A 116,682-nucleotide genomic window follows, 5' to 3' on the forward strand; every position below is an offset into this window, starting at 1 on the left:
CCAGGCTGAGGAAAAAAAGGAAAGGAGGAAAAAAAGATTGCTGCAATTCAAAGAGCATGACTTTACTTGGAGAGGCAAACCAAATGAGAGTCTGGGCCTTGGGTCCGTGGGTCAGCTAGCAGGTGGGAATGAGGTGAACCAGAGCGGGGGGAAAAACAGGATGGCAGAGTGGGGACGTCACATCTGGGCTGAATTAGGAAAGTAATACGGCGGGCCCAGGAAAGTGTTTGAGGATCTGGCAGATCTCCTTTCCCTAAGAACAGCAGGTTAGTATGTCAGCAGGGAGTCCAGATGAGAACGATTAGAGGTGGCCTTTGAGGAGCAGGTGCCTCTTCTACCTCTGCTGCTTAGCACTGAATGCACGGTCATTAATCTTACATTGTCATAAGGCATTTAAGCAGATGATACTTTATGAGCTTGTCAAATTCCGCCTTGTATGTGGTTTGTTTTAAATGCATAATTTCTTATGCATGGACCATTATGGAGCAGCACTCGGTTACATTCAACAAGCACTGGAATTAAAGCTAGAATCTTCTGCTGCAGTGTAATGGAAGAAAGAAGAAAACAGGGCATCTTAATCATTGTAAGTGGATTACCTCACCTAACATTACATCATAGCTGATTTGGTGAACAAATTATTTGACAATATCGCAATTTAAAATCAAGTGGCTTGCAGCTTCACTACTGCATGACCAGTTGCTGCCAACTGCTGTATTAAAATGGAGATACAGCCACTGGCAAAATCCTGTAAGAAGCCAAGAGTAACAACAGTGTCTCCTTAATAGTCTCATAATTTCCCCTATGGCTCTATCATGCTCACTGTCTCACTCTGCTCCGCCACCCCGCCTTGCTTTGTATACCAGGGACAGACACATTTGAGAATTGATTCAGCGCTACATTAAGTAATCTAGTAATCATTTACAGCAATAGTTTTGGGGTTTTCTTTGAGAAACAGAAGCATATTAAACAGGCATTGGTGTCACTACGAGGAGAATGGAGCGGTTTCCGTGCAATGTGAGTGCTATCTGACTCGGACGGCCCGCGTTGGGGTTTTTGCTCTCCTTTACGACCTCAAGCTGTACAGTGAAGTGGAAGAGCATCTTTTTCATGGTACAATTTCCACCCCATTTCTTTGCATTTCATTGTTATCCCTATCTCCAAAACAATTCAGTCATGCGGCTCTATGCAAAAGAGCAAAGCATGCATCTGCTCACAGAACAAGTGGAAAGAGAGCAGCTGTGGACACAGACCGCAGCATGAGAACTACAGTGTAGCTGTGTTTGTCAACATGAAAGGCTCGAGACCAAAAAAAAAACCCCAACCTGTTTTACAGTTTTACATCAGCAGAGAAACATTTTGTTATTCGTTTTATGATTGTGGGCATTTTTGGTACATTCAGGCTCGCTTGAGCATTGAGATGGTGATGTAAGTAGTGATGCTGGGGAGCCGGATTAGCAGGTTGTCATACTTTGCCGTTTTTGTTAGTTTTTGTTTAAAAGGGATTTCAAAACGCGGCTTTCTGTAGTGCTCATGAAACCTGAAGTGCTTTAATAGGAGTTCTGTGGTCTGTAGCTGTGAGCGATCTGAAACATGGACAAAGACGGGGAGATGGAAGAGAAATCTAAGCCAGAGGCAGTCTAGTTTGAACAGCTATACAGACTCGCCTCAAGTGCACCGGGCAGATTTTGGGGTGTAAAAGAATGAAAGCGGTAATTCTCACCTGGCGCTGGTTTTTGTTATAGAAACAAAAAGGTTGCTTTTTTTTTCTTTGCAGAAAATTTAAGAAAGTTTTTGTTATTCTACTGGAAGCACTTGTTAGCAAAATCGAACAATAACAATGAACAATTATGAATGAACAGTACTTTCAACTGTAATTGAAATTGTGTAATGCCCTTCAAAATAACAATTCCAGTTGTTGTTGTTCAGGACATTTTTAAAGGAAGAAAAACAAATTTTTGAAAACCACTTTTTCATCCGCTTCAACTAGTGCCTGAGTGAAGTGCTGTCTTCTCCCCTCACATAGGTTTCAGATGGAGGTGTGGGTGGTTGCAGATCAGTAATGATTTACAAATAATAAGTGGTGGAATGAACAAATCAATAAATCAGTAGATCTCTGGATATTTGTGAGGCAACCTTATTTTTTATATTTATCTGGGTCTTTTATTTGTTTTCAGCTCTCCAAGGCAGGAGCAGGAATCCCAAATTATCCAGGGGGTTAGGGGGCGCAGTGCCCCTGAGCCCCGAGCCCCATAGCAGAGGTAACGTATTCAATGGCCTGGGGCGAGTGGAGGAGAGGAGCGGCCCTGCTGCATACTGATGGCAGGGAGAGAAGCCAGTAATTGGAGCTGCAGAGGAGAGGGGAGAGGGGGGCAAGCACTGGGAGATGATGGCTTTGTTTTCTCTCTTCCTGTCTGTGCTGCTCAAACTCCTCCTCCCAGGCCTCGCTCTCCCTCACACTCACTAAGTAGAGATATGGAGAAATTGAATAGAGATACTTGCTAATTGGTCTCTTGCTGCTTGCTTAAAGGACCATAGACATTCTTTTTCATTTGCCTATTGAAACTAATAAACTACATCTGTCCGTGTGTGTCTCTGTGTGTGCGCCTGCGTATGTGCGTGCGTGTGTGCAGTTATTCAAGGATTACATGAAGCGCTGTGTTGTTCTAACAGGGAGGAAAAGAGGAAAATGTGAGGCATTGCTAATACAGTAGATTTAAAAATGGTTGTTATTGTTATTAAGACTGAAAGGAGAAGCCGTGCTCACCAAAATGAAAAAGAAATCTCAGACTAACCTATTTGTAATACCCTATCAAAGCTTGACGAGTTCATTTACTGCTTTATTTCACTCCACTGCCGTAGAACATATGCACTGCGTTCATGAAAGCCAATTTAAACCCTGTGCTGCCTGATATGATGTAAATTGGTAAATACTATCCTAATCAGAGCACATCACAGTTAATTAAGAAAATTACTTTGACAAACGGTTTGAGACTGGTGTAGGAGCTCAAGCCAATCAGGCTCATTCCTTATGGTGGTGCTCCCTCATGTGGGTAGGGAACGGTGAGAGTGCTGTTACATACATTGTCGAACATCGCTATCAAATCGGCCAGGAGAGAAGCGGATGCTTTTGGCGAAGTAAGTCCCACAGCACCGTCTGTTGACATTGTGAAGTGGTATGATATATGCAGGCAAATTAACTAAAAAAGAAATAATAATTTTTAAAAAATGGAGAAGAAGTTTGTTGTGGCGACATGTTCGAGTCAGCCCTGCTGGCCAGTTGGCCCTTAAACAGGTTGAAGTCCACAGGTCACAAGAAGGACACAAGCAAAGTGAAGCTCTCATTTCCTGTCAAAAGCAGCGCAGACAGATTCTTTCCAAGGCATCAGTCGCAGGCTAATTGGGCCCCGGTGGGTGACACTGCAGCATCATAAATAAAACAAACACAGTTGTGGTGTTTCTGCCACTGGACTCTTTAAACCTTCATCACAGAATAAGCGGTTCTGATGAAACACCCAGCCTAATTACTCTGGTACAGAGCTGTTATCTTTTCTGCCTCGTGTAATTGATCCTCTTTTTTTTTTTTTTTTTTTCCTGAATGCATTTATGTTTTTAATCAGAAATGAGAGCATGCATTGCCTGAGAGCTTGAAGACCTTGTAGGAGCCGATAATTAGCTGCTGTGGTTAATGGGCCTAACTGTGCTTGTGTGCTACATGACTCTACGGTGTCATAATGTGGCAGAGCTCAGAGGAGACAGTGCTCAGGGGTGATGCACGTGTGATTAGTCTCCTCACTTCACCAAAGCCCTTTTCACACCTTCACTTTGCAGTCAGAACCACGAACCTCTGGTGTAGAAAATTACATATCTTTAACTGCACTCACTAATCAAATGTGCTCTCTGTGAACCTCTGACTGATCCATGACCAGTGTTGGGTTTTAATAGTTTTTTTTTGTTCTCTGAAAAAAGGACTAAAATACTGAAACACACAAGTCTTGTACTTTCAAAGTGTTACGACTCAGCACGGCAGAATGTAATGTGCTCCCTTTAATATGTGTGTTGCGTTCATGTGTTTGTATAGCAGCATGTGTGCTAATTTAGATAAATATACAGCTTGCCCTGGGCCATGAATTAGAAAGCAGGCTAATATTGATATACTTTGAATCTCTTGCTTCTTTTAAATTCACAATGAATCAAAATACATCAGCTGCCCACCTGGCATATTGTGTGTTCTTCATTCTGCTCGGTGTCCTGATGATTTCACTTTGTTATTCAGCCAGTGGCTCCTTCCTTGGGACCATATATTCATATTCATTCTGAACCTATAGAATGTGTCAAATAGAGGTGTCCTAATTGTGTCCTTGATGAAAGGCTATTAATATTGAACATTTTCACATTCACCCGTGTGCCAGTGCTGAGGAAATGTGTTTTTCCCCCTGTTTTTTTTTCTTTCTCCAAGACAAAAAAGCAGATCTGTTCATATCTCTAATGATACCTGATTCCCCAGGGGTTAGCGGCGAGACTAGCGGTGGCTTGAGCAGATTCATCAAACAAAATATGGTGCTCTTTCCTCAGGAGGCTGAGAGTCACATTGCGTTATATCACTGTTAATTAGAATGAAATATGCAGTTCAATTATTCTTTGTATTGTTTCCTGACGCGCGGGCTTGTGCTAACTATAGAGCACTGATGTAACACCAAATGTTAGAAAGCTTAACACTTATTTCCGCTCATTTTTTTTCTTTTAACAAAACTGCAGTGCTGCTTTTTTTTTTTTTCTCACACACACACTTCCATTCCATTTTTCAGCATAACAAAGTGACCCCATAACTATTCCAAACAGTGACTGTAAAACCAAAGCGTTTATTGTGTGAAAATTCTTGTAGCTCTTCTAAGCAGTGCTGTCATGATACTGGCAGCAACTGGCCTGATCGGCTGGGTAGCCGGGTGGCTCACTTGACATTGTTTTTTGAAGCAGGCACTGGCTGTCCTGTGACCAGTGTCAGTATAGCACAACCTCTGATCCAGGAACAGCAACTGTCAGGCCCGCACCTGTACGGCACTGAGACCTTGTGTCCCCCTCCACGTCCACAACGCAAGGTTGTGCTTAGACATGCTTTGCATCTCATCGGCACTCATTGGCCCAAGCAATGCTCTCGAGACTGCCCATGATCCCAGCTGTTGTCTTCATTTTAATGCACTCTGAATAATATTAAAGCAGAATCAGTTGAATTTATTAATGCAGCTCGCCCCTTGGAGAGATGCTTTTAAAGGCCAATGATTTAATTTCAGCTCTTAAAGGCCATCTTCAGTTCTTGATGCTATAAAGAATTATGGCTTTTGCCATCTCTTAACACCAGCGTGTACTGTGGGCCACAAAATGAATTATTAGTAAACTGGAGCTAGTGCAAACAGCTGCTATTAGCGACCATTTTTCTCTCTGTTGTTATCTCACTTACATTGCCGCCCGTATTCCCAGAGATGACATCAGTCCTGGTTACTATAATTTATGTCTTTCATCAGGAGAGACTAAAGAAATGTGCCAGCTAGTTAAGGCGCAATCTGGAGGAAAACAGCTCAAGGTGGCTACAGCATCATTTTAAAAACTCCCAATGCAGTCTCATGTAGACGTGTTAATATACACTGGGCTAAACAGTCGCTAACTGTATTAACATCAGTATGTTCTGCGTTGTGTTTGACAACTGAGCTGATGCACAACAGGTCATGTTTCATTTGGTGCATTGGTGTGTTCTGTTTAGAGGCAAATCGTAACCTCTGCCGTAATAATTTAGGCCATTTGGGAATTGCAGAGCAGCCAGTGATCTCCAGTGATGACCTGCTTCTCCGGTGGTACAAAGAGACCAAATAACACATACACAAGCGCCTTAACACATGTAAGTCAACGGATAGCGGTGCTTTTGTTGGTTTTTCCTCCCGTGCGCATTATGTCTGTCAGAGGGGAGGTCAGAGAACCTTAACAGCATTGTAACAGTAACAGTTACTAAGGATTTGTTGAGAACACTGGCTTATTTAAATGAGTTTTGTGTTCTGTTTTGTTTTTTTCCTCTATGCATCTCCTTGTAAAGCAACACAGAACTGCGACAAAGGGTGCAGTGTTCGCTCTCCCTCTCTGCACTTGGTAGTTTGACGCCCGCTCCAGGGCTGAACATCAGAAGAGCGGCTGCTGAAAAAACAGGTTGTATGGGTCCTTGCACACAGCCTGCCTGTGGTGCTGCCTGAAGGACTGCCATGGAAACAAGGAGTGTGACAGGCTCTGGGGGGATCCGCCACAGCTGCAGGCACTTCCTTTTTGACAGCCTGATGAAGACATCACTGCCACACCATGCACAACAACAACTACTACTGGAGAAAGAATATGATCAGACAATGTTAACTGCTGTGTGGCTGAAATGTTCATTAGCAGGCTTGTAAAACATCCAGGGATTTTCCCCACCGCATTCAGGGACCATATTGCACAGTGACTTCCTCTGCAAATATCTGCAACTGTCCCAGGAGAAAATATACTGATAAATAATTCCTTAAATATGATTACAACACTTTGAAGAGGGGCTTAGGTGTGTTTGTGTGTGCGTGCCATATGTGCATATAAGTAGAGAGCATGAGTGCGCACCGGTGCATGCAAAGTAGAATCAACAATTGTTGAATCCCTGTCAGACTGTTCGGTATTATCCACTGAATATGAATGATACAGGGTACATCCAAGTCCACAACCTCAGTGCCACAGATTCAAAGATTTGACAGCTTGGAGGCAGGCAACCATAGTCCCTTAGGACCTCTCGTAACTGGAAGAATTTATCTTTATAATAATATATATGTCAAATGACACATTTCAACTAAGTGCTATTAACCAAAGCGATGACTTTAGATAAACTGTGTTGTTTTTGGCCCCGTATATGTCACATTCTTATTTTCACTTGTTCTGTCAGATATTTAGATGAAATCCGGTTGTTTGCTGTAATGTCTCTTAAAAGTACCCTGGGAGTGTCGCTTAATTGGTTTCACCTCTTGGGGACGTTTCATCGGGTTTTGCATTGGATCTGCTTGTAACCCCCCCTTACACACCTCCCCGCGATGCCCTCCTCTCAGCACAGCCAAAACCAGCTCTCCCCCCCCCCCCCAAGCCCCAGTGGAGCCAAGAATGTAGGAGGGTTTCAGCCAGTGTGTGGGATTTAGCTCGTCAGAAGCTCAGGGTCACCTCCACACCCTCTCACTTTGAAATGGACCCCTGGTGGCAGCTCCTGGGAGAGCCCAGTGATGTCTCTATCAGCCTGTCAAAAGAGATAGCCCGGGGCTCCACCAGGTCCCCCTGAGCCAATCAAACTCTTCACAAAGCACAGATGGATGCTCTTTCACCAGCGTGCTACTCCTGAGGAGGAGGAGGGGTGGGTGGGAGGGAGGGAGGGGACCCGGCCGTGATGCTCAGTCCCCCAATTGGTTGGAACAAACTTCCATTGCTGGAGTCCACTCCTCAGTTCAGCTCAACTTCAATTATAACTATATATTGTATTGTATATTGTGAAAGAGAGTATCTGCCATTTATCTAGTGGGCAAAGAAGGAAATACTACTATTTCTAGTTTTAATTTCCTCTTATGTACTCTCATATATTCTACAGGATGCAATTATTTTGAAGAACAGTTCTTTAGTCACTTTGTGAAACATTTATGTGAGCAACATAAATAAGAAGAAATACTGTTTTGCACAATCAAAAATGATCAAAGATGCCAATCGATCATTTTGCGTATTTAAAATTAATATGCGCGGGAACACTGAGAGATGATACGCTATATCCCTTGACTTTGAAAAACTGTTGCGGGAATACAGATGGAAAAACAGAGTACGTGTGTGTGTGTGTATATGTGTGTGTACGTGTGCAACCATTAGATAGGCCAGGTGATTTTAGTGGAAATATAAAGCACTAAGTGCCGGGGATGGAGAGAGTACTCTCTGTGAGATGAGCTCTTTCTCTCTCATCTGGACCCTGTTATTGTGAGAAGGCAACAAAGCAATACATTAGGAAGCACACTGGAGCCACACAGCTTTGATGTGAGCTTGGTAACCAAGGCGCAGCAGTGGCCGGTGTGTGAGCGCCGTTTCAATGGCTGTGTTGTGTAATCAGATGTGTTTACTGTGTATTCAAGTAAAGAAGTGGTGTAATCCATGCTCACAAGAGTGCAGTTATTGAAAAAAAAACAAGAACTCAAACTGATCAAGATTCTTTATTCAGGATTCTTGCAGATTCTCCATTTGATGATGCAGACACGATGCTAGGAGGTAAAACTTGCACGTGAATTTAACAGGAAACACAAAAACTTTACTTAAGCCAAGCAAGTTGGAAATAATACATTTCATGACTATATTTGTTTCTGAGATAAAATTAGGAGTGCTTGTAGGATTACGTTAAATAAAGCAAATCTATACCACAAAAAAGATAAATTCAGTACTCTGTCCTTAATATTTTAAATATAAACAAAAAATATTATTTCACCACAGTTATTTAAAATATATGTGACCTTTAGTTAAATGAACATATAAAGAAAAAAAAGAACATTGCAGTGGTTTGTTAAGTTTGTATTTTCTTTTCTTTAAGGCAAATTTCTCAGTTTTACCAAAGTCGAAAAAAAGCCCCAGATGCTTTTCATTCCTTTCTAAATTATATCCAAAGATGAAGGCTGAGCCTCGCAATGCTCTTTTTTCTTTACCTCCAAGCTTGTGATTGACAGCGCCATGTGCTGCCCTCCTAGCGGCTGCAGTTCACAGCCCCTGTCAGGGGGGTGGCAAACACACAAGCCAGAGAGCGGCTAGCTGCCCCTCAGCAGCAGGGAGCAGAGTTAGGGTGGTATGATGGGGTGCACGGGGTCAGGGGCTCTGCTGGCACTGGAGCATTGTTGTCAGGTGGATTGCATCATGCCACATTTAGAAAGAGACCAGCCTTTCATCCAGCGTGTCCGCGGAGCTTACTTTTTCTTCCGCGCCTGGTTCTGGCTGGTGGGCGCTCTCAGCACACTGTACTGCACCTGTAAAAACAAACAGGAGTTTGGTCAGAGGCAGGTAATCCGAGCTCAGTGGAGCGCACGGTAATGGCTCCCCTGAGGAGAGCTGGTGCAGGGGAAAGCGAGGCAGGCTCGCCTGTAATGAATCATTTTTTAAACACAGGAGCAGAGGGGATTAATCACAGGGAGGAAGGATTTGAAGAGTCAAGGGTTCTGTACCAGTGAACGCCCCCCTCATTCTGCACCACAATCACAATATTAGAAACAGACATCAACTGCTGAGATGACCTGCCAGCCAGGCCAGTGAGGGAGTTGCGAGCTGCATAATCACTCAGTGTAAGTTATGTCCCCTAAAGAAAACTTTGTAAGTGTTTAGTGTTGTTTAAGCTGAGCGCTACCAACACAAGTTGATGTATAAGTTTCTTTATGACTTTGCAAACCTCTGAGTGACTTTAATTTCTCCGGGCTAAAACTGGACCTGAAATGTGATATTTGAACTTAAGACCTTGTTCTTTCTCCTGGCTACATATGTAGTGTTAAACTCAAGGAACTCAACTCATGTTACACACTTTCTCATCCATAAATTCCCGCATGTGCTTGCGAAATATGAATCGGGTTTATTCGGACGCTAATTTTTGTCTTTTTTAAAATTACCACCAAAATTCCCATCATATGCCAAAGAGGGCCGATCATAGGGTAAGCTGAAAAGACAAGTTGGAATTTGAAAACTTGCTTTGAAGCTTGCTCGCTGAGCTCAAACAATACGGTGAATCTGTTGAATAAAGGTAAGAACTCTATGCTAATTAGCTGCTCTCCATTATTAGAATGGGAGATGGAATGTGGGAACAAAGTGACTGCCTCCTGCATCAGAACATGAAACTGTCCTCAGAACTGACAGATGCTTCTTATTTCAAGACAGACACTGTGTTGTCAGAAGTCCCCGTTTGAGGCGGACTTTGTAGATGTGCACAAGCACTAATTGCCAAGTCACATTTGCAAGAAAGACAGGAGTCAATTTTCCTCCTTTGTGGTCTTCTGTGTCCACACCTATCTGAGGATTGAAGTTCTAAGTCAACAAAAAAAACAATATGTGGTTTATTGTTTTTGGGTCTCCTGTGTATATGATGTTAAGGTTATTTTTCACAGCGCATAATGGAACGTACTTATGATTAATCTTAAGAGTGTTTTGTTTCCTTTTTTTATGACTGAGGCTATTTTCAAGATGTAGTTCCTCTTTTAATCCAGGCTAAAAAAAAAAAACAGGGAAAAAAAAAGTATTGTTTCTATGGGATTTGAAAATGAGTCAATTTCAAAGCTCAAATAGTGTATCCCAATGGGGGAAAAAGACATACAAAGGATTCTGAATCAAAATGTATTCACCACCTTGTTTTGCCAACTCAGTCAGCCAAATCTCAAACAACACAGGCTCCCTCCAACATCACAGAGAAGTCAGCAATGGCTTGCTGCAGAAGGACATCAAGGGTGCAGCTGAGAAACAGACTAGGGTGAGAGTGCCTTGCCAGATCCAGACTGTCAGGATTTCTCGCTCTATTCTGTCTGGTGAGTTACCTGCGAGATAAAGGCATTGTGTGGCACTTCATTTCCTGGCTAAGCAAAATCCTCAGTCAGAGAGCGCCGAGCACCCAGCGCCACTTATAACACCCTGACAGCTCCTCTCAGCTCTGTGATGTAAATGCAAATGACATATCAGCCATGGCTAATATGTAATCACATATGGCACCCAGCAAGTCGACTGGGGCTCGCAACTACATTAATTGACTCTACCACCCTGAAGTGACTGGGGCCACATCAGAGTTTCTCTGCTGACACAACAGCCAGACACATCAGGAGCCCTCTCTGTCGGCATGCAGCCAATCACTGGCTTTTATGTCACAGCGCTTCAATCAGCCGTGCAAAATTGCTAATAACGGACAAGGCCTCTGCAATATGGCTGAGGAGAGATCTGAGCATCTCCTTATTCGGGCAATGCAGCAGCTACACGGAGTTGCACTGTGGAATAATTGGGGCAGGCCCGCTTTAAAGGCGAGTGTCCATTAATAATCAAACAAAGCCAGAGGATATATCTCTGCAACACTTGGGAATTCTGGTACAGCAAATAATGCGGACATCTTCAGGGAATTCTCTCCATATCTGTATGTAAAATTGGACCTTACCTTTTGAACATCTGAAGGCACCCTCTTGAGGAAATCCAGTATTTCATTACTGTCAATACTATATGGGTTGCGCAGCTTCTTGGTAAATTTGTTAATGCCTGTGAAAACAGGAATGCATTATTAAATAAAGCCGTCGTACAGGACACAAGTTTCTATAGTTTTATATAGTTTTGTACTGTAAATAACACCTATAATAAAAAAACAGTTGTGCAACTCTATCAGTGCAGAATTTCCCCACCTTGTTTAAGTAATAGCTGAAAAAGAACATGTGCAAGAAGGGTGTCGCTGTTGCAGTAAACAGTGTGTTAAGTGGATGAGTTGTACATAAGGAACATTATTCAAATATGATCTTACCCTTTATTAACAAAGTTTATTTGTAATTATTAGAAGGACTCCTGACCACATTCGCAGTGTGTGCTGCATCCAGTTTATCAAATCACCAGTAGAGCAGGTGGTGTACAACGATTTTGAATCAGCAGTAGACGCAAATCACTTTTCAGAACCTCAGTGCCAAATGGTCTCCCCTTTGACATCCTAGGATGTTATAGTAGAACTCTCAAAAACAAATGCTAAACATCTTCCCGACTGAACCCTGTAGATTCTTCCACAAAGGGTAATAATGGTCTCTGGATTATACCAGGAGACGCAACTTCCAAACAGCAGTATTACCCTTCGACATATAAATTACTATTTACTATTTGCTCAGTGTGCAAGTTTGAAGACTGTAATGGTGTCACATACGCACACATCAGAACAGGATATCCAGGAAGTAAAGTTTAAAAAAAGCAGGAAGTTTAAAGGAGATAGCGTCAAAATTTTATGGGAAGAAAAGTTTTTTCACAGATCTAGGCACGTCTGACATTTAATGGGTGTAAAATTGTGCATTAACTAATCAATGACAAGTGTTTATCAGTCACTCAAACAGTATTTATTAACCATTCATTAATCGGTTATAACGTTTTTGAACATGCATGCATCAGGTTGTTGTAAAATCACAATAAAGATGATTCAAAGATCAGTTATTAACCCATTGGCATTAGTAATTTTATAAACAAGTGAAAGATTATGTAACAACTTTAGCTTTAGCTTACTAAAGCATCTGAATCTCATTTAAGAATAAAATATTTAATTACCCACAAATGTACTATTCATTAATAGTAGTTACAAAGTGTTAGCAGTTACTTTAATTTGAACTATAGGTACTCGGTTATAACAACTTTTTTCCACTTTTGTTTGCTTCAATATGATCTTTTTGTGCACATCTATATTTACTTTACAAATAGTTCCATACCACAGAGGGAAAAAAAATCTCTTGGGTCTTGTAATGGGACCATTATATTCACAGCTCAGTACTGCTTGTACCTCAGCATGCAGACAAAGAACCTAAGGACTTAAATATGTGCAAGAAACTTGAAAGGCTTGCCTTGCAACCACAGAGATGGGGGTTAACTGGGAAGGCAGAGGAGTGTCTCAGACTGTGTGTTTTTTGTTTGATATGGTGGTTTTTTGGTATTGATTGTGTTGAAGGCAGTGTGGAAGTACAGTGGTTGTGGGCTTACAGCTGGAGGAGGAGAGCCTGTTAAGGGCAGCATATCTCCCTGACCACTGAGATGACGGTCTATTCTCTATGACTACAGCAGATAATGAGAGGCTAGACCAGGAGCCTACAGACTGCCCAAGGACATCATGTATTATATACAGCTTGCTACTCTACCTCTGCTTTGTTTTCACACAAACCCTCGGTCATACCTCTGCTGGGCTCTGCTACATCAGCCCACACTGGGCAGAGCAAACCTCTGCAGCTGTCTGATCTCTGTGCATTTGCAGAGGTGTTGAGATGGCATAGTTCTTAAATTAGTGTACTTCATTAAATCATGGATTAACAGTTAGGAAGACTAAAAGAAGTTGTGTTTTGCAAAGATGATATAGGTATATATTTCTTTCTATAATATTTGTAGAGATATTTTTGGTTTTATATATATGTATAAGTGGATCAAATAACAAAAGGTATTAAGTATCTTTTGTGAATTAAACATGCTTGCGATTTTTCTCCACATGTGGTACTTACCCCATATCAGTACAATGTATCGCAGTGGGATCAAATACAATAGCGCTGCTGCCACAAACAGCACCAAGCAGGCCAAGCACGACAAGAATGGGACAGACCAGTTGAATATGCTGTAAAAAGAATAACATGTCCAGTTAAGTTTTATATATACACTACAACAATAAAATGTTAGTAATTTAAATGTATTATGTATAATAAAATCCAGATATTTGGCAGGTAATTATGAAATAGTCATATTACTTCTTAACTCGCTCCCCGATGTTTGCAATCTCCTCCAAAACGTTCTGGACAGCCAGCACTACTTCCTGCACCATATATATCTTATCAATCAAACCCTTTTTTCCGGGTTCCTAAAGTGAAACAAAAAAAATGCACAGACACTGATGAGGTACACTGTATGTCAATTGTTGGGCAGAGTAGACAAAGACCAGTTTATCTCTGCTGTGCTATTATGTGTGATTTATCTATTGAATGGCCCGTAATGAGCAAACACTGTACATCTTCAGACTATGCTTTTGAAGATGAGACAGACTCGGCCATCCACATAACAGCTTCAGAGCACTGAGAGATTTCAGCTTTTGTCCGTCACACACAATGGAGCTGTTGCACAAGTGCAGCACAATCAAGACTCTCCGGTAGATGAAAAGTACAGAAAATGGCCATCTGCAATCAGACAGACTAGACGACCTAGACAAGAAGTGCAGGGGCCTCACAACTTAGGAGCGATTTTATTCCAGGAACCTGCACAGGACGAGTCTGAACACGTTTTGCTTCCTAACCTATCCTAACATTCTCAAAAAAACAACAAAAAACACACACACACACTTCAACCTGCTTAGAACACCACGCACGAATATTATCACAACCATCACGACGCAAAGCGCGCTATTTGCTTTTATGCATTGAGATAATAAACAAGGTGGAAAAGCAATAAGTCAGAACGAGAGCGGATTGGGCTGTTTGTCTTGAAATGAAGCAAACGTGATTGCATCAAACTTGGAAATAATGGCAACTGTGAAGCCTTCCAGGGCAGAGAAGTAGACTAGAGATAACACGAGTAACACAAGCTAAAGAGGGCTGAGGAGCCTCACATCAAAAGGAGGAAATAATGACAGGAATGATGACAGAGAGAAGTGTGGGAGAGGGAGAGTGAGAAGGGGGATGAGAGTGTTGGGGGTGGGGGTGGTTGGCTTGCTCTAATGGACCCTAACAGGAGGCTTGAGGATGTCTATATGTTTGTGTTACAAGTCAGCTGAAGCAACAGCCAGTGTCCATTGACAGGGCGCAGACAGAGTGCCTTTATCAGAGCTTCATGAGGCAGCCCCTGGGAACACGCTGTCTGCCAGCACAGAGAGACTCCCCACTGCTGGGCCCACTCTCCTCCACGAAAGGCGCAGGAAGAGAGCAATTCCCACACTAGCGGAGCCTCCCCCACTGGGCTCCGATCTGGACAGACACTGAAGGCCTAGCACTGTCCAAAAAAGGAAAAACTATCACAAATATGCTTTCTGTGAGATTAACATCTCACGGTCTCATTATGAGGAAAGACGACTATCTGTGTGCACGCTTCGTTTTTGCTCTCCCCCCTCACTGCACCGGGAAACAGAGGAAACCATCCTGAGTGTCTTTTACTCCACATCAGGTGTTAGTTGAGCTGACTGGGGACGCTTTCAAGTTTATTTTGAAGGCGCGGAACATCTTCAGAGTTTGCTAAAAGCCATTACGAACCGTGTTGGTAAGCTCCTGCAGGACTTAGACAGCCACACATCAAATGATAGCTCATTTGATATGGAGCCTCGTCAGTTAGGCATTCCTTTCCTTATTTCCATTTAAACTTGTTTAAGCAGCCCAATTACATGACTTGGAATTCAAATATATTACAGTATGAGATACGAAGCATTATTTATCTACAACGGATACGCACGCAAGGTAAATCTAGGCCCCAAAAGAAAAAAGAAAAAGAGAGAAAACCATATTGGCTTTCATTTCTAAAAGAAAAAGCAGACAAATAGATGTGCTCTGAAGTATGCATCAAGAGGCAGAGCTCTCGTGATTATCATTATTCATCTGCTTTAAGATTCCTGAAATCCTCCATCTCCTTAGCGACCAAAACTGAAGTCCTTCCTACATTAATCATGTGATGATATTCTTTGTTCATTTCTCTTTTAAGCATGTACTTGAGCGCGAAGAAAACAAATAAATAAAAGATCTCCCTCTTAAATGGGAAAGGATGGCTGAACTGGGAATGGACTAAACGAGGCCTAAATGTCTACTGATTAGAAAACCTGTGTGAAATCATAGTCTCATTTCAGATAAAATTGTAAAAGCTTCCTTTTAAGGTGCCGTAATGGAGAACCAATTTGATCTCCCACACAAAGGTAAACATGCTCTCACAGACATGTGGAGCTATCAAAAGCTGGGGGGGGGGAGAAGCTCATTTAGCATCATTTTAATTAGAATAAACAGTGCCAAATTTGAATTCTCAGACTGAATCTTTTTTTTTCTTTTTTTTTTTCCTGACATGGATACAAAATCTCTCTAAACAAAAAACACCTGCGTTCCTGAAACAAGCTAACAAACAATTTGCTGAGATAGGGCTTTAATGTAATGTTGGGTCCACATGCAGCACGACGTGCACATCACAGATCACGACATGGGCAGTCTGTCTGGCTGGCGTGCTCAAGGAGACCCAGCGGTGAATGTGGACTATCGGGTGAGTGATGGAGTAACCCCGCAGCCCAGTCTAGCACCCCCACAACCACCTCCTCACCCCCCCACCAACTCCCCTGGGCTGGGTTCTGCGAGCAAGTCAACCTCAGACTTGGACGCGGGGGTGTACAGGCTGTTTCCTCTTCCCTGTTCGTTTCTGTTGGAGATCTATGGACTTGTTTTGCCTCTCTGTTTCTTTATGTTATGATTAAATATTGTCTATGTGCTCCATTGATACCTAAGGCCAAAGGGAAGTCACTTTGGCCACACATAATTTGTAAGCCCTCTCCTTCCCTGAGGACAGATTTGTTCACAGGCAGGGAATCTGTTCTGTATTATCCTGCTGTAATGCTGCCTTGCCTTTCGTCTCTCTTTAACGTCATGCCTTCACATTCTTGCCGCTCTGACTGAGGTTTACATATTTCCTTCCTCAAGGGGGAAAAAAGAGGGGGAGATAAAAACATATTTGAGTGGTAATCATAACCTTCTCAGAGGGAAAAGAGACTGTGGGGAAAAAGTGAGGCTTTGAAGTCATCAAATTTAACACTGATCACTCTTTAACCCCAAATATTTTTAAAGAAGACTTTGATAGGGTGTGTAAAGCTACACTGCTTGATCTAACTGCATGATATCGCATTCAAGTGACAGCAAGACCATAACAAGACTTTCAAATAAGCCACTTTAAATTAAAGCTGACAGCTTAAAACAAACATGGGTGACTGCTTAATTAGTAAATGAAAGGAGATATTTCATTTCCTCTGAGTGTGAAAGGGCTTAGAAGGCTCATGGAAAAACCTTTCAAAAAGCTTTAAGAGGTGAAGGCTGAGTTTGCAAACACATGGTGTATATATAGAGAATCATAAACCAAAGCAGTTTGTGGGAGAAAAAAAGAGACATTTCTCGCTTATGTGTTGAAGTTTCAAGGTGAAACCAATAATGATTTTTCTGACCTCGTAATGTAATGATGATTTGGTCAATTCAGTTCCCAGTTCAATGTGGATAAAATGCCGGATTCTCTCAGCGTTGCCGCTGTTTGTTTAAGCCTCGGTTTGCCTGTTAGTAGCTGTGATAGGAAGTGTGGGTTTTCCACTTTGTATGTGCAGACATATCACACGAGTTTCATCTGTGAATTAGCCCGTCCTTTCAGACAGGATTTGCAGGATGTGCCTGTGTTTTTAAACAAAGCTGGCTTTTTTTTTGTAGCCCCTGGTTATCACAGCAGAATATATTGAGCACATTATGGATATGAATCCTGGGCCTAGACACGCAGCACAGGGGTCATTGCTTGGAGGCTTTGCGTTAGTTCCACACTTCATTGCCATAAAGCAATAATACACATCCCTGTTAACTTTTTTCCCTTCTGTACTAAAAAAACAGCGGGTTGAGTATAATTGAATATTATCTGCTGTGGGAAGTATAATTTTCAGGCTACTTAAAGATTTCCTGTTGTTCTGTTTTTCAAGCGATGTCATTATTATTTATGATTTCTCACAAAGGAAAAGTGAAGATAAGTGATAACCTTTTGGGGTGTGGTATGTGTTTGTTACTGTATCCCGTTCTAAAAGATCATACTCAGTGTAACTTCTCCCTTTAGAAAAGGATGACATAAGAAAATCTACTTATTTTGTCCCCAAAAGCGGACTCGAAATCTACCTAATGATGCGGTTTGGATTTGTAGAGTGCTGCAGAAACTCTGTGCAATGCATTCAGGATTGATACTGAGTGCCCAGAGGAAGAGAACAAAGAGCTTTGTGCTACAACTGTTTCACAGACTTTGAATGCATGAAAATATGGAAAAGAGCTTCAGAGAGCTGTCATTGTGACTATGCTAAAATACTGACTAGGACCCGTGTGGCTTTTTTATTTTGTCTGAATATTTCCTGAGAAGAAATTTGCAAAAGAATCACAGCTATTTGGTTGAATCGGGTTTGTCTCTGCCACAAGCATGCACGCATCGCCATGTTTGATTTAACCTTAGTTATTCAGAAAAAAATATTTAAAGGATTTTTGCTCAAGCCGTTGTGTAAAATCACAGTGAAATGTTAAAACAGCATGCGCTAAAATATGTATTTACATTCATAGTGAAACTGAGAGGAAATAGCATTCTAGCAGAACAAGTTATCCCTTAAAATGCAAGAAGGAGACAACATAAAATACCTTCTCGTCTTCCTCCTCGTCGTCACCTATGGTCATGTTCACCTAAGAGAAAATAAAGGGTAGAGGGTGAGTTCCAACGAATGGGACATGTGGGCACTGGAGCATTTTTAACAAACACCTAGTAATGAAATTTTCTTTGAGTACATTCACCCCTATTGGGAGAGGCTTGTTTCCATAGAGACTGCATCACAGGGGTGACCTCACACAAAAGCAGAGGTGAAAAAGGGCCTTCCTCACAAGAGCACTGTCACACCAAAGCAATCTCTTTTCTTCACAACATAAGCACACAGAAAAACAGAAAAGGAAAGAAAAAACACATTTAATTTGGATGTTGTTGCCTAGATCACTTTATATCAAGTCATCCCTGACCCCTCTGTGGTGCGCGCTGTGGCATTGCCTGGGCACAGAGTTGTGTCATTGCCGGCCAGAGGGTCACATGAGGGTGACAGAGGCTCCACACTGGATATGAGGTTGATCCTGGGCTTTAACATTGCCCAGGGATGGCATCTTGAGCCAGCAGCCATAAACACAATGACTGGGACAGAGATTTCGCTTTGGGGAGGGTGCGTGAGGAGGCCAGGCCCCTGGCTGGCCAGTGAGAAGGCTTACAACACAGTGAAATTGGGGGGCAGTCAGAAGTGTGAACAGCATTAACCTTCACAAGCATGTGTAGGGCGAGAATAATTTCCATAAGACTAGATAGAGAAAAGATAACACTGTTGAAAGACCTACAGTCTTCCACCTACAGATGTGGACAAACAATATCAGCAGTCTGTAAGCTGCATCGCATATTCATAGTCACTTCATTTGAGTGGCTTTTTGCTGCTTGAGGTTTTGTATTTGGAGACAACATAGAAACTAATGTTACTAGCTATGAGCTGCATACAGTGGAAAGCTGCCACAACTGACTGTAGTGTTGGGGAAGATATTTTTTGGGGAGTGGCTCAAAAAGTAATGATTTATGTTGCTGTATTTATGCCCCATGTGCACCAAAGGAAATTAATTCCTTCCACCGCTGGGTTAAAGGGACAAATCCCCCCTAAAAAAATTTACATATACACAAATGTACACATTTATCTCAGCTGTAGTCCTCCTTTATTCACAAATATTATTTCAGTGATAGTCTGCCTTCTTCTGAGTAGAATGAAACCAGATGGCACTTATCTCGAGTCTCTCAAAGCACCAAAAAATAAAATAAAGAACTATGCAGCAATGTCTCTTTCCGCACACCAGGACCTGGTCATTCAAAAAATCCAAAAACATTGTTCTTAGCTTAATGTGGAAACTGTTTTCGCTCTTACCAAACTATACAAACCAACCGTATCACTCACATGAGAAAGTCCGTCTACCCCTGGCGAGTTGCTTGTGCTGGTGACAGCACAGCAGGATGTAAACACAGTGTCCCCTCCCATTCCGATGTAATTTTAGCTGCTTGACTCTTTTGGTTGGCAGATGTAGATCGTAGAAAGAAAATAGCTACTGTTTTAAAATCTGCTCACAACAAGGTTTGTGAATCTTCACTCAAAAAAAAAAAAGCTGATTTAATTCAATGTAAATTTTGAAATGTAATTTTGCCACATAAGCACAAAGAATCATTTTTGGAATGTTTTTGAGTAACCAGGTCACATTTTGTTCTTCTGCTTTGAGGATCTTGTGCCAAAAAGAAGGCAGCTTACAGGAGATAGCTCCAAAACAGGGCAATTCACACCAAAACAATCTACATGGATGAAGCACAGTGGAGGGCAGAGAGAAAAAATGTGATTGACTTTGAGATGAACTATCAATTTAACTTGTTACAAACTGTTGCACTGTAAAACCATGCATTTGAAGAAAATACTGAAGTTACGAGTCCTCATCGCTTACCAGGTCTTGGTTGTAGCTGGCCCTTCCTGTTGAGAGCTGGAAGTAGTTCCAGCCTATGAGGAGAAGCAGGAAGAGGGGAAGCATGAAGAGTTCCCAGTGCCACACTGTCAAGAGGAAGATCTGAGGAGAGAGAACATGACAGTATAAAGCAAAGCACACAGCACACACCACTGTACCCTCACCCAGCTTTCAAATCTCAGCAAACCTTTTCACAGAACAAAATATATAATGGTTTTAATCACGTCCTAAATTTCTTGATGACAGCTACAGTACTAAGCTCGTAAGATTTACAGCCAGTGGCAACAGATTTTACCCCTGGCAGTTTGAAAGTAAAAGACATTCAACTTTTAATATCATGAAATCCTATTTGCAGTATACACACAAATAGCACTGTGCTGGCAGAGTGCCTTACTGCTGAACAGAAAGTCTGACATGGATAGGCATGATATGCTGCCTTTTAACATCCACATCAAATCCTCTTAGATTCAGAGACAGGAACGCTTTCTGACGAAGCACATATGGCAACTAGAAAAGCATTTGCAACATTTACCCCCTCCGTGGCAATGATACTGAGAAAAGCCAAGACCCCTGGTAGAAATAAGATGGATCACACTGAATGAGTAATCCCTCATAATTCTGTAAAGGAGTGGTGCTAAGCACGTTGCACAACACCCACTGCATTTCACAGCAGAGCACTAATTGGACGGCTGTATTTAAACCCATTTAGTGACAGCCTAATGAGTCTGCCTCCAACTGAAATGATCGGGAATGTTTGAGGAGGATCACACCAGCAGGTTGACATGGATGAAATCAAAAAACTTTTAAATGTCCCCCACACGCTATATTAGATGTCCTAAAATGTAATAAAATGCGAATACGTGCCAGTGCACCCAACATGGCCCACTTTTATTTACCACAATTCATCTTGCGTGCTGAAATTTTGCGTATACCTTTTCTGTAATTAATGCTTCCTTTGCAAAAGTTACATTAGCTTTCACGTCCATTTCAAACGTAGTGTAACTACTATGTTGAACCCACACGACGGTCACAGTGTGCAGTCTAGGCTCAAAGAGCTGGAGGCTGCTTAGAGTATGAACAATATGTTCGAGTTAAGCTCGAGACAGGATGTGAAGCACTGAGGCCTTCAGGCCCCAATAGCAGGCCTGTAAACAGCAGACTGCTCCTGTCACAGCAACCATGCGGAGTCTGTGCATGTTGCTCTGGGGGGCAGTCTACCTATTGCCACACCAGGCCTAGGTTCAAACAGCCACCAGGGAAACGTGTACCGTGACTAATGCCGACAACACTGTGGCCCAAGAGCCCTGGGCTTCGCTACTGTACTGCTTATTATCCCCTCTATGCAACCTGGGTGGGAGGGGTGAGTGGGCCAAAGTGCCGTGCAGAAAGCAGTAAGATCACCAAGATGCAAAAAATGAACAATATAAGCAATGTGTTATTGTTACAGCTCATTTGAATTACGTACACAAAAACAAACTAGAGCTGGTAAATGATTTTAAAAAAAGGTAAACAATGAATATGCATGATGTGCAGATATAGCTGCGCTACATCTCCTCTCGGTTATGAATAACTTACGTCATGTGTTGTCACCTGAGTTCCCATGAGGCAATCTAAAGAAATGCTCCCCTCACCCCAGAGGAATTCTGCTGGCTGGTGGACAGGTAGCTTGTCATATTCCCAGTATTTTCATTAAAAAAAAAAAGAAAAGAGAAAAAAGGGGGGAAGGGAGGGTGTGCCTGGAAACTGACACAAGCCCAGCAGGAATGTTGAACCTCCTTGCCCTCCCTGCAAAAGCTTCTACATTAACCACTAAAGTCTAATTGCTTGGTCTCTGTCTTCCTGTGCAAGTCAACAGAGGGAGCCAATTCATTTCCGCCCAGGGAGCCAGCAGAGAGAATCTGTCACAGGTATTCATAATCGCCCACTAATGCAAATTTCTTCTCACAGCGTTCTGGCTCAGTGGACAAGATAAAAGCCTACAGAAATACAATGCCTTGTGTCTAAACTGAGTGCTTAAATGAGGGTATAAACCAAAACTGTCAGAAATATCTTCTCAATTCCTCCCTCATGGTATGTCAACCCATGTGTTCAGGATTTACATGCTTTTTTAACACTAATAAAAACGACGGAGAGAAACATCTGGGAGAGGCGCTCAGATTCCTTCACTCAGGTGTGCACACTGAGACTTGGCCGTCAGATATTCCGCAGTAATGAGAGGAGGCAGGGCTATTCCTTCCCCCTGTCTCCGCACATTCTACAGAGTTTCTGTGAAATGGAGACGGAGCTAATTCCCCACTTAAGTGGTTTATGTTTTATTAGCAAGCAGCTGAGTGATTAAAGGACATATTGGACAAAGTGCAGCCTTTCAAAAGTAAGTGTAAATTTGTAGGAAAATAATCTCGTTTTTAATTGCGTTCAGCTCCATTTCCGAGCCCAGCCGCATATTTTAATCGTCTTTTTGTCAGCATGACATTGCTAATATGTTGCACAAATACTTAAACGGTGATTTATTTCACCAAAAAGGACACAAAGCAGCAAATGAAAGCCAGAGTAGTAATAATTAATGATATACCTGGGCATTGCGGTTTACCCACAGCAAAATTGGATAACGAGCGACTTGTAATTGAACAAGTGTTGGTATGTATGTCTGGAAGGAGTGTCTCTAATGCAGGAAACCTCCCTTGACAAACACCATTTAGCTGAAAAATGTCTGTATGATTATGCACATGGTGCCTAGGGAGAAAAAAAAGAATGAATTAATAAAACTATTAGCACACGGTGGAGTAGATGATGGAGATGCACTCTCCTTAGCCACCTGTAAGCGCTTGGAGAAGGGGGCAACCCTGGGCAGAGCAATTCTGCCAGGAGGGTTAAGAACAGCCTGACAGATTTGTTTTATAGTGCCATTAATATGATTCCACTAAATGCATTCTGCGCCTTCTCATGCAGATCCCCTGGCCAGCAGAATCCAGCACCTAATAATAAAGCACTCAGCGATTAAAAGTGTGAATAAAATAACTTAAAGCTGAGCAAGCACGGGTAGCTTCCACCACCCACACTCTCCCTGGAGAGGGAGAAGGGACTGTAGCAAGAACAAAGGGACAAAGACACCTTCTATATAAGTTTCTATCACTGTAAATTGATTAACAGGGGGTGGCCCGATCTACCAACCTAAACCACTGACTGGCAGACACACCGCCAGACTACCAGGCTGCCAAATGCTCTGTTCATGCAGACAGACTATAAATATAGGCCTGATATCAGTATAAGATAAATAAAACTGTTGATAATCCAAATAAGTGTAATGTCACAGCACCAGGGCCTTCACAAAATCCTTATTGTTTCTGTTTAAAAAAATAAAAAATAAATAAAAGCTGCTTTTTCCCCCTCCCCTCAGTGTGGTACATTTCAAAAATACCCTTATTTTTAAACTATGCACCAAGCAAAAACACAAAAGATTTAATCTTGGCTCTATCTTCACTATTTCTCTTCAGTTGCACTCCACTTGGAAAGCTAAACAAAGCGAGAAGAGCGCCAGCCAGCATTATGAGGGTCAGTCATGGGGGCTGTGGACGGATGCCAGATTACGTGAACATACAGTGAAAGAGTTTAAGACGGACTATAGGCTGCAGGGTTTGTGTCTGAATGTGTGTGGTAGTCTCTATGTGTGTGTGTGTGTGTGTGTGTGTGTGTGTGTGGCAGAGAGACACCAAAAAGGACATAATTGATATATGTGATTAATGGCAAAATATGAACGCTACAAATAGTAAAATCATAAAATTAAGTCATGAAAAAAAATCTTAGGAACTTTTACAAAACCTTGAATAATTTTTATTGTGACTAAAATTTTCCTCTTATGGGTGAAATCAAGGGCAGTAAAATGAATCTGAAAGACCTCAATTACAATACAAAAAACCCCAAACAAACAAAAATAAAAATAATGAATCAAAGGCATAAGTAGCAACTCGGCTCATGCGAGTCCTGTTTTTTTGTTTTCAGCTGAGCTGAAACAGAGTCTGGATGAGAGGGCTTATGTGGGGGACAGGCGCGGCAGGCTTTAAAGTAGCTGTAAATGCAGAGCAATGAGACATGTAATTTGTGTTGAGCTCGGGCCAGTGTGGGGACAGGCTTTCAGGGGGTGTCGGAGGCAGAGGAAGCACAGATAAGATTTCTCTTCAGGGCAGGTAGAGTGTGTGGGCAGCCATAGTGCTCTGAGCTAACGCTGAATAAATATTTCACATACCCTCAGCTCAAGTCTTATCGACTGAGGGGAGGGAAAGAGAGAGACAGTGAGCGTAAAAGGGGCTACCTTTGAAACAGGGAGCGATACGGTGGGGAAAAAAATCATGTTCCTCTTAAGCAGAGTGAAATCATTTGTGGGAGTTGCAAAGTGTGACACAATTAGGAACAAAATTTTTAAATAAGTATATACTAACATTATTTTACATACCTAAAGAAACAAAACTGACTGTTTTTTTTTTTTTATATTATTTAAAATTAATATTCATTTTTCTTCAGGATAGGGTATAAATAGTACAAAGGTACCAATTTTAATTATAAATGTCCAAGTAAATAAAAACAATTACATTTCTTAGGAAAGCTCAAAACCTAAATATAGTGTTATACAGCGCAACTGACATCAAATCTGTGTGCAGTACTTTTTCAAAGTCAGACCCAAATGATTAGCATTGAATGATAAGCCTGTAAGTCTGCCTGCGCGGTACAATGCAATAGTGATAGCTCTTCATCAAAGCACTTATGAAGAGCAGCTGTGCAATGCGAGGCATTAGCATTTGCACACGGGGACATTTCTGGCCGTTGTCTCCCTGCCTGTCTGACACATGCCAGGGCCAGAGTAGCGCCAGTACAGGCTGGAGCGGGGCAGTCAGCGGGGGCCCCGTGGTGCCTGTCAGTAGTGGCTACGCTGACCCCGCACTCCGGCACTGGCCACTAGTGTTTAATCCGTGTCGGGAGCGTTAACACTGAGCGACCTCCCGGGTGACAGATCTGCCATGCAACCCTTCTCCCCTGAGGAGGTGTGTGTGTGTGTGTGTGTGTGTGTGTGTGTGTGGTGGGGGGGGGTTGGGTGGCAGTGGCACCGACTCTTTCTCCCTGTCAGCTCAGCTCACGTCGGGGCCAAGACCAGCCCCGAAACAGCCACACACAGGGGTGGACAGGTCGCTACCTCAGCTGCACAGGGAGAGGTGTCCTCTGTGAGTGGGAAGGTGGTGATGATACGGCGCAGACAATGGGGTCAAATGCAGAGCATACTTCAACTAGGCTGAAAACATGCATAATATAAAACAACAAAGCGCAACAGATGCACTGACAAAATCTTGCCTTCTCATAATACCGTAACTACTTAGTAAAACTTTCAAGTGAATTCATGCTGTTTTCTAACTGTAATGATCGGCAGTGGTTTCAGTTAATTCACGAGCGCCGGCAACTTTGAATGTCCTAAAACATAAAACATTCGCAGCCCTAATGACGTGAACGTTAGCACAGAAAGCTTATTAATCCCACTAATAACGTGACATGTTCCAAGGTTACACACTGAATTCAGCCGGCCTCAAGAGCTGTCAGCAGAAAACTGCTATTTGAGGGCAGATAAATAATAATAGCGTGTTAAATCAGGAGGCACTGCTGAGCAGTTTGCAAGTAGTCACAGACTATCATTTAATAATTAATAGATCTCGGGCTAAAACACCATGAACACACACCGCCATCGCTGCCATCATTTTTTTTCTCCCTTCTAGACACATTCCCACTGCACAGCCTGTGAGAACTCCCACAGCCACAGAGATGGAGAGTGTAACCCTCATGAGACTGAAAAAAACCACTCCTTTAAGGCCTCCAACTTTTTCAAACAGAGAGAAAACAGATGTAAAGCAGAAACAAGGAGACGATTCACAGGCGCACGCGGACCTCTTGCTTTTCTCGCAAAAAGCCCAGGCACGCCGCAATGCAGTAAACCACAAAAGAGCACATCCAAGACTCACAGAGCATCTCATATTCAGGGACGGTGTTAACAAGAACAATTATGACAACTCTGATTGTGGCCTTCATCTTGGCCAGGCTGGTGTTCTGGTTAATGGCTCTGACTGCTGTTGCTCTACACAGGTGGTCTCCTGAGACCTCTGGAGCCAGATCTGACCCCGTCCTGCCCTCATCTGGGACGACGATGATTCTATCAGCCCACAAAAAAAAAAAAAAAAAAAAAAGAGCGCCCGCTGCAGCTGCCAAGTGTGTTTACAGCTGCACCGCATCAAACATTCATCAAATGCCATCTTTACAGTGTGTGATGTGAGGCAATCAGCATTTCACAGGCCGTCAAATGATGTCTAAAGCAGTTGTTACCTGGCAATGTCGAAAAGAAAATGGTTCAAATACTCACGAAAGGTTTACAGGTTTCTTTCTAGTTAGTCCTGACAGATGAGGTACCTCATATGTTAAAATATTAATTCTACTTAAATACTTAAAACGGTCTAATGACAGCAAAGCTCAAAATAAGCTTTCAAGTGTAAATGATCCCCCTCCTTTTTTTTACCTTTCAACCATTTCATCTAAATCAAAATTGTTCTCAACTTTAAACTCCAGATTAATTTGGCTTGTTAATACGCGCTCATTTCTTTCTTTCTTTTTCATCTTTTTCTTCTTCTTTTTTTCCTGGAAGAAACTTGTGTCTTTTGGTTTAATGCACAGAATGGAAGATTTCACTCCAAGTTGTTCCCACGAATGGCTCCTGTTGGGAAAAAGTTAGTGATCTGATCTCTCCAGCGCCTCCGCTGATGTTTCTAGCAGTGCTGTAGCTCCATCTACAGGTGGTATCCTTGCGTGCAGCAAAGAACTCTGGGTGACCCCTCTGCAGTCGCTGCTGATGTATAGCACATTCATCTCGCTCAGTCTTAGTGAAAAGCACATCTAAAGGCAGTTATTTTATGAAGATTTTAGCTGTCAAATTTCCCTCTCTCTCAGAGAAAGGAACATGCTGTTGTCAAACTCTTTAAAAGCCCAGATCCTCAGCTCATTACTGTAGCATAAACAAGAAGAAGGGAGGAAAAAAAAATCCAAATTTCATGTTTGTATTTCCACTTACTGATGAAAATGTTTATGAGGATTTGCCAAAACTTTGTTTAAATGCACGACAAAGATTTTTCTCCCCTTTTTCTTGTTTTTCTTTTTCCTTTCTTAAATTGCATTACCTAATTAGAGAGACTATTTTAAAACTGCAACCCACTGGTGGAAAACTGAAGGTAACTTCAAAAAGTATGGACTCTGCTGATGAGTTTGCACAGTCAAAACAAGCGACCGCCCCGCGTTCACAAACTGTAACAACACTGCAAGTCTTTCCATTCCTTACGGAGTCTCCTCTCCCACAAAAACACTCGTTAGTCGCCCAGCCAAATAAGTCAATGTGCAGCTTTCTGATTGCTACCCACGGGGGAAATCAAATTGAGATATATAAATATATATATATATATATATATATATATATATATATATATATATATATATATATATATATATATATATATATATATATATATATATATATACACACAACTTGCTTATTCAGTCTTTGGAACCAGTTCACTGATCTCTGCAAAATTTGAGTACCTTGCACACCCTAAACCAACAACCTCTTCATAATCCAGTTATAAAATCTACATAAACAGGGTAGCAGCGTAGACTACGTGCTGTGTAGAGGTCAGAAAATTGGCCTGTGGGACTGAGTGATATAATAGCTAAGTATTCCTGGTAAAGCACTACGTGAGCATCCCGCAGTCCCAGTAAAAACCACAGCTGTGGTAATGCATTACAGGATGTATATAGTGTAAAAGGGTAGGACTGGTCTGCCTGCATGATAAATAATGTATTGTAATGTATATTATAGCTAGACCCACCGCTGCAGTGTTTCCAACTGCTATACCCTGAGAAGCCCTGCGCTGCCTGCCACTGTGGAAAAGAGCAGACACTAGTGGTATAATTATGCACATCTGAGAGGCAAGCAGAGGCCATCTGTCAATGTCTGAATCAGTTACCTTATTACCACTGCCTAAAGATATAAAGATAGGAGTGGGAGCTGCTTTCATTAAAGCACATGGTGGCATGCTGCTTTAGACAGCTCCAAACAGTAACTTAATTGGAAACGATGACTTGGAGGAGGAGAAGTGACTGTACGGTGAGCGCCCTTGGAGTGGGCAGGGGCACGAGACGAGGATGGTGGCATGGCACCAGGCTTGTAATGACAGTCAGTCAGGACCTTGCGGTTGGCCTCGTTGACAGTGAGGCGGTAGCAGAAGGAGTTTTTTTTCCTGTTGCAGTATTTACAGTATTGTGATTTGCATGTTTCATTGTGCCTGTTGAAACTATAATAAATCACTGAAAAGGGGGGGAAAAAAAGAGCTTTTCACTCGCTGTACTCTCAGTCTGCTGATTAGTGGGTGATGAATAACAATGGCAGTTTCGCTCTCTTTGGGCAACTCTCGCCGTCGACCTTCGACACTTAGACTATTTGAAGCGCACCTCTTCACGGGCACAGGCGTACTCTGACTGGTGTGTTACTGTCTGCTTTTTGCACGCTGGTATCAGTGTCTGAAAACGTGCCAGTTGTTTCAAATAAAAGGATAAGAATTGCAAGAATTATCATTTTCACCGACAGCGAACAGATTATACACAGCTGACGACGGGGTGGGGGGGCTACACTGCCGTAACAATGACAGTCACCATGAGAAAAGTGAGCGCGAGCCTCTTTCCTCAATTTTAAAATCTGCTGAACTCTTAAACAGCAGGTGGAGTAGAAGTGGAAATGAAAGATTAGAGTGTACCACCTCGCACTCCCATTGCCTGCGGAGGATCTAATTATAGGTGGAAGAAGATGGCCCCATCCCGCTGACCTGTCACCTGTCAGCCTGCCTATCCTCCTGCTCTCCTGCCCATATCCATGCCTGCCCGTCTGCCTCCAAGTCTCTCGCTATCTCGCCCGCACTCTCGCTGAACTGTCTTCCTCTTTCTGTGCTCCAACTTTCTTTCCCAGATAGTAGCCTGCCTCCCACTCTCCTTATACAATTGGCTGCATTGTTCTCTGCCTTCCTGTCTGTGTGTCCGCTGTCTGCCTGTCTATGTGCCGTGCTGTTCTAAAGGCTGTGATACACTGAGCCTGGCCATTGCCTGCGGGGATTTGCACCTCAGGATCAGTGAGAAGGGCTTATAGAATACACCAGGTATGAATTGCATGTCATCCTGAGACAGAGCAGACAGAAGAAAGGCGGTGAAAGGAGAGTTCTTCACACACCCTGTCTGTGACCGCTTCCTCACCCTGACACAGCGCTGGCAGGGCTTTCATGGTAAGTGTGCACTCTTAATCATGACATTACATGTGCTGTACTGCAGGGGATTCACTGGGTGCTTTAAGATTATTTAAGCTTAGGACCTAAGATCACATACCCTCATTAAAAACAGCTAAACAGAGACATTTAAACAAGGTTCAAATCTCAGAGGCAGACTGTCACTACTCTACCCAAGGAAGCTGAGACTGTGATCCTCCTTACACCATCCCCTGGGTTAGGAGGCTTTGCTAAGAAGTCAGATGTACAAACGCCCAAACCCCACACCTTCAAATACACTCTAATGTCATCAGAAGTGAAGGAAAGCCAAGTGGGGTTTGATTTAAAGGATAAATCACATCCATCACATTGCACATGGGATAAAAACAGAAGGCAGCCATTGTTTTTCATGGGAAAAAGTCCAGAAGGGAGAGAAAATGGCTAAACCAAAGAATCTCTTCAACATCTAATTCACATAAAATGAAAGAGTTAAAACTGGGCTGCAGTGAAATGGGACAAAACTTGTTCGCCCCTAGGCTTAAAGAGAGTTCATTAACATGAGGCAATGACTTACCAGAAAGGCTATTAGACTCCGTTGCGTGCTCTCCCACTGAAAACAGCTTTTAATGTACTGTAACGTGGACAGAACTGCTGTGCTGATTTTGCGGACCCGATATATACTCTGGGCAAGAACCTAATGGGAAATAATTGGAAGAAAACACCAGTTAGTATCATTTTGATACTGGACAAAATGTTTATGACTTTGCAATGAGCTTGGATCGGCTTTACAATCCCTTATTTGCCACGTTGAAGCCAAACCCAATAAAACTAATTAGGTTGAGTAGAACAATCTGAACTACGACCTATGTGTAGATTTTTAGTGGCCACTTTTTTAGGACATTGTGAGGGGGAGACTTTATTGTAAGCTTTTAGTTTCTTTTGCAAAATCTTGCAAAAACCAATCGAAATCACCTTTTTGTTGAACTTGATGGTTTCCTCTGTTAATTTTGCCTCCTTGGGCTGGAAGGATTTGACACTAGCTCCCACCTGAGGCAAACAAAGAAAACAAACGAATGCTTCCGTTCGTTAAGACTTTTCACAACATATAATACAGGCTATTATCAACATTAACAATTTTTGACCAAGTTGATTTGATCTTTACTTTGTTGTAGATAACCTCCAGCACCAGAGTGATGCTTCCTTTAGACGCACTTCCCAGTTTTTCTTTCTTCAGTAACAGAGTTATCTCCTGGCCATTCTTAACCTTTGGGAAATTCAAAATACATACGTACATATAAAAGTGATTTGCTACTTTTTTTAAACAGATATTTATAAACTCAGCAGACTTACAGTAAGTAAAGGAATGGCCACCGTCCCCAAAAAGTTTGGGGCTTTGTCTCCATTTTCATCAAAGACTGTCAACTCGACCACATCGGTGATGTCCTTAATCGGGCTGCGAATGAGTAATTCAAATGTGATCAATATTAAATTATATATCCCAAAAATTTGCTACAGATTTGCTTTTTTCCCTACTTGTATTACTTACAATGTAAAGGATTTTTTCCACTCTGGATTTACATTCTTATAGACTGTGTGAGTTTGAAGTTTAGAGTTCCCCAGCTCTATAACGCACAGGGCGTTGCTTTTTCCTGCAAAACAGCAACAATGTGATGTATCCACAATTTCATTGCACATGTTCAATGGCAATAAAGGGCTATTCTATTCTTATCTAAGAAATGAATCTGAAAATTAAAAAAAGATGATCTGGAGTAGCTGAATACCATTAATGTCTGTAGCAGGGAGATCATTTGCCCTGATTACGCCAACCTGAAGGATGCCAATATCTCTCATGCAGTTGTGCGAGTTTTTTAAGCTCTGGAAAGATGAAATTGAAAAATGTTAAACAAAGAAGGCATAATTATTCAGTGTGATACTGCTATACATATATTACATCATATATTCATCTTAAGCAATCCCATCTACATCCCAAACTTGAACTCATTACTGAACCGGTTGGTGTTATGTGCATGACTACTATTGTCCTGTTTTTCTTTTTAACATTATACAGGTACAAAAGGAAAAACGTACAAATTTCTCCACCACTTCGTCTTTCTCATCAGGTTTTGACAAGGTAGCATTTTCGATGTCAGAGATGGAGACCCCCCAGACGGATCTCAGGGTGATCAGAAACACCACTCTGCCTTTTCCTGGGTTCAGCATATAGGAGTAGAGTTGCTTCTCATTAACCGTAAGTGTTGACACGTCAACCTCAAGCCTGGCGCACAAAAAAGGAGATTCGCTCAATTGAAACAATTTGTAAGGAGTGTGAGTTCCTCGGGTGAGCGAGTGTGTGGGCAAATGTAACTTTACGAACCAGGGAATACTCACATCCCCCATGATTCTTCACTCTTCCTCCCTCTCTTTGAGCACATCTCCACCTGTAGAGGTTCCTGGTTATCTTCAAACTGATTGAAGTCAAACTGCTCTCTCCACTGGGGATTTGGCTGAATGCAAAGGTTCTAAGGGCAGAAAAGATGCGGCTTCAGCACATACAGTAACACAGAAACACACACACATACACGAGCGCGCACAAACACTTTGACGCAATGTCAGGTTTAATGCATTATCAGACTGAGCAGCTCCTGCATGACGGCTGGATTAAGTCCTCACTCAGTCCTACCAGAAAGAGGCAGGAGAGGAGAAAGAGAGGTATGTTGCGCGTATGTGTATCTATTTGTGTGTGCTTGTATGTGTACACCTCAGTAGCCACTGTGGGATTGTAAACACTGACAGCTTCCAATTAGAATCAGCTTTGTTCAACAAACAAACAAGCAGAGAGGAAAGCAGAGAGGTTTACAAAGAAATGACACGACAACATGAGACAAGTGCACCATGGAATCATCAGGGGGGAGGCCAACAAGTACAGGTAGATGAACAGGGCATGCTGGGTATGCAAATGAAGGCAATGAAGCCCGGCACTCGAAGCACAGTTAGAAGTGAGTGGCAGCCTTGCCCAGTCTAATGAGCTGCCTCTGCCATGGCCCAGTGAGCCAAGGTGGAGGTGAGTCAGTGGCAGGCGCCTGCTGGGAGAGAAAAGCGGGGAAGTAAGAGAGTGGGCCTAGGAAGAAAGTTAAAGTCTAAAGAGCAGACATTAAAAAGACAGAGGAGCACGAGTAAAGGGAGTGTAGGAGAATTGCAAAAAGAGAGCGACTTTTAATGAGACCAGTCCAACCTTGCTCTTGTACTTCTGATCACCGAGGCGAAAGCGGACGTAAATGTCACCCTGGCCACACTGCGGCATGTCCTGTCCCTCCACCAAGGTGATACAGAGCACCCCGGTCCACATCTGGTTCCTCAGCTGATTCTTCTGTGTTTCAGCCGAGCGCTGAGCCGGCGTGGCCTGGTTCTGCTGCGGGGCAAAGATGCACACAGATAGTTAGATCTTTTTCTCTTTTCTTTTTTTTTCCTCAACGCAACATGCGCGCAAGCTTTGTGAGATCGCTTCCCTTTTACCTGCTCCCGCCTCAGCCTGGCATCTCATCATGTTCACAGAGTGCACAAAAGTAGGACAAAGGTTTACATTATACAGTGCATCTCTGTTGGTGCACATTAGCACATCTCTACTGACAGGCGAGCCACACCATGGCGGCTCCTGGAACGAGAGGAAGAGAGGGACGTCAGCGAGCAGCCAGATGTCCCTGGCTGTGACAGTCCCACTCATCACTGGCTCCCAGACTGAGTGTGGGGAGGCAGGACACTTGGCATACTGCACCAGAGACAGCAGGCAGCAGTGAGTAATGATGCAAACCACACAGCTCTCTCTCTCTCTCATCAGCAAATTATGCATACATGCAGCATGTATAGCCAGCATCAGAGTTTTATTGCATGTTAGCAAATGTATCCACTTTGAATTCAGCCAGCAAAGTAACGAGTGTTTTTCTGCTCAGGTGAAGATATCAAACTGACCAGGGTACTGTGCTTTCAATAAGCCTTCAAGAGCAGCAAATAATCCACTTCTCCCGCCGTGTGTCACAGAGCAAGTGTGAGAGAGAACGAGAGACCTTGATATGTTTCCATGTTAGAGTTCCCGTGAGGCTGTGCGGTGATAGGCCAGGGCTGTAAAAACAAACAGCACAGAGGTTGTGTAGGGCTGACTGTAATTAAAGCGAAGGAGCGTAATCTGCTCTCGCTTCTTTGATTGCCCGGCTCCTTCGGCTGCCCCGGCGACGGCGCTTCAAACAGCCCCACTGCAACTCCCCTGCCACTCCGGCCCCTCCTCAATAGCTACGGGGTCGCAACCCACATTGCCACCCAATCCGGAGGGGATCAAAGCACATCTCGGGGACCTGAATTAACATGGAATACCACAGGCACAGCCCTATAAATATCAGGCCCTTCAAAAGAAGAGGAACAGAGGGAGTGGAGGAGCGATATAAAACAGGCCTCAGCCAAGTCATCCCAAGTGTTTATCTTGGACACATTTCTATCTCAGCGGCCAATAAAACAATTCCACTTAACTGTAAGTGGCCCCTAAAGAGAATCTATTCCTGGTCTTAAAAGGGCTGTGCGATTGCTTCCATATGGTGGGACAGCATGGGGACAAGCATGATGAGCTCAGACCCAGGTCCATTTGGCTGGTGTCTCAGCACTGTCCATCCACAGCTGTGATATTACATCCTAACATCTGGGTTATTGCCCGCTATGCCTGGGAATTATCAGCCTTGCCGATCTTAGTCATCCCACACTGGCAACATGCCTCCAACAGCCAAGCCCCCCCCCGCTCCCCTTCCCTTCCGCTTCTCCCATACGCCCCCTCCTGTTTGAAACACTGTCACACAGCAGACTTTTACTCAGGCACTTGCAATTCCCTGTCTCTGTCGTGGTAACACAGAGGGAGAAAACGATGTTCTGACGGAGGGGGAGTAGAGCTGCAAGAGCCGGGTATTCAGCACTTCCAGGATAGGTGTTAAACGCAATAAGATATTGTACGTTTGTCAAAAAAAAAACATGAAATGGCGGGGGGGGGGGGGGGTAAAAATGGCATTGTTACATTGTTAAATTAGCACCGTGATTTAGGCAGGAGAACAGCGCGCAGAGTCCCGCCACACATTTCTGTCTCCCTTTGAGTATATTTAACCATCTGTAGTGGATAACCTACAATGTGTATGAAAATGGCATTCATTCCTTTGTCATCTAATTTCAAATTGAGACTGCCTACTGGACCATCAAGAGACTGAACAGTGGCAGATGTAGTGACAGCATAGGTGTGAAAATAAACCCAATCGCTGCAGTGTGAGTCCCAAACAGCAACCCTCCTATTTCACTCTGAATCTAATTACTGCTTCAATATATTGAAAACCACTTGAGAAGAGACGGAACTTTGTTTACCACAAAACCAAATACTGCTCTATAATGCTCATCAAAAGGCTCTTTCATGACAGCATATTCAGCGAATACTATTACTTTGATTTTGATCAGAATGTAATATTGTACCATACTTTCTTTACACAAAATGATTCCACTGACTGAATATAGTATGCATTGCTAAAAAGGTTAACTATAAAGCAGAAAGGAAATAGGCTGTGCTGATAACAAGGTTACACACAAAAGCCTGAGTCCTGAACATATGCCTCGTTCTTTGTTGCACCATTGTGTAGTGAGCTACTGCCCCCTAGTGAGTTAGATTAGCCTAACCATAAGCGCTAATGAGGAAATTAAAAAAATATCATGGCATTAAAAGCAAATGTGAAGATTTAAAAAACCCATACCTTATTTCTTTTGGGTCCAAATCTCTATAAAATTGAGAAGAATTGCAATGAATGAGTGCATAATAGCAGGTAAGAATATAGATTTTCATCACACAAACACTTGTAATGTCTGAAATATTCCTACCGGGCCTTTTTTGATGGTGGCGTCTCTGAACATCAGGCAGACATCAACAATAATGACTCCCATGTCATCTTCTTTGCTTTTTGGATCTTCGAGACGCAACTCCATTTCATTGGTTCTGTGAGGAGACAGGAAGGGTATGAAGATTAAAAATGAGAAGACCCCTTGTGCATAAACTAATCTCTAAAATGTAAAAGTATTACTCACTTTTGCAGTTCAAGATCTCTCAGGGAAATAAAGCTGGAACCCATGAAATCATCAGAGGTCCGATTTTTATCATAGACCTGCAACATTATTAGAGGTATGGCATGTATTAAATTAAACATCTCTTGGCCTTGCATTCAGACTGAAATTGTCCGGTCTGGCACAAGACCGGTGTCCCTTGCAAAATGCAATCATATATAAGCAGCGCCTACCCGAACTTCTATGTTATATTCTCTGTCTCGGAGAGGGTGGGAGAAGGACTCGTTCCAGCGAGGGTTCAGGTCTTTATAAACCACTTTGCTTTTATAGAACTGTTTTCCTTCAATTTTGAACTTCACATAAGGATCACTGGTACCTAAATGAAACACAATAAAGGGCAAATCAGCAAGAGAGTGTCGTGCGACACAAGTGGAGGAGCGATCTTATGTGTTAAATTATCAATCATCAAGCTGGTTCCATGACAGCATATAGAGGAAGTGGAAATACTAAATGGAAACTAAACGATGTTAGCAGCTTGTCGCTCTATTAGTGTACACTGTGCATGAAAACGCACATTCGTATACACTCCCTCCTCCCCCCCACATGCTCGTCGTGTGAGAGAGTGAAATATGTATGGAGGAGGTGCACCCCACACATGGCAAAAACAGAAGAATGTAGCTGTTTAATTGTCACAGGGTAGAAACACTCGCCAGCATGAGGCTACCAGAAACCAAAATCTAGAAGCAACCAGTGTTAATCCTCCAAGCTTGTTAAGAAAGTCTGTCTGTGAGTGGGGTGGGGGTAAGGGACTTCTTTGTTTCTGCAATTGCATGCAGATTGGCCAAAAAAATGAAAGCCAGCCCCATGCCTTCATTTGTATAGGGGAATAAAGGGGTGCTTGAGAGAGCCTGCAGGGAGGCTTGAATCACATGACAAAGGCCCTGTGGGGATGGGCTGTCAGGCCTGTCAGCTCCCCACTCCAAATGAACATCTCGCAAAGGCAGGCAGGACCCACAGCAGCTCCACCCTGCCAGCCTGTGACAGGGAAACCTCCAGGCAGCTTGACAGGAGGAGAATGTGGCAGCTAGCAAGGAGAAAAGCTCTGGCATGACTGAGAATGGTGACGATGGAAATTAATAGGGGGGAAAAAAGGGGAGAACAAAAACCAAGGAATGGGAGAGGGGAGGGGCTGGTTATGTGGGTCCTTTTAGAATATGTAATGACAATGTATGCCATTGGTGAGCTCTTGGCACTGTGTTGACTGTTGGGCAAACAGTGGAGAGATAGGGGGCGTGTGGGGATTGCATCATCACTGTGCCATCTTGTCAGGGGAAGTGAGGTCTCAACTAGCTTAGAAGTATGGCTGGGAGAGCCTTGTACCACAAAGCAGCACCATTTCAAGTACCACCACCATATATAGCTGTTAGGTGATGGGAGGCACAGCAAGGTTTATAATTGGTTAGAAGGAAACTGATGAGATTAACATAGCTTTAAAATATTGACCTTCTACGAGGCCAATTTGAACACATTTGTTCTAACCTTAAAATAAAAGCCAGAATGTTGCTTTCATTTTGGATTCTTGATCAGCCTTCACAGTTTTCTCATATGTTGTAATTCAACCTATGACCACGTGAGGGTGTAGCTTTCCCAGAGTAAATGCCGACCTAGGCCTCAGGGGAAAGAAAACTTTTTTGCCTCTCACAGATCAATGCCAGATATGGGGGGAAACAGTCATTTAAGCACACAAAGATTTGAGACCACCTTTCAAAATATCTAACTGATTTTACACACGGTGACTCGTAACGTAACCAAAGCACGGCTCTGCCACTTTAGGAAGTAAACATCAAACTATCAAACCAAAAGACATCTCCAAAGTAATTACAGTGGTAGACAGCTTTGACTTTAGGAGGTAAGGGATGACTTTTCCACTTCAAAAATCTACAGGCAAACAGTCGTCACAATACCAGTAGTGTCTCATCGTATCGTCAGCCTCTTGTCATACTCGTTTGACTGCATACTTTTCTAATGTTTTGTTTTTTCTTTGTCCGTGCATAACTTCACATGAGATGTCTCACCTGCAAATAGGAGCTTTAACTGAACTGACCTGAACTGAAGGATATCTCACCTTACATTCCTGTCACAGTAACAATAAGACTGACAAGACCAATATGGACTTCACGTGCCTGTAAAACTTTATCAGATTGTCCCTAGGAGCCAACAAATAAAGAAATGCATTGTTTTACTGTATACAGGACATGTGATCTATCTATGATCTAACGTTTTGATAGATACGGATCCAACCAAGACTGTTTTAAAAAATTGCTGTTATAAGAACAGGATTTGATGTTAGTTTATTCAAATTTCTAAGATCTAGATGAGATCTTTTAATTTTACAGGTTGTTAAAGGTCGAGAGCTTATTTTATGGATCACCTGTAGGTTTTTGGCGTACCTGAGCGCTTGTCTCTGATGACCAGGTTTTTTCCTCGTTTCAGGTTGATTTTCAAGAGATACCTCTGGAATGGGGCAGGTACTCGATCCTCACACCCCCCTGTAACATCCTGCGGAGAATCACTGATATTTGTATGCATTTACCACACCAGATGATTAGCTTAATAAAATGAAGACAACTCAGTGGATACTCACTGAAGCATTTTCGTCAAAGAAGTCAGCTGATTCACTGGCAAGCTGTGTAAAAAAAATAGATTTTTAAAAATGTTGTGACACTTTATAAAATATAAAACTGCGCAATCATTTGAGTCGAGGACAGCCAAGCCATCTAGGTTTGTGTAGCATTCCAAGGGAATCATAATAGCGTTACTATTATTTATTTAGTCAGTTGTTTGCATTATTACAAAAAAGGTGTCTATTAATGTCTTGCTAATGACAACCTATTGCATTTGGGTGAAAAAGTCAGTAGATGCTTTGTAGACGTAGCATCTGAAGAGAAAGTGAATTCTGCTTGACCTCTTTTGTGCTTTTTCTTTTTTGGCTTGTTTGCACATTGTGTGACTAACTGGTAGCACAGGTTTTTATCTTTCTTTTTTGAGGTTTGTTTTCATTTTTTTTATTTTAATCTAAGAGACATCTAAACAAAAGCGGATGCTTCTCTCCACACAGGGACTTTAACTTGAACACCAACCAGCTTTTGATGCTTCATCAGTTGAGTGATTTGCCTAAAAGCTCAAGAGATCAAATGTAATAAAACCAAAGGTCTGGGCTCAGGTTTAGAAAAGGCTTCATTCATGACTGCATACTAGAGGATACAGTAACTACAACATTTGGCTTCATTTGCAAAAGCGAGTGGAAAAACAAAGCCACACTATTTGAAAGCTAAATGAAAGCATGGAAAGGTTCAAGTAAATGTGTCCAGTGATCCTGGCAGTTTTTGTGCTGTTACTTCATGTTACATTTACCGCAACTATTTTCTTAAGCAACTTCTCGTGACAGTTGAGGTTCACTTTGATGAGATAACCTGTATTTATATATATATATATATATATATATATATATATATATATATATATATATATATATATTGGAAGGATAGATACGGAAGGACAGGCCCCTGCACGGTATGTACCACCGGCAGATAGAGGAGGTGGCTGATATCCAGAAATCCTACCAGTGGCTGGACAAGGCTGGACTGAAAGACAGCACAGAGGCACTAATCATGGCAGCACAAGAACAAGCTCTGAGCACAAGATCCATAGAGGCTGGGGTCTATCACACCAGGCAAGACCCCAGGTGCAGGCTGTGTAAAGATGCCCCAGAGACAATCCAGCACATAACAGTAGGGTGCAAGATGCTAGCAGGCAAGGCATACATGGAACGCCATAACCAAGTGGCCGGCATAGTGTACAGGAACATCTGTGCCGAGTATAACCTGGAAGTCCCGAGGTCAAAATGGGAGATGCCCCCAAGGGTGGTGGAGAATGACCGAGCTAAGATCCTGTGGGACTTCCAGATACAGACGGACAAAATGGTGGTGGCTAACCAACCGGACATAGTGGTGGTAGACAAACAGAAGAAGACGGCCGTAGTGATCGATGTAGCGGTTCCGAATGACAGCAATATCAGGAAGAAGGAACACGAGAAGCTGGAGAAATACCAAGGGCTCAGAGAAGAGCTCGAGAGGATGTGGAGGGTGAAGGTAACGGTGGTCCCCGTGGTAATCGGAGCACTAGGTGCGGTGACTCCCAAGCTAGGCGAGTGGCTCCAGCAGATCCCGGGAACAACATCGGAGATCTCTGTCCAGAAGAGCGCAGTCCTGGGAACAGCTAAGATACTGCGCAGGACCCTCAAGCTCCCAGGCCTCTGGTAGAGGACCCGAGCTTGAAGGATAAACCGCCCGCATGGGCGTGCTGGGTGTTTTTTTTTTTTTATATATATCAATCAGTTGGAATTGATGTCAGTTGTCACAGTAAACGGAAATCACTAGGATCCACTGACTATACATGTGCCGAAATATATAATAATAAAAATAATACTGACCTCTTCCTCATCCTCCTCATCTGCCGGGGTTTCATCGAGGAGATTCTCATCTATGAACTCGTTTATCGGCAGGGGAGAAGAGGGTTCTCTGTCTTGTTCTTCCACATCTCTCACCCAAGGCATGTTGGCTTTCTCTTCACTGGGAGTGCCACATGCTGAGTTCAGAGAGTTGCCATCTCCACTTTCCAAAGGTCTGCCCATAGAGTCCAACATCAGCTTATCTATACAAGCATTTTGTCTTTTTGTTGGTGGAGTCCCTTTTTCAGATGATGTCTTTTTCGGCTCAACTGATGAGTTCTGTTTTTCTCTATAAGGGTTTATTTGCTCTCCCATTGATTGTGCTCTAAACAGCGCTGCAGCAGCAAGACTTTCTCTAGACCCCTTTTCTGAGACTTCTTCACTTCTCTCTGGAAGGTCTGGTCTTGGTATGGGATCTTGTCCACTGTTAGACATTTTCTTTCCTGTAGGAGCTGGTTCAAAAGGGAATTTTGATAAGGCCCCTTTGCCTTTTTTGTCTATTTTAGCATATAACTCATCTACAACTGGGTTCGTTTTGTTCTCTAAACCAAAATCATCCATTTCTTCATAAATGCCCAGGGTCCCCGGGGGTGTGCTTAATCTATTCAGAGCTGGATTTGAGTGATCAGGCTGAAGAAATCTGGTTCTGATTTCTGGGATTGGATCACTTAGTTTGTCTGCAAACTCTGAACTTGCAATAGAATCAGTATCACTCAGACCAGGAGAGATGCCAAAAGCAGCAGAAGACAGCGAAGCATCCTCGGTAGATGCTTCACCTGGCACCATTGTTAGGTCGGGTACAGAGATACTTCGTCGATTGGCCAGATTCCTACCCTGCTTGGCCAGTGGCTTCTTGGCGGGCTTCTTTAAGATGGGAAACTTGGGTTTCAGACGGAATCTCTCCGCTAAATTCTTTTTCTTGTTCTCCATCTTGAGGGCTACCCTTTAGATTAAAATAATCAACAACAGTGAGTTAATTTGCTGTGCATTTTTAGAGGTCTAATGCACATAATTTACATAGAAGCTTCATGGAGATCAGCTGATGTGAACATACTGGAGACAGTCAGTGAAAAAGATCGACTTGGGCAACGAGTTAAAAGGAAAAGGCTGAAACTTTAACCCCTGCAATGTTTCTGTTATGCTGTAAGAATATTTTGCTGACATGAAAAGTTGCAGTGTAACAATGCCCCCCATACCTAAGGCATGGGGGGTAGCTAACGCTTTAATCAGCATGAACATTTTGGAAATTATATGCCATGGGCTTCACAGGAACCAGATCCCAACTCTGCTGAACAGCTCTAGGACATTTTAGTGTCCAACATCCAACTCTACCACTATAATTAGAACAGCGAATTATATTTTGGGGGAAGGATTTTCATCTCACCAGTAGGTTTAAAAAAAACAAAAAAAAAAAACTGGTAGAATTAGTGCCAAGACACACTGAAGGTAATGTGGCAGACTGTGCAGCCCAGCCCCTTACTCATCTTCCTAATGTGATTTATATTTCCTGTGTGACGTTTAAGCTTGAGTCAAATTTTATAAAGAAGAAATTGAATTTATATGGAGGTTTGTGACATATCAAGGAGGTAGGTAGTAGGTTGGCAGCATTATGGCTAAGATTTTATCAACATACACAAACCACATTGGGACGAATGTTTAGTGTGATTTAATGTGCCACTTTTCTGCCTTTCACCTTGATTCAACACAAAAAAACATATTACAACAAAAACAATCTTACCAATAATGCTGACATAAAAAAATTAACAAATCTGTATTTAAAAAAAATAGCTGGATATACAGCAACCTGAATGACACTCAGTCTAATTTAGAAAAGGAAGACACTGGAACATACCTGTTCAGTTGAGCTTTGTTGTCAAACCTACAAACTGATTTAGTTCCCACCCAGAGTAGATGAAATCATTCCAACAGACAAGTTAGCTATCCCAACTATGGTCAACGAGCCGAAGTATTTAAGGCAACAGATCACGTAGGATCCCAGACAAGTGATTGGTGGAGGAGCAGCAGCAGGTGAAACTAGCCGTACCAGTCAAACAAGGCGAGTTTCAATGACTATGTGAATGCCTTTCAACTGTTCAGTCCTACCCAAGTTGTCTGTGATAGATGGAGCAACACAAAGTACAGTTTGACTCCACTTATGTGGGCTAAGAAAAAAAAATCTGACAAGAATTATGGAGTAAATTAAGACAACGTAGCGAGAGAGTAAACCAACACGGCAGCGTTGAAACTATGAAACAGTTGCTCACAGCACAGCAGCCTGTTATGCCAGCTTGCTCTGTGTTGATTTGTATATTTGACAGTTTATTTGCATTTGTGAGGCAATTTGTCTGTTTTACGACTTGCATTCTCTCATATGGGTTCCATTATAGCCCCAAGTATTTGAAAATATACTTAATACCTTAATCTAGCCTAATTATACAATACAACTGTCTTTCCTATGTGTCCAAAACAGTCCCAAAAATGCTGCTGATGGATTCTGCAACATGACAGGCATATGAAATGTCAGGGAGGATCTGGCACTCGGTAGCTGCCTCACCATACTCAACTCCATTACTTTCGTACACCCCCATATTTGTTTACAGTAGAACGTGGTTTAGCCTAAGCTAGTTAAAAAGGAGCATTTGTGTTTGCAAAGTATAAACTATAGCTTTCTGTCTACAGATAGAAGCTAATGCAACAGACACACTGGTTTTCCCCTCTCTCTCTCTCTCTCTCTCTCTCTATCTTTGTCTGAGCCTAACAGTTGAGACTATATGACAACAGATGTGTTTGAGTCTGGACTGTCTTGTTCAATATTTGCTGATGTCTTTAGGAGATCAGGCCCACATGAAAGACCCTCTACTTGGCTTCCACTTGAAAGGCAGGGTTGGGCATCAGAACAGGGCAAGCCCCTATGGCAGGTGGCCTGTCGCCCTCTTTCTCGCTCAACTCAAACAACCCAAAACCCTGCTTGGTTACTCTACCCATGCACAGTGGACATCTTCCAGCCTAAATCACAGCTGGTCTCAGGAAGGAGAGCCAAGAACATGCACTTGGGGACAAATCTACTGAGTTATGCACATGCAAGCCTACAAACTGAATACAGTCATTAAAGAGTGAGCCTGTGGACTGAGTGGCCTAAAACATCCGTGATGTATGTTTGATAAATGTAGTTTTAACTTTTTCTTCGTATTTAAGAGTATCAATATTATATTGATATAAAGTAAAGTAAAATTACAGTAGATGTATTGGCAATAACTGACCTAGCTGCTAGTGGTAGGCTAACAATCTGATTCTTAGCTGGATTACAATTGGCCCAGAGTTACTTCGATTACGAGATATGCTCAAAATGTGCACAACACCATTAACCTCCTGAGACCTGAACTCTTCCATGGCATGCATTTTTCATTTCTCTGTGATATTTGGGCTGATTGGGACCTGATGAATGTAAAAACAAAGATTTACCAGATTTTTTTTTTAACCTGATTTTTGTTTCTAAGACAAATGAGAACCACATATGAGGATATTTGTTTAAAATTTCTCAAAAAGAGCCCGCACGGCAATCTTGCTCAGCTAGATACCAGGGAGGCCACAACTTATAGAGCCGTTTTTCACTAAAGCAGCAGAGCAGCCAGACACAATGATGATCACTGGCTGGCTTGAAAAATGAGGAACTCCATCATCTAAAAATAATTATATAACTGTGGCTATTTTCAAAAGCTGTTGTCCCAAAGACAGTGAATATGTGGCAGAAAGTACAGATGTTTTAAACATGAGATTGCAGAGTCGAGTTAATGAATGCTTCCGGTTCCTTGGTGTACATCTGGCTGAGGATCTTACGTGGTCAGTACACACAAACAAAACAGTGAAGAAGGCGCAGCAGCGCCTCTTCTTTCTCAGGAGACTGAAAAGATTCGGCATGAGCCCCCGCATCCTCAGGACCTTCTATCACTGTGCCATTGAGAGCATCCTCACTGGATGCATCACCACCTGGTATGGCAACAGCACCGCCTACAACTGCAAAGCTCTCCAGCGAGTAGTGCGGTGCTCTGAACGGATAATTGGAGGTGAGCTTCCCTCCCTCCAAGACATCTACAGGAAGCGGTGCCTGAGGAAAGCGGGGAGGATCATCAAGGACTCCAGTCACCCCAGCCATAAACTGTTCAGACTGCTTCCATCAGGAAGGAGGTTCTGCAGCATCCGGTCCCGTACCAGCAGACTGAGAGACAGCTTCTTCCATCAGGCCATCAGACTGCTGAACACGTCATAGACACCTCAGCTTCACTACTGGAACTTCAACATTATGCACTCCATACTGTATATAAATGCCACTTGTTTTGCACATATTCAACTCTGTATATTTTATATATTTTATTATTATTATTATTTTTATTTTTTTACTATTTAATTTGTAAAAATGTGTATACACACACACACACACACACACACACACACACACACACACACACACGTAGGAAAATATTTAGTATACACATCCAGAAATGCATACACTATTATATATTGTACATATATTTATTAGTTTCAGGTTGGCCATTCTTGTATTTTGCTCGTTTGTGTTGTTGTGTTTGCACATCTCTGTTGCTTGTGGGGGCTCGCACACAAGAATTTCACTCGCATGTGCTGTGCCAGTGTGCCTGCACATGTGATGTGACAATAAAAGTGATTTGATTTGATTTGATTTGATTTGAAATGAGGCCTGTTTGGCTGCAAATAAAGTGGTTGCACCTTTGCATTATTACAACTGACAGTTGATGGAGGAAAAAGGGCAAGAAGATTTGGCCATATTCCTGCGCAAGATTTCCTGAACACGGTGTGCCAAATTTCAAGAATGCGCCCAAAAAATGTAAATCTTACCTGATCCTGGGCATTCCCCTTTTAAGTTCAGCTTCTTGGGCATTTGCAGACAATGTTATGCTCACCTATCGGATTGCTCCCTGAACACCGAGCGCTTGCACTGTGTGCACATTGCTCTTCCGCTTTAACAGTAACGTCTTTTTCTGACTGACTAAATTTTGCGTGAAGGATCACCTGGATGGATCGTGGATGATCCCTGGGTCTCCAGCTATGATCTAGCAGTTTTCAGTTGATTTCAATTTATCCATCCATTTTCTCAAACGCTTATCTAATTCCAGGGAGCGGTGGGCAGGCCGCGAGTCTATCACACGAATATCCGCGCTTACATCACAACACCAGTTCCCAAAAAGTCGCCAGAAGAAGCTTTTAAGCGCTGTTAAGTCAGAATAAAACAGAACTTTGCTCAGACCTTATTATGTCCTAGCTGAAGGTGCAAAATAATATTTATTTCAGGTTCACCTGTGTTGTTCATTAGTAAAATCCTCATCATAAAACTGAAATTGTCAGTTAATTTTTATTTTTATTGCTAAGTTACTGGTCTTCTTATAATGAGGATATACATGCATGCTCTTCATTTTTAAATTAAAAAACGCATTACAAAAAACACGAAAACAATGTTGAGATTCACAAACTCATTCGTTTTTACTTCACATTGGAATAAACTACATTTTTGTTTGTTTATTTATTTATTTTTTAATGAATGTCTTTGACTAATTAAATATGATAGCACCTTAACCAAGTTTCAAACATGGAGAAAAATGGAGTCCAGGAATAAAGTGCCAAAAACTGTAGTTCCTCTAGGTGCCACTTGTGGCTCTTTCCACAAGGGATTTAACCTGGTACAAAAAAGGAAAAGAGATGGAGTCTAGTTTATCCCTTCATAACAACTCTGAATGAGTACATTTTGCATAAATGAGTTAAGGGTGTGGCCATATTGAATGGCAGGTGGCCTTCTAGTCTCATTAGGCCTCACCTCCGCTATGAAGTGAGTGTTTTAATGCATGCTGTTCTAATCTTGCGCAGCATTTTTAAAGGACTAGCTGAGTAATGTTTTGAGTTGCCGTGTGGTGCAGACAATCCTTTGCTTCAGATTTGATGATTGTGTCTCTGTTGAACCCACACAGTTTATTAATGAAACTTGTTAACCAGTCTAGATAGCTTAGCTGATAAATGACCCCTCCAACACTAACACTAAGGATTAGTCCAAAAGGTGTTGATGCTGTCCAATGTTTATGGTGTCTGTGACCACTGTTTGACCATGTATTCAACAATTAATTTAACAAGTATGCATTTTTCAGACTCATTCCCCTGATAACTGACAACCTGATTCAGTTTTCCATTCTACCTTAATGATTTTATGGAAATGAATATTTAAATGTGTGACATATAACAGTATAATGCCTCAGATTTTCTACAGTGGTTAGATTGTAGAGTCTATGACCCACACCCCAAATGCACACACATCCCACCTTCCCCACTCAAACTTTAACTACACCCATGTTTACATGCGCTTAAGGAAGTGCAGGATTTTGTTGTTTCCCTCTCAGGTAATCTCAGCATCTGATTAGAGATTACACTGTAATAACAGTTCTGTACATAAATGGATGATGAGACCCTGCCTACACAAGATGTGAAAAAGCAGAGTTTTCTAGAGAAAGTCGACTTTAATTCAGAGAGAAAATTTTGGCCAGCACATTTAAAATAAACCAGCGGACAAAAGTCGGTTCTATACTTCGAGCAGTAATTGCTCAGCCTAACATCTATGATTCTGAACTATACTCTGATGGATATTTGATGCACTGAACTGTTCCCACTGCTTCAAGATTCAAGATCCTTTTATTTGTCACGTACATAGTTATACAAGTATAACACGCAGTGAAATGTGACCCAACCTTTCCCAACCATCAGACTCCAGCTGCCTGTTTAAGAAATCAAGGAATCACACGGAGAATGTGTGCAAAAACCTCAAGATTCAAAGTGTAAAATAAAATCATAATCTGTCTTTCGCTGATACAGGTTGTAACAATTACCTGCATGTTTTTTTTTTTCTTACCTTAATAATGGTACCTTAGTCAATACCTGGGCAATAAAATGCTAATGTTAGAACTGTGCAGCTGGGCAGTGTTAACAAACTAATATGTAACACTGAGTGAACAGTTTGATAGTTTGCCATGGGGAAATGACCTTTCAGGATTTTTTACTTGTTTGACAATGCCTCTCTGTAAGTAATCCTTTACACACACACACACACACACACACACACACACACACACACACACACACACACACACACACACACACAACTGCATTCAAAGTGATGAAAGTAAAAGTAAAGAAATAGTTCTTACCAGGGTTTGAGCTTAAGATTTAAACATTGTCAGTGGCCAAATGGGTTAAAACTGTAACTATTTAATCTGTTGTAGGAGAGGTAATTATTTTCAAGCCTGTGCTGACCTGTGGCTCAGGAGGTAGAGCAGGTCATCCGCTAATCGAGGGGATTAGAAGATGACCTTCCAATTTGAGATTGGAGATACTGAGGCCTGTGTTGCTCCTGATGTGTTCATCCAAACTAATGTGTGCGAATGTTAGCTAGAAATCACTTAGATGTTAAAAAAAAAGTGTAGAAAATGAATGAGTGAATGGGGCATGTTGTTTAAGGTGCTCAAGTAGTAAAGTGCAATAGAAGAATCGGTTTGTTTACAATTTGGTAAGTAACTAGCAAGTGCAGGTGGCAGATGAAAATATAGTAAAAATATACAGAGTTGTCCTCTAAATGGACCCACCCACTAATAAACACTTTGACTTGCCATGAATAGAAAGGAATAGGTGTATTAAAGATGTCTGCATTCCATTTATGGGAGGCCCTGCTATTACGTATGTTGCTGCAGGGTCACGGTTTACTAGGACATTGATTGGAACTGAGTCATGAGTCATTAATGTCATCAGCTCCACCTGTGATTTTCCTGCTGTCAGGAATGAAAGTCTATTGCAAAAACACTGTGTAGTCCTGTGAAAAACAAAACTCTTACTGCTTCCATGGGATTTAAGAGGGTAGGTTCCAGCTGCTAAGTGAGAACCAACAACCTTTACAAAAGCAGAGGGTTTGGTTTTCTGTCTGAAGCATCCAGGTATGTTAACACAGTAACATGGTCTTCTCCGGAATGGTCTTCCCAGCAAATCCTCTCCAAAGTAAGACCATACAATGTTCAGAGAAATTAAAAAAACCAAAACAAAACTGAGAACTATGCCTCAGACTCTACAGGCCTCAGTCCATGGCAGAAATTAGAAAAAGACTGAACAAATACGCGTTGGTTTGGAAGCATAGCTTAGCATAGCATCCAAACATAACACAAAACTTTGTACACGATTTCCTTTGAACAGATAAGACCAAAGTAGAGCAGTTTTGCCATGATGCACAGAGCCATGGAATCCAAACACAGCATATCAGCATAAACCTTGCATCATGGTGGTGGAGGTGTGATGATTATCTTTTAGCTATGGGACCTGGGCACCTTGTAGTCATTGAGTTGACCATGAACTCCTCTGATAAAGTTTAACTACAACTGAAACTATAGAGCGACGATTACATACACACCAGCAAATCTATAACAGAATAACTAAAAAGAAGAAGAAGAAGAATCAAGGTGTTGCAATAGTCCAGTCAAAGTCTAAACCTCAATTTGATTGAAATGTTTAAGAGACGTGTGCATAAATGAATGACTGCAAACCTTAATCAACTGAAACTGAAATGTTGTAATGAAAAGTGGGAAAAATTCCTCCACAACAATGTGAGAGACTGATAAAGTCACAAAGGAAGCAATTACTTCGACTTTTTGTTGCAAAAGCTGTTGAATCATGGGGTGTGTTTAGTATTCTACTGAAATTCTGTAGAACTTTCCTTTTTTCAAAAAGCCTCAAAAGGTAAGGAACAACACTAAAAATATCGAACTTATAACAATAATTCACTTTCCAAATAATGTCTCAATATATAAAAATATGACAACTTTAACTTTGACTTTTGGTGTGATCAGTGATTCAGTCCCCAAATGGTTTTTTGTTGTTTTTTTCCCCTTCTCATTGTCATGTTAAAAGCCTATACTTGTGTTGTTTTGTTTTTTTACATTTTATTTTTCCCTTACTTTTTGGTGTGTCCATTTAACCTCATATTCATATATTGATGGCTCATAACGTCTGTCATCTCCCATCTTCCACATACACATTTGTATAGTAGACATAAAATTAATATAGAGCCCACTAATAAGAAGCTTTAGTCAAAGTAGATCAAGAGAGATGGAATAAACTAGTTTTCCTTTGCAGTACATTCCCCTGCTTTAGTAACGGCCCAGCAAACTATTGACTAATTGATTGTACTGCAGTGCCTCCTGCAGGCAATAGCATGCAAATACACTGTTCTCTACTGGTGCCTGTAACAGCTGAATGCAAAAAATATGGTTTCTACTATATATAATTTGTAGCTGTTCTAACAATAATATTGTTGTATTAACTTGACAAACTTAGAGATTCTTCATTGCAATACATGGAAGATTTTCATTGTAGTAAATACAAATTTCCAAATCATATACAATATATAAAATAAAATCTATGTAGAAGTTAATGCATAGGCAGAAAATTACTTAATATTACACGTGATCACACATGATTGGATTCAATGGACAGTTATTTGGGTTTTTTTCCAGTGCAGTAGTCCTACTTTTTCATTGGAAATTAATATGATTTTAAAATACACAAACTGGAAATTTAACATTTCTTATATAAATTCTGGGTTTTTTCAAGTTTTTAGACGCAATGTGCTGCCTGTTCAGCTTGCATCTAATTGACAATGGCAGTGGGCCCAGTGAACCAAATAAATATAGTACACCGATATAAGAGACGAGGGGGAAAAAAGTCTTTGCATAATTCAAAGATAAATAGACAGTGAGATCAGACTGAGCATACACTGAGGTGTTTAATAAAGTTGACAGTTTCTACTGTTTGGGACTTCACAGGAGAACAAATTCTATGAAAGAGTTGTTTACTTCATTTTATACAGAATAAGAGAGATAACCTAAATTACACATTAAAAGCCAATATTTTGTACTTTTGTGAAGAATACAAATTTTGTACAACATCTAGCATAGTATCTTAATTGTTTAATAAAAAGTTCACTTGAATATTTATGCTGAAAATAAAGGAACACATTCAAGGGAAATAAAATGTAGATTAACTTCAAATCTATTTTGATTCTGAAACAAATAATGTCATTATTGGCAACAAAGTCCAGCTTGTGCCGCCAAACGGTCTGAGCATTCAAACCGAAAACAGCTTCTTTAGTTAAGTGAACTATCAACTACAAACACTTACCAAACACGTAGTTCTGTTTATAAAAGCAGTGAAGCAAAGCAGTGTACTCTTGCACAGCAAAGTGAAGAAAGTCCTCGACAGAGGTTCATTGATTACCCTTTCCTTTCACATTCATCAGTTGTGCACAACTTGGACAGAGACCAAAAGAGCAAAGTGTATCGCAGTGCATTCGCCGTGCGTTTTCTTGCGTGTGTCCTATCTGAGACGAGGCAGGTCTGGTCATGTTTGCTTGAAATCTGCATTGTCTTTGTTTTACTGAGGGAAAGTAAAAGCGGTGTCATTTCTCTTTGGGATAAGGCATTTTCCTAACTGTGCATATAGATAGAGCAACTACAAAATTCCCTGATATGTTATCGAGTGCTAAAATATGTGCTCAACTTCGAGGTGATGCTGCCCAGACAGGCAGATGGTTTTCGTTGTAGTCTTTTATTATTGCTATTCTCACCAGCTGTGTTAAAACTACATTACACTATGGATTACTATACACCATGTGAGTATGTGGAAATTGACATAGGGTATCCAAATAAATAATTTAATGAAATGTATTAGACCTAACTTGTACTCCAGCAACTTCCTTCTGTGGCACTTTAGGAGGCTAACAGTCTTTAACACTCGTCTTCCTAATGCACCGCAGACTAAACGTGACCTGTAATGACATCATATTCTGTATGTTTAATGTGAATCGGGGTTAACTGCATAGATCATTACAGACGTGAGCAACCATGGAGCTGTTGATGGGGGCAGCATAGGTCAGAAACCTCAGAAACGCACACAAGAAAAGCCATGGCGAAGACACAGCAACACTCGTCTTGTACAGCAAACTTCTCATACAAATGTGTGCCTTTCAGCAGTGAGATTGAAGTCAGTCAGTGTGTTTTATTATGATTTGGCTGCTGAATGATTCCTTTCCAGTGAGGATGAAGAAGAAAACAAGTCACAGCCCCTCCCCCTGAACACCATCTCCTGTCTTTACATGACCTCAACAGCTTCAGATTTTCACTGTTCCTCAGGCTGCACTACTCAAACGGGAAATGGAGATAAGATGAAGTTTGCGTAGCCAATTCATGACACACATGGGTGTTTTTGCACACAATTGTGACGGACAGTTCAAGCAGACTTACATATTTACAACTACACGTGGGAACAGGCATGACTGGTTTTGTACGAAGGTCAGCAGCCACTTCTGCCATGTCCATGTGTCTTCCTTTAATTGCATGAACCGATAGCACGATAGCGGAAATGGCTTGAGAGATGACGTGTCTTTCAGTCGAGCTACACGCATTAACAATAGATTATTCCTCAGTGAGGGGCTTGGACCTTGGACTTGAATGGTGGCAGTGTATTCAGCAGCTGCTAACACAGGCCAGCACAATAGGTGAGAAGAAACCCTATTTCCCCTAGCCTTGTGATTATCCTTAAGAAATATGAAAATAGTGGAACTTCAACCTCACAGCATTGTTATTACAATGTCATCAGGACAAACAATCACCACTAAACCACTAAAAAGAGAGACAAAACAAATTAGCCATCTGGAACTAAACACATGGGAGTTTTATGTTGGCGGTTCATTTTCAAAGAGACTAACATAATAGTAAATATTGACCAGTGAATGATCTACTTTTTTTTCCTTTTTCTTTAAGGGTGTACTCTTGTAAACTTGGCTGTAAACCACAAAAATATACTTTCCTTGAAAACGGTGATCATACAGTACATTCAGCATGTACTCACACCCTGGTAATATATATTAAAGTCGCTATTTACACAACAAAAGACGACGTTTGGCTCAAATGATCAATTACACAAACAGAACAGCAAATGTTCATGGCTTTCGATATCGATTCAAGATCTGGTTTACATGACTTTAAACTATATTAAAAGCACAATAACAAATAAGAACTGTGACGAAAGAAACGGTGCGTTTGAGTGAGTTGTTAGGAGAAATCAATGCAACTGTACAAAACAACACAAAAGAACAGCTTTGGCTTATATTACTGATGAACTGTTACACAAACGTGAACATGCTGACTTTCTCACCAGCTCAACTGGGCATTATCTTAATTGCACATTTACATACCCTAATCTTTTAAATTATAAAATGAATAGTTATTGTCATTATTGCAATAGATTCTGCTCCTATCTCATTTTTACCCCCGACATTTATGTTTCACGTAATCGCTAAAGTAGTCTCAACTGTTGCAACGATTTACTGTAGGATCAAAATATCTGTGTAACTTTGATAAAAAGGACCAGTGTGCTGGATGTTTGAGTATCCAACGGCAGGCGTATATTACAGCATTCACAAACATGTTTGAATTAGTGTGTAGTCAACTGCAATTGAATTTGTTTTTTACGTTTTGAAGGGGGGGATGTGTGGCTTATAATTAGAGCAGTATTTTCTTCCACGGAGTCGGTCATGTGGGACAAACGTGGACAAACCTTTCACGTTTCTACATTGGCGGCCTCGGAAGGGGAAAAGTGAGGGATCAATTTGCAACACACACCATCGCAGCTAAATTCTACCAAATCCCACACACTGGTCCTTTAAACTGATGCGCGCCTGATCCACTCAGTCAATAAATTAGGAGAGGCCACTTAATATAAAGGTCTTGTGTGATTACAGCATGATTTTAAAGACAGTTCTTGCAGTGAAATATCATATGCACGGGTCCTCAGCCTGAAAGCAACACAATTTTCTCTGACTGTTTGCAACTTGCAAGCACAACAGCAAAAACAGCAACTACATGTAAGTGTCTGACTAGACCAGTGACTAAAGTAATCTACCGCCTATTGTTTAGCGATTTTCTTTGAACATCTTTCTTCTGCAGCGTCTCCTGAATTGCACCAAGTACCTGATACCACCTGTTTGTGCATATAATTCAGTCCACCTAGCTGAGTTTTTAATCTTATTTTATCAGTCTGAGAATTAACTTTAGATATGTCCTGACACGTCTTATTACATTACATCTCAGTCATACAAACTGAAGTGGAGTTGAATAATAGCATGACAATGATAGCTGTAAGGACCCTTGCTCTCTCTCTCTCTCTTTCTCTCTCTTTCCCTCACCCTCTCTTTTTCCCTCTTTCTCTCTCTTTTATCTCCATGTCTAACCCCTCCCTCTCTCTCTGACCGGCTGGTGACTGGAGGCTTGATCAGAGCTCTTTATGTCACCCATGTGTCCATGCGCAAGCGCTTGACCGATGGGCTCTCCCTGTCCTCCGAGCCAGCAGGGGGTCTGCCCAGCCCCAGCGGGGAGTGGAAGTCTGGCCGGTGGTCCTCGCGATCACTGCCATCATATGAGCTACAAGACGAGCTGAGGCTGTCGGCAGGTGAACGTCCCAGAACTTCCTGTCGGCTGGACCCTTGCTGCGGCTGCTGTGAGGGGAACCCAGACGGGGTGACGCGCTCCCGTGGCGGTGAGATAGGCTCAGACTTGATGTTTATGCTCTGGCTGGTGCTGATAGATAGGTTGGAACCCTGAGGTAGGTGACCTCCGCCACTGCAGCAAAGATAAGCGAGACATTTTGTTCTTGGTCAAAAACAACGAGCGAACAAATATGAACTGAAATAATGTGAAAAGCCAGGACTGTAGATGTGTGATTCAGTATGATATCACAGAGCACAGTGGGTGTTGCTTTTATGTGAGGGCGTCTGGAGAGTGTGCTTTTGTTTGTAAGTGTGTTACTCACACCAAAGAATTAAGAGCTGCTTGGCCCAGTTGATGCTGTTGCCATGCCGACATGGAGCCCAGCGAGAGCCCAGGAGAGCTGAAGCCCTGTAGGGAAGAGATCTCTGCACTGCTCAGGGAGTACTCTGTTAAAAAAAAAAAAAAAAAAGCAACCACGCACACTGAGAACTCACTCGCATTTCAGTTACAACACTGTGTGCCACTGAGAAAAGAGCAGGAACCAACAGCGTGTTGTGCAAATAATCTCGGCCAAAAAGGTTGTTGTCAGTCTGGGAGGGGGGTGAGCGAGTCCAGACTCACCAGCAGGATTGTAGGAGGTGGTCATGCCTGAGTAGACCAGGCCCTGTGGGGGTAAGCTGGGGGTGGTGACAGACACGACTGGAGTAGCCAGCGGCTGGGTGGACTGGGAACTGCTTATCCTCTGAGTGTTCTGCAAAAAACACAAACAACAAAGAAAATACTTTAGCTCAAAACATGGCACTATAAAAATATCACACTTGGATGCTAAACAGTGCCAATAGTATCATTTAAAACACTTCATTTAGCGTCGTGTTACTCGACTTAGAGGCTGCGTGCCAAATCAGCCATATAATGCCAGGGGCAGGCTGCACTGAATACGACTTATTGATGAGTTTTCACCTGTGCCTAATGTTTTCAAAATGTAACTAAAGCATTTTCAGTTTAATGAAGCTGTAGTTACTGAATAAAGTAAAATCCTTTCTTTGTTTGTCTTTTGATCCTTTTATTATTTTACCTGATAAATACTGCAGATGATTCAGTCATTTCACTAAAGTAGCTCTTGGGCAAAGTTAAAAGTCCCTAATGTAAAGGCTACAAATGATCCAGTTTTTTTAATGACTATTTTTTTTCAAAGTGTTCCATATTCTGTACTAAAGGTCGTGTCAAGAATGTGCATGTAATAATAAAAGCTGCCACAAGGTGGCAGTGTAACTTCATTGCTGTAAATGTTCCGCTCTTTCTGATTTTTTATTGACTGTGTGCATTAAAAAGTTTATGAAAGTAGATTAAAAAATGAGGACACCTAACAATAAACTGATATATTTAGTCTGATTACCTACAGATTCGTTTATATTTAATATATACAGAAAAACGTTGAGCGAGCTTTGCAATAAATTTAGGTAGAATTCTGCTATTCAAAGTAGAAAGCTGACCGACGTCAGTACAGAATTGCTGATGTGCAATTAAAAGCACGACAAATACATTTTGTTAGTGTTATTAAAGAGTTAAGAACACTCGTTTTGGGCAAGCTCCACTCCACAAGAGTCCACCGCAAAAACAATCAGAGTGAGCCATTAAAGTGAGTCTGGAGATCAGTTTCACACCCGAATATTATGTATATGTATATATATGCGTATATGACACATATCAGCACCCAGAGTGACACACAGCAGAGCCCCAGTGGTTTTTAGTGCAGTGACTGGCATGCAGTCCGCAAAAAAAATGCAGCTTGTTGTGGTCATGCAGTAAACTCTTCAGTGAGTTGCAGATCCACTAATGAAACGCAGCAAAAGTTTAGAACAATACTATAAAATTCCCCCGTGTTTAATGTAACAAACATATGTGCAGCTGCCAGCAGTCGTGTTTGAAGCGCCATTGCATCATGATCTACAGTCGATGGCTTCCTCGCATTGTTCCAACACTCTCCAGCCAGATGACTTCACCGAGTATCTCGTAAGGTGATATCATTTAAGATGATGTAATCCTCTCTGGCTTAAAAAATATAAATGATTTATAATTTACTCATCACTCTTTGAGTTGTAAAACATGAAACTATGCGTAAAATAATTTTAAAAAGTAATCACTGATCTGCTTTCTCCCCCTCTTCCTTTCTCTCGCTCTCCTTCTCTGTCACACACACACTTTCACACATAAACTCTGGTGGTATATGACTAACATTGACGTGTTGGGAATAGAGGAGCCAATTTAACAGGCCGAGGCAATTTTCACAGGCCAAACCCAAAGCATGCAGTGTTAATGTTTTTGTCGTTGTTGTTTTTGTTTTTCCATGTCTTGTTTCTTATCACTGGGAGATCTGAGAGCCAGTCTCCAGTGTGCGCGGTGCCTTCAGTCTAGCATCAGTGATCACCGGAAGCACGTTCACATTGCAGCCATTTGCCCAGGCATTTCTCAAAACTCACCAAATCCATTTCCTCCTCCTCAGACTGCCCTCAACAGAAGAAAAGAAGAGAGTTACAGAAAAGCAGCAGAGCGGCTGTAAATCGCTCGGGGTGGGGGGAGGTGACAAGTGCAGGAATTTACAGTAAAAGGGACAATAATAAATATAAAAACTTCTGGTGACCAATCACTGGTAAATCCCGCTCTCTTTGAACAAAGCAGCTAAATTTGCTTTTTTAAATGTAATGCAAATACATGCTGTCACCAAACCGTAGCACGTGTGGGTATGAAGCGCTGGTGCTCCGGTTTGTTGGGCTATAAAATTCCAGTCTTGTAAATAAAGAAGATGGAGCAGTCGGACGTCAGTGAAGCTTACACAAATGAGAGCTGACATTTGTGAGTGGCACTGAGATCAAATCATAATCACCAGAAATTACGAACGAAGCTTCTCCGCTGGTACCAATAATGGCTGCTTAGTACTGTGCACTTAAAAATCCCCCCTGTGCTGGGAGGAAGAACAAGAAGCCCATTTTCCATCTTTTCTGTGCTGTGGGACATACTGTGTCCACGCCGGGGCTCTTAATACCCACACTCAATCAATAGCGGTAGGAAGACACGACAAGGGCGACAAGATATTATCTGGCTCACACCCTGGGCCCCTGATTAAGTCTTCATCTACACTCTGTCACACTGAGATGTGATTAATTTAATACCATTATGGCCTAATGACAGGCTGTCTGCAGACCTGCCACAGCCCACGCCCTCAACAGCCTCTACCAGTCGAAAATACTTCGTAGGCTCAGACAGAACAGGACCTCCCACCCTGCACCTCTTGCAACACAACCTGTCCTACTCCTACGTATTCCACAAGCAGACACAGTATCACACAGTTGTTTAAACACTGCTCCAGGCCAGCTGAGGCTCAGCAAAGGAGGAGCAGCCACAGTAACCAGAGGTTTATTTACAAAACACATCGGTTTTCTGGAAAGGCTCCTGTTACTGACACCACAAACAACACACAGAGGTGAATCAGGGTATTTGCTTGCAACTGTCTTTAAATCCCGCCCCAACCCCCCTTTTACAGTTTTCTGAATGTCGATTCGTGACTCGGAGGGTCTGCTTAAACCTCATGTGTTTGCTACGATCAGGGCACCCTGAAGCTTTCTTCTTATTATTGTTTTTATAGGCCTCAGAATGAATGTGAATAATGGAGGGAGGGTGCAGATCCATGGTTCGGTCCACACTGAAATAGAGGTGAACACATCTCAGACACTTACGCTACCACACTGAGCCCCACTTCTCAGATAAATAAAAGTCCTGAGTTCAAGTGTTCAAGTGAGGCGGAAACCTCAGCTGAACACCACGCTACGTTTTGTGATAACATCGAAAACATGTTTGGGCAAAATCCAGGCAAAGTGTTCTGCTACGAAGGGCTTGATAAAGACACCAAACAAAGCTCTGCTCTGCCCTGCAGCAGAGATATTTAAAGGTGCTTCAGCTAGTAATACTCGTGTGCAGTGGTGTGCTCTCTACTCACCAGCGGGGGCATCATCCCTTTGCTTGATGGAGGGATAACAACCCTCAGGTCTGGCTTGCGGCTTCCCATTCCCATGTTCCCTCCAGGGGGTGGCGGAGACTTGGTGGGCATGACTTTACCCAGGCCATTGCCACTGGCTGTGCTGAGGAGGCCTGGAGAGCCCCTGGGGTTAACAAAACCATTTCCTGCAGATGCGCACAGCAACAGAAACACATCATCAAACCATGCACTGTGACTGACAACACTCCCAGTCATCAACCAAACCTCTCGCGCTGTGTTGTTTTCCAGCTTGCTGCAGCATGCAGCGTTAAGTGTTTCCAACCCTCTGGGAAGTTTTAATAGACTGGGATAATTATCCTGCACATTTACAAAAATAAAATGTCCATTTCAAAATTGATGAGCCCTTTATTTTTACTGTGAATGATTACATCAAAGCCAATTCTTTGCATCTTGGGACGAGGAGCAGTTCACTGGCAAATGTACTGTGACTGCTTAAAAGAAATAGCTGAGGCCATTACAATTGAATAAGAACAATAAAATGTTGTTCTTTGTTGTTTTTCACTGTGCACACAAACAGCAGCATGTGCTAGACTATCCCCACACCATTCACACCTAGGCATTCATGATCATTAGTCATTTCCTTTTCTTGAGAACAATTCAACTAATTTTAGGAAGTTATTTTCTTGAGTTCCAACAACATTTTAGGAACTCCCTCTCCCTTTTCTCATTGGACAACCACCCTTGAAAAACATCGCTATATCCACTGGGTGTGGACCGATCGAAAATAAAAGAAGTAATCGTATTGAACCAATATTAAATATAAATCTTATAAAAAGGTGTTAAAGCTACAATAAATGCCACAATACAGAGAACGGCTTATAGTTATTATTATTATTAGGACTTTTTTTTTTTTAAAGAAATATGTTTTTGGTAGTTTCTCAATTAAAATAAATCTTTCCGAAACAAACTGAAAATTTCTAAATCACCATAAAGTGTCTGCATCCATTAAGCATTTTCTTTTTAAAACACGTTTCACATAAAGATGTGTTCTTCCCATTTCTATCATGCTACAGTACCTTATTTTGAACCACAAGACACTGTATGACTCATCTGCACAAGATCTGCAGTGAGATTCTGCAGATTTCACACAAAAGAGCTCTGATAAAAAAAAACGGACTGCTGAATTCTTATGAAAACAATAACCAAACAAAAGTAAGATTTCAGGTGCACTTGAAGCTTAGCCTCACTTTATTTGACTTAAGTCTGGAAAGAAAAACTATACTTTAAGAAAAACACACTCGGAAATCCTGAAAACAAAGGGAAGAAGGAATTAATGATATCTAGCACTGCATCAACAGATCAGTAACACTTCAACAAGTTGCTGATTTCTCTATTGTGTTCAGTTTATCCCAGTGAAACACAAAGTGTGTGCGCAACAAGTAGACTCTTACATAGGAACATAATGGAACAATAGCCCGTCTGACTACAGATAAGGCCAGCAACAATTCAAGGTCAAATAAACAGTTATGAAGTGCACAATAGTATCTCACCGCTGAATCAACAGTATATGCAAGCAGCTACTGCCATCAGCCTTCACTTTGATCATATAAGACTACGCTGCTGCAAGACAACAATGTTTACAGAATTAGCAGATTAAATGTCCAAAGCCCCAAAAATAGCGAGCCTGATTAAAAGCATGGAAGAAGTCATTCAGTGGGAATGAGGAGCAATGAGTGCAAATAGAATTTCATGTAAAGAAATGGATTTCAATTTGGCAATTTGGCAAATAAAGACCTCGCTGATAGCAATCAGTGAGCTCGAATATTTTACTTTGACAGAAGTCTGCCTTGTAACGCTGAGGAAAAACAACACGATGGAGATGACTAAAGGCCTTTTTCACATCAGAGATTTGTCTTGCAGCATTGGAGGCCAACCTTCGCAGCCAAAACTGTCTGACGTAACATTGTTTTCTAATAATGCTTTGCAGTAAAATATCAAAATGTAATCCTTGCTTTGGTTTAGTTTGTTTTTATTCCCTAATCATATCAAAAATCCGACTCAAAACATATATCAAGTAATAATGTAATGCATCATCTGGTGACACACATATATATAGCCAAAAGAAGACATAAATGATTTTTCTTGGTTTAACATCAAATTTAAATTGCATATGTTTTTCTCAATTGCGTGCATAATGTATTGTTTTATTATGTAGCTCATTGATCTTCAGCTCAAATAGGCTGTTTAAATAAAGGATTCATTCATTCATAACTGATGTTTTAAAATGTGTCCACATTACAATAATGTTTGTGGGTTAAATTTCCATGTATGCTTTATGTTTTCATGCACTTGCATATATATTTATACATTTATCTATATATATTTCATTATGTCTTTCTCTTGATAATCTGCTTAATTTTATTAATCTGGTTTAACTGTTTTTTTGTCTGAAAACACTTCAGGCTTAAGGTTGCAGCTTTGCTAAAACTGCAAGAAGGTTCCTTCAGAGATGTTTGTTTCATACCTGCAAGCTACGTAAGATACAACTTGCATATTCTTAGCACTTGTAGTCATACTAGCACTAAGGTTCTGTTGGTGGCAATGATGGTTTATTTATCAGTGAAAAATCTCCACAGCTGTTTGACACAAGAATATCACATCATTCATAGTGGCCACAGCACAAGCACACAAGTTAAAAAAAAAAAACAAATAGCAAAGGAAAAGATAGAAAGGATCACGAGATTAGAGTACAGAGTCTTTTCACATGAAAAGAAATGATTGCACATATGCAGGTAACGCGAGCGTTCGGCTTGACTGGCTTGTGTTATAGTTGGTTTATTATGTTGTTTAAGTATGTCCTTTTTGTGCCATGGAAACAAACTTTCATTATTAAAAACAGCCTACTTTAAAGTAGAGATGGCACGATACCACTTTTTTATGTCCGATACCGATATCATAAATTTGGATATCTGCCGATACCGATATGAATCCGATATAGTGTGTTTTTTAATCAATAAAACTGTTTTTTAATATCTTGCTGCATTTTGTATAAGTTCATACTCAAGTTTAAATAAACAACAACACTAAAGCTATTCTGTTATACCTGTATGTAAAAAATACACTGCCCACAAAATATTTCATAGTTCAGCAACACTGATCAATCTAATAAACTTAAACCTACTCCATCCTTCCTATTCTGGCATTTTAAAGAGTACTTAGCAGAAATATTAAGCAACCTAACTAATAGGGTTGCAAACTCCCAGCAAAAAAAAAAATAGGGAACCACCCCCCACCTCATGATGCTTAATCGACGTAATCAACTTTAATTTGATGCAGTGTGAAAAAAAATGCACAGAATTAAATTATTTTTCAAGAATAATTAAATAGATTCAACATCTTTCTTCAACAGAATTGCAGACTGCACAGATGGTACCTTCCCAAAGGAAAAAGTACTATAGCTTACTAGGGTATATTAGACTTAACAGTTACTATATACAGTAATGGACTTCTACATATTTTACATCAGATTAAAAATTTGGGTGTAAGATTCAGATAATTATTTATTAAAAGCTAGACATTTTAAATGAGAATAAGAAAGAAAAGTATGTCTTTGTGCCCCCCTTTTCCCTGTTAATGTCCTATCGGCCCCCCCTGGCTAAACTTTGCTAGATCCGCCCCTGCACAGTTACCAGCCATCAGCTACGTAGAAAAAGATCCTGGTGTAGAAAGTAATATTAAATAAATTCTAACAACAGCTTATCAAGGTTAAACGTGTTGCTGTTGTTCAGCCGCTGGTTTCCTCTTTCTGGTGCAAAGTGGGCCAAAAACAAAGAAGAGAGACGGACTCGCGACAGAAAAGCCGATCAGCTGATCATTGAGCAGTTTCATGATTGAAGTAGCAACAGGAGAGGGAGGGAGAGAGAAGAGGCACTCGCTCCATATATCGGTTGTTAACCTTAACGTGGGAATGCTTTACAAACATTCAGAGACAAACTTACAGACTTGCTTTACTTCTCTCTGGGATCACTTCCTCGGAGATGAAATGCTGGTTTGGTTGGGAGGCTACAAATACACACAGCCGCTCTATCACGTGAGCACACTGCTCCGACGTGCTACGGTTATGAGCTGAGTTACGCCGTGTCGCAAGTTTTGTGAGGTGCTTTTTTGATATTTAATGGATCGGATTACATTTTTTATTTCTCTCCGATATCCGATCCAGTAATTTACGTCAGTATCAGACCGATACCGATAGGCTACGTAATATCGGATCGGTCCATCTCTACTTTAAAGTCGTTAAAAATGTAGACATCCACTGATAAGTCGTCTTGCTTACTCATAGGCTGATGTAGTGTATATGTGTATTGCATTCCTCATCCTCGACTTGATAAACAAGCTGAAAACAAACGAGATGCCCACTTTAATCACATATTGAAAATTCCCTCACCATAAGGACCCTGGCAGAGCATTTGTAAAAATGTTACAATCGAGGAGGCAAAAAATGAAGAACACTTTCTCTATTTTCCAAATGTGAATATTCTCAGAAACGTAAAAGAAAAACTCACAGCGTTCCTGTTGTAATATTTCTAATTCTACATGACTTAAATTGTAATATTGTCACACTGTATCTATTAACATTTCAGTTATGTCCTTTCGCCACCTCATTTAAAATACATTTGTGTCACACTATTGGCGATTTCATTACCGGTCGGAGACACAAAGACCCACAGTCTTGTGTTTACTGGCTCATTTAGACACGGAATAACCCACCTGACTTGCTTATGTGTGCAATGTGAGTTTGATTATGACTTCATACGTCTGACGATGAGTGAAGGAAATAATTCTTTGAAAATAAGTGAGGATGAAAACACGTCTGAACAAATACACGGCAAAGTTCAATGGGATCCAAGGTAACAGACACAAGTTAAGACCAAGCCTTCAGCATAGGGCATGTCACCGGGCTTTTCTGCTCTCATTCTATATTCAGACTTCTCTTAACAGATCGGTTGTGCTGGTAAATCCTCTCTGACTGAAACCTGTGCACGCTGAAAGCTGTTTGGTTTCTGTTCATTGTTCTGAATTATTAAAATGGTCTGGTAAGGGGTATTACATAAACCCCTGTGTTTACAAGTGAAACATTCGGTTTTCATTTTAAGTTTGGGGAAAGAAAACACTGTGACTTATTGTGTCCAACATCCCACACGCGCCAGGCTCAAGCAAAAAAAAAAAAAAAGGGAGGGGGGAGTCTTGATGAATGAGAAGAAATGATAGAAGTGAATCAAGGGGCTCCAAATGCAGTTTTCCAATAATAGCTAGATGCCATGTAGCCTGCGGTCCTTTTGTTGTATCTCAGCAAACTAATTTGAGACAGGATGTCCCAAGTGTAACTGCTAAGAATGAAGTCAGATGGAATAACTGTTCACGCCCCATAAAAATTTTAGACTGAAGAAAAACTGAAACACGCATTTGACGTTGGAAAGTATCCCTCATTATTCAGCAATTGCGGACATCCAAGCAGCCTAAGATTAATAAAGTAAAACTACAACAAAGAAAAACAACTTTCTGAAAACAAACTCCGGCACCACTGAGCCTGTTACTTAATGACATCTGGTGGGCATGCAAACAAACTTTGAAAATGTGTTTCAAGACCTTGCAATCATTCAGTATTAATGAAGGCATGTATACAGCTCGCAACCATACTGCATACCAGAGAGCACTCTCCTGAATCCTTCGTTTTCACCACAACTTTCTCACCAGTCAAGGACCAGAGCTTGTAATTAGGTGTTATTGTATGAGCTGTTGTAAGAAGCGATGCACTGTCACTCAGTGAAGTACACACACTACTCAATCACATAAAATGAGGCTTAAAGAGAAGCAGTTTGGTTTGTGGAGGTGTATTAGCTTTCAAGCCATTATCTGAATGAGAAACTAGACAAGAACAACAGATGGCTTATTTTAGAGAGAACAACTGACATTTATCTGCCAGAAAATGTTGCCAGTGATGTTCGCTGTGGTATCGTGCATGCATATACAGTACGTGCGCCTGTAAAATGGAGAAATTTTACACAAAAAGCTAATAAATAAAGCGGCTATCACACTCCAATAGTTGAATGGGATAAAAATAATTTGCCTTTTGCTTAACTTAGAAAAAAAAGTTTGAAAGTACTTAAAACTATTAAATGGGGAGAAGATATCACACAACACATCTTCCATCTGGCTGCTTTGAAATGCCTCTACTGTGGTCACTGCGGCTACTTGGGAAAATCATAAGCATTTCAGGAATGGTCATCTGACATCAGGGCTAGAGAAGTTAGTCCTCCTCGTAGCCTATGCTCTGCTACACACTTGTTGCAAACAACAGCTGCAACATGCCCATACAGTGCCAAATGCTGACGCCCCTTGGCAGAGGCTCCTGACTTTACCCTGACCTGGTGCCACACCCAAACTTAAAACCAACCGAGCACTTTCTTTTTGGTTGTCTTTAAACTCTGTGACTAAGGCCGAGCCTAAAATCTCTTAAAGCTTATATCCTAGTGTTCTTCAAATTGTTATTACCTTTGATGTCATGCAGTTTGCCAGTTTGCTAAACAAAATAAGGAAAGAGTTAAAACTCCATCTGCCTCCACGTGTCACACGACACTTTTCACTCATGACAGGCTGTCCGGTCATTGTGTACTGAGGACTTAGTGGAATGACATGGCCTGAATACCTACAGGGTTATGCTGGTCTAGGCATCTTACAGACCCTCTCCAGCCTTATAAGGGCTGCCAGGGCAGTCAGGGGGGAACAGATGCACCTGTCAATAGACGGGAAGGAAACAGGAGAAGAGGGAACTGTGTAGAGGCGACAAGTTTAAAGGAAACACTGGGTTTATTTACCTGCCCGTGTCAGTAAGACAGCTAATTGCCCCACTCTTTTACCGCTTTGAAGTACAAACACCACACAGGGTTTAATGCTGTGGAACCATTTCCCATCTCTCAAACGTGCGTTTACCAAGCATATTGTGCATGCTCTCTGTTAAGAGGACATGTGTGCCCTTTGCATGCAATGGAAAGACAGTCAAACCAATCAGTCAGTGGTACTGACGACTGTCTTTAGCCAATCACAAATAGATATGCTACTATCCAGCTCATTTGCTAAGCAGGAAGCCTGTTGGGCAGAGCTACAGAGAGCTAATGAATCTCTCCAGGAGGACTTACCCGCTGGGCTGGAGCCCGCACCACTTGGCACTGAAAGGTCTGTGGTATCCAGCATGCCACCTAATAAGATGCACAGAGTGATATGATTAACCATCTGCATCTTTCTGCAAGCTAGCAGAGCATGTGATGGAGATGGCAGACCAGACATGAAAATGTCATGTAGCTCTATCTTCACAGTGCACGAAAGAGTAGAACGTGCTCTGCCAGGGTCCTTATGGTGAGGGAATTTTCAATATGTGATTAAAGAGAGCAACTTGTTTGTTTTCAGCTTGTTTATCAAGTCGAGGATGAGGAAAGCAGCATTCCACTGTGAGGAGGCACGTTCAGAAAACGGTTACTTGTGTAATTCTGAATTTGTGCACCTCTGAGTGATGTTTCACACACATTTAAGCAATGCACTTAGGTCAAAAGAATATAATGCTAGCATGCCACCAGAATCATCTAAAAATAAGATAAATGCTTTACAGTTATTAATCACAAGGGATGAGTTATTCTAGAAAATTATCATTTAGTATACCCCCAGTAAACAAGAACATGTTACTACTGATATGTGGTCAAATGTCAGTGAGGCATTTCACACCTTGCTGCATTTGCTCCCATCAAAGGCATTGTAGTGAAATCTTGCAAAAGCCAACCGAACTGACTGAGTCCAACCAGTCATACCAGTACTAGTGTCACTGACATCATTTTTCCACTATGCAGATACAGTAAAAGGTGTAACAATGAGCATCTCAGAGTATGTGAAAAAAATATATCCACCAAAGATCAGATAAGAGGTGTTGAATGACGACTTGACATTAGCTCACTTACCCTGGAGACCATTTTGGACAAAAAGTTGAAAACCATTTGAGATAGAGACCACTCAGAGGTTAAATGTGGACAACCTAGATAACGCAAACCTATTTATGCATATGAAACTAAAGAGGTAAAAGCTAGATCAGTCAAGTTTTCTCTAATCTATCTGAAGTATGCAACATTATTGGCTTTGTCAAGTGCCTGAACTCTGTCATTCAGACATAGGTCACATTTATTGTTTTTTTTTCCCTGTACCCTTGAGATGGGACTGCATCTCAATATCTAGCCCCAGAGCTTCCAGCATTTCCGTCCACACTGCCATGTGTGTGCCCCATTCCCACCTCTCATATTCCCTTGCCTCTCTGTGCACCCTGTCCTCATATCCCCCCTGCTCCTGTGTGCAGCCTCTCTTTTTACTTACGTCTCTTAGCCAAAAGTCTGCGCTTGTCCTCAAACGTCTGCTAATGTCTGAACTTTCTTTTTCTTTCTTGGGTTGTTCTGTTGCAGATCGGTCTTAATTGTGAGCATACCAATCCCATAACGTTAACTGGCATGTATTTATTTGAAACAGTAAAAGTGATACATAAATGTTGTTGATACAATTTCCATCAAAGGGGCCAGGATGCTTTTTTACAAATAAAGCCGACAAGTCTGGAAAATTGATTGGATCCAAGATTAATTTGTATGTCGATTCTTCACAACATATATCCCGCTTATAAAATTAAGTGAACTTGCATGCTGCTACCCATTGTCTCCACTCTTTATGCTAAGCTAGGTTAACAAACTTCTGGCCTCCAACTCCATGTTCAACAGGGATATAAGAGTGATACTGATCTCCTCAGCAAATTCTGAAAAGTCAAAAACAGCAATTTCCAAATTTGCTGAGCTACTCTTTTCAAACTATTGCAAATAAAACTTTGATAATATTTCTGATGTTGGTGAGACCGACTCTTGTATCAATTTGGTGGGAAACTGCCTTAACCACCATTAACAAAAATCGAAGTGAGATTGTTATCCACTGACCTGCACTGCCTGCACTGGTGGGCCTCTGGGATCCTCCACCAGAGCCAACATTCCTGTGCAGAGAGGCCTGTGGAGGGGACAGCATCCCACTCTCACTCAGAGAAGCTGTGGCGGCTGCCAGGCCCTGGCTGCCCAGAGTCCCTCCTGCCTGGTACATGGCATTAGGATTGGATACAGGCACTGCCACATGCATGGAGAAGTTCTGCTGAGGCAATGCTGTGGGCTAGAAGAGGGAGACAAACACACAAATATTTACACAGATTACACTAAAAATCCAAGCTCCGATGAGTCTGATGAGTCACTGGTTGTCATGGCATCATTAACAGCAAGCTCCACTTGAAGGTTAGCTTTAATAAACAGATTCACAAAACAGGCAGGCAGGGCAGATTGAAGTACTGCAAAGGAGACCTCCTACATTGTCGGCTTTGTATGCTTTATAGTATACATAACATAATATTTATTCATGGTACTTTAATAAACATTCATAACCATCATTCTCATTAACATCATACATAGAGAATACACACAAATCTTCAAGTAATACCACAACATACACAAATAATAACTTACAAAACCCAAAATATAAAAACATGCTGTCAGGTGATCACTGTGCATTGCAGCAGTCAGCACTAGACACATAGATTTTCCTTTTGAAACACCATTGTGTAATGTGTTTCTCTGCAAAACACACAGCGGTGGTGGGGACTTGCAACCCAGACATCTACAAGAATCACAACTCATTTGCATTTACCCACAAAGTGCTGACTGTGCAAAGCTTTAAGTGAGAATGACAGGTGGCAGTGAGAACATTTCATTATAGCATTATCCAGTGAGCCAGTTGGGTGTTATCATTAGTTTGTTAATGGCAAAGTGATGCTCTTCATGTCAGGAACATAGAGAAAACAACTGCTTCTTAGTAAGCACTATGTTCTTGCACAAGTCTAATATTGTCACGTGTGATAAGATCACAAGAGATCTGTGATATCTTGAAAGACAGAGCCAGTGTGGTACTTGGAGAAGGGAACGGGACGGTGTAAATATTAGTGCAGTGTAACGATGAAGAGATATAATTTGAAAAGAAGAATGAAAATGTTGGATTATTAAGGTCCTACGGAGACAAAAAAATATATATTTTTTTACCAATCGAATAGAAATCTGGATTGAGATGGCAAAAAAAACACCCTTAAATTAAAGGATCTGCAACTGTTTATAATAAACACTCACATTACTCTTAGGGTATTTACTGTAAATTCATTATGTTGAGATAGTGATTGCAGTTTGATTTGTGATAACATGACCATGATACTAGGGTGTAATCTTTCTAGCAGAAGCATGCAACATTTCATCTGTTAATGAAATGTGATCTTATCAGGGTGTGCCAAAATATCAGCGGCAAAACAACTCAACGTAAGGAACAAATGCACACCCAGTAAAGGGGGCATTAATCTTTAGTGTAGGTCTGAAAGAAGTTAACGGAAATCTTCGGAGGGACAACAAAAAGAGGAAAGAGTTAAATGGAGAAAAAAAAGAGCCAAAAATCCGTTGTGCCACAAAGCCAAGCAAGAACATTGCATTTACAGTACTTACGATTTTATGATTTCTCATCATATTATCAAACTCCTCATTAATTTTTTTATACTTTTCTTCTGTGTGAGGAGTGAGGACATATGAGGCATCGGGGTCCGGGCTATCACAACCTCTGTGTTCTTTCTTGTTTAGCGCCTGTAGTGAACATCAACATAAAGACAGGAATCAACACAAAACAGCAGGGGACAAAGGAAGTACTTACACCGCAGCGCTTGTACATTAAATCACTGTCTTCGCTTAGTTTGCCGAAATGGTCATCCATGAGGGGGCTGTGCCCAAAACAGTCATCAGGATCAGGACTAGCACAGTCATTATGGCCTTTGTTTCTCAATTTCTGAAATGAAATTGCACAGTTGAAAAGAAACAATGTACAAGAAGTAGTCCTGTGTTTATGTTGCTTGTTACCTGTTATATACAACACTGTGCAAAAGTTTTATGAACATCAGAACTGTACATTTTTATACTAATGCTTAACATTAGGAGGAAACTGATCTGTCACAAAATAATTCTGTAGCATTACAGACACAGTCAGCCATAAATACATGTCTTCAGTGCTGAGAAAAACAACAGGTCTGTAACAGATGGTATGGCCCCTATACAACATCACTGAGTCAGTCTAGGATCAAACGAAGAGACAGAAGATGCCATAGACTGTATTTATAAAAAAGCCAATGTGATGTCACCCGTTGGTTTGTGGACTCATTTTGAAGCCACAGACTAAGCACTTTGGCCGCTGCCATCTTATAGAGGTGGATATGGCTGATAAAGTGTCACATGTCATAAAGTAACCACTCCCTAAAGCATAACCTGCTTTACTGCCAATTTTACTCGGCTAGAATTTATGAAATAAAACAGCACGTTATGGTAAATAAGGCCTGAAACTAGCAATCGAGATCATAATCGCATAGGGGGAAAAAACGCTTACTGAGGTAATAAATAAAGTAGGCAGTAGGACAACTTAATAATAGACTTCCGTACAATAGGATTTTATTTTTGCAACCAGATGAGCACCACCCCCTTGCTCGCCATTAGAAAGAATGTAGGTTTAAGGCACATTGATGCCCAGTTTTTAAATATACAGTATAAAGCAGACACTGAGGTAACCCAATTTCAGACAAACAGTGGTAAGTTCCTCAAGATGCTTGAGATAATCTCACAGCTGAATAACTGGAGAAACTCTGTGTAAGGCTATGTCATAGATGTGCTAACATTTTAAGGTCGAATAATAGATAACTTTTTAAAATCTTTGCACTTTTTGTCAAGGTAATCATTCGCAAATGTACCTGCAACCTTTGACCAGTACTGTACTTTAAACCAAATTACATGTGAAAATATTCTACTCTGTTTTTTCTTTTCAGAAAATCAGAAAAACAATTTACAAACACAGTGGGCTAGAGTGTGGAAGACAAGGATAAACTGGAAAAGTCACTTTCACCAATTCACCCTTCACCTGGAAACTCCCTTTTTCTTTTCTTGTATCCATTCCTGTCCCCACAGCCTATGCATGTGCATGGCTATATCTTTCACATTTATTAGAATGCCCTGCACAAAACGACTCTACAGCTGAGCACACCTAGTCTGCAAATTAGTATGGTTGGCACTTGCATACTCTGATCAAAGTTAATGAATGTGCGATTATCAAAAATTGGTTACATATGCTTATTTGTGCAGGTCATTGAGAAATTATAGCAACATAAGGTGGTCCAGTGTGATGTTATAAAGAGCCTATTCTAACTTTAGCGAGGTAAGAAACATGCCATGAAACTAAGCTCTTTTGCTCACTTTCATACAGGCTATTCTCTGCTCCTCATTACAGCTCTGAAAAGCAGTGTTAACAAGACTTGCTGACAGCATGTGACAGTTTGTGATATCTAGGCAGTGTACATCAAAACATGATTTATGCGAGGCTCCCAAGACTTCTCTATCAGGCTGCTGCAGGTCCACAGCAGCACCCTGCCCCATCTTGAAGACCTCGTGTCTACAGGAAGGTCACTGACTCCTGTGGATGTAGGGGTTACAGTGCACACCAGAGGAAAGGAACCTACACACACTAATGAGACCTTACTCTCTTGTTTCTGGTCTTCATCATGCAGCAAAGTGGAAAATGTGTGTCTGTGTGTGTGAGAGAGAGAAAAACAGAAACTATGTGAGTAGGAGTGTGCGGTGCATATGTGCAATGTCTGTACGTTGTGTGTGTGTGTGTGTGTGTAAATGTGGTGAGGGGAATGGGGGAGGGGGGGTTTCTACAGCTGCTACATCCTCTGACAGCGATGTGACAGTACGTTTAGGTCTGTGCAGACAATGTGGCTAACCTAGCAGTTCTCACCACAACCTCAGTGTAAGTCACATTTCCTAAAACCTGTGTTGTATGAGACTCCTGCATAATACAATTTCTCATTAAAACTAGACCACTTTAAACACCCGACTGCTCCTCCATTTTACGTGTACATTTTCTTTTTGAGGGATGTATATTTTAAAACCCAGTAACAATGTTGGTATGCAACATGCAATGAGAGAAATTAAGCTGTGCATAGCTGAGATCGAAATGAGGAAGTTCAGAAAGAAAGAAACAACAACAAAAAAACACCCACATCTCTTTAAACGTTAAGTGTACATAGTGCCCAAAGGAGCGCAAGAGAGAGAAGTCCTCTGGATAATGAATGACCAGCACTGTACCACAGATGCATTACTGTTTGGTGTGGTACAGAGTGGAGGCATTCTTCTCATTCTAAGAAAACGCCTTGCTGGTTCATTTCCTGTTTACTGAACGCAACCCCCTTTAGTTAGTGTCCTGAAAGGCCTGTGTTTACTGGGGTTAAGCTATGCACTTTCTCCACCAGTGAGCCAAAGATCTGATCTCAACCTGCTAATTTAAGTTCCAACCTGCTCATTATGGGAATATCTTGGTCGGATTGGTCGGGCACGGCTGTGCGAGATGGGCAGGGTTGCTCCACTTTCACAACAAGCCTGGCCAACCTTCAGTACACCACACCCACTAGTCCAAGCCTTTTAGGGAGGGGTAGCAGAAGCAGAGTGGGCGAGCAAGAACCAAATAGCAGTCAAGGGCAGGCGGGACTCAGATGTGTTTTATGATACATGACACGAGTCACTACAATACATATTATCTTCAAAGAGATGTACTAGAAGGTGTCGTGTTGTGCAACAGTTCATCTCTGTACTGTTCTAATGAATGCAATATTGAAGTGCAAGTAAAGCATGGCTGTAATTCTTTTTTTAAATTACTTGGCATGTTTTCGGGTGCCCCCCCACAGACACTGCCTACAGCTCTCAGTAAACGGATCACTAAATGAGCACATGGCCAAACAGGTGCTCCTCTTCCAAACACCTGTCAAGACCTGGCTCCCCATGCCAGCCAATCAGAGGCACACTCACGGAGACATAGCCATAGCAGGGACCACATGTATCCCTGAAGGCCCCCCAACCACAGACCAACTTAGTTCTTACATGCCAGTGTAAGACGCTACAGGGTTCTGACACGGAAAAGGAAGAAAATACATGATTAGGAAGCAAAAAACCCACTTTCTCTTTTCCGCATTATGAACAGCTTGTTAAAAGCAGCTTTAAAATGTCTCTCAAATGTTGAATCAAGCTTTGGGGTTCGTACTTTTTGGAAAGTATAGTTGGCTGGATGTGAATGCAGCTGAGGCTGGGATTTTCAGTAGCATGTCTGATGAAAGATACGGCCTGTTTGTTGCGGGAGAAGGTTACAAAGGCTATAGACAAGGGAACTTGTGTAATCTATTCACGAGGCCCTGAGAGGCTCACAAAGATGAGTGGGAACAAGGCCAGCTGCTATTTTCTCACAGTGGTCCAAACCTGTATTGATAGAAATTTGGCTCTTGAAATAAAAATGAGGCTGAGTGGCTGATGACAAAACCTACTGGGTCCTATTGTCTGAGAGTGCATCTATAGTAAGTGTGTCCATCAGTTTGCTTTTGTGATACTTCTCTTAAAAAATATTTTCCATTGCAGGAGGCCTTGAAGCTTCCCTGTCCTGAAGAAAACATTTATCCGTCATTTCCATCTGAGCCCTGACTAATAACCTAGTTGTTACCATGGGAAGCATTCAGCGCAGTAATTGCCTCCTCATGTTTGCACTGTATGTTCAGCACAGGAAGCAGCAGAGCAGTTAGATCTCACCTTGCGTTCCATTTTGATATGATATCAATATAAATTCTCTTTTTGATTCAATTCTGCGCAATGACACGGACTGCTACTAAAATAAGTGAACTTTGAACAGTTTCTGTGTGTCATTAGGCATGACAGATCATCAGTTTACATCACTATGCTGCCTCCTAGGTTTACTTTTAAGCAGGATTTTCACATTCAACGGGTTAAAAATAAAACCCAAACTATTGCATAAGCCACCTACATCACCTGTTTCTTGAGAAGTACTTTTAGTGAGATGGGTCCAAGCAATTTACTCTGCTGCTGTGAGTCTTGGAAAACCATTTCTTTCTGATGTTCTCCCTCTCTTGTGTCAAGAGAGCTTTCTGCACTTAACTTATTCATGTACTGTACTCTACTGTACATGAATAGAAGGGAGGGTGAAAGGAGAAAGATAGCGGTTAGGTATAAAAGCTAAACTTCAAAACTGTGGGGGGGGGATGGCTGAAAGGAGGGCATGAAGAGGCTGTTTCTGCAGTCTCTTCTATTGTGCCTGCATCACGGCAAAAGGCTATACTTACAGTAGCTTTCACTATTGGAAGAGCTCCGCCTGACCTATGACTGGTTTACCACAGCTCCAATTCAAGGCCCTCTGTGGAAAGACAGTCTGTAGTTATAAACTGGAGTACATCATGAATGTTTAATTCACGTAGTGTTTGTTCAAGCCTCCCCGTTAAAAGCCATATTTTAACGGGTTGCCGTGCCTGAGGCCTCCCCTCACCTCATTCCAGCCGGGTATCTTGGCCCGCTTGCCCTGCAGTGCTGTGAATTAGCCCTTGTGTCCGCCGCTACACTAAGCAAGGTAGCGTGCTAATCCTCATGACATCACTATTGTGTCCAGGCCGTTCCATCTAATGTGCTTATCAAAGGGCTTCTTTGAGCGTTAACGTACTAGGAAATCAGCATGGGGAGGTGGCTTATAGGAAGGCTTTTATCTACTAAGGGATATTTCTGCTCTTATATAACATCTTAACAATCTTTCAGTGCCGCCATGTTCCCTTTCCTCTCTGGTGGTGCTGTAGTCTTCACTCAAGGGGAATAAACACTTCCTCAGGTCGGTCTTTAGCCGCTGTTTGAAACTGTCCAGCACTGGGTTACTAGGAATCCATTTTTCTCCATTTCCTACCACATACTGTGAGACTAGAGCAAGGAGATTTTAGATAAGGAGTCCTCTATAATTCCCAGACATATCTTGTTTAATCTCATGACCATTAAACATTACAGAGTGGAGTGATATCAGGATATGAGACTGGATTCATGTCCTTCCTTTAGCACAGTCCATTGTCTAGTTACTCAGTGGACAGGAAGAGCGAACAGGAGGGGGCAACTTGACTGCCTACATTACACTTTGACATTGTTCTCTTGCAGCTGTTAGAAAAACAACATAAATAGTGCGATTCAATCCCACCTGAAAGTAGTGACAATGGAAGACAACAATGATGTAAGGCCTCAAAGTCAGTGGACCATAAGTCGAAAGTGGCAATGCTTGTTAAATAAAATCGTGACAGACAGATAGACATCAGGCAAACCTCTTATATTTTACTGCAAATGATTACCTGCATTTGGTTGACTAGATTCCCAATTTAATATAGTCCATTGATTTTACTGAATGAGGAGTAATTGCTGTGCAGTGAGCAGTCCCTTCAGAGCTTTCTGCTCTGAGACTGTGGTGAATGACTGATGTGACAAAGCTATTAGCTGCCAGAGTCAGAGAGAACAGTCTCAATCAGTGGACTGCATATTTTCAGTATAGACAAGAGGGAATTAAACTACAAATTGAGGATAAAGGCAAACCAATGTCATCATTATCTACAGATTAAAAAGAATGAGAACAAGCACCCTGTGCCCACGTGAAAGTAGTGGCACACATAAAAACTGAACAAACTCTAACAAACACAAGATCCTTCAAACCATTTCAATCTCAGGCTCTTCATCTCCCTCTTTCTCTGGTCATTGAGTGGATCATTAGCTGTCAGAGCCATTGAAACCATACCCCCAACCCTGAACTCCCATTCCTGCTCGCCTCTAAAATATTCATAAGGACAATTAGGAGTTCCGATAAGGCGAGTACGAAGGGCTGGGGGGCGTGCGGCAGAGAGGGCAGGATGTGCCAGCAGGACGTCTGTTCTGCAACACTCTATACCCAGACCACAGACCTGTCCTCATCAATCTGAGACACAGCAGCCTCCCTCTTTGCTCCCAGTCAGGCCGGGCAGTCGGGGGGAAGGTGGCACTGTGCCAGCTAACCCCCCCCCATCCCAGCAGGCTTTGCTCTGTCCTCGCCCCTGGGCAGGAGGGGTTGGCTGCACAGCATGCACAATAGGAGGAGGGGGGCACAAGGGCAAAGTGATTGTTGCACGAACTAACTCACAGAAGCTGTTTTGAACGAAAGCAAGGTCACTGAAGAACATCGAGGGTGGAGTCGATGGCTTGAGGTTCTACTAATCTTTATCATAACTAGTATCGCTGTTGATCTGTAACTAGATCAAACCAAATTAGGCCAGCTTAGTGTATGACCTATTTCATGTGGTTCGTGCCATAGTTGATGACAGGTATGTGGTTTGAGCTCAGTTTTGAGGCACTATGGTACACAGAATTTGTGTTATTTGCTATGAAATATATAGTAAAGTAAAATCATGACACCACAAATGTTATAAAAAGCAATTAAAGCTAAAAAAAAAAAAAAGGGAAAAAAAGGAAAACAATTTCCTGCTAAATAACAGGTACAGAAGGAAACATTTTTTAGAGTAAATACATGAGAATAAAATGTTGAAAGAAATCATGTCCATTATGTTGAACAGAAGAAATAAAATGTCTGATGACAAAGAAATCTAAGTTAATTTCTGGTGAATAAATTCCAAGGGCAGCTATGCCTCTGCAGTGACTTTAAAAGAACAATTCACAGTAAGCGAAGATAGGTTGGGGTGCTTTGATGCTAGGTGCAAGAAAAAAGCCAAACAAAGTCAAAATGCATAATAACGTAATCTATTTCTCAACAATCGATCTAACAAGTTTAAAAAATACCATCTAAGCACTGGTGCCAAAAAACATGTCCATCAATAGGTATCTAGGCTTTCTAAAGGTCTTTAAAAGTTCTTTGGGTATCTGCTGCGTACTGACTAATTTTCAGTCCAGTCCTTATACCTCAGCATTTTCACAAGAATACACTTCTCTTTGTTAAACCACTTAAAACTGACCAATGAGGCAGTCAAGCATAAAAAAGACATTTAATTAAAGGGTTGAACCACTTTGTGCCTACACATAACAAAAAACTAAACAATTTTATATTACATATATTTTGTATTTTTAGGCACTTTGTTACTAGCAGCCTAATGCAAAAATATTATTTTATTAAATCTATTAAAAAATGCCAATGAGAACACAGTTATTCCCAAATATCTGAGGAAACTGGAGATGTGGAGGACGTCAGAAGACATAACAGGCCTAAAGAACTATCCACAATAGATGAAATGTATCTGAAAGTATACCACACTTTACTGTCCTGAAGAAACAGGTGATTTACAGGCTCTGTTTTTGCCTTATATACGGCTCATGTATGTTTGAACATGTTTCAATAAACTTTACACCTATTTTTCATTTTCCTAGCAAAATAAAAAAGACATTTGTGGTGGCGCTACTTTTTCACAAAAATCAGATAAAAACAACTTTTAACACTGAAATTTTTTAATGAGTATAAAAATATAACTCTCTCCTTAGTTAACTGAAGTGTGTTCAGTTGAACAGTCAAAGGAGCTTGCAAAGAAAAGCGTCTGGACTTCTTTAAGTTGCTTGAAGACGTTTCACCTCTCATCCGAGAAGCTTCTTCAGTTCTAAGGTCAAATGGTGGAGAGTCCCAGATATAAACCTAGTGGGAGTGACCCCCCACAGAGGGACAAAAGGACCCCCTGATGATCCTCTAATCGCCTGAGCCAAGGCGTGGGTCCCAATCAGCCAGAGTTTCGGGTGTGTTCATTGTGAAACCTGGCCCCACCTTATCATGCGAATTCCTGAGGTCAGATGGCCCAGGATGTGAGTGGGCGTTAAGGCGTCTGGGAAGGGATCTCAAAACTGGATTATAGATGGCAGAGAGTTGGTGTCATAAACCCCCGCCTCTGTTCAAAGATGGTCGCTCACAGTGGACATAGATGGCTTCTTTCACTCCTCTTTCAAACCATCTGTCCTCTCTGTCCAAAATGTGAACATTGGCATCCTCGAAAGAGTGACCTTTGTCCTTTAGATGCAGATGGACTGCTGAGTCTTGTCCTGTGGAGGTGGCTCTTCTGTGTTGTGCCATGCGCTTGTGAAGTGGCTGTTTGGTCTCTCCAATGTAGAGGTCTGAGCATTCCTCGCTGCACTGTACAGCATACACCACATTGCTAAGTTTGTGTTTTGGCGTTTTGTCTTTCGGGTGAACCAGTTTCTGTCTGAGCGTGTTGCTGGGTCTGAAATACACTGGGATGTCATGCTTGGAGAAAACTCTCCTCAGTTGAACACACTTGAAACCCTTGAGTTCTAGTAAGCTCACTGGAAAGTACTGTTTAGAATAAGACACAGTGTCTTGTGGTCCTTGTTGTTGTTGTTGTTGTATCTCTTTTCATTAGATGCTCACTAAAAGACCCTCCGTTTGAAATGACACATATGCAACGTAGTTGAGAGGGTGGAAAAAGAGCTCTGACGTCAATGAGGCACGACATGAGCCAAAAGCAAAAATCTCTTAGCAGTAACCTGGTAACAGGAATCGCATACACACACAGCCGAGTCATAATAAAACAATGAGATGTAGTACATGATGGATTTAAAATGCACAGAAAAACAGTGCTTGATTATGGAGTAAAGCCAGTCAGCAATTCAAAAGACAACTACAGAAAAGGGATACTGCTAGTTACCCAATAATCAAACTACATTTCAAAATGCCATTGGGTAACAACTACTTAAAGTATCAGTTCCACAGCAGAGCACACGTGTTAGAGAGTCACCTATAGCTTAACCATATATCTGCATGAGCATTGCAACATCTGTTTTATTACACTACAAAAGAAGACCGATGACCTTTTTTCGCTAAAAGCCCAGAGGAAAAGGAGTCCTTGTCCTATAAAAAGTGGCACTTCTGAAACACAGCGTGTTGCTTGCAACAGAACCATTAATACTGCTCGCTGTGGCACGAGAAGACCTTTCAGAAAACTCTCATCAGACTCCTTTGTGAGAGATATGAAGACATCAAGTGGCATAAGCTAAGTACTTATTTAGATAGAGTTTACTTTTACACTTTGCCCCACATTGGGTATCTCTACTCTAAATATACTGTAGACTCTCTGAGGCTATAAAATTTATACCCTCTGTTGGAACTATAAATGTATCAGAAGTATTCTAGTAGTCCAAAGTAACTCGTCCGCTTTTACTATAAAATGTGTGAGTTTATTTTTATCTCATCCCACTGCACTAATCTGAAAATAACTTCTTATCTTGTATGTATATAACAGTTAGTATGTTGGCTCTGACACTCAACAAAAGTTAACTGTAGAGCCGACCTGGCCGGAAACACAGGCCCAAAGGTTAAATGTCTGCCCTCAGATACAAAACCCCCGCCAAAAAACAGTCTGTGCACACAGACAGGAAGAAGTGCATCATCTTAACAACACTGTTTGTTTATATGTACGCCAAATGAAGAGGCGATAATGGGATTTCAGAAATACTAATTAATGGCTGCCTTTGTTGCTACATTATCAACCTCTCCAGAGACAACAGACTGACTGACAGGTTTCATATTTATGTGGCAACAAGGAGAAGACACTAAAATAAAAACTAAAAAAATAAATACATTTTCATTATTACAATGCAGTATCACCGAAAACTTCTATTAACTCAAAACAAAAACTTCCAAAACACAATAACATCATATTTAGGTTGGTCTGCAGTATTGTATGTGACCTACAGTTATTAAGTATAAAAAATAATTTTAATATCACTTCAATAAGTCATAGAAGCCCCAAACTACATGTATTTTTTTTCTGTAATATTAAAAATGGGCTGGCTGAAAATTTCACATATATTGAAAAGCCCTGGAAAATCAACATCAACCCAATAAATCTATGTCAACAGCAATGACATTTGATTTAGCTTAAAAGGGATATCTCATCACTGCTGCTGTGAGGTCTGTGGCGAAACACCAAAAAGGATGATGATGGTGCAGATAAAGGGTAAAGTAGAAAGATACTGGTGAAGGGCTGAGGCAGATATTGAGCTTTGCAGAGAACTGAGAATGAAGTCATTAAACCAGTCTATTTATTTATTCCTTTAAATAGCGCTCATTGCAGAGAACACAGCAACTTGTGCTTGTTTTGCCTCTTTTCAGACAACAGGGAAATTCTGTCAAAATCAAAACATTTTCACCGGCATATCATATATATATATTTGAAATATCATATATTATATATCATCATAATATATCATATATTAATGTATACACATTACTGTAAACACACCAGAAAAGTATGGATACTACCAACTTACAGAGAGAGCAAAAGAGAAAACTAATAAATGAATGCTATGTCTTTATGTTTTTCATGACAGCAGAATATAGAAACACTTAACAGCAAACTAAAAAAAAAAAAATAAACATACAAAAAAAAAACAACTTTCTGCAGAAATGAAACCAAGACAATGAAAAATCTTTAAACATGCATAAAAACTTTGACTGGTGTCAGGTACAAGTAATAATCCAAACAACAATTAAAACTAGTATTACTGAGTGGCTATCTGTTCACTTAATATAGCCACCCGACACTTAGCACAAACATTGTGTTGTTGAAAATAAAATTCTATACTAATTCAGTTCTCCCCAATTCTAAATTTCAGTTAAGTAAATATATCTGTGAAGCTGAACTTGAACGACTTAATGTTACAATTGCAAAACTGACCATATATCATTCAAAATACCACCACCCGTTTTTCTAACCTGGAGAAATTCTCTCATTTTCCAAACAGAAAAGTATGCTATGTGTGTTAACTTGTTGTGAAAAAGACTCTTTTTCATCAGTATGAATAACTTTCATAATGTGTACGTGTGTGGGCAGCACATACCTATTACTATATTACTTAAGTGACCAATGAATGAACAGTGCAATAACTGCAGTATCCACCAAACACATTTTGTAGCCTATGAGATAATACCTCAGAGATAAAGAAACAAGCAAGTATCGTAGGGCTAAAGAAAAAGCATGAATAGAAATAAATAATCATTTTATTGCCCTTAAAATATGTTTGGATATAAAACTTTTGGATGTCTAAAAAGAAATTTATATTAATGTGTTTTTTTATTTAAACACTGTGACATAAAACATAAAAATCTCACTAGCACATTTCTGTCACACTATGAAATTCCTGAAGAAACTAGAATTTTTATCTCTCTATTGTCTCCACTAATCAGCCAAGTTGCAGCAGAAGTTGCAAAGAAATTCATGCTGTTGCAGTAAAGCTGACTTTTAATCTTTTCAATTTGTGTTCAAAAGATTTCAATTACACGTGTCAGAAATTGTGTGCTCAGACCGCTCTGAATGCTTGGTTTTTCAAAGGGATTTTTTTAACTCTTAGCTCTAATTGACATCAAAGAAAGGTGATGGCCTTAATATAGTCTGCTTGCACAAGACGGCCAATCACTTGGAAGTTGGCTTAATTGAGCTTGTTTCAGACCAAGGGGCTGCACCAAGGCCCACTAGAGGGTAAATCGTGAATAAGGAATGATGTAAATCTAGAATAAAAGTGCAGAAACAGAAATGAGCATAATAGGAGCACTTTAAATTATGACTATGTTTAGTGAGGTTAAAACTGTCCTTGACCTTGAACTTCTATTTCTAATCAGTTCATGTCTGAGTCCAAGTGGATTTTTGTGCTATATGTGATAAAATACTTCCAGGTGATCGATTCTAATTATTTGCAAGACTGGGATCGACATGAGGTCAGAGACCTTGACCTTTGACCACTAAAATTAAAAATTTTAAACCCTAACTCCAGGTGAGCTAATCCCACCACGACTGCCGCCAGTGCAGAAGCACGAAATATAAATTTCAATCTACTGTTAGCTAACATTTCAAGGTCTCTCTATAAACGTGAAGCTTCTGTCAGAGTTGTTTTCAGTTTTATTTATTTGTCATATGCAAGTCAGCACAGGGTCAACATTGCAATGAAATGTGTTTGAGTTGTGTGCAGTATGTATTCACCTGTTAACTCTAAATCAAGTATACCACACTTTACTGTTATTTTCTGAGATGTGAGGCTTTACTTTTATAAATTAAGATTCATTTTGAAATCAATACGTCGAGATATAAAAACATGCAATTTCAACAGTGCATGTTGCTCAGCAGCAATCTACACGACACATAATTGGCAAGACATCATCTTGAGTAAATCATGTAGCACTAATAGCAATTTAAAGCACAATTATAAATACACGCTCAGGACAAGCTGCCTCTGGTACTTGGAGTAGTTTCACCAATTCACTCTGATATTCAAGTATTTGTTCTTGCTGTTAAAACCAACACAAATAATCTGCACAGCACAATATCCTAGACAGACTTCAGAGTTGACTGAGTGCTGATCTATTAAATATTTGCAAGACTAAAGCTCTTTTCTCTCATAAATATTTGATCAGTAATTCTGGTGATGAAGGGTGAGAACAAATTCAAATGCAATTTGTGTTGGGCTTTTTTTTCCCCATGTAAAACAAATAAAGTATTAAACAAAGCCGGAGCCACAGCCTGACTTTGTTAACACATTTGCTAAAGTAATATATTTTTTCAATTTTAATCTGAGCACCTGATCTGATCTCTCTGATCTCTGATCAGCTCTTTGGAAATTATTCATTCTGTCAAAAAGAAGTCGTTCAAAGATAAAAATCACAGCTTTTTCAAGTGTAGTTTGAAGCGTTCATTTTTAAGAAATGTCTGTAAAAAAGAAGCCTTCTTTGAGTAAAAGGACTCTCCGCTATTTCTCCACTCTCATAAAGTAATAAATAAGAAATCGCATTCACTGAATGGAGGCTTAAGACAGTTTTCTGCTTGTTTTTTTTCTCATGTTCTTCCATCTCTCTTCCTTAATCCCCCCCATCCATACACCCCCGGCCCATTCCCCAGCCTCCATTTCCAATGAGCCACCAGCAGGAGGATAATTGATCAATCATGCTAATTGAAGAGTCTGGACAGCTAGACCACCATAGCAGATGTGCCAATTTGCATTCATTAGGATAGAAATGAGCCTTAATCACTGCTCAGCCTTTGATTGACGAACATAAATATCTCCTGTCTGAAACTCCCGGTGCCCATTCAGCCCAAAGCTTTTCAAGGGATTCATTCTATAACTGGTAATAATATTTATTTTGCTTTGAGCTGTAAATCACAGAAAAAAAACCCACTTGCGAGGCACAGCTCATCACTTAATGCAATGATCGTCTCCATCATTTAAAGTGTAACACGCAGAATGAGGAGAAATTAAACCTTGAATTGTGATAAATGCATGCGTAGCTTTTGTCGTCGCGAAATCTACAGCACACAATGTGTGACATTCAGTAATGGTCAACATTTACATACCTTATTAATACAGCTCAGTTTATGACAAAAGTTCATAGTGATCATGAAATAAAGCCTAATGGAAATTACCTGATAATTCTGTGCTCATTTCCTCTCACTGTACTGGTCTTGTGAGACGGGGGGACTGCTCGTTCATAAATACAGAAGGAATTGTCCCTTTCTCCCCGAGTCACAATAACAATGACCATCTCTCTTTATTATGAGTATGATAAGCAGAATTTCCCTATGAATGATCTCACGCTGTTTATTCTCAGAAACCATCAGGGTAAAAGACATGAAAAGGAGCGCTAAAAAGTCACTTCTTTGCATATAGCACTCTCTGGGTATTTAAAAGCTATCGGTATTTCACTCCGAGCGCATTCCTGAAATTTGATTATAGTCTATTCACAACCTTGATTTCATCAGATTAGAATTAAGTGTCAATTAATGTTTATTCCATGTGTCTGCAAACCTGATTAATGCTAACCTATACCATATACCTTAATTGCATCGAATTGCTTAAATAGGGGACAGATTGATGCCAAATTATGCCTGTGAAGTTAATATCTTATTTCAAGGTTTCTCCTGGAGAGACACAGGGATCTTTCTGTGTGCAGAAACACAGCGTGAGGTTATAGCAGAGCACAAATCTCATTAGCTCCACAAGCGGAGACGAGAGTAAGACTAAATATTATTAGATTAATCTAATGACTAACAGCAGCATTTTCATTTGTGGAATAAACAGAATTCAATAAGTAACACAATAGAAACAACACCATGGAAACTTCATTCAGGAATACCCGACTTAGTCCACTGTTACATTGAATAACCCTAATGCATGAGAATACGCTGAGACAACATGAGCTATAAATGCTAAATAAGTCGTCTTTATTTACAGTAAGAGACACTGCTGGTAGTCACTCAGGCCATGTGATTCTGGCAAAATTATTTATTTAACAAATTAAAACAGTAGCTTGTATAAAAACACCCACCTGTCTTTAATAGTAAAAGCGGTGAAAGGTTTGTTTGATGCACACAGGTGAATTCATAAAAAGACAGATTTTACACCACTGCTCACCCTCGCCTGGAGTGACGGTAAGGTTAGCACATGCAGACAAGAACTACCAACACACACACACACACACACACAACCAGGGTAGAAAAATCTGAGCCTACTGCTCTGCTTTGGACTGCGAGCCAAGTTTGAGACAAAGTCCATAGCCCTCCACTGGGTTATCAAACTGTGGCCAAGGCATGCATCCATCTGTGGAAAACATGGAGACTGTTCTCCCACACTGCACAGCCCAGCCTTTATCTACAGATGGTACTACTGAGCAAGAATGTGACCTTTGATTTGGTTTCTCACATGGAAAGGTCTTACCAATGAAAAGTGGGTGAGCATTTTTCTTTCCTCCAAAACAGGACAAATGAGCACATGGCTGTTTTTATAGCAAAGACTTGTTTAACACAATTTAAAAATTTAGATAAGTGTCCCGTGTAAGTGCCCTCATGTGAGGCCTATTTCAGTAGATAAATGAGGAAGGGGTGGATTCTTCCCATTATTATAAATGCATCAGCTCCTCTGTGTAGTGTACAAGGATTTGTACAGCTGTGGTGAAGCACAAAATCTGGGAAAGTGCTCACCAGCAAAGACGGTCAAAAAAAAACAGCCGAAATTAGGCTTTCTCTTAAAATATGATCAGATCTGAGCGGGAACTTGTTGGACTGGAAAATAAAGCCAGCACAGAAATGCAAACAAAGCTGCAGTTCCTGAAGTGGCCACTTTTACAGTGGAAATAAACACAGTTTTGGCCTCAAAAGCTCATTTTCCCCTTCATTATGACTGAAACCTCTACATCACTCTATCACAGTTGAGATAGATCCCACCCCCTCACTACCCAGAAATGAACAAGCAGTTAAGAAAATGGATGGATGACAAACTGTTAAATGTATGTATTATGAGCTGTTGACAGGTGAGAGCCACCCAGGCAGCTAGTTAGCGAAACACGCCTCTCCACTGCATAACAAATAACATGGCTCAGTTGTGGCTAATTGTGTTAAATGCAGGGGCGGATCTACTGTGTTGGCATGTGGCTTAAATTGTAACACATGCATATGTGTAAAGAAATGGCTTTGATTTTGCCACCCCATCTGATTTCCATGCCACTCTAAGAAAGTTTCTCTAGATCCGCCCCTGGTTGAAAGCTAAGTGAAGTTCTAGTAAGTTCTAGTACGTTTGCTAGAATTAGCAAATAACTTAGCAATCCATCAAATATGGTCATTTCTGGCTAATGATGATGATTAAAACAATGACAGTCATAATGCTAAAACTGGCACATCAAAACGGGAGTTCATGGGTGACGTCACAGTGGCTAGAACTATCTTCTACATGTATATATACAGTCTATGATTGGGTCATAGCCTCCACACACTATCAGGCTCCTCAGACACAGCTCTCTGAAGAATGAATAGTGAGACAGTGTGTTGATGCTGTTAAGTGGACTGGGTTGGTTACTTCAGCTCTGTTTCACATCTGAACCCTGACCACACAGCTTGCAGGCAGAGGGGCATTTGTTATAAACTGCAAAGACGCTGGCCGAGTGAGCCGGGACAACGGTGGCTTGTTCTCGCCTTTTATACAAAGGGGCAGCTTGATGGGGTCAGCCAGCAGTACTAGGTGGGAAAATCAGCAGGAGAACCAAAAAATGTACATTCCAATTACACCAAGCTGTTCACATAAACATACATGTGCAGACCACAGATAGAGAGCGTGGTGTGGATTGACCCGGCTGATACGTGGTGAAAAAAAATCCCATGACTCTCAGTGCAAGGTGTTTGCGGGAAGTCTTCGTTGTAATAAGACAGCCTCCAGAGTCACAGCAAAAGCAAAACTGTGGTCACTGTTATGTAAGGAAAGTATTTATGTATTTTTTATGCAGGTGAGCCCTTGCTCTGCTCTGAGGGCCCCTGATGGAGGAGTGACTGCATGAGTGTACGGATGCCAGAACACTCTTGTGCAGCTCTGCCAAGCAGGTAATTCACAAGCAGCAGCAGTATAAATAAAAGATAATGGGCCACAGCTGACTCCTTTATGCTGCATGTAATTTCACTAATTCCTCCAAGTGAAAGTCTTTTTTAAACTGGCATTCTTGATTTTTTTTCTATCCATTCTGGCCCATTTTAAACTCTTAATGTCTCTTAATAGTGCAGGAGTAATAAAAATGCTATATGTTTTAGTGGGCAGGTGGCAGTAAAAACAGAGAATTGGGATGTAGCAGTTTGCATGGTCTATTAAAAAGTGTCTTGCTGCAGAAAATTATCATCTAAGTCTATTTCAAATAATAGCAATAAAGATTAATGGGCAACTTCATACTGAGAGTGTGGATTCCATCAATAGGCATTAACATACATTGTGTGTGCTTTCATCTAGTCAGAATGAAGATACCGGCCTCTTAAAGCAGATCTTGAATAAGCTGAGAAACCACACATGTGCCAATGCAAGATGTTTGGAACAGGATGTATCCCTAATTATTCTCATTTACTTTGGCTTTTACGCTTTTGGCTGACAGTTTTGTATGCTGGCATAACAAGTGGCTTACTCTTCCGCTAGTTGCTGGGCATGCAGGAGCTGCCAGGAAACCCAAGTGCTTGTTGAGTTTTATAAAGCTGTATGGAATGTACTAAACACTGTATTTCTCTGAAAAAAATACTGCAGCATTGGGCAAGCTAACTGTGTGTACTGAGGAGTAGCCAGAGAGCTGTGCCTTGCAGGTACAGTATCTATGGGAAACAAGGTCAGCAATGGTGGTCGGCAGCTACTGTGTGCATGAGTGTGCAGAGACAGGTTTTCCACGTCAGTTGATGGGCCTACGAGAAGCTGAACTTATCAGAGAGTGCAGACCTCCTGTGCCCTATCTGAATGGTGACTAGAAGGAAACTGCTATTTGTTCCTGACAGCACTTACAAACCAAGCCAATGGTTATCAAAGAATACATACGTCTTTTAAAGTGGAAGCCAAGCAATAAAATAATTTAGCCTGCATAAACCCGAGGATATGTTTTGTATAAATAAGCATAAGGAAGATAAACTACATGCTCAGTGTGAGGTTAAAATGGCACGGTGTGAAAGAAGTTTTTTATTGCAAATTAAGAAAGCGGTGCTTGCTCACCTCTACAATGTCAGAGTTGGTTCTGCTCTCGTGGGGCTCGTTGTACTCTGTGTATTTCAGCAACACTTTGTCCATGTCTGTGCTGGCGTACTGGAACAGTTTGTTAGAGCTGTTGAAAATGATGAGGGCGATCTCACAGTCACATAGTACGCTCAGCTCATAGGCCTTTTTCATCAAGCCAAACTTCCTCTTTGTGAAGGTAACCTGAGGAAACACAGAAAGCAGCCAACGGAGAACATTTTTATTTGTACACACAGTTTGGTTTAATTTGCACTTTAGCATTCTCATTACAACGAAAAGCTGTAGTCAGTAGTTGCTGTGTGATTATTAGTGGTAAAAGGGGCATTTACATATTTTTTTGAAATACATTTAAAATCTTCACGTAAATGCAGAGAAGTACTATCAACAATAATAATAACAGCCACTGTCAGTGTTGTCTGTAAAACTGCTAGATACTTCTGCATTAAGCCCTGTAAGCAGCGTATAATCGATCCAGGTGGATCTTATAAAGGAATGTTTGTATGTAAACTGTCCATGTGCTAAATAGCTGATATTGCAACATAAATACAACACTTGAGTGAACTGCAGCAGAGATGTATAGTAGAAAAAAAACATTAGAAACAAGCATGGTAACACAAGATAAGAAAGGCAACAACACTGCTGTAAACAAGGTGACAGATAACAAATTCATTTCTGCTTTAGTAACAACTGAAATAACATAGTGCATATCTGAAATGTCTAGTTATCAGGCCAGAGGTCAGGGTTAGAGCCACGAGTCAGCAAGCTGAGTCAGAGCTTTGGCAACAACAGGGGTCCATACATTACTGTAGCCCCTGTCTCCATATACGGAAAGCTATCTCTGTAGTGCAGCATAAGCCTTGTAACACGAGCTCTCAGATGGGACTTTGGGTCATACATCACTCCAATGGTAACGCAACCCTCTGCAAAGTGACTTTCTGTCCTGTAGCTCTGCAGCTCTGTCTCTGTGGTCACTCACACCAATTCACATGTGTCATTATGTTACACTACCTCTTTACAGTAAGCTACACTCATTTCTCAAACTAAAAACATTATTAGTGAGGAAACTGGACACAAATACAGCCGTTGTCTCGCTTGTGTGCAGAAATCTGTTTTGGAAATGCGTTGCTTTTTTAAAATCTGACTTTTCACAGCATATGTCTTGTCAAATTGTGGCTTGAGAATGTGCTAGTAAAAGCTGCGCTCAGAGCTTTCCGTCTTACAAAGCAGTGCACGGGGTCTATATCCTCCATCAGTTTTACTGACCTACTAAGAGAGGAGTTGAGGAGATGAGCTTGCTTTGTTCAACTTTAATTGGTCACAGCTCGCGGCTATACCCTCATTTTAACTGGTATAATGCAGTATAATCTTATGTGTTGCATAGTGTATGTGTAACCGCTAAGGCAGCGGGGTCACTACAGCTGTGATAAATGAATTTTAAATCTTCCACGCTACAGGTAATTACACTGGATCATTATTCCTGTTATAGACACACCGGAGCCTGTCCTGCTGTCATTTTCTTTTCACTGCACAAATGTTATTCAAGCTCATATGACAAAACAAAATTCTAACATGAAATTTCTTAAAATCACAAGGTTTAAGTACAGGAGAAGCTGAACCAAATAACATGTTTCCTTACAAATCACAGTTACAGAGTGTTTGAGTGAGTTTGTCAAGGTGGACACACAGTGGGGGATCAAGCCGGGACCAGCCTCTTTCTATCTAGTTGGAGTTGTAACCACCTGATACTAGTCTCCTCTGATTAAACACCAGCGATGCCCACTCGCTCATTTACCCGCTTGCGTATTTGTTTGCCTAACCAACTGGAAAGCAGCGACTGTCACGTGGGAAAACGATTAACAAATTGTATGCTTTTTAGCAGATGAATGTGGCTGTTAAGCCATGGAGATGTCACCTTTCAGCAGGAAGCCCAGGATGAGATGCTGAGCGAAGACTTTGTTCCACCTGGATGCATGGCTGTGCTGAGTGCAGAGCTGCTGACCCAGGCATCGCTTCATTTCAACCTCAGCAGCAGTACTGAGACCTGGTCCTTGCCCCAGCCACAGACAGAGTAACTCTACAAGGGCTAGCTACTGCTCACACTTCCATTAAAATGTGACAAGTATATTATTCTTCTGTACATACACACTTAGGTTATTTTGTAACTGATTGCCCTATTTTTATCCTTTTGTTAGAACATGTAAGACGTCCATCTAAATTTGATGGGTCACAACGCAAAGGACAAAAAAAAACAGAAAAAAGGTTTGGGGCATATGGACCAGCATTCACAAATGCACAAACCTCAATCCACCCCCATCATTTCTGGGGTGACTGGTGCGACAGTGGAAAACCACAGACATCCTTGAGGTCAAGTGGGAGGTTCAATGGCAAAGCTTTCCTATGCTTAACAGAGTCAAATACACCCACAAACACACTCGATGCGGTTTTAGCATTTTTTCGAATCGCTCCTGCAGTAAGATGTGGTGCAAATTTAGTCTAACTCCCTGACTAATTCATGTAATTCACAGCGACAGGATTAGCCTCAGTATTGTAAAATTCTACACGACACTGTACCAGTGCATCTTACAGTTTTTCACAAAAATCGTATGCCATGGCGAAAAAAGACAGGCCACATTTAAACTTCCAACACATTTAAGTGATCCCAGCTTTCTAGGCTTGCTAAGGTCATTTTAACAGCTCACACAATACCCAGCAGATCAGTGAGCCTCTGCCACACTGAAAACTCTCTGATGTTTTAAGAAGCTCTCTCAAAGTCTAGATAAAGTAGTAATTCCACTCTCAATTCACACTTTCTGCATTTCTACCTTCTTCCCAAGAGCCCCACCACCACAACCTATGTTTATAGAGCTTTAATTGAGGTAGGTAATTTACTTTTTATTTTTTATATTTTTATAGCAGACCAAACTAAATGCTGCTGCAGTTCTATCTTTCCCTAAGCGATAGCAAGTTCAGGTAATGGGGAAACCTTCTTTGGAATGGACAAAATCATACTCGAGGGGTAAATTTAAAAAACTGCATATGAACGGCAACAAGTAAATTTGGTCTCATCAGCAATACAGTGGCCTGTTTGTTAAAAATAATTATAGACCTGCTTAGCTGGTAAAATGCAATGGAAAGTTTAACTGCACAACGTATAGACCTTTAGTGTAAACATACAAGCATGGGTCTGTTACGTTTTACTGCTGTATTTGGTTTATGTTTTATTGTCTTCAACATTCACAAGACAGGCTCTGCCACGGAAACTTGTGTAGCATATAACAGCATATGCTACAACAAACTCCAATACACACATTCACACAGAACTGACTTGTCAATCAAATGGTCTATCAATGTCTGTCCGCAGGCAGAGGTGCCAAGATGACAAACAAGACATCTGGGACTGAGAGTGCAGCTGTGACTGGAGCATGGCAGGAGATGCCTGAGTCACTAACACCTTCAGAGGGGTGAGGAGCTAGCGGCCTTATTAGAACCTCATGTCACCTCTGACAGCCCCCATGGCAGACATGAGAGCGGGCTACAGAGACAGTGAAGTCTGGCACCAGCTGGCAGAGTGACCCAGGCCCTGTGGCTGCTGCCCTGGCTCCGCAGTGGCAGAGTGTGTGGGCTTAGGAGATGAGCCAGGGCCACTGTGACTGTCTGCCTGGATCAGCTCTCTCTGAGAGAGAGAACAGCCCGAGGAACCCCATGTGGACATTCGAAGGCACAATGGGCTAATCCAGTGGGTGGGATTGACCTTGAAACCTACAGTAGCTGTGACGGATCCTGTTTAGCGGAGACGATGACATGCAAGGTAACAAAATGTAAGTAGGTTTCCTGGAAATATCTCTAATCAATAACAAGAATGATGCATTTAACGGATAATTAATTTGTTCTGTTTATTGAAAACTGTAACTGAGAAAGTGTGTTGTGTTCAATATACTCTAAGTAAACCTGCTGCCCTGTCTAAAACCAAGACGAGATCAGCTAATTAATGGACACAAGCACTATTTCCACTTTCCTTTTGGACTTTCACACACCAAACAATAAAGAGATGATGCAACAAATAACAGATTCATCTCAAAGTACAACCTGTCTGTAACGCTTTGTGCTACTTCATGCTTCTGCCTCACAGTTTTAATAAATCCACGTATCATCTTAAACAAAGAAAACAGTGCAGATGCACTGGCTCTTAAGTTTAACACTTTTCTTCTGTTCTTTCCATTGTCTATCAACAAACTCTTTAAGTGTCAAAAATATATATCAATTAAAAAAATATATAACAATGACTGCTCAGAACTTCAGGACTGAGTGAAAGCTGAAAAAGAGGCGCTATGTGCTGTGTTGCTCCCTGGAGAGTAAGTGAGAGAGAGTCTCTGCTTGCCTACAGGCATTTGACGTGCTGGAGCAAAATCCAAAATGAGCCACAGCAAGGGCAGGCAACCCTCCACCCAGCAGCAAAATCATCAAACTTTTAATGACTTGGACAATTACCCCCAGTGAGCCTGCTTAATGGCATCCAGAGGACGTCACTAGACACTGCTCACTAGGCCTCACCAACATGTACACTAACTTACGAGACTGATGCATACCTTGGCTTCTTCACTACTGTTCTCCCTATAGTTTCACAAAAATCACAGCTGCTTTGGGAAGAAGGTAAAACTCACTGAATTTGCTCAGTGCTCTTGGCCCTACTATTGTTATTTTGTAAAGAACATAAGTTCCAAACCTCTGAAGTCTGAAAGAATGACGACTTTCTATTGTTGAAGGCTAAATTTTCTTACTGGTCCGTCCAGTCTTCTAGAAACTCAAAGTAAAAGAGGAAAATATAAGAACCTTTCAATCTGCACATGATGCCTGTACCTGTCTGTGTCTCAAAAGGTAATAATTGCTGTGAATACATCAAATCAGAAGAATCGTGCAGGTTGTTATCTTGCATTCATTTGCAATCAGTAAAGTCGGTCTAGCTGATGACTCTACTGCTGCCATCATTTAGCCAAGCCATGGAACAGAAACTGGCTCTTTGCAGTTGTACAGTAAGCATTATACGACCTCAGTTTGCTCCATGTCTCGTTCTCCAGTGCATCTCTGCCAGGTCAAACAGCAGAAAGCGGCACAAAAATACTCTACCCTACACATGATGTATTAAACAGTTACACATCAATTTGTCATACATGCACAACACACTTCATTAGAATATAAACCTACCTGCGAAGTTCACAGCTTGCACTACGCTGTAACTACTTACCGTCTCAGCCTGTGTCACACACAGTGTTATAAATCCTGAAGGGTTAACAACCCTCCTAAAACACTTGCAGAGACAATGCAAGGGAGCCCCTGTTGTCCTTACACAACATCCTCTATAGAAATACTGTCTAATTAGTCCACTTAAGGACCTCTTTCATTTCACTGTTACACTATGGAAAACTAACAGCAAAGATTTAAACTGTCTCCTGACAATGGGGAACATATGCTAATGGCTATTCCCCCTTGGTTAGGAGCACGCCCAAGGGAGATGGCACTGTGCGCTTCATGGCCCACGGAAAAAAAACGAGAGAGAAAAAAAAAAGCCACACGCATACATCACCTTATACCAAAGCTTTATTTTAGCACAGCCTATTGTCACAGCAGATTCTCTGCTGAGCCAGCTAAAACCAAACTAAATGCTAAATGTAAGCTGAAATGCCTGCATGCTGCTGATAAACTTTCTCACAAATTATCCAGTCAGACATTTAAAATCTGATGCAAACACTAGACTTTGGAAGGCGTGTTAATAATAAGCTCTTCAGCTTTACTTTCCCATAAAACAACACTGCAAAATGTGTCCCCTCACCGCCTCATATATGCAGTGCAAAGAATGGATCTTCTGAAGAGTTAACCTGCTCGCTTAGCAATCAGAAACCAACCTATTTTCATATAACTTTATGTTCTTTTTTTTCCTTCATGTCACAGGTCACTGAATAGAGCTTGGATACCACCAACGAGCTTAGACCGATTCCCCTAATACCCCCCTATTTGGAACCCACCCAGAACCAGGTGTAGTGCTGATAATTGGCCCACACTGTGGAATTTTGTTTTACACTTGACTACTACTGCTACCCGCACAGATAGAAACATAGTCAGAGTACCAACTGCATATTACCACATAATTAATCATGTTTAGCCGATGTTAACCAGATGCGTTCTATCTAGATACAGGAAACCTATGTATCTGCATTAATTGGTATAATTTGTCAGAAACAGTGCACATGCTTCCTTAACTTAGCTCTTAAATCATAGGGAGCGTAGCTAAATAAGACATACCATTTCTGCTATAGATATCTGCACCTGTTATTCATGTTTCAAACAGACCCAGGCTGTTTTTTACTGTTTTGCTGTTTAGGAGTTTATATTTAACATGAGCAGACAGAGTGAATTCCAGCTCTTTCCCGCTTTGTGGCTAGTCGGGACCAGCGAGGCCAAGGCAAAGAAGGGTGCTGTGTGTCCTTCTGACCCACCCTACAAATGAGAGGGTGCTGTGGTGCAGTGGCTGCTCCTAATTACTACCAAACAGCTGCAAACACACAGGGCTACAGCAAAGGGCCCCAGCCATACTGCCGGGCCAGGGGACAAGCCCTACAGTGTGGGAAGGCCACAGGCAGCCCGCTGCACTTCTTGCAACACTCAGTTCACTCCCACGCCATGAGGCCCCCGCTGCGGCCCAGAGTTGCTGCTGCCTCATCAACTTCTCTGGTTGAAATTGCAGGGTGGCAAGGGAATCATGTCTGTAAATGCGACCGCACTGACAAAGAAATGTCATGGTCCCTGTTCAGCTGGCTGGGACTTTGGGGAGGGAGGTATGTCTGTTCAGATCTTTGCACACCATGACAGCTGCTGAACTTTTCCAAGAAGGAAAACAGAGAAAAACTGTAACCGTCAGATAGATACAGAGAAGCATGTAAAGATACAGAAGCATCTTTTAAAACAGTCTTAGATTAGACACAGACAAACATAGATATATAGATGAACTGTTATCTCTGTCCCACTCACCTGCCTGTTCCTTTCGTCCATGATCCTCGTGATCTGTATCTTCTTTCGCCCCATGGCTGTCTCCTTTCCTGGTTCTCTGACACCTCAACAATATCAGAATAACAACACTCGTTCTTACTCCTCTCTCCTAGCACATTGTGGAAAAGTCTCTCTTCTTATATTGGCTCTCACACTTCTCAAGACACTCTTTGTTCTTCAGCAGACCACACCAGGATCTGAAAGAGGACCAAAAGAGAAAGAGAAAAACTGAAAGTTAATATGACACCCAACAACATCTCCCAAAGTACCAGAGGGTTCTGCATTTTGTACTCAAGCACATACAGAAACTATGAGACCTGAATAGCGTGCTGTTATCTCTTTGACTGCTTCAATTGTTCCACAGCTGAAATCACTGAAAGGCAAGTCTCCTTGACATTTATTGTGTTTTTTTCCTATTAGAAGCTCATATTTTGAAAGAACAGTTTGACATTTTGTTAGATTTTATATTTTTCTGACAAAGTTAAAATTAATACCAAAGCAGGTGGTGTTTTAAATTAGAAAAGCGAATGGAAACTTTTGTCCAAAGGTGACAAACTACACCCCCCCAGAACCTCTGAAGTACACCAATTAGCAAGTAATCTGTGCTAAGTCTATAAAAAGTTAAGAGTCAAGGGGAAAAAAAACAATTCAATATCTTATTAAGGGTTATTTGCTTGGTTATTTCTTGGCTGAGAGCACTACCTTCCTGGAGTCTCTGGTCGTTGCCTGGCAACTGGTTTCAACTGGTGTGACTAAGTGAGCTCTGAACTTGTAGGCAAATTTAGTTCCCTTCACAGAGATTCAGGTTAACCATTTCTCTATTTCCAGGCTTTGTAATAAGTTAAGCTAAGGTAAGATAACCAGAAACTAGTTGTTCATTTGACTTTGAGGAGAGGTATAAATTCTTCCACAAAGAAAGTGAAGAAGTGCATTTCTATAAATGCCAAACTTTTAGTATACTCACCTACTTTAAGTTAGCATTTGTCTTATGCTTACATTTAACACTATTTCACACATTTAACACAGAATGCAAGGTTTTTATTAAACAAAAACTTTTAGTCTTCCACCACCTGTACACATAGCCAGTTTTCAAAAGAAGATCATGCTGTCCCGAGAAGGCAAATTATGGACACTGTGTCCCTGGAGAGGGACCATCTGGATTGTTACTCACACACAGTTAAAAGCAGGCATACACGATGCTAAAGGGAGCAGGTTGGGTTTGGCGGCTTTAACAGAGTAGTTGAACTCTATGCATGACACTCCCTTTCTCTAATTCTGGGTTTACAGAATGAAATGTACAGTAGTTCAATCTTTTTTTTATCCCATAACGTTTATATTGGCTACATAAAAGTTATCAAGGGACACCAGTGACAGACTGGGATTAAATGATGCGCAATACATAGCATAACTAACGTTTTTGGTAACTGGCTTTGATAGCAGAGTTTTTCCTGAAACAAATTGATTTATTTGAAAAAACCTGTACCTTCCTCAGCCAGTAATATTTTTTTTACGGTCTGAGCTTGGTTACACTGATGCCAGCTTTGCTGTTAAGATGATGAAGAGGGAGAGCATAGTTTGGTCTTACAATAGGGTGGTTGAAATCTCCAGGGTTATAGGATAAGCCAGAGGGATAAAAAGAATTTGGAATATATTCCCATATGAGCTTGTAACCTGGCCAGTGGTTCAGACCACAGTGTTCCCCAAGGAACATCTAACTCTGTCCTGTCTCTACTTCTCTGGAAGAAGAGATATAGCCCCCTCCCTAGAGGCACATCCATCACTTACACCCAGCAAATAGAAAATGTCCAAACAACTATATTTCCCCCATGAGTACAAATGTAGAAAGGTTAACAACTCGGGCCTTTAGATGCAGTCAGCAGTTGCGAGGTGAGGAAGCCAGGGGCCGATTTGGCAGTGAAAACGAAAATGACCAGTTGCAGTGGCACACAGTCATTATGGGTTACAGATGGACTGGCATTATGGTGTCTGGCTGTCTGAATCGGGGCTCCACTGTAGGCAAACTTGACTGAGATCACCTTGCTAACTTCCCACGCGTGGCTGTCTGAGCCAGGAAAGAAACTGTCTGAACCCCCACAAAGAATTTCCCCAAACCACATCACAACAGGCCAGGGAGAATGACAGTGCTCTTGTTCATTCAGCATTTTACACACAAACTAATGTTTGAATTAAAGGGAGCCCTGGGCAAAGGGTGTCTATTCCACTAAAGAAATACACTGGCCACCCTGAAGTTTAATATATTAGTATGGGAGACAACTGTAGCAATACAGTAGCTACACTGCCAAATTCAGTGACTTTACTTCTTTTAAAGTAAAATAAATGCGATTTTCAAGTTCAACACCAAACAAACAAGTTCAAAACTTGAAAGAAAAACTCACCACCCTGGTGCATTTTATCTGCAAAGATTATGAGAACGTCATTTTGCTCCTCCTCTGTGTTTGTTAAGTTTTATCTGTGCAAGTGAATATGGTGTCAGTTTTGAGATGTTTTATCTAATCACTTGCCAAGGCTAGTCTGAACTGACCACTGGCCTGTTATTTCAGTGTGTGCATATGTGAATAGGTTCAGTGTAATGCGAGTATAAGCAGCGCGTACACATTCTTTCCTCCCGTTTTGCAGAGGAGCTGTCACCGGAGGACAGTTCAAGTCTAGAGGCATAATAGGCTGTGTCGTGACATTTTATCTTCCACAGATATGAAATGACAAGCTGAGAGAGCCTTCAGACTGCAGGTGTGCCACGCTCCAAACTTAGTGTCCATATTCATCACAAGTTAGCTAGCCACTTTAGATTTTGACTAACAAAACATTATTTTCAAGACTTGAACAACAGCAATCACTGATGTGTTACTGTGGTTATCACAGTATACTTTGGCGTAGAATAAATAACGCAATTTCAACGTCCTGAAGTGAGTGGGATAATTCAGCTGGTCTTACCAACCGGATAAACATGTCAGAAGATGTTCAGATTACAAAGTAGAACAATGTCTGCACTGTAGCAAAGTGCGTGTTTCTGCGTGACACTCTTAACTTCTCGTGAGTGTTGGAATGGGACAGAGTATCTGTTTATGGCCTAAATCATGTGCTCTTTGTACAAGTGAGTGTGCATGTGCGTAGGAAACAGATACATAGACAATAAACATAAAAGGAGAAAAGCACTGAACCAGAACCAGGATACCATATGAGGCTATGAGCCCACCTTAGAAAAAATGTACAGTATAGTCACGCAGCTGTCTCCTGTAAACTCACTGTCAACAGTAAAACCTCTTTCTTTCCAGCAGAGTGATTTAGTGGAAGTCTACTGGCAGCGATTTGAGTGTTTTAATTTGTGTAAAATTACCTTAAAATGATAACTGGGTTTTTGTTTTCTTACCTTCACTGCAAGTGGCCACTAAATAATACACATTGGTCCTTTACCAGCTGCAAAAGGTTCCACTCAGTAAATTATAAAACATTCTGTGGATAGTGCAAAGTAGACGAAGAAGATGAAGTCACCTTGTTTGCACAAAGATGCATGGAAATGGATGAACGGTGTTGATAGTGACCAAGGTAAATGGATTAGCATCAAAGTTCCATATTAAATACACTTTTTTATTCCGCTTTGTTGATTTACAGCTAGAAGATCGCATGTTTAATACTACCACTTATTCTTCTCTGCCTTCTGCATGTGCTGCACAATAATCTGATTGGAAGATAGTGCAAGGTTTCCAGTTCTGTAAAACTAGAAATGACTCATGCGGCTCACTAATGTTAGCTTTAGTGTTAGTTTTTCCAGCATTACATTTTTTGCTCTTCTTGACTGTCTGTCATTAAGAGGTTGATGCATTGTAATGTTGAAGTTTCATAAAGACACTGCAGGAAACATTTCTACAAACCCACATATCTGAATGGCTGCCTCCACGTACAGAAACCATATCTACTGTGAATCCAACATTACCTCGAGCTTTTTCATGAAAAGCCACACATATACTAAATGATTTTGCATTTAGGAGAAGCTTTAGTTGGTGCACACAAAACAGCACATTGTATAACAACACTACATTACAAAGACCTTGATGTGACACACCTGGTCCACTTTGATATAAACCAATCCAGCACTTCTGAAAGATGCTTACCAAACATTTGTAACACATAAATCAATGTGCAGAGAACATGTCACTGTAGCAACGGCCACAGTTTGACATAAAGTCAATATGGCATCCCCTACTATACCTGCTGTTAAACAAACGTGCAGTTTTAGAATATGCCATGCCTATACAAGTGACTAAGCATTGCAGTTGTTTATTAACAGAGCCGCAGCGATCCTCTGTGATGAGGTGCGACACTGGTCAACTGACAAGAATGCTAGTCCTCCTCCTCCTCCCTTAAGACGGACCACTGAGACACTGGGAGGCTTGGTGACAGGTCTAGCCCTTTCACAATCAATAAAACATGCTCAATTCCCAGTGTAATTACTGGATCCAGCCTCCTCCCTCCCTCCTTGTAAGCCTGCGCTCATTCCACACAAAGTTGAACCATTACTCTCTCATCTGCTGCCCTATATAAAAGGTAACATAAAATTACATTTCTGTTGTGAGATGTACCTAATGAACAAAAAACGAGGCCAGCGCTATGCAGTTAGTCTGTAACGAAGCTTATAAACTACAAACTTTTTTTTCACTCAACATCTCAAACGTCATAATATAATAAGAATTTGTCAAAGAAGATTTTGAAGATTCATCCTATGTGGCTTGTGTTAAAGACGTACCCACCATATGTAGCTATACGCAGCAAGCGCGCTTCAACTTCTTTGAAGGTGATGGACAGCAGCCAAAGTCTTAAGCATAGCCGTGACAGTTGCACTTCCTGTGCAAGGCAGAGTTAGCCTCAGTATCCTACCACAGGCCGTGGGCAGACAAAACTTAACTTCCTGCCCCTCGACTTCCTGTTATTCAGGACCTTTCAAAGTGCCCCTCTGCGGGGGAGACAGAGGGAGCGGGGCAAGTTAGTGGGGAGGAAGAAAGGGAGGGACCACCTTGGGGATACCCTCCCTTCTGATCCTTCCCCTTATTATCATCCTGAATGTAAGTCGAAGACTAAACAACAGAGGCTCATCTCTCGTGGCTTTGCCCTGTCTGTTTACTGTGTTTACTGTAAGGATCATTACACAGGCCGGACGACGTGCACAGGATGCTTTTGGCCACTCACTTTACAATTAGCAGGCAGAGGCCTTTTCTAGTTATTCAAACACTCCAATGGTTACATAAGAATGAATCACGGTGCTCACAACTCAAGTTAATATATAAACAACATGATTAAGACAGAAGTACATTCCCGAGCATGCAACAGCCTCACGCGGTAATCTGATGTGCATTGACACACAGATTCTGTGAAATAATCCATGACGACGTTCTTAAGTGTATCAAACTCAAAGTGTCAACATTGTGGCTCGGTTATGATTAGCTTCTGGCAGACTGAAGACATAAAGCGAAGCGGCCTAAATCCACAGTTTTACCAATTTGTTTCAATGGCGCCTTGACACCAGCGCAGTAGGAAATGAACATCCACCTCTTTGTTCTCGCTTTAATCAGGAGGTGCTGTACCTGTAAATGGGGCTGTTGGCCTGAGGGGAGTGGAGGCAAGCCAGCCCTCTCACACTCTCTCCCTCTTCCCTTTTGTGAGAGTGCGCTTATCTCCCTCTCCAGCAGTGAAAGGCAGTATTGTGGCCCCAGCAGCATCACTAGTGTTAATGTCTCCTGATGCTAATCTGACACACGGCTGATCCTTTAACAACCACTTTCTCTATCCCCCCCCCTTTTTTTGCCCTCCCCCTTCTTTCTTTTTTTTATTCTTTCATGCCATTTCTCATGATTTATTTTTCATCGTCTCTTTTTAATTCTCCCTTTCTTTAAACTCATGTTATACATTCCCTCACCTCAGTTTCCAAGGCAACTAATGAGACATAATTAACATGAGCTATCGCAAGGGCATGTGAGCAAAAAAGTGAAAAAGGAGGCTTTGAGAAATGTAGAGAGGTGGGGCAGTCTGCAAAACATGGACTTTCTGCAGCACTTCCCCTTCCTCTGTAAAGCATAGCTTGGGGGTGACATTTCTCACACAGGAGAGATTTGAATATCATTTCAAGGAAAGGCTAAAATGCTTATGATATGAACACCTTGAACGTGTTAAAAACAAAATTCATACAGTTTGCACTAAAGAAGATCCTGCGGGCCAAAACACTGAGACTGAAATCAGGAATGGCAAGTCTTTCATAGGTTGCTTACAGATTTAAGCACTGTTAGAATGTTTCTTGCCTTATTGCATTAGGTAATACGTTTCCCTACATATTAAATCAGTCTGAAGCTAATTCGATGAAGAAAGTATAAAAATGCATTGTTCAAAAGCAAACAGTGACCTGCATGTAGGGACAGTCACAAAGCCAGCAGTGAGTGCCTGCACTGAAATGGCAGCCAAGCAGACAGCGAGTGGTTAATCTGCCCTGATGACTGGAAGCTCAGTCCAACTCTCCAATGACCCAGCTGTAATCCCACAATGGATCAATGCAAGTTCAAACAATCCTCCATGCTGCTAGCACCTTGCTTGGGCTGGGGGATGGTGGTGTAAGACAGGGACCAGGAGACAGAAAGCTACTTATCACCTGCAAAATGACATCAAAAGGAAAGAGAGCCCCACAGGATGAACTTGTTCTCACTGAGAATACGCTTCACTGTGGGCTACAGCATACTGTATAGACGACTGAGTGGAAATGATGTCGCTCTTCAGATAAACACCAGACACGTATTCAATCTGCAAAATATGAATGACGATGAGTGGATATAACAACTTGTAACTGAAGGACATCATATGCTGACAACCTTAGCAGACAGACATCCTCCATCTCACTCTCGCAGTACTGTCAGGGGATGAGAGGACTATGCAAGGTGACTTTGACTAACTGCCTTGGGGTTTCGTGAGAAAACGCCATTGACATTACATTAATTTCATGTCTCTTTTTTAACTGACTTAGTGCCACGGAGGCCTGGAGAATAGAAAAAAACCCCGAAACAGACATTTTGCTTTAGCTTCAAGGCATAGGCAGTAGGGATCTAGAGGCCAGGAAGACAACAGTGACAAATAGGTGACATGATGTGATACCAACTTTTTCCTCATTATACGAGTAATTTAACAGAAGGATGAGACATTCAGTCAGCAGATCAGGATAAATGTTAGTCAGAAACTTTCCACTGCAGCTCACGTGTGTTTAGGTTTGACGGCAGTTTTTGCCAATGAAAGACAGACAGAAAGAAAACAACAGAGAGAGAGAGTGAGAAGGGAAGTGTGAGAGAGAAGACAGTATGACTGTGTTAACTATGTGGAAAGATGTAAGGGAAACAAGACTAAAAGAAGCACCCCGCACCCATCCCAACCCACCTCTGTGGTAGTGTGGTAGTGTGGTAGTGTGCGGCAGCTGCGTTGTAACATAATTACTGCTGGGACACTTCTATTCCCAATGATCCATTTGCGTCAGTCAGGTTTTCAAGCCCAGCCAATGAATGGATTCTCAGTTTCTCAAGGATAAAGAGATGACCCTCACCTAACAGTTATATCCATTTCATGTAGAAAAGCTACTCTCCTCCTCAAGGTAAATCCCTTGATGCATATTTGAGTCAAACTTTCATGAACATAGAAAATCATGATAACTTCTTCGATGCACAGACAGGATGATGAATTATATCTCATTAAAAATGGATGTGCTTGATGACATAGATATACAGTTAAGTTGCTATATTGTCCTGTTAGCATAAGGATTTGCCTCTAAAATATTACCATCACTATTAAGTTACAGAGCTCAACATTTTAGTTCCCGGCTTTCCAGATGGTTATTTAATAAAACTTACCGACGTCCTGAAGCTCTCAGCAACTTGAAAAATGTGTTTAAACACTGAGATTAAAGGCTGCGTTAGCCCACGACCCAATGTTAGGTTTATGCCACAGCTACCTTATATTAATTGGCAATTACCAAAATCATTTTTTAATGTTTTAACGGTTAACCTGTATACGCAAGCTCTTTAATCAAAATTATATTTTTATGCTAAAATATATTTATTGTTGCTATTGTTACAATTTTACAAAAAAGCTGGAAAAAAATAGTAAAGTATATCATTATCTTTTGGTTAATTTGCAAATTACAATTATTTGCTTGTATTTCTAAACAGAAATATTAGTTTAATAGTTTTAGTGGTTGCATGTTATGCTTGATTTATTTTTTGACTTCTCAGAAAAGTCCAGTGTGATGGTTTAAATTAGAGCTGGGCGATAGAACGATAACGATATGTATCGCGATATAACTTTTACTCGATAGAGAAATTAAGCTATCGCGATAGACCTCGCCGCTCTTGTCCTCAAAAAAAAAAAAAAAGGTCAGCCAATCCAAATTAAGTAGCGCAGAGCTGAACCAATCACAGCCGCAGCATCACGTCGCGTGACTTGTTACGTACAGCACAAGTGCCAAGCCGCACGTGTGTTTGTTTGGGAAGCAGCCAGCGGGTAATGGAGCCAACGCGTAATGGAGGAAATGAGTGTGCCGACTAGAAAAATCAACCGAGCGTGACCGAAGAGAAAACAGATGATGGTTCCAATGCCGGAGAGATTGTCAAACGGAAGAGCCATAGAAGTTCCGTAGTGTGAAGGTATTTCGGCTATTTCAAGTCTGACAAAAAACAGAGTAGCGTGCACTGTAAATTGTGCCGAAAGCAAGTCTGGAAATACAATAAACTGGTGCATGCGTCACACTGTGCGCCACGTTATTGTTTCGGTGAAATTAATTTCTACAATACTGTTACTGTTAATTCTACTCTCTGCAGTGTTTAAATGCTTACATATACACACAGTTACTGTCCCTCCACACATACGACTCGGTTCTGCTTCTATGCCCCAGCTTTGTTTACTTTTTCCCACCGAAGCTTCTAGACTTCTGATTGGCCAGCATTTCGGCACGGTTAGGAATCTAGCGCCACCTGCTGCTTTGGCATGTTCATAGCAGCGTTTTCCTTCATTTCTGCCTTTATGTGTGGACGGGATTATTTTTAAAACGAAAACGGAAAATCTCAGTTTTCAAAAATACCCGTGTACGTGTGGACGTAGCCTCAGTCTCTGACTGGAAGCGCTAATTCGTCATTCGGCTTTTGTCAGACTAAAGTAACTGTTAAAACTGTTTGAAAAGCTAAGCTATACAACAAGGAGAGATTGAGAATTTTCTTTTAGTTCTCAGTTTATTTGATATTGACAAAAGTTAGTCAGTTTTGTCTGTTCTTCTGTAAAACAAACTAAGATTTATTTTTAGAATTAATATTTTGTTTCTAAGTGGAATTGACAATTTAGTCTGTTTCGTTTGTTCTATTTTGAAACTTAAACGCTTTAGCGGCTGCCTTTTGTGTAGTTTGCAATATTTGCCTTTATTTATCTGAAAAAGTCTTATGTTCCTTAAGTACATCTACCCTGTTGAACTTATTATGGGAAATAAATATTTAAATAAAAACAAGCTGCTGATTATTTCACATTTTACTTGTGAGCAACGGCACATTTAAATCTTACAAATATAGTTATTTGGCTTATATCGTGATAGATATCGTTATCGCCTGAAATGGAAAAAACATATCGTGATATGAAAAAATCTCATATCGCCCAGCTCTAGTTTAAATGTTGGTTTAAAAATGTGAATTCAGTTCATCTAATGCAGTATTTTTGAATTTTAAACAAATTTTTGACACAGTTCCATGATATTTGTGTGTTCTAGATTTAAAGGTGGTCGAATAAACTTGTCTTGTTCTGCTTTTTGTTTTTTAATCTCCAACTTGAGAAATCATTAAGAAAAATTACTGTGCAAAGGCACTTTTTTCAATCAAGCAACCTGTAAATACCAGGACTCACTGTCTATGCTTACATTTTAAGTTTCCATGCTAACCTGCTACTTTGGTGCAGGACTGACGGACTGACTTGCGCATTTAAAATTTATAAGTTTTGTTTGGAGGGAATATTTTACTTTCTTTTCTTGTTTGTTTCAGTATTAATATAGCTACTTTTTGGATTATTCATTTATTTATTTATTTGAGACGCCACAAATCACACAAAAGACTTAACTTTATGTCAAAACATTTTTTATGCTCTCTGGAAGAGACATTTTGATTTTTAACTTACTATTTGGTTAATTTTGTATTTGTTGTTTGGTCGAGTGTGTAGGACAGATAAACACTGGAACAGTCTGTAAATACAGTTATAGTTAAAAAACGAAGCCAGTTTCTCTTTGTTTCTCCCTCCCCACCATTGTCATTTTTTTAAATTTAAATAATTTTTTTTCTGAACATAGGCTACTGCCTTTCTTTCTTTCTTCCTTTCTATTATAAGTCTGAGTAAAGAAATCGCTGCATTTGGGTGCACCTGAAGAGGCTGCATTTGCTCGCAGCTGCAAGATGGTGCCATTAAAGCAGAGCTATTATTTTTTCTGTTGACTATTTCTTCTACATTCAACCAACATTATTAGCAAACTTACTCATGGGTAAATAAATAAATCGCTCTTCTAAAAACGATTGGTGAAAGGCTCAGCCTGTCGTCAGTCAATAAATTTGTCCAATCGCCCAACCTTATCACAGTCCTTACAACTGTTTCTTTATAACCTTAAACCCTGAAAATGTGATATATATTTCTTACTGATAAAAATTGCATTATGTGGGAAATGTCCATACCAACTGGCAGCTGTAGCTTTCTGGTAAGCAACATCTCATTGGTCCTTTTCTATGTGGTATACTTGCCTACCACTCTGTTATGAAATTGTAGTGTTTTATTTGTCTGTTACTGAGAACTAATTAGCAGGTATTTATCTGTGATCATAAAGGCTATGGATGTAGCTTGCAAAACAAGTTTGCTAGCATTGGCTGATAACTTAGCTCTTCCCCCTTCTTTCATCTACATATAATCACTTCAGATGGCAACAGGCAGAAAAATTGGAGTCCAGAAACGAATGGGTTACACCCACTTTTTTACATGCAGTCTGTTCTCCAACCACCAAGACTGCTCTGTTGAAGTGGCACATTATGCGCCAAGTAGTGCTTCTGAAGAAAACCGTACTACTGTACTACTGTTTAAAAGTATGTTAAACAGTAGTACAGATATTGACTCTGAGTCACAGTATGAGTTTTTATAACATATTTTCTTATTTGTATTTGCAGAGGCCAAGTGTTCAACTAGATTTTGGAATTTCTTTAGGCAACAGCATTTCCCATAGTATCACACCATGATTCAGCTTAAGAAACTTTTCAACTCCTGATGTGCATAAATTATTTATAATCAGCCAGTCGTGCTATGTTAAAGTCATGAAAAATTATGTCATCCTAAACACACTTGACATATTAACCTCTAACTGCTCAGCTCATATTAACTCTGTTAATACAGATTGTGTATCTGAGGAAAATCCCTCCATCACCATACTCCCTGTGACTTTGTATGAGCTTCAAAAGATATCGTCTTAACATGACACATTAGCAATGAGGACATTATATAAACAAACACTTCCTGTGTTACCCCTTTGCTCTAACTGATGAAGTATTTTCAGTATTTCCCTATTTTCAGTATTTCATTATTTTTGTTGCTTATTGCTCTGTTCACTGTGTTACACACAAACACACATGGAATAATAAAAATTAATGCATGCATGCTCCTAGAGGTTTATAAATTTGCATAGAATTACAGTGTGGCTCTGTGGTCTGATTTGGTATGATGGCATGTGTCCATTTGCACGGTTGTCTATCATAAGATGGACTTCTCACCAGGGAACAATAATAATGCCAAACCCATAGGGAGCAATAGTCCCCCCCCCCCAACCTACCAGTAAGCCTGTGAGCTGTGTTAAGTGTCATGGCAGCCTTTTGATGTTGCACAGACCGCAACTCAGAAATGGTAAACAGCAAAGATGAACCAAGATCTTCCTCCAGGGGGAATCCACAGTGTAAGGATATTAGGGACGTTATGCATAATGCGTCTCAGCAGCAGCGCATTTACCCAATCCCAACATGTCTTTTTTAAACACTGGGAACCGAGATTAGACACAGAACTTCTAGATATCCAATTCTCCACCAGCATTTGGAAATCCACATGAAGATTTTACTAAATAAAAAGCATGTTTTGGAACACATACATGGGGTCCATATTGTTTAGGGGTATGGTGACTGGGTGTCTTCGGAGAATGTCTGCTTTTAATGGGAAAAAAAATTAAAAAGCTCAGAATAAATATTTGATTTTCTCTTCCCATTTTTATCTTCCACTCGATGCCTCTTTCCCACAGTGTTCCATTACATAAAAGGTTTATGCAATCTGAGCAGTGAGGATGGCCATGAGTCATAACAACAGTGAAAAGGCTAGCTAAAGTAGCACTGATTTTTTTTTTCTTAGAATTTTATGTTATAGAATTGGTCTTTTAATGATCGCATGCAGACCTGTGATTCATGCATTTCATTTCATTTATATTACATTTAAAATAATGAAACTGCTCATTCATCTCTCCGTACCACATGGCTGAGAGATGATGGAAGTGTGAGAGAAAAAAGTAGGTTTTGCTAAATCATTTTGTCATAGTGCTTCATGTTGTTAAGGCTCCTTCAGGTCACACTGGGTGACAGTTTTCATTTTTAATAATCACTCACGTTATCACTTTGCTTTTGTGAATGACAGTAAACATCAGTTTTAATGAGGCTTTTCCTGAAAATGTGCAAGGCAGATCTGCCCATTCTAGTCTGATATGTATTGACATGAATGATTATCATTCACTGAGCAAATAATGAAATGGGTATTTCACGAGCTATAGCCTACAGTTTCTCCCAGATCAGATGATATGTGTTAGCTGTCACATGAACACTGTGTGCAAACATGCACAGAGAGAGACAGAGAAGGGGAAGACAGAAAGACCCCAAAGACCTTCGCACAACTTGTCTCTCCAGGAAACAGAAAGATTCCTGGAGAGGCTCTGGCCCTGTGTCCCAGCTTCAAATAGCTAATTGCCTCAGGCCCTCTATCCCAGGGCCAGCGGCTCATGATGAATCCCGACCTCCCTAATCGCAGTACCCGCTGTGAACACCTCTGTAAGCTGGACCAGTGACAGAGGTTCAGAGGAGGATTGAAACAAAGTAAAGAACAACCCAGTCTGACATGAATCCAGGATGGCAACAGCCAGTGGAAACACTACACTATTTTCACCTAGATCGGCAGCCCACAGCACACAGATGGAAAGTGGACTGGGAGAAAAGAAGAGGACAGACGGGCAGACGCACAAACAGCGGGCAGACTCAACACCTCACTTGCAATCACAGTCACACTATGAAGAGCTGGGATTTGGAGACTGGAGATGCAAAGACAATCATTTCTGAATGCCCTGGATTTAAAGGGACAAGTTTTGACTGAATTAAAATGCAAAAAAAGAAAGAAAAGAAGAAAACATGGCCTGACTATGTACAAGAAAGAAAAAGTAATATTTAATTTTCTGGATGATTTCAGAAGTAAAATGATATGTAACTACTGAACTCGGCCAGACTTGCACTTTAACTTAAGTGGGCAACATAAAAAAGACAATCTCATCATCCTGAATCTACAGAAAAACATACTCAGTGCACAATGGTTTGGAAACTCAAATGCATAACTCACTGCAATGTTCATGGTGCTATAGCTGTGCTCAAACAGTAGAGAGGAAGACAACTTTAAACTGTAAGTCAGAGCCCTGCGGTGAACCGGAGCAGCTTCCACAGAGCAGAGGGGGCTGGGGTCACTTCCTTTCCCTGTTCATATGGCTGATGTGTGCTGGAGAATAATAGGAGGAATCACATCCCCCCAGCTGTTCTAGTTCATAAAGCTTCTCAGACAGACAGAAAAACAAGGATATTACAGACAAGGCCTTCTTCCTGCAGATGAATTGGCCACAGGGCCGGTCCAGCTGCAGGAGATCCAACTGTTCCTTCCCAGAAGCTACTGAACTTTTAGTCAATGGGCTTTGTGTATGAGCTGTGACACCTAAGTCTCACAGCTGTAATGAATACACCAGCCATTGATAAACACTTTTTAATGCATTCGACTTTTATTTTTGGTAACCTAATGGACAGCTAGATTAAGTGGCTGTAACTGATGAATCAAAGAGCCTATATTAGCCCTCTCTAACAGCACAGTAAACACCTCCATCACTTAGACAACAGCAGACTTTGAAGAGAGTTTTACTTTGCACACAGCACAGTTCATTTGTTTGTCTGTTGATGAGGCTTCTACTTCATCGCCTCTATACAAAGACAGAGAAGTTAAATCTCCAGCGAGAGAGGCTTTTTAAGATCTACAGTAGAGCATGAGTAATTCAATACAGTGGGGTATATTAGCAATCATGGGAGATCTTTTGATCTAGTAAATTATATTATAATATATTCCTTTGATTTATGTGTTTTTCAAAAAGTCTCATTAAGATGCGGCTAAAATGCAACTCAGCAAAGACATGTCTTTCTTAACTTCAGCTTAGTTTTGTACGTGATATTGTTTAGCTACATCATTGACTAATATTAGGTCTCCATGCAGGACAACAAGATGAAAACAAGGTGAAAAATACTGACTGAAAGCACGGGACGCGCATGTTTTCGCTCTACGTCTTTTGAGTTTGGCTCACTCACTTCAGAAATGAAGCACAGTGTGATTCTGTGGTTTTTCGTGCAGTCCAGAAAGTCAAAGAGGCGAGGAGGCATCTTAAAGGTGTTAAATGATTTGACTTGTTAAAGTCATCACCTTTGCTCTAGCACATGCTTCCACAGTCTACCCTCCCAAACCACACCAACTGTGGAAGGCCAGTTTATGCTTAACACAGTAGCCACAACCCAAGAAACCAAGAAATTCTGAGTTTAAAAAAAAGCAATAGCATAATTTAAAAAAAAAAAAACATTAAGACTTGATTCTTCACCATTATAGTCTGCTTGCATTATGGATACAAATAAACTGACAGGGTACAGTGGCAAAAGCAGGCTGACAGCATTACAGTGTGGCTCTGTGTGAGGATCTTCCTGCTGAGTCTCCTGTGTGGTCCAGGTTGCAGAGGTGAAGAGACCTCCAGCCAGGCCTTGTTTGAAAGAGCAGGAGAGACAGGAAAAGACGGTGCGGCCTTAAGCTGCTCTGCCCTGCTCAGCAGCACATGTGCTGAGTGAGCCAAAAGGGTGGCTTACCACCAGAGGTCTCAGTCAAGGGCAGGACAGTTGAAAGGTCACTGCTAGCTGTCTTGCTATACAAACAGTACCTCAGTGAGTAATGCCTTCACCCTCTGAGCTGTTATAGAGCTTTAAAAAATACTAGAGATGATGAGCATAGTTTATAACTGTCAATTAAATGTAAGCATTCAATCAAAGAGCTATGATTTTTTTAAAATAATTTTTCTAAATAATTTTATATTGTTTATCAGCGCCTTAGCACAAGTTTTGCCAGTGGGCTTTGTGATGTCTTAATTAAATTTCGGTTTATTTTGTGTATTTTAATCAGTCAGATACTTCACGCAAGTTGCTGTTGTCAGTCACCCAGTGCTAGTTCATGCCCATATCAGTGGTTCACGGTCACAACACATGAATGTTCTGTCTTTAAAGTAAGGTACCGGCACTAACCAAAGACCCATAGTGACTCCCACAGTCCAGAATTGATCAGACATCTGATCTGATTAGCATTAACAAAATTAAAAGAAAACATGTAACTAAACATGAGTAATTATATGTATATATTTATAATAACAATTAATAGTCCATTGGGAGCAGTCTACAGTTAGCTGTAGCCTAAAACATTATCTCCCAGGCTCAAGATTCTGCATCCAACCTCCAGGTCTCACAGAGGAACGCTGGAATCTCCATGCTGATGATACAGCTCCAGTAAGGAGTTCCAACAAACAATGAATCACGCTAAGATGTTTTAGTTAGGAAGACTGATTATTGTTATGCATCTGACTCTTTTAAACATAGATATTAATTCAAGTTCTTGCAAAGAAAAAAAAGCATACCACAAATTTAAAAGAACGATAGCCGTGCAAAGAAGAAAAACAGAGAAAAGACAACTGTGCGTTAAAAAAAAGTGTCGCCTCAAGCTAATTGCCGTCAGTGAACAGACTCAGTATCTTGTAGCAAGTTTAACGGACCAAACCAACTCACACAGCTGGAGCGGTGTTGGGGGTGCTAGAGAACACAGTATAATGAGTTTAAAGTTAATAACTAGCCTGGTATAGACACAACTTCAAGGATTCACAAAATAAAACTAGGGATTCAAAACACAGACAGGTAAATAACCATGCAAGAAATTTCAAATAAATATAGCAATCAAACTACACTGTATAATACTATAATAGCCATAAGGGCCTTAATTTTCTTAAGAAATCTGCAGCATAAAAGAACAGCTTGGCTTACCAAACAACCAGAGAAACACTATCCTCTTTAACGGGCCAAGAATGTTCAGCTTCTATCTCTTATTTTTTATTCAATGCATCCTTGGCTTTCAGCTCTCTGCTGTTTTGTCCTCCTTGAAAAAAAAATGTCCTGGGAGGAGGAGAGTGAAGGAGAAAAGACTTTCACTCAGTGATTCAGAGGCATCGTGTAAACGCCAGCATTCTCCTTCTGACAACCGGCGTTAATTGCAGATCCGACTCGCCCACACACTCCACATTTCTCCTGGAAGGAGAAGCTGAGACACTGAGATTGAAGTGGGATGAGGAGTGCAGTAAAAGATGCTGCAGCTGCCCATTCCTCGCACCGTCACCACCTCTCATTTCTCCCTTTCCACTGAGAACTTGTGCTGAGACGCAAACAAGCGCTTACGCACATTTACACAGGCATGCAGGGGCACACAAACATCCCATATAACAAGGCTAAAACAGTTACTAAACACTGGTAGTCATTGTGCAATACCAGCCATAACGATTAAATAAATACAGGACAAAACTCTCATATTATCAAAGCTTTCTGTGTGCTTGTCTAATGGACGCTATAGAACATTTGAGGTCTCTGAGGTTAGTGCAACAGTTCACAGCGCACGTGAGAAAGACATTTACGGCAGCCCTATCTGTGCCTTCATACTCATTCCTTTGACTAATACATGACATAAATTGTTAAAATGATATTCATTTCAGCACGATGAAAAAATCCCTCATCCACACATTAGACACAGGAGGTCACGTGATGTAGATCATGAGCAACAAGGCCCATTACTGGCGAGGCCTGGGGCAGCACAGAAGCTAATGACTGCAGATTGGAGGGTGCTTTAATGCTTTGCTTTAGAAATCACTGGCAACCAGCTGGTACGGTAACGTGCATGCTTTCAGAGTAGCGGTAGCACAAAAAGGACAGTGAGAAAATGCAAGTACCCTTTAATGCTGCTGTAACAACTCGTGCCCCTAGAAAAACAATGAAATTTGTCATTAGTTCAACCTGATAAGGGGGTAATATACTGTAAGCAGTAAAATAGTTACAACTGTGGTAAAGACAAAGTCACATTTTATATATGCATGCAACATACAGAGGGGTTTTTTTTTCAACACGGCAAAACATAAGTTTGATTTTGCTGGGTTTTATCCACACAAAAGGCAGTTTATACGTTCAAATGTGAAGCACAACCAAATATTTTCCACACAGTAGATCCACTCATGAATGAGCTTATAAAATCAGGACAATTTCAAGTCTTATTTTCAGTTTCAACTGAATAAAAACTACTCCTTCTGTGCAATATTAATGAGCTATGCAGGGTGTAGCATACACTAGAAACATTTGAGAAGGTCAGGTTACCGTTGGCCATTTCCCACTCTGGCCAGGGGTTAAGGTCACCAGAGTGCCAGAGATTCAAAGAAACACCAGGCAGCAAAGGTTCTCTCGCACAATCTCCGCTGGCCAAAGATCCTTATGCAGCTTAACTTAAAGGTGCGATGCCCCTGTCACTATGCCTGTCACTTAAATGCATAAAATGTGTCACCTTCAAGTGAACTTATTAACCAGGGAGAAATCTTTAAGGTCAAAGATCATCTAAAATATCTCACATCAATTCACTTGATTGGGCACGCTTTGGCTGAGCATATTTCAGTTTTAACCAGTCGCATATCCCTTCATCTATTTCAACTAACTATGAAAATATATAGTACATATATGTATACATATACAATATAGGCAACTACCTCAGCTTTGACTTTTATCATGCCAATTGCTCTAATGAAAGAAAAAGTTTGTTTATTCACGTTATAATGCTGTACATCTACAAATTAAAAAATACCTGCATACATAAAATGTATTTTATTTTACTTTTTTTTTTTATTAAAGGAGGTTAGGTGTTTAAGGAAAACATACAATCTGCAGTAAACTCACGCCAGACAACTTTTTTATTACCACTGTCACCGTGTGAGCTCGCCTGATGTTGTCAGTGTGATGGCTCAACAGTGTTATTATATACACACTGATTACTATTTTCCCCCAGGAGACTCGCCCGTTTTACAAAGTATGGCTAATCATTTCACACTCTGGACAACAAGTCAGAATCTGTGTGAGTTTTAAGACTCACAATTGACAAACCGACCATGTAGTCGAGCTTCTAGTACAACTTATTACCGGCTTAGAGATGAGTCCTATAAAAGTTTTTAACAATTGACAGATATCAACAGCGCGCGCGTCTAGCTACACCCTCCCAAAATACGACACTTGGGTATTTTACGACACGGAAAGCGACTAATTACCAAGTGTGACTTATATTAAATGACGCCACTTTTTACGCTGTCTTCTCGCAAAAGCTACATGTTATTAGGATACGATAGATAGATGTCTCCTAATGTCTCCCAAATCCACACTCTACGTCTCCCTCTTGCGCTTTTCTACACTCACTCTCACTGTAGCTACAGTATCGCTGCCACACTCCGCAACATTGTTTCTATTTCCGTTACTCACCTTTACTCCCAAGTCAGTCGCTGTATATAGACACTCTATATCGGTGACTCCAGTGGATAAACGTAATTTCAGTTCACATTTACACGCTGACTGCTATTTTAGGGGGAGCTGACAAACTCAGAAAAGCCAGTCTCCCTCTTGTCAGTGAGACTCCTCCCCTCATCTGACGAACTGCCTCTGCCCCCCACTCCCTCCTTTCTCTCTCCCTCTCTCTCTCTCTCCACTATCTCTCTCACACACAGCGTCAAAACATGTAGAGAACAAGCTGTCTAAACAGTGTTTTGTTTTTAAACTTCAACATTCATGTGAGGTGAACATTAATCCATTTTGTGCTCATTTTCAGACATGGAACTACCCCCTCAAAAAATTGTACAAAATCAAAGAAAACAATTATAGAAGCATGTCCTCAATTCCTCTTCCTTTAAGGCGCATTTTTATTTAAAAAGCTACTTTTCCGAACTCACTGGCCTCGGCCTCATTACAAACTACATTTGACGTCATATCTCTAAGACAACAGCGATGGAATTCGGTTTGAAGGGCAGTTCCGTCGGCCGATGAAAACTCGCAGCGCCCCGTGAGCAGCTAATCGGAGCGGGAAGGCGGGACCTTCGTGACTCCCATACGGGCATGTCACGTGTATTTGCGGGGGTCATCGTCACAGGAGGTGTGGCTAGCAGGGGCTGTAGTGGCGAGTGGCCCGCCCCGCTGTTTATACTGGCGTTTGGAGGCAGGTGTCATTTTCTCTTGCAATTATGCGTTTATTATAGATTTGATAGACTTGATTCTGGAGCAAATTTACAAATGAGTGGCTATTACGATTAAATGTGGCAGTTTAAAGCTGTTTGAAGCTAACAGGGCTTTCTGGTTTGAAATGGAGCCTGAATAGAAGGACCCTTTTCTTCTATTTTAAATACGAACTTGGACTGTATTTACCAAGAAACTATTCTAGCTACAATTTACTTTATAGATTTATCGCATAAGATTTATTTCTTGATGTCTTACTACCCAACAGCAGGTTAACATAAACTCTGTCTAACCCTAACCCTAACCCTAACCCACACAAGTTAATTATTCATTTTAAAATAATTACATTTGTTAGCATAATAACCCTTTTCCCCTCCAAGATTAAAAACATAAATGAAAGAATGTCCTTGATATCCTTTTGTGGTTTTGCTGCTTTATTAAAGGATCCACTTCCTGAATCCTCAGTCTTTCTAAGAGTGAAACCCAGAAGTCTCACAAAAGTTTTACACATTAAACTACATTATCTATTTGTGAAGGAATAGAATCACTCTTTCATATACAATAGCTTTTTGGGTAGCACATTTTTATTAATATACAGCTGATAAAATCAATTTTAGATCACAAGGAGTAACCAAACTTTCAGTGTCTGAATGTTTTCACTTCCTCTAAATACTTTAGAAATGGTAGTCAGAGCAGCAATTTTGTATCTCTGCAAACACACTGTATGGTTTGATGGTGCTATGATGAAACATTTTATACTTATTCAGGAATGACGGAGAGGGTTTTGTACAAAGTTGATTAGTGTTTGTTTCGTCTGTGGTGCATTGTGTTATCTAAGTCACCAGTTAGTTTGAGCTGTAAAAAGAAAGGCTGTGTTTAGTGTTCCTGGGACCTCCTGACTCCTCATAAGTCTAAAGCAAGAAGTCAACATACCTTTAAAAAAAACTATTAAAACACAAAATGTCACAGCCTTGGAATAATTAGGCCAAGAAACAGCAAACTAACAGATTAAATGGCAAATCAGTTAGTTTCATTCTATCATGGACTTGTGACCTGTCCACACTGTATCCTGGAATATGCTCCAACATCCCCCACCCCCCACCACCTTATTAAACTGAATTGGATCAGCACTAAAGAAACCCTGTCTTTCTCAAGACTTTTCTCAAGACTTCTCCCTCCGTGCCAAAAAACCCAAAAAAAAAAAAAAAAGCCAAAGTGATGAAATTAAATTTTAGAATAAGTCCTTAAACAAAAAGGGAGTAATAATGTTTCCATTCTATCTACAGCTGTTGATTTACACTGCCCTACCATTTGATTCTGAAAATCATGCTAGCATTTTAAATCATAACATCATATTGCCAGGTAACGTACATTTCTGGTTGTTCTTTCGTGGGAGGCCATTTAATTATTATTTTTTGTGTGTTTCCCAAATTTACTATGTATTTATAAGCACCACATGACAGGGTTAGCAAGTTTTGTTTTGTTCTGTTTTGATTGTTAAATATTGAAGTACTTTTAGTCTAATGAGCAATTCATGCAGTTGTTACACTTTGATGAAGTCATTGAAGCCTTTCCTGTAATTTCTGGATGGCTGAAAATTGTAGTCAATAGCAAAAAATGAATATTTTGCACCCAGCAGTGCTTATATTATAACAATGCTGGTGCGAGATCTATCTTTGAAAAGATTTTTCTTTTCTTTATCCAGACAGAGAAGAACATATACTTTGTGTACTTTAATAAGTATTATTATGTTGTCTGTGTGGTAAAAGTTCAACCCTCTTTGATATATTGTAGCATATAAAAGTGGTATAATATATTACATAATATATGATGTATGTTTTCAAAGTGACTGAATCTGTTAGCGACTCATGTGTGGTATTCTGTTATTAGAAGATTAGTACTACTACATTGTTAGTACAACAATATTACATCTCATAACCAAAACAAAAATCAGCATTGTTTCAGCTTTGTCGTGATCCTTTATGAGTTCCAGCTGGTTCTTATTAGGGGTGCAACGATACACAAAATTCATGGTTCGGTTTGATACTTTGCTGTCACGGTTCGATATTTTTTCGATACAAACAAAATGTTCATGCCTTTTTAAATTATCATTTATTAAAATTATAAATATATATTTTAACTCAAAAGTACAGTTTTTAAATTTAATGTTGCTGAAACAACAAAATAAAAAAAATTAATCGATCTGATCGAGAAATCACTCATCTTGGGAAAAGAGAGTTTATTACAGAGAAATGACTCTTTCCAAAATAAAAGCTATACTATACGCTTCTTCTGGGGTATATTCTCAGCAGCATATTAAACATATCAGGTCCCCATAAGGAGACTCATGTGCTAACTGCTGTCTAAATGACTCGGGTAAAGTTTGTAGCATGTGTGCTTGTTGTTTTTGTCTACTTCCACTTTGCACTAGGATGATGTCGGTGTAAATGTGCTGTCATATTCGTTGTGTTCCCACTAGCGCTGTCAGCGTTAATCTCGTTAAAATGACATTAACGCCATAATGCGGCAAATCTCCGTTAACAAGTTGCCACGGATCACCCCGTGCTTGGGGCTGGACAGCGTCAACAGGTTAACAAGCTAACTGCGCTAACGCACTAGTTCCCACAGCTTGAGCATTGCGTGACACATCCGATATACTGTTTTACTTTTGTCCATGATGCACCAGGGTCATGCTTCACATGAAAACCAAGATAGTTCCAAACGCCAGATCTGAATGAGGGTGGGGGAGGTTCAGTTTCGGGTAGCGTTGAGGCAGTTGCCATGTTGCGACGAGCTTAGCTTCTGTCTTGCTAGCTTGTGCTGCGCTCAGTGGATCTGCACTCGACAGTGCAGCCTAGGCGGAGTAGGCGCAGATCCACTGAGCGCTCAACACAGACAGCATCGTCAGAAGAAAAGTTGATAAAACAAATAAAAAATGTTGTATTGTTCGATACATATGCGTACCGAACCAAAAGCACTGTATCGAACGGTTCAATATTGATACAAGTATCATTGCACCCCTAGTTCTTATATATCTAAGTTCTAAGATATCACCTTAGCAGCACTTTTGCGTTAACGTGTGTTACCATCATCTCAAACTGAGGCTAGCAAAAAAGAACAAACAACAACAAAATCTTCTGCTATTAAGAATACAGAAGAACATCATTGTAGTGATCTGCATTACCTGTGTCAGTTTAATCCAATAAAAAGCAGTAGACTAATATATGAAAAGCTATGTGCAACCCATATTATCCTGGATGGGAGATAAAACTTAAAATGACATTAGCATCACATTTCGCTTCACATCCTGAGTGAGGACTTCAAGCCCTTTGTGACACCTGTGTCTTACCTGTTGTTCTACATGCGCCTTCACAGAACCTGCTGTTCCAATCTCCACCTTTCCTTCTGCAAGCATTGACTTTCCTTTTTTCTTCTTTCCGTTCTGCCCACAAGTCTTCTTTCTGCTGCTTTGTGTCACTCTACCCACTGATTTACCTCAAAGCCAGACCAGCTGGCTTTGGATGCTTCCCTCAGAGCCCTACGAGGCCCGTCTTCACACCCTGTTCTTTCTCTTGTCCCTTGGTCTCTCTGCCGGCACAGAGCAAGGGGCAGTGGTTTGAAGGGTAGGACCCCAGATGGACATAGACATGTCGGGCATGCATTATGTGATGGGGCTTGGCTCACGGCTCTCTAGACCAGCCACAGCTGTCAGTCATAGCTTCACAGATGAAGGTGTTGAGGACTTTTTTTTAAACCCCCTACTCTGTGAAAAGGATCATAAGAATAAAAAACTATTTTTTTCTAACACAAACAGTTTTTTAAAGAGTGAATGCTAATGTAGTTCATGAGAGAGTTTGTTTTTTTTGAGTGAAACAAGTCACAAGTCACAATATTTTTCTCATATAT

At 41.0% G+C, this 116,682-nt stretch overlaps 2 protein-coding genes across 15 annotated transcripts; both read right to left on the reverse strand.

Moving 5' to 3' along the window:
* Nucleotides 1-8,573: 8,573 nt before the first annotated feature.
* Nucleotides 8,574-41,837, reverse strand: mctp2a (multiple C2 domains, transmembrane 2a). Of its 3 annotated transcripts, none has more exons than XM_026176010.1 (23): nt 41,758-41,837; nt 39,888-40,848; nt 38,040-38,081; nt 37,846-37,954; nt 35,629-35,771; nt 35,420-35,496; nt 35,216-35,330; nt 35,092-35,115; nt 32,556-32,729; nt 31,712-31,842; nt 31,412-31,598; nt 31,105-31,198; nt 30,870-30,972; nt 30,674-30,776; nt 30,486-30,587; nt 30,296-30,370; nt 29,898-30,017; nt 19,980-20,099; nt 18,117-18,158; nt 13,491-13,600; nt 13,251-13,360; nt 11,183-11,280; nt 8,574-9,032 (listed from the first exon to the last, which is right to left on the reverse strand). In XM_026176010.1, exons 2-23 carry the CDS (start codon nt 40,833-40,835, stop codon nt 8,973-8,975), a joined length of 3,087 nt encoding a protein of 1,028 aa, XP_026031795.1. In that variant the 5' UTR covers nt 40,836-40,848; nt 41,758-41,837; the 3' UTR covers nt 8,574-8,972. The 3 variants fall into 3 exon arrangements, with proteins under 3 accessions (XP_026031795.1, XP_026031792.1, XP_026031793.1); XM_026176007.1 differs by having other exon boundaries at nt 32,556-32,732; XM_026176008.1 differs by lacking the exon at nt 41,758-41,837 and having other exon boundaries at nt 32,556-32,732; nt 39,888-41,648.
* An 11,376-nt stretch (nt 41,838-53,213) lies between these two features.
* Nucleotides 53,214-116,386, reverse strand: mef2aa (myocyte enhancer factor 2aa). Of its 12 annotated transcripts, none has more exons than XM_026176014.1 (12): nt 116,126-116,386; nt 110,472-110,501; nt 93,059-93,273; nt 86,015-86,218; nt 68,099-68,233; nt 66,512-66,734; nt 64,694-64,753; nt 57,498-57,682; nt 55,984-56,007; nt 54,125-54,254; nt 53,826-53,949; nt 53,214-53,635 (listed from the first exon to the last, which is right to left on the reverse strand). In XM_026176014.1, the coding sequence occupies exons 3-12, from the start codon at nt 93,110-93,112 to the stop codon at nt 53,299-53,301; spliced, it is 1,476 nt and encodes a 491-aa protein (XP_026031799.1). In that variant the 5' UTR covers nt 93,113-93,273; nt 110,472-110,501; nt 116,126-116,386; the 3' UTR covers nt 53,214-53,298. The 12 variants fall into 12 exon arrangements, with proteins under 12 accessions (XP_026031799.1, XP_026031798.1, XP_026031801.1 ...); XM_026176013.1 differs by lacking the exon at nt 116,126-116,386 and adding an exon at nt 112,033-112,189; XM_026176016.1 differs by lacking the exons at nt 68,099-68,233; nt 110,472-110,501 and adding an exon at nt 68,301-68,432.
* Between the last annotated feature and the right edge of the window lie 296 nt (nt 116,387-116,682).

This window comes from Astatotilapia calliptera, chromosome 7 (genome assembly GCF_900246225.1).
Source record: "Astatotilapia calliptera chromosome 7, fAstCal1.2, whole genome shotgun sequence".
Lineage (NCBI taxonomy): Eukaryota > Metazoa > Chordata > Actinopteri > Cichliformes > Cichlidae > Astatotilapia > Astatotilapia calliptera.

Bases quoted from the DNA above. Each gene is read 5' to 3' on its own strand.
- mef2aa (XM_026176014.1), bottom strand. From the start codon at position 93,112: ATGGGGCGAAAGAAGATACAGATCACGAGGATCATGGACGAAAGGAAC. The intron at 64,754-66,511 runs GTCAGTGGATAA...GCATCTTATTAG, and splicing joins CACCAGTGCAGGCAGTGCAG to GTGGCATGCTGGATACCACA. The intron at 53,636-53,825 runs GTGAGTAACACA...TCTTTGCTGCAG, and splicing joins GCAGCTCTTAATTCTTTGGT to TGGCGGAGGTCACCTACCTC.
- mctp2a (XM_026176007.1), bottom strand. From the start codon at position 40,835: ATGGAGAACAAGAAAAAGAATTTAGCGGAGAGATTCCGTCTGAAACCC. The intron at 20,100-29,897 runs GTAAGTCATTGC...CTCTCTCCTCAG, and splicing joins GGAGTCTAATAGCCTTTCTG to ATCTTCCTCTTGACAGTGTG. The intron at 18,159-19,979 runs GTAAGCGATGAG...ATTTTCTCTTAG, and splicing joins CCAGCTACAACCAAGACCTG to GTGAACATGACCATAGGTGA.